At 41.7% G+C, this 144179-nt stretch overlaps 5 protein-coding genes across 16 annotated transcripts; 2 read left to right on the top strand and 3 right to left on the bottom strand.

Moving 5' to 3' along the window:
- Positions 1-35230: 35230 nt before the first annotated feature.
- tnnt2c (troponin T2c, cardiac) lies at positions 35231-36734 on the top strand. Its single transcript, XM_049006959.1, has one exon. It carries the CDS (start codon positions 35471-35473, stop codon positions 36335-36337), a length of 867 nt encoding a protein of 288 aa, XP_048862916.1. The 5' UTR covers positions 35231-35470; the 3' UTR covers positions 36338-36734.
- A 1338-nt stretch (positions 36735-38072) lies between these two features.
- tmem263 (transmembrane protein 263) lies at positions 38073-44990 on the bottom strand. 3 transcript variants are annotated; one of them, XM_049006961.1, is made up of 3 exons: positions 44698-44990; positions 43217-43287; positions 38073-39635 (listed from the first exon to the last, which is right to left on the bottom strand). In XM_049006961.1, exons 2-3 carry the CDS (start codon positions 43278-43280, stop codon positions 39349-39351), a joined length of 351 nt encoding a protein of 116 aa, XP_048862918.1. In that variant the 5' UTR covers positions 43281-43287; positions 44698-44990; the 3' UTR covers positions 38073-39348. The 3 variants fall into 3 exon arrangements, with proteins under 3 accessions (XP_048862918.1, XP_048862917.1, XP_048862919.1); XM_049006960.1 differs by lacking the exon at positions 44698-44990 and adding an exon at positions 44327-44683; XM_049006962.1 differs by lacking the exon at positions 44698-44990 and adding an exon at positions 43854-44320.
- An 18282-nt stretch (positions 44991-63272) lies between these two features.
- On the top strand, positions 63273-76398 carry si:dkey-103i16.6 (uncharacterized protein LOC557125 homolog). 8 transcript variants are annotated; one of them, XM_049006954.1, is made up of 10 exons: positions 63540-63593; positions 63855-63912; positions 70539-70666; positions 71466-71712; positions 72526-72714; positions 72790-73022; positions 73242-73342; positions 73919-74080; positions 74738-74950; positions 75300-76398. In XM_049006954.1, exons 4-10 carry the CDS (start codon positions 71477-71479, stop codon positions 75450-75452), a joined length of 1287 nt encoding a protein of 428 aa, XP_048862911.1. In that variant the 5' UTR covers positions 63540-63593; positions 63855-63912; positions 70539-70666; positions 71466-71476; the 3' UTR covers positions 75453-76398. The 8 variants fall into 8 exon arrangements, with proteins under 8 accessions (XP_048862914.1, XP_048862915.1, XP_048862906.1 ...); XM_049006955.1 differs by lacking the exon at positions 63540-63593 and adding an exon at positions 68871-68957 and having other exon boundaries at positions 63890-63912; XM_049006956.1 differs by lacking the exons at positions 63540-63593; positions 63855-63912 and adding an exon at positions 63275-63521 and having other exon boundaries at positions 71469-71712.
- Positions 76399-79144: 2746 nt separating this feature from the next.
- Positions 79145-92631, bottom strand: ric8b (RIC8 guanine nucleotide exchange factor B). The gene is made up of 10 exons (XM_049006948.1): positions 92396-92631; positions 91604-91651; positions 90769-91368; positions 87608-87702; positions 85387-85537; positions 85188-85283; positions 84967-85111; positions 84500-84644; positions 83018-83137; positions 79145-79904 (listed from the first exon to the last, which is right to left on the bottom strand). Exons 1-10 carry the CDS (start codon positions 92477-92479, stop codon positions 79796-79798), a joined length of 1593 nt encoding a protein of 530 aa, XP_048862905.1. The 5' UTR covers positions 92480-92631; the 3' UTR covers positions 79145-79795.
- Positions 92632-97339: 4708 nt separating this feature from the next.
- Positions 97340-123453, bottom strand: rfx4 (regulatory factor X, 4). Of its 3 annotated transcripts, none has more exons than XM_049006945.1 (18): positions 123300-123453; positions 120254-120340; positions 119625-119685; positions 115385-115508; positions 112519-112580; positions 111941-112154; positions 111329-111406; positions 110689-110852; positions 109704-109804; positions 109418-109476; positions 108650-108794; positions 106340-106434; positions 105602-105719; positions 104330-104449; positions 103374-103532; positions 102790-102952; positions 101648-101786; positions 97340-98683 (listed from the first exon to the last, which is right to left on the bottom strand). In XM_049006945.1, exons 1-18 carry the CDS (start codon positions 123340-123342, stop codon positions 98411-98413), a joined length of 2205 nt encoding a protein of 734 aa, XP_048862902.1. In that variant the 5' UTR covers positions 123343-123453; the 3' UTR covers positions 97340-98410. The 3 variants fall into 3 exon arrangements, with proteins under 3 accessions (XP_048862902.1, XP_048862903.1, XP_048862904.1); XM_049006946.1 differs by having other exon boundaries at positions 102790-102913; XM_049006947.1 differs by lacking the exons at positions 119625-119685; positions 120254-120340; positions 123300-123453 and adding an exon at positions 117764-117866.
- Between the last annotated feature and the right edge of the window lie 20726 nt (positions 123454-144179).

The following is a 144179-nucleotide window of genomic DNA, read 5'->3' as shown; positions in this document are numbered from 1 at the left end:
ATTGCAAATTTCTTTGAAATATTGTGATATTATTTGGAAGCTATATTGCACACCCCTGCTGAGCACAAGATGGCTATCTTGCTCGTGCCCTCTGATCAAACTCATCCCAAACCAGCTCTATAGGGTTTAGGTCAGGGGATTGTGTGTGTGTGGGGGATGGGGGGGTGGTCATCTGTCACAACACTCCATCTCTTTCCTTGTTCACAAGAGAATTCAGTATTTACATAAATTTGAAGTGGCCCTTACCTTGTTGAATAACAAATGATTTTTAGTAGGTGTATCCAGAGATTTCACTGGTAATGTAATCGTTAGTGCCAAAATACGGACTGGCATCCCCCCCAGGGTGTACCCCTGCCTTGTGCCCTGTACTGCCTAGGATAGGCTCCAGGCCACTCTCAACATGTACTACGATAAGCAATAGGAAGATGCATCAATGAATGGATTATTAGCTAAATAAAATGGAAATCTATGCCCAGTATATTTTCCCGAATTATAAGAGTTTTAAGGTATTTAAAACATTCTCTACCTTAACAAATGTATAGCCAGCCCATCATGACTGGATTTCAGCAAATGTACAAATGTCCTCATCCGCAGAACAGCTGCATGTGTATACTTGGATTTTTTTTCACTGTGCTTTTCATTTGATTAGCTTTCAAACAGTCTAAACCAAACAGAAGGAGCAAGAAGTGGAGTCAAAATATTCAACAAATAAAAGGAATAAATAAAAAAAGCTCAGGGAGCTGCTGTACTGTTTGGTGATTTACTGCTTCTAGTTCACCATGATTGCTCCCTAAGGCAGTAGTTTCCCAATCACGGACATGCAGAGGGAGGCAGCTAACAGTAGCAGTAAGAATCACCCCAACTTTGTGGACTTCATTGTTAGACCCACTGTTTAAGAAAAGGTATCAGTTTAATATGTTTCTGTGTCAATTCACCTGTCGTGCAACAATCGCTGGTGCAGTAAATGAACCCAAATTACTGCACATTTGTGCCACTCCAGCTGTTGTGTGCTGAATAAAATGGAAATGTATATATCAATTCCATAATTTGACAGAACTATTCTGGAAATAAATTGTAATTTATATCAGAACAAAGGCAACAAATAAGCAAATAAATATAGTCAACATACAGGTATAATTTAGTAATCTGATTGTGATCCAGTATGACTGTTCTTCTAGTAGTAATGTCTTGCAAAATGTATTTTCTATCTATCTATCTATCTATCTATCTATCTATCTATCTATCTATCTATCTATCTATCTATCTATCTATCTATCTATCTATCTATCAATCACATAATTGCAATACACTGTTTAAGGGAATAATTACTCATCAATGAAACAAGTTTTTCTCAACTGATTTGGTACATTTGATTAAACATACTTGAAGTTTTTCTCGTTTGCTCTGGAGCATTTCTCAAATGACAATTAATATGTGCCAAACAACAAACGTTATCCCCACAGGATAATGTCACTTCTGCACAGCAGAGCATCATTTCTCATTGCGTCACACAAATTTCCAAATGTTTTAGTGCATGTATTTTGTACAACCGTCACCATTTGGCACAATTTTCAGATGCTTTAGTCATGTTGGTAAAAATAGATTACGTAGTTTACGTCTGCGATCATCGTGTTAGCCACCACACACAAAACGGTTAACCAAGCTTTAAATATTATTTAAAAATATATTTCATTAACTGCAGTGATACAGCATTGTTTTGTTCCCATAGTACATGATTTTGTATTGCCGTTTTGCTGTCATACAGTGCTTACAGTTTTTTGTTTGCTATTCTACTGTGCCTTGAGATCTGAAGAAGTTACATGTGCATGCGAGGTCTTTCTCTTGCCAGTGAACTTTACATACTGTAATGTAGAGATGCTCAATGTTGAAACTGGTCTTTCTGACATAAATAAGTACAGTTTGCTAGGAACTATCTTTGAGAATTGTGGAGCTCAGGAGCATACTTATACTGACATTCTGGCAATATATTTAAGCAGTGTGACTCATGGTTAAAACAATGCAGATTGTACTTTTCATTTCGGTGGCTCTGACTAATTAATTGGTGGAATTATTTGCTTTTGAGACATGAGTTAATTATTTTGGGTAAGTTACAGGCTTTTGCTGCTAAACCATAGTGTTGTGCTGTATGCATGAACAATTTTGAAAAAGGCTCTTGCAGTCTTGAGGGTGTTACAGTTTTTCTCGATTGCTTTGGCACATTTCATAGACCGTACTTAACATTACAGTATGTAAAGTTCACTGGCAAGAGAGAGCACTCACATGCACATGTAACTTCAGATCTCATGACACGGCACAATGCAAGCAAAAAAGCCAGACAGCACTGTACTGTATAATACAAAGACTGCAAAATGGCAATACAGAACTATTATGGAAATAAATTTTTATTTATATCAGAACAAAACCAACACAGTAAATAAGCAAATAAATATAGTCACTCAGGGGCCCTTGGAATCATCCTAATCACCCCCCCCCCCTTTTACAGCGCCCCTGACTGTGGGAACCAAAAACACACCAATGCCATATCACTGTATTTTATGAAATTATTTTTTAATTATTTTGAAAACTTGGTTAACAGTTTTGCATGTGGTGACTAACACGAGGATCACATACATAAATGTATATAGTTTTAGGTGTAAAATTATTACAATTGGAAACTACATAATCTATTGTCATCTATTTTGACCAAGAAGACTAAAGTAACTGAAAGTGGTGCTAAAAGATGATAATTCTACCATTTGCGTTTATCTACTGAAACATTTGGAAATTTGTGTGAGGAAATGAGAAATGATGCTCTGCTGGGCAGAAGTGACATTGTGGTGTGGGGACGATGTTCGTTGTTTTGCAAATGTTAATTCTCATTTGAGAAATTTGCCAAAGCAACCAAGAAAAACTGGACATTCTGTAATGTAGAGCCATGCAGTGTTGAAACTGCTGCCTCTGACTTGAATAAGTAACAGTTTGCTAAAGAAAAATGATCAGTCAGTGACAATGAGAGAGAGGGAACCGACTGTCACTCCGAATTGTGGAGTTCAGGAACATACTTACACTGACATACTGACAATATATCGAAGCAATTTGGCTCTCATGTTTAAATCGATGCTGTACTTTTCATTTTAGTGGCACTGACTAATTCATTAGTGGAATTATTTGCTTTTTAAGACATAAGTTATTTGTTTGGGGTAAGTCACAGGCTTTTGCAGCTAAACCATGACGTTGTGCTATATGCATGAACTGTTCTAAGAAATGATCTTATAGTTATGAGAATGTTAGGTTTACTTCATGAAATGTGCCACGCAATCGAGAAAAAAATGTGAAATGTGAATCATATTTCGTTAGTGAAAAATGTGTCCCATCACAAAATAAATGGTTTAAACAAGAAATTTGAATGCATCCAGTCAAGAATAGAGAATGGCTCTTTTTTTTTTTTTTTTGGAGAAGATGCATAAAAAAATTAATTATGTCAACTTTTTTTGCAGGTCCAACTTTCAGAAATGAATAGGAAGCATAGAGGCCCTTGCTTTCAGTAAATGAAACAGCGCCAACAGGACAAGCTGTTTCTCACACTGCTCTGATATGACTTTGACCCACTCATCTTCCAGTTTCTTCCACAATTTGGTAACTGTAGTGGGTTTGTTTGCCATAATTTTGTCACCAATTACCTTCCAGAGATTCTTGATACGGTTCAGATCGGGGCTCTGAGCTCGCCATTTCATCACTTTGATGTTCTCAGCTTTGAGGAGTTGCATCACCCGTTCTGAAGTGTGATAAGGAGTATTGTCAGACATTACAATGACTGACTGACTGGGCGATGCTCATAGGGAAGGAGCTGCATGTTGCAGAAGCAGGTTTTGATGCTCACTGACATTCACCTTAGCATGTAGCAGAGAATACACCCCACACCATGACACTTACTGCTCCCAACTTTTATGACTTCTTCACACACTTTTGGTGGAGTCTTTCCTGAATTCAACACCACACAGTCACGATGCGTGGCGATTGCGCTGGTTAATCGGGCGATCGCACGGGCAGGAAACAGGCAAGGCAGGCAAAGTACAGGGAAACCGGGGATTTATTAGTAGGGCAAGGGCAGGACGGAACACGGGCATCGACAAACATCAATGACGGACAGGGAACCAAGGCAAGACACGGACTGAAATACACAAGACTGGGCAAACATAATCAGACACAGCTGGGTACGATCAGGGAAGCACACGTGGATAATCAGGGGGGCGTGGCACACACGAGGATCGTACGAGCCGGGCATGACACACACAACGTTTACCATCTGAACCAACAAGATTAACTAGTTCTCCTCTATCCACACAACATGCTCTTCAACAGGGTGCTAGTCTGGCCTTTTCATTCTTCTTGCTGATGAGTGGCCCATCATGCACCAGTGAAAGGAATAGAGTGAACGCAAGCGGGTTGAAGGAACAACAGGGATTTATTAAACAAAACAGAACAATAACTCAGAATTGCAAGAGATTCAAAACCGAACAACACAAAGGAGGAGACCATGAGCTACACTAGGGAATAACCCTACAAACCTCAGTGGTATAAAACTGGGAAGCACATACATACAAGATCCATAGAGGAGCAAAGAGGAGGCAGCTGCGGGGGGGGTGTTTAACAAGAGAGCAGGAACAAGAGGTATGATTAACGAGCCCAGGGCGTGGCTTCTTAGGCTATGCCAGGGAGGAAGACAGGAACGGTATGGTAGACATGACGGGCAGGGCGTGACATGGCCTCATCACCACAGAGTGGGCTTTCAGTAACTTCAGTATAACGGCAGTAGGGTATGGTGCAGGTGTAAAGAAGCTGACGATCTACTTTGCAACTCAGAGACAAAGGGGTTTATTTCCAAAAATACAAAAACAAAAGGACCACGAGGGGTCATAAACAGACAGGGAAGACACTAAGGTAATAACCAAATAACTTAATCTGGACACTGAAACTAACAAGGAATAGCTACAAGTATTCCAAGGGAAGTCAGGTAAGAGAACAGGGAAACATCAGGAATAATAAACGCGAACAAGCAGTACAACTAGCAGCACATAGCAAATACAAGAACTTACACACATTGAAAGTTGAATAACCTGTGACTGTGTATTACAAAAACGTTTCTTGTTGTCTTATTTTGATCGCCACCGTAGTTCTTGCTGTGAAACGTTGTTTTTTTTTTCCAGTATTACAGCATCGATTGAAAAATCCTTTGCAATATGGATATATCAAAAAAACAGCTCAGTGTGTAGTATCATTTGACAGGTCTTTCGACAACTGCACGCTGATGGCGATTTCGGAATATATCAACTGCAGCCGGCTCCTGAAAATGGTCCATTGGTATTGAACGGGGCCCGAAAACACCACACAAAAATTATTTTCTGTTCAACGAGAAGAAGACTGAGAGCAAGACCTGGATTTTACAAGAAGCCGGCTGATTTTATCTCAATACAGTGTTGGAAAAAACACATTAGTCTTACAACTGACATTGCATCATTATATACTTGACACGTTCCACATCTTTGTCAACACATTTTTTTTCCATTTCTCAATTGCCAGCCAATGGACTTGGTGTGTGTGTGTGTGTTTTCATTTTGTCTTTTGTAAATGGAGTTTCCAGAGGGCCTGTACGAATCACCCCAGGATCTGTCATCTATTCTTCCACATCTGGGTTTTTTTCCTTCTGGCCCTTTTCCCCTGAAAATGCATCTACTTTGTCATCATGTTCCTTGTTTGCTCTCCTCAAAGGGCCAAGCCTCCTTTCTGAAGCTGTACTGTACACCTCATGAAAACCTGATGTCCAAATAAGCTTATATTATCTTCTTCCCATTAACAATGCTAGTAGTACTGTTCCGATTGTGCATTCATTTCTCCACCTGCTGCTACAGCTACCTGACCTCCTTCATTCATATTATCAGCACTGAGCTTCTTTTTCACATGTTCCCCTCCCTCAGAATAAAACAGAGTTCTTCCCCTTTGCATTTTTATAACGCTTTTAATTATCTGAAAAATATGCCCGCTTGTCAACTTGCCTCCTCTCAGAGTTCTAGCGATAGCGATGCTGTAGTGTGCATGCGTTTTATGCCACTGCCTGTTTGTGGAGGTTATGTCATGAATAAACAACAGATTGGGTGTCTCAGAATGACCGCTTCTGCAGGTATATCTTTCCTCTAATAACCCCGGTGAGAAACAGTCCGGAACCTGCAAATCCCTCAACAGCAGTTGGTCACAATAACTCAGAAATACGTTCGAAAAAGGCGAGAAGGATCAGGCAGAGTGTGACTCAGGATAGCGACCCCAGAGCAGTCAGTGGACCTGGTGTTTATCCGCTTGTTACAGGCAGCACAAGTCAAGGAGACTTCTGCTTAAATTCCCAGCGGGATTCAAGGTGATGCCTACCTGTTCTTTTGTTTATGTTCCTGGTATTGCCGAGTGGCATCTATTTTTTATTTAAATAACCCAGTGGCTCCCCTACACTATTTTCTGCAACATTGTATCCCGGCTCTCGTTCACACCTCATTACAGGGCACATCGGCTAAAACTGACTCATTGGACACCTAAGCTGCAAATGTGGCTTAAAATGCAGACACAGACATATAAATTGAATGCAGAATGTGTTTGAAGCTTCATACTCTTTTAGAATAAAAGACTGAAAATGGGGAAAAGAATGCGTGAGTGAATTTCAACTAGGCTCCACTTTCGATTTTATGCATAAATGAAGCCGATGCTGACAGAGACAGCCTAAGATGTGTCTATTCCGAACTGAGACAGTTAACCATCTAGAACTGACAGTTTGTGGAGGATGGCAGTAAGAGATTTAATTGCATTTGGCCAACTCTGGAAAGGAAGTATCCTCTTGTCTGAATAACAATGAACAACTAATGAAATATTAATATCACAGACTGTCAAGTAACCCAATCAGACCAAGAAAACTAGAGCTGGTGAGGAAACGGTGGCGTAATTGAAAAAGTGGACAGAAGAGGGACACAAGAGAAGAGGCTGGATAGATTTCATGGAGCTTCCAAAGACTGTATAAATAGCTTTTATAAAATGAAAAGTACTAAATGGAATATAGCTAATCTATTAAAACTAATAGTCTAGTGTGAGATAGTGTCATGTGGTTACCACTGCATTTAAAAACTGCTCTGATATTTTTCAAGCTTTTCATAAATCCACACGAGCAGCAGATAGACACAAATTTCTCAGCCTACAAACTCCCATAATACATTGCCCAGGCAAGAAAAGGCCCCTGACTAACGCCACATATTCTTTTGTTATAAATACTCTGTCATCTCAAGGAAACATGAGGCACACTCTAAGGAATTAGATGTATATTGTAAGCATACAGAATATGACACTTGGGTATTGAGAGAAGGACACAACTAATGTCAATGTCACAGTGGTTTTCAAAAGCCAGTTATGGTCTGGGGTCAAAACGTTTCATTACTTTATAGCAGCCAGTACACAAAATCAAATCTTTTCTTTGTACTTTAGACATTTTGGACGTTTTGTCATGAATGGAAATGACAGGTGATTACTATAAAGTGTTTTTATATCAGTATATGCAAACCTTACATAAGTCTGCTTCAGTCTGCTCATTTTACACTAACAATGAAACTTTTCTTTATTGTCCCTGTCAAGGACCTAACTTGAATTAAACATAAAATCTATGGTAAAATACTATCAATCATCCAAGAAGTCACAACTTTTCCCAAAACATTTTGACAGCCTTTGGATGTGCGGCCTTCATAGAAAGTCTTTCTGGCTTTGAACAGAAAAAAAATAAATAAATGAACAATCATATGCTCTGGGACTGTGGCAGGACAGAGTCTGTAGGGTTTTAAACAATAAAGGGGTTTTATTAAGACAAATGGAACATAAAATAAGGTCATTGCCCCTTTAAATGAAACAAATGATAAAGGTGCTGAAACCTGAAATAAAAGAGGCCCTAAGGAAATAGAGAGAACATAAAGTTCTGCACTGCCCACAGGAAGCTGCGCAGTGCACCTTAACCCCTGCCAGGTGTTTAATGGTAGATCTCCCAGTTTCACTGAGGCAACATGGCATAGGAAGTCAATTGAAAATATCCATAACACACAGTCCCGTTTTAATTGACTTACCTGCACTTAATTTGTGTAATTCTAGCATATTTCTAGGGCTATCTTCATAGACATCACATCTGGTTCACAATCTGCTCCTCAAGTCACCAGGAATGGTCATTCTCCATGGTCCTACCCACCTCCATATGGTTTCAATCTGTGATCATTCACACCTTATGTTTTAATCTGGATCATGCTTTTATCTGGATCATGTTTCTTACTCTTGGCTTTATGGTGTTTCTACAAGTAAATAAGAAAACTAAATCGATTTGGGGCATTAGATATGGTTTCCTGATTTCAGTTCTGTTTCTGGTCTCTAGGGGGGGCGTTTCCACTGCACCAGGTACTCTGCTTTTGGTACTTCAAAGTGTTGCTTGTCCGCTGGCATGACAACTGACACTGTTGCTGAGCAGCAATGCTCAAAGACAACACGAGGTGGGGTATTTTGTGCTGAATTCAAAATAGATTTATAGCAGACATATATTATAGAACTGAGCGATGTGCAGTATTAATAGCAATTTCATATGTGCAATTCACACATCACTGCAATAGTCAGCTAGTTTGAGATTAGGTTTTTCATATCTTGTGTGTACCGTACAGTATGATAGTACAGTATATTTGTACTATATGACTGTATGTACTGTGCTATCATAGTGTACGGACATTATAGAATGGGGGTTTAAGTTTCACTAAACATTTTTACTTTGTCATAGGAAATAAAACTTACGTAGCATTCCAATTTGTTTTTCAATCGTTGCTACTATATTGTAGCACCGGCGGGGCGTATGTCCCAGAATGCTCCACGTGCAATCGTAAATAGCCCTTGTCGTGTTGTTGTTAATGTTAATGGTTACATTTCCCTATTGTCGTGCGTGTGTTTAGCCTGTGTCTTCCCTGTCTGATCCCCGTGTGTAATTAGCTTACGTAAATCTCCCACCATGTATGCATCTTACAGTTTGGCGTCTGACAGCCTTGTGTTCCCGACGTGTAATGGATTAGGTGCCCGTTGGGTACCCGATGTAGTCCTTTTCAGGACTACCAATAAAGAGCGTGTTCTCCCTAGCAAGCGGATCTCCATGTTTTTCTCTGCTCCTGTGATGTCTTGATCCGACTGGCGCCACATTATGTTCAAAAACATCAGTTTAAAGTCAATTGCTGCTACTTTTGCATGAGCTCTCTGCATGTGCTTTCTGAGCCAATCCTTGCAATTTAAACCACTCGTCGATTGGTTTGTGAGAAACTTATTTATTTTACCCATTTACCCAAATGATTTTTTGCTTTATAAATATCCCAATATTTATTACTATAAAATCATGTAATGACATAGATTTTTTTCTGAATTTTGCAGTCCTAGTATATTAGCAAATGCTTTTTTTATTTCTTGTCTTGCCATTCATATCTTTTTCTAGTTCTTCCGGCCAGATCGCAAGTAAAGCTTGGTAAAACGAAAGTCTCTTAATTTCTCCATGCATACATCCATCCATTTTCCAAACTGCTTATCCTACTGGGTCGTGGGGGGTCCGGAGCCTATCCCGGAAGCAATGGGCATGAGGCAGGGAACAACCCAGGATGGGGGCCCAGCCCATCGAAGGGCACACTCACACACCATTCACTCACACATGCACACCTACGGGCAATTTAGTAACTCCAATTAGCCTGTTTAGCATGTTTAGTAACTCCAATTAGCATGTTTTTGGACTGTGGGGGGAAACCGGAGTACCTGGAGGAAACCCCACGACGACATGGGGAGAACATGCAAACTCCGCTCACATGTGACCCAGGCGGAGACTCGAACCCGGGTCCCAGAAGTGTAAGGCAACGGTGCCATGCATACATTTTTATTATTTAAATTTTTTTTTACTTTGTTTATTGTTCTTTTCTGAGTTTGAAACTCCTTTCAAGACACTGGGTGTATCGTCTTTCAGGGGCAGGCTACATGCACAACCAATTGACAATAAACACATTTGCAAGTCCTCAGAGTACCAAAGTACTAAAAAAAAAAGTTCCCCAGCTGCTTTGGTACTTTGGATACTTGAATTTTTAGAACTGGTACTCAACAGGAAGTCAGGAAAAGAGTAAGTACCGAAAGTACCATACCAAAAGTATGGTACTTGGTGCAGGGGGAAAGTACCTTCAGTCGTCTGGTTTTATTTAGTTCTGTGAACTGGACCTACCTTTCCGGTTTCTGGTTTCGGCTTAGCATCACGGTTCCCTTTAGCTAATCTCCTTCATCCTTGATGATTGTAACCCAGCAGTTGAGTCCCATTCAGCCTCCTCAGCTACATAAGTGTAGGTCAGTGGGCCCAGTCCTGTCAGCACTGAGGACTCAGAGGTCCATCTGCCACAATGGTGATTGACAGGTAGAAGACCTGGGCACGTGGTTGTGTGCCGTTTGGGGTGCGACCTTTTGCCAGCCTGCCTTGTTAAGAAATGTATACATTCTCCAACTCTGTCAAGCTGTCATAGTAGTAGCAGTAGCAGCTGGAAACGAGACACATTACATGTCTAGATTTCTGCTTTTCCTCAATAAAAGCTGGATAGCTGGGGTGTAATGATTAAGTTTGGACTGCGATTGTTCTAGTGAGGAATCGCCTTCTGGAAATTTTACATGAGTCTACGCAGAATCTGAAAGTAGATGTCTGCAAGTGCTGGATAAGCCCTGCCTTATCAGCACTGCATTTATTTGAGGATATATTAGCATTAGATTCCAGTAAGCTCTCAGTCTTTATTTGCATTAGTGTATTCAATTTAGTGAATCTTGTTTGTGTATTGTTATTTTCCAATACCAATCATACAATCAATGATCGAGACAATAAAAGATACTTCATTGATTAACAGGAATAAATTTTAATATTTCTCCCAGTAATCACTGCCCCTGAAATACTAAAACTTTTATCTAGGAAGTGCCTAACTACCTGCACTCATTGAAATGCTCTTCTCAGAAAGGGCAAATGCATAGTGCGCAAATTTTAATGATCTCCTCCATTTTCTATTCAACCCATACAAAGTTTCTTAAAAAAAAATCCAAATATTCAATGCTATTTCAAATGCTTATGACTTGAATTCCATTCGAACCCCAAAAAAAAAAACCATAACATCTTTATGGCCTACAGTACCCCAAAGGCCAGCCCAGCCCTGGGGATGCTAGTGGTGAGCCACTGTTGTACGCTTGGCTGCATAACCTGCATCAGGGCAACAGCTCATGGAAATCAAACACACAGTGCACACAGTGACACTGCTCAAGGACGGATCCCACTGATTTTCGAATTAGAGCCGGGAGCAGTGAGGCACCTGCATCCGAGGGAATCGGCTCTCTGATTACATCCCTGCCGTATATCTCATTAAAGCTGATGACAAACGAAATGGTCCCGCTGTGTTTTTCACACCCTTAAATTAAACCCCAAAGCTAACAATTCCACAGAACTCTGAGTCTGTCTGTTCTTTTCATGGTATGTTTTCCTTTATTTATTTATTTATTTATAGCCATTGTGGTAACGCATAAAAAAGTCAAGTGGAGTAGAAGATCTAGCCTTGGATGTTACATTCTTACTTATGCCTCAGCACTAATATCATGTTTTCATAGCAAATAGCACTAACATGTTACTATGATTATTGTGCTTTTTTTTACACCTTATATCTATTAGTACATCCCCACCTTACAGCTCAGACCTTAATTGTTGGGCAAAATAATAGTGGCGATATCTTAAAAAAACCTTTTGCAATAATGACCTCCACTTGACAATTAAGTTAATATTATATATAAACCAAAAATGTTGTTTTTTGTTGAAGAGAATGCAAAGTAGGTGAACAGGAGACATGATGGTCAGACCCACAGACCAGGCCCAGGAGATAATAGTCTCCAGTTTCTACTACTCACCTGTTTAAATTGTCTTTACAAATAAAAGCAACAGATTCTTAATAAATCTATCTTAAAATATTGATCCAAATCCCTTTCTTCAAGGGATTTGTGGACTGTTTTTTCCTAGCCTGAACTTATTACTTATTTATTACTTGTCAAAACTCAGTAAGTGTTATTTTTCGAATAACTTTTATATTAAAGTGAAAGTTCAAGCTGAGAGTTTACCTTGTGGTGATTTTTTGAGTGCAGGTGATGTATGAAAGATGCATTAAAACACATGTCTGAACATTTCCTGTTTAAGTAGCTCATTTTCACAAATTAGCTCGACTGTATCTCTTTGTGGCAATAAGCCCTTGGGGGCAGACCAGGCAGGGAGGAATCAGAAATCAAAAAATACTTTGGAAGTACCTATGTAAGTGAAGGACTTGTCTTCAGGGAGATGTGGATGGAGATCCATAAGTTCTGTGGGATCCCCTGCAGCCTCGGGCCAAGAGAGAAGCTGCAACACTTGGATAAGATGGATCAATTTCTGTCTAGAGGATACGCTGCCAAGTCATCATTACAGGTTCTTTGGCCGCCTACAGTATTTCTCCTACCTCGAGCACATTCCACCGATTTTGACTTCAGAACACTTCTGAATGTATGAAGTTAATAACCATACAGGGTAGCACTGTAGCTTCACACCTGCAGGGTTGGTGGTTTGAATCTCTTCTTTGCTCTGTGGCTTTGGAATTTGTGTATTCTCCCTGTGTTGCATGGTACACTGGTTTCCAATTAGCTGGGCTAATTGGCAATTCTACATTTCCTGTGGTGTGTACAGGCAGTCCCCAGCTTACGAACGAGATTTGTTCTCTAAGTCCGTCTTAAGTCAAATTTGTAGGTAAGTTGGGAGTATATAATAATACAACATATAATAATTGCACAGTCATAAAAATAACTACAAAATAACTACTGTACTTCGAGCCGACGTACCGCTGAAGCCACGCAGTGTTTTCAGAAGCATCACAAAGTAGTGCATGAGTTTGTTATCATGAACTGCTGCATTAAAACTGAATTTTTAATAGAACAGGCTTTTTGGCAGTCCGTTGGTATATATGAGTTGTCAGTAAGTCGGAGAGTCTTAAGCTGGGGGGCTGCCTGTACCTACCCAGTTATAAACCAGCATCTTGCCCAGGGTGTACCCCAACCATGTTCTTCCTAATACTGCCCCCTCCCACCCCACCCCACCCCACCGCTCATGCTCATGCATGCGTATGTTTGGTTTCGACATTGGTAGGGACCAAATCAGCCCCGAACCCCCCACTCCCCAAAACACACAGTAGTCACCCAGTATTGATAGAGATATGTTCCTACTGTTCATAATCAAATCCATGCCCTTGATACCTGCTTGCTGATGCAAGCTAACCCTCCAAACATTGGGTCATATGGCTGCACCTGAATATATAAAGTACACAGACATGGTCACTTACTAGTCCATTAAGCATTACAGTGGTTAAGATGCTAAGCGATTTTGAACGTGGTGTGAATGTTGGTTCCAATGGCTAAGAAATAGCCAACTTCTTGGGATTTTCACATGCCATCGTGTCTAGAGATTACAGGGAATGATGTGATAAAAACATCTGGTCTGCAACAGTTCAGTTTCTTAAAATACTTAATAATGAAAGGTCAGTAGAGAGCAGCCAGACTCGTTAAGCTGGGGACACACTAAATCAATGACAAAGGGCCACCGACCAAGACCAGTGAACAGTTGGCTCCCTTTGGCTGCCGTCGGTTCCCATGGGCTCCCATCGATTGTGAAAGTTCACGCTCCAACACACCGGCACGACTAGTGACGATGGTTGACATGCAGCCCAATTCAGAGAGCTTAGTTTCACTGACTAGCTCTGACACCAATTCAACATGTAAAATCAGCCAAAACCTGTATCCAAGTGCACCGTACATACTGGCACAACAGGCAGTCAAGACAACTCCGATGCCCCAGCAACTTCTGTTTGCCAAAAATGAGTCGGTGTTCCAGGCTTTAAAGCTACCAGGAAGGCCACAAGCTGAAACTGCTCAGTGCGACACAGTTCAGAATGGCTTCACTGACTGCACAACATAACCTTGTGGGTTCAAACTAACATAGGTGTTAGTTAAATTTCTTTAAAGTGAGACAATCACACCCCTAGCAAACAAAATACAGAAATCAAAGAGTCTCAAGGCAAAAAGGGCAGTCACTTCCTACATACAATCGGACAAAAGGGGAATAAGAAAAATCAAAGTTTATCAGGTGAGGTCAATCAACAGAGGATGAAGACACCAAGGTAGACAAGAAAACAAGGGTAAATAAACATGACTAAACACGGGGAAGAACAAGGAACCATAACATAAATACATAGATCAGAAATACAAAGAAATAAACAGTCACAATTGCAAACACACGTGAGGCTGCTCTCTGGGAAGGAAACACTAGGAGCTAGCAAACCTGGATAAGAACGGGAGCCGGGATGACCAGGGACACCTGCTGGCCAAATGGGAAAATGAAATATGGACCACAGCGGGACAGGAGCCGACCCAGACAGTATTTAGTAATTAAATAACTTAAAATTATTTGTTATTGTGTTTCACAAAAAGTTTAATACCATTGGAGGGTGGGAGGGTCATTCAGTGAGTAACACCGTCATTTCACATCTCCCGGGTTGGGTTCAGATCCCTCCTCTACTTTCTGTGTTACATGAGTTCGCATGTTCTGTCCCTGATACATGGATTCCTTCTAGGTATTCCTGTTTTCTGCCACAGTACAAAAGAATTCAGTTAGGCTAATTTGTCTTACTAATAAACCGGTAGAGTATGAATATGTATGTGTAAGTGCCCTGCGATGGACTGGCACCCCAGTCTCATGTCCTACGCTGCCTCGGACAGGCTCCATGCCTCTCTGCAGCCCTGACCAGGATAATATGGGTGGATTTACAGTTTGATTTAATATAGCAAAAAGACTAAAATAATTTCACTGTATCTTCCCATTTTTCCCCCTTAAGCTAAGCACAATCGTTCCAACACACCCATTTAATTTCCCCATTTTTCCATTCCGTTCAGCCAGATTTTGTTGAATGTGAATTTTGGACAAAGCAGGAGACCTTCATGAATAAAAATGCATTTGCTAAAATCCCAGTCCTTCCGCCCAGATCCCCGGCACTGAAACAGGCCTCCGCCTCGCTCCAAATAAACTATTTACTTCTGATCACACAGGTCACCTGTTCTCATGCCTAATACTGGAAAAGGCACAAGAGCGCAATACGTATTCACTTTTGCCACTTGAGTGCAGTTTTCAAAGCACCTTTCATCTTTTTTTCTTGAGAATATCCGAGCACAGAAAATCTGATTACTTTAAGCCCCTGGCTTCGTAGCGGCGTCTCATTTGACGCGTATAGCTGCCTACAAAGCTGTAAGGAAATGGCTGCGGTGCCGAAATTGCGATGGCAGGGGGCATTTACAATGTCAGTGCAATCGAGTTATACCGAGGCTGTCGGGAGGAGCAGCTGGGGCAGCCAGTGTTACCGGAAGGGGCGACGGGTCCGTTATGGGGGCCCGATGCCCGAATCCCCCTTCACGGGGTTGAAACCGAACAAGGTCTGTTTGCAGGGACAAGCTGATATGTGTCTGAAAGGCTGAACAAACAGTGTCAAGCTGTTTTAAGACCGAGGAGAGCAGTCAAAGGTAACGGTGGGGAGGGGGGGGGGTGCGTATGGAAAGGGGGCTGCGTGATGCTATTCAACACAGTGAGTGACAGGTTATAAAGGAGCTTGTCCCTTTTAAAATAACCGCAGAACAACCACAAGGTCACAGAAAGCCCAGAGCCTAAACCCGCACAAAAGCAGAAATTTCAGTTATGTCGAGTTTAGCAACAGGAACCTGTTTTATTTTTTAAATGCCAATATCAATCATTTGTTGCATCATTTTTTCAGAAACTATGGGCACTACTGGGTCAATTTCATAGCATTTATTGCATTTTTTTCACTTAAATGTATTCTGTAATGTTTTTTAAACCGAAGCAATAAATTTTGCATTAATTTGAACATTATTATTGCACATTATTAAGTTGCCTAGCATTCTGATTCATTTCATCCTATATCACATGCATATACTATGAAATATTTGCTGGGGTAATTCATTTTAAGAGGCTCTTGCTCAAGGACATTGAGCAGTATCCGTTAAGGTCACGTTCACGTTTGTAAAACCCTATAATGCTCAAAGTATCAGTAAAGACTTGAAAGTAAAGAAAGCCTGGAAATGAGTGGTAGATGAACCACCATCCTTGTGTGCCTCAAATTAAATTTTTATCTTTATCATCTAGATCCCATAAGAGCAGTTTGATATTATGCCGGTGTGTCTAGCCACAGCGGTCTTTATCTTGGCCTTCGCGGGATTGGTCACAATGCTTTCATTACGGCCCTTTCATTTGATTAAGTTCAATCTCGGCACCACAGAGGAGCACTTAAAGCACCTAAATGTAGTCGGTGTCATTAGCCGCCCATTCTGATTGAGTTAAAATGCCCAATGAGGCAAGTGCTGCAGTTATGAGCATTTGGATATTAGCAAGACCCCCGAGTACACATGTTCATCAGCCTTAGAGTTATGACCCACTGCTGGTATGAATCTGCTGGGTCCTGTGACTCATTGTGACCCAGATGGCTCTGTCTCGGGGGGATAACAGAGGCGATAGTCTTCCTGAATACATTAATGATTTTAAACTTTGCTTTTTAGCACCCTGTGACATCCGGAGCCCTGAAATACATTTTGTGTTTTATAACCATCTGCCAAGCTGCATCATAGAATATTATACCTCCGTTCTAAAGCCGGGGACTTATTTTTTGTATTCACGACCAAGATGTTTAGACAATTCTGGTTAGCGTTTCTTTAAAAAACACACAAAAACAAGAAGGTCCCACATGGTTAAAGGCACCAGTGGGAATGTCTCGTGCCACAGCTTGTGGCAATCAACCAGAAAGGGCTTGGCTTTGCTGGTCATGTTCACCTAATTTTCTTCAGAGCAGATGTCAAACCCACAAAACACAATGCAGCTGGCCAGAGTCACAATGTCAATGCTTTATAAATAAGCCCCACTGGGATCAATCTTATGGTTTCAGTCGGATGCCTTTGCTTGACTTACAACCATATACATTTATAACATACAGCACTGTGAAAAAGTCATAGGCAGTCAAAGAAAATGATGTTTTAATGATTTTCATGTTGGTGTGAAATTATGATAGTTATCTATCAGAATTCATCTGTTAAAGTGTGTTCGCTTAGCCATTTAAAAACCTTTTTAAAATACCCCAGTATTTGCATCCAATACACCAAGCATTTTTTCAACCACTAGCTCACCTCATATGGCTAATCAGCACCTCAGAGAGTTTTCAAACTAAATAAATTAATGAATTAAGTGACCTGGAATGGCTGAGGTGCCCCTGAGGAGAGGTTTGGGAACTGAAGCAGTGTTCTTCTAACCATCCAACAAGATATCAGTAACTTTTTGGAGAACAGAAGAAATTCTTGTTTCTGTGGAAATATACACTTACTACCCAGACAAATAGCTTTTGCACAGCACTGTATGTAATATGGATTTTTTGATACAGAAAGGTGCATTGACTTATAGAAAACAGGACCTTTACTGCAATGCAGTAGCTTGCATATGTTTTGGGATGTAGGTCGGCCTCAGGACAGCAGGGTTCAATTGAGCAAATGGATTTTGTTAAGCCAGCTGTGCGGATACCATGCACTTTACAACAAAATACACCAGACTCAGCAATTGTCACTCAGCTGACCATATTTAACCCTTAAAGAGTAACCGATCCAAAATATGTCAGCTGGGTGTTTCATCAGGACCAGGCAAGGAGTTACTGATCGATTTATCACCATTCACTTCCAAACCAAGCTCATTCTCCTGCTGGCTCAGATAGTGTGTGTTATTAAAAACTTTTGAATAGCACGGAATAGGTTTTTCTACAATGAACAAATTCCATCCATCCATCTATTTTCTGCCACTTATCCGGGATCAGGTCACGGGGGCAGCAGTTTAAGCAGAGATGCCCAGACCTCTCACCAGGCACCCCCTCTAGTTCCCTGTGGAGGAAACTAATTTTTGCTGCTTGTATCCAGGATATCTTTCAGTCACTACCCAAGGTTTGTGACCATAGGTGAGGGTAGGAACATAGATCAACCAGTAAATCAATAGCTTTGCCTTCCGGCTCAGATCTCTCTTTACTATGACAGACTGGTACAGAGTCTACATTACTGCTGACGTTGCACCGATCCACCTGTCAATCTCCTGCTCCCTTCTTCCCACATTCATGAATAAGACCCTGAGATATTGAAACTCCTCTGCTTGAGGCAGTGACTGATCCCCCCACCAGAAGAGGGCAATCCACACTTTTCCGGTCAAGAACCATGGCCTCAGAATTGTAGATGCTGATCCTCATTCTGGCCGCCTCACACTCAGCTGCCAACTGCCCCAGTGCATGCCACAAGTTACAGCCCCACAATGCCAGCGGATCCCATACCCCATACTCTCAAAGCACCCCCCAAGGGACACCCCGAGGGACAAGATCATATGCCTTTTCCAATCCACAAAACGCATGTAGACTGGTTGGGAAAACTCCCATGAACCTTCCAGTATCCATGCAAGGGTGAAGGGCTGGTCCAGCGTTTCCCTGACCAGGACAGAATCTGCATTGTTCCTCCTGGATCTGAAGGTCAACCAACGGGTGGACCCTCCACTCCAGTACCCTTTCATAGACCTTCCCAGGGAGGCTCAGCAGTGTGATCTCCCTGAAGTTGAAGCACATCCTCCGATCGCCTTTCTAAAAGACTGGGACTACCACAACAGTCTGCCAATCCAAAGGCACTGTCCCCAACTTCCATACAATGTTGAAGACGCGTGTCAGCCAAGGCAGTCCCATAACATCATGAGCTTTCAAGAATTCAAGGAGTTTTTTGACTACTTCGGTAACTTCAGCCCTAGAGATGGGACTGCCTCTACTTCAAGTCCCCAGCTCTACTTCCTCTAAGGAAGGCGTATCAGTGGGATTCAGGAGATCCTCAAAATATACTTTCCACTGCCTGACTATATCCCAATTTGAGGTCAACAGTTCTCCCTCCTTGCTGTAAACAGCATGGGTGAATTCTAACGGTTTGCCAGAACCTTTTCGAGGCACCTCTCTCCCTCTACCATCATGTTCAGGGACCACAACAGATACAACACATTATGGCCACAGCTCCAGACCACTGCCTCAACAATGGACTTCTGGAACATGACCCATTCAGGCTCAATGTCCCCTGACTCCCTCGGGATCCAAGATAAGTTCTGCCAGAGTGAGTGTTCAAGATCTCCTGCACAGGAGCCTCCACCATATGTTCCCAGAAAACCCTCACTATGTGTTTGGTCCTACCAAGTCCATCTGGCATCTTCCCCCACCAACGGATCCAGCTCATCACCAGGTGGTGATCAGTTGACAGCTCAGTTCCTCTCTTCACCCAGGTGTCTAAAACATGCCGGCACAGATCCGATAATACGATTATAAAATCGCACAGCAAATCGCGGCCAAGGGTGCTTTAGCGCGAGGTGTACTTATGAATACCCTTGTACTCAAACACGGGGTTCGTTATGAACTCAAAGTGAAAGGGTGGCAACCCTCTTGTTCACTGGGGTGAACCCCAACTCATTGACACTGAACCAGCCCTACCCGGTGCCTCTCACCATGGGCAATTCCAAAGTGGATTAGAATGCAGTCCCTCTCCAGGAGTTTGGTTCCAGATGTCATGTGTCAGAGTCATGTGTCGAGGTAAGCCTGACTATATCTAATTGATATCGCTGTACCTCCAGTACCAACTCAGGCTCCTTTCCCCCAGGAAGGTTACATTCCTAAAGTTTCGGTAGCTGATGATCGGTCCATCCGACCTGATCAACATTGCACCTAACTCCCATGGCTCCCCCAGCAGATGGAGAGCCCACAGGAGGATGGACCCATATTTTCTCTTTGGGCTATGCCGCTGGGTGCTACCCCAGACCTAGCTCCAGTGCAAGGCCCCAGTCTCCCCAGTCCACACAGGCTAACATGGTCCCTTGTATTTTCTGTCATAATGGGGGTTTTCTGAATCACATTTTGTCTGACCGTTCTCTGAGGACCAATTTGTGAGACCCTACCAGGGACAATTGTCCCTGACAACTTACCCGCTAGGATCATAGGGGCACACAAACCCCTCAACCACAATAAGGTAGCAATACTTATTTTTTTGTGGAATCTTGGCCTTCAACTAAAGCTTCAACTAAGCTTAGATGACCATCAACTAATCTTGGTTCCGTAAGCACATGCTAAAACAGATTTGCTAATAGTATTGCCAAAGATGAACTAACTCAGAAACTATATCTGGTGAAATTTCAATACTGCCGCCAAGTCCTGCCTTTTCATGAAAGCTTATATATACAGTATATATAATATTTAACCCATTAAAAATTAAAACATTTCTAGGCAATTTTTCTTTATTTTGGAAGACCATAGATAAAGCATAATATCATCCCATTACTGTAGGTCCATGGATCAAGGCTTGCATGAAATTATACCCTTTGGCCCTGTAAACTGACACAATTTATTTTTAGAATTCATTTTTGCATGAGGGTACACCATGAAAAAAAATGTATATTCTGAGTGCATATTCAATGTGTGTTATAAAACTGTTAGGATTTTTTACACTGGGTTTATACTTTATAGCTAACATTATTTCTATATACCTGCCACACCTATTAAATATTCTTGAAATATTTTGTAAGATGTGAATATTCATGACAGTGGGTTTGTCTTTTTTTATTAATTTTGTAAGAGCGCTTGAGAGGGGTGGGAGGGGGGGGGGGGGGTTCTGCCCCTTTTGTCTAAATAATTGAAAATGTCCCCCTTAACTGTTTAAGCACCTGTTTTAGATAACCGATGATGACATAAAATCTCCCGAGGGTGACTCTCTCGCCCTTTCTCCCCCCGGCACCGACTTTACGCCGCTTCCACCAAAAGCACCAGTCGGCCAGACCCTCCTGTTTGTGAACCTGCCCCTCAAAACTTCTGTGCACATTACTGGCTCGCAGTTTTATGTAGGGGCAGCAGTGTTGAGAAACATCACAAGTTTCACTGGTGTTTGTTTCACTGGCACTAAACAATTTCTTTCTGAATGGAGCTGCTTTGATTTCCCCCTTTTCCCCCGTGGTTTACGTGCAGTATTTTCCTGACTGACAGTGCCTTTTTTTTATGAAGCACATCTACAAAAATCAGTAAATGAAGCTCCACCCCACACGACAGCGACCTGCTCTTAGCGCGCTCGCAGGTTCGAAGCCAGGCGCGGCAGATACGTGTGAGAAGAAGCAATCAATCACTCACGCGCCGCTGTGGGAATATTTTAAGGAGCGATGATTGGCACACTCAAGCTTCCCACGCAAGCTTTACTTACCAGAGGACCTTTTGCTGCTGTGACAGACCTCCTTTTGAGGAAAATTTGTTGGGGGTGGGAGGGGGGGGATGCTGTCATTTGTACAGAGAAGTTGGCATTTTTATGAGACCACTGCTGTATGGCAGACTGCATTACCCGTCAGCATTTTGTCCCGATATCCCCAGCAGGGGGAGGAATCCTTTAATGTCCTATCAGGAGCTTCCTTCTTCCTCCCCCACGTTTCCAGTCAAGCAACGCTTTGGCTGTGAGATGACAGAACTCCCCATGTGAGGCGAGGAGTGAAGCCCAGCTCCGTTCTCCTCGGTACGTGGCGAGATCCCAGCCCTACGTCGTAGCACCTCCAGCAGCTTCACCATCCGCTGCAGGCATTGTCCTGTTAATCACCTTAATTAAAAACACTAATGTGTCTCTGTGTGACCGTACATCCTGCCACCCTCAATTAAACCAGGATTCCTCAAGGTGAAGAATAATCCGTACTGGAGTTTACTAATCTGTCGCTTTCCTGACCTTTGAGGGTGCGCAGTCAAAAGGAAAAGTCAGATGTAAGAAAGCTAAAAATTGCCATAACATAAAACTGTTAGTAGAACGGCAAAATGGGGAGGTAGATAACACTTACCGGGGGGGTAGAAAATTTCAAGAGGGGGTTCAAACTTGTCATTTTCCATGGCCGGTCAAGCACATGATTTTACTACCTGGCGACTTGCCTGTATTTATCATGCCTGCGAACTGCATTCAGTAGGAAATTACACTGTGTGACCTATAGTAGCCGAATCATTATCTACTTACATTATTAAACCCTATTTATGGGCAAAGGGAAGGAAGCTATGATGACTGGACGAGTATAAATTTGTTAATTATATTTAATTGGCTTAAAATGTCTGAGACAGTCCAGTAACAGGTTGTTCAATAATAATATTACTGGACTTCAGTTTTATGACACTTATCTGCACTTAGAGAACCATTCACCGAATAATCTAAAAGTCAGACGTGGGGCTCTTAGTCACTGACTCACAACTTGATTCAGACTTCAAATTCGATTACTTGTGACTCGATCTGGAAAAATTGATGGAAAGTCTTGTACTCCAGTTGCAGTTCGAGACCATTTCAACTAGGGGGGCAGACTGCAAGAAGGGTCAAATGCATTAATTTATGCAGTGCTTTGCAGTCACATTTTACAAATATGTAACTTACTCTGATTTCTTGTTTAGACTGTCTTGCTTCCACAAGCTTCATTATTTTTTTCTGTAATCAACTTAGCTTTTCACTAACTGAAGAAACTCGACCACCTGGCACACAGGGATTATGAGTCTGTCAAGAAAACGTGTTTACTTTTGTGTTTAACCTGTTCCAGGAGCACAAAATTTTAGCCCACAAATATAAATGTAAATAATAATAATAATAATAATAATAATAATACTTTTATTTCAGACTCAAGTGGGATATGTATTTATGGGGGCCACAGGGGGGGGCATGCATGTTGTCACAGGGGCACTGCCCCCCCCCCCCCAGAACAACCCCTTTGGACTTGAGGGTAAATGATTCGAGACTTGGACTTGACTTCAACCAAGTCATTTAAGTGTATATTAATTCTCTGCCGTCTGCATTTTCATTTGGTTGAATGCAAGATCTCCTGAGAAAGTTTGGTGGAAAGATGCATCACTCTCTGCATGTACTGCATGGACTCTTTTTTCAACCTCTCTCAGCCTATGAAGGATTTAACTTACAACGTACTGTGGTGGGTTTTTGTTGCAGCACGTTTTAATAACTAAAGGTACAAAAAATGACATAGGTCTCAAGTTTCTTGCCTCACAACTCGACTGGGAGTTGAGGGCACATGACCTGAGACTGGACTTGGACTTGCAATGTTTTGACTCGAGACTTGGCTCAGACTCACCAAGGAGTGACTTGTTCCCCTCCCTGCTAAATACTGTTAATAATTCTGGAAGAAAAATGACTCTGTCTTCCAGCTACTTATTGAGGACATCAAGGCAATGTAGGCCAGACGGTAAGAGAAAGCAGAAGTGGGATTCAAACCCAGCTCTGGTGCACAGTGTTGTTTCATAGTCTAAGGCTTTCATTGAGTTTTGATTTTGCCACAGTTTCTTATGAAAGGAAGTTGAAATAGTTGCAATGAATTATTGAGTTTCAAAGTCACAACTTGTGTGCTGTGTTGCTGATTTTCTTTTAACGATCATTCATATGTCGTTCACGATACAAAAGGAATTTACTGACCAAAACTGTTTTAAGAAGGACAGCGGCTCCCTGGGTAGCATTTGAGAAATATGATGATCTAACGGAAACAGATCTAACAGAGGATGGGAACTGAAACACAGGTGGCTGTTTTCTTCACGGAAAGAACAAAATGTTTCAGTTTTCTTTGACGCACAATTCTGTCACCGTATTTACCCATCGTGTCTCTGTCACAAAGGAAATCATCCGTGTTTCATCGCAGTGATCATAAACAACAAAAAAAATTGTCAAAATTAAAATAACAGATTCATAATTGAACAAGATGTCAAACTGATTGAGGCTTGATATATCTGTCAAAGCTCTTCCTGATTATTACTTCAATAAACTAAATACAAGCTGAGAGAAAATCGACGAATGAGGTGGGCTTCAGGGACCAGGGACAGCGATGAGGTGTGTAAGCCTGGAGCCTATGCCCAGAATCACAGGGCAGGAGACACGGTGGATGAAAAGTACGGGAAGAAACCCATACACACCTGGGGGGAAGATGCAAACTCACAGAGTAGAGGCAGGACAAGAACCCCAACCTTGGAGCTGTGAAACTACTGCTTAAAGTGAATCTCTGTTTCAAAATATTTACATTTACAAGATATTCATTGCCTCTGCATACAAACGACATATAATTAAAGAGTCCAAAACACATATCGAGGAATAGTAATCTATATACTTTGCCATTTAAATAATCTAATGCTATACAGAAACATTTGCAAATTATTAACGTGTTAGATTTTGCTGCGGGGGCTGCATTTCGAGCAATATGAAACTACCGCAGTGCCAGTGTCAAGGTGAGATGAACCTGACCTCTTCAGCATTGCTGCAGTCAGCCCCAATGAGGTTTAATTTAACTTTAGTTATTCACTGCAATGCTGGCAGCAAGCAAAGCCCTTGTTCCTCTGTTCCTGAATCAAAGGCACGTCGGTTAAAAATGCATTTCTACATAAATGCAAAAGCTCATTTACATAAATGCAAAATCATTTATTTTAGACGCCTTCTATCGAGCCTATGAGCTTCTTATATATTTAGCAACATTCCAGAAACGTATACATTATTTATTTGCTTACAAACTTCCATACCTAAAGCAACAGTATTAATATAAATTATACAAGGACAGATATATACTTTTCTAAAAGTATAATAGCAGGTAAAACTCTCCTGGGATCGGAACCTGAAATCTTAAATCCCTCCTGGGATCGGAACCTGAAATCTTAAATCCCTCCTGGGATCGGAACCTGAAATCTTAAATCCCTCCTGGGTTCGGAACCTGAAATCTGTTTGTTCCAGTGATTTAAAAAACAGCTTAATAGACCTATATTTCATATATATTTTCATAGGCCTAATATTATTCATTCATTATATCACTTTCCTTTCTCTGTCAAGATAACCTTCAGTCTGGTTGTTATAAACACATTACCAAGCCCATCACATCAACTTTGATTCTAATATTCATCTATCACGCCTGCATCAGACTCACTGATATTTTCTGAAATAGTGCAGTTTTAATAACGAAACACAAATGCCGCAAATGAAATACTCAGTCAAAACCTCAGTCGTTAATTACTACACAGAAAAGGAGCATGTTTGGAATAACAGAATTTGAATCTGCATCCACGCTAATTAGAAGAGGCTAATTGCAGCCATGACATTTGCCTGGCTTGCAGTAATTTTAGTAGCTAATTTCAAGCATGCTTTTCTCTTGCTTTCAGACCAAGTCCTTGAGGCGCTACTGCTCATCGATATCAGTTGGTGTCTGGAAACACCGCATGAAAAATCATGGAGTAGATTAAACATATTTCTGAACATGTTTTTCAGTTTATTGAACTGCCCCACTCCTACTATGCAGATGCAGTCTGGATCAGAGAGTATCGTGCGTGACCAAAGAAATAAGTGTAACCTTTTAACATATGAATAATTTATTTCTCCGTGTATTATTTTACAGACGATATTAGGTTCAATAACCAGAAAATAAATACATAAATAATTTAAATGATAAAGGTCTTACTGTACCCAAGATATAAGCAATGTAATTCAAATTATGGTGTGAAATGGCATTCCTTCTCAAGGATGGATCTGAACAGTCACCTGTTCAAAGTCTGTTTTTAACTCCTAGCATAGTGATCATGACAAGGGCGTAACTGCAGATTTTTTTGTTTTGTTTTCTTGCATTCGACAAAATTTTTCTGTATGGCCACACGTCTGAGTTTCTGTTTTCTGAATAGTATCATTGTTTACGACTTTCGAAATAGAAGCGGTTTAGGAGGCTGGCATGTTTCATGTTGATTTATGCAAACTCAGTAGCTCAGTGTGCTTATCTTGACTTTATTTCCATGTTAAATAACATTATACTAATCATTGGTGATCAGCTTAAATATGTTTAATCAAATAACCATTCAGGACTTCATAACCTGGGGCAGTGGTGTCTCGGCACGTTTGGCTGTAGCCTCAACACCTCCAGAACTGCGTGTGTTTGATCCTCATTGTGTCTATGTGCAGCTTCTCCCTGCGTTTTATGGGTCCCCTCATTGGTTATGGGAAAAGCATGGACGTCATATGGGTATCTACCTGCTAATAATTGCAATACATACAGTATTATTTAAATGATAAATTAGGGAAAAGATTATTATATCGATATATCAAATATCCATAAACTTATATGAAGATATACATGATCAGACTGTTTTATATGTTTTCGTAATGCTTAATTCAGCTGAATTAGCATATTCCACTCATCCAGCACTGCTAATTTAAAGGAACTCTGTACCATTAAAAAAAAAATTTAAAAAAAGCCTGACCTTATCCCCATCCATGAATGCCCAGAGATATAATGGGACAGGACAACAAAGTCCACCAGTGTCCGCAGAAAGCAAATGTTGACTTCCAGGCTATTCCAGGCTAATGAGGTCGGGTGGCAACAACAACGTACTGTGACGAGAGCCTAATGAATTTAATGCAGCACTTTCCATATGCCGCATAGCCTGACAAAATGTAATGGAATGTCGTTAAGAGCACTCCCCCCCTCCCCCAAAAGGGGGCACTGCGGAAATACCGACCTACACGCCTGGAGGTGTGAGGACACAATGTTACCCACTGAGCCACCCCACCGCTAAAAAAGATTTGTTTTACATGCTTCCTGTTTTTTGTGCAACTCATTCTATTTATTTGTCTAACGGCCATTTTTCCTTGTACAGGGTGATTTCATCAATACTTCCCCCCTTTTTACACTACGTGTATACCAGGGTCCCAATATGGCAGCCTGGTGGTTTATTGGGTAGTAATATGAAGTCACAGCTTCAGGGTTGTTGGTTTGAATCCCTCTCTGCAGTTCTTTGCGTTTGCATGTTTCGTGTGTCGGCTTGTATTTATATGTGACTGCAATCAAAAAAATGAAAATGTCAAAAGTCTTGTATTTTGTTTGGTTACTTATTGTTAAGGTTGGGGCTGGGTGGGAGTTAAGGTTGGAATTGTTGGGATTAGGATTATGCCCATAGAAATGAATGGAGTGAATTGTTAGCGTCGGTGGGTGTGTGTTTGTGCGTGTAAGGATTTTTCTCTGATTTCCTTCTTTAGTCCAAGATACGGCAGCTAGGTTAATGGAGGTCTCCGTATTCACCCTGACGTGTCATCGGGTGTGTGAGATTGCCCTGCCATTGGCTGCTGGTGTCCTGTCCGCGGTGTCCCCGGCTTTGTGGCATGTGCATCCTCAGATTGCTTCTAGGATCACTGCTAACCTGAAAAGGACAAGCAGTTGCATGATGGATGGATATTGCTTGACATCGACATGTTTGCAGGGCGCAGTGGCGGCACTGGGAGGAGCTTGGGGGGGGGGGGGCTCTAGCCCCTCCTACCATGTAGCAGCCCCCACAGTACCCCCAAAAACCTGGTTTATGTTTTTTTCTTTTAAATTGTCTGTAAAATCCATTAATTAGCTAAGCCAAGAAAGGTATCACATCATAATTTTAAAATTGTTTTCTCATGATAATGGAATAATTTTCTCGAGATCTTGAGGCCATGTGTTTTAAAATGACTGCAGGTTCTATACAGAAGAAGTGAAGTTAACATTTGATACTTTAACTTCATAGCTATTATTTTATATCAGATTCAGTGGTAAGTGCATTTTATGCTGCTTCTATTAATTTATTTACCATGTAAAGGTGTGAGAAATGCCACTTTCTACAGTCTTTTCTGTCTTGTATCTTGCTCTCGCACATGATCCCACATGTTGCCTGCTTTATCAAATTCTATCTTACAATAAGTTTTATTTTTGAATTAAATATTGACCTGTACTTAGCAAATGTCTTGTTTTAACTGTGTTGCTAAGAGAGAGAAAAAAAGTGATTTATTGGGCTTTTGGGTTGAGGTTTGCTATTTACATACTTGTAGTATACACTTTTGTCCAAAATACACACAGGGGCTGCGGAAGACAGAACACTAGACTACACCCATTGCTGAAGTGAACTGAGAGGACCCTGACCTGCCCCCCGTTCAAAGAAAAATCTTGCTGCCCCATAACACCTTGAATAACAAAACGCATTTCAATCCCACCTTGTGTGTTGCGTGTTTTATCCATGTTAGCTTGTTATGCGGCTGTTCAGGTTTTCTCCTACAGTCCAAAGACATGCATTTATGAGAAATAGCATCTTGAAATTGCACGCATGAGCCCTACAATGACCTGCCTGTGATTTTTCTCCAGGCCCTCTATGACCTTGTAGGATAAGTGGTTAGAACATGAAAGGCAGGATGGCGTCTTAAAATAGCTAGTAAATACATATGTTACAGTCTTTTGCCAGTCTATATGTACAGTGGGACTGCTGTGCTTTGGTGATCGCCACGGCTGATTCTAGGATTTGACCCTCAGGAGGGCTCAGCCTGAAAAAATATGTCACACCCACCCCCACCCTCCAGGGTCCAAAACGATAAGATTCTGCATATGATTTCAAAATTGTATGTGTATTTTGTACGTAAATTATTACATACATATTCACTGTATGTGAATTATGTATGAAAAAATGTATGACATCTTTTTGACAAAGTGGCTGAAGTCAGGAATGGAAACAAGTCATTCCTGGGTGAGTCCAAGTCAGGTCTTGAATCCAAACATTGCAGGGTTAGGGACTGGTCTGGTTATGTCTCACCTACTAGGGATGAGAAGGAGCAAAACATAGAAATTAATACATTCTGTCATGAACGTTAGACAAGTGGAATGAATCTGCTTGAACAACCGTGGTCACCGGAACTTCCCACCCAAGACACCCACATCCCCCTTCCCACAAAACACAACCACCCATCTGAGGACAAAAATAGTTACAGGTCGTAATTAAATCACTAAATCAGTGCCAAAAAATTGGTTATGTATTTCAATACAGATTTTAGCTTCATTATTCTAAAATCTGGAAGAATAGTTAGAGCTATAGCAATCTATCCCAAATCCAAATTGTGTTTCGCTGATAAGAATCAAAGGCAATTCCATGTCGGTGTATTTCCGTACTCACACAAAGTAGTGACTTCTGTGATATTACACATAACGCATATAATCCCATTAATATGAACTTGCTCGTATCTCCAAAGTGATTCCCCAGACCGATATATTAGTGGCTTTGTGATGGCAGTTTGTGGACCAGCATCGTCCACAGAATGTCATTACATCCATGTTATTATTCATTAGCAAGCCTCAGAGTAAAAGGTGTTACACAAATTACCTGTCTGCCGTTATCCGTGCTACACAAAATGAAAATTAGCTCTGGACAACATTGTTAAAAGTGTAATAATATGAAAAATATATATGCTTGATGTTTTAAACAAATATTGCATGGAAAAGCACCCTTTTGTGGGTTTTCTATTACATGTTAAGGGAAAAGGGAGGAAATGTCATTCTGTGTCTTTCACATTCTGTATATATATATTCAATTTTCTCTGTTCCTTTGGTACAAAGAATTCGTTGACAAACTGTCTCTGGGGATATAATGAATTTCTCATGAAATCAGGGGTGGGTCACAGTGAAAATTTCTCAGAGTTTCACTGACCTAAGGGCACAATGCCTCATATGTTACATTAACAGTCAGACACAGTCCGTGATCCAATGAGATATATATATATATATATATATACATTCTTCCTATTTATTTAGCAGACTCTTTTATCTAAAGCGATATTGTTTTCTTTTTTGAGAAAGCACACAGTATCTGGAGCAATTGGATGTTGAAGGCCTTGCTCAAGGGCCCTTCAGTGAAAATCATTTTACCGTTCCTGGAATTTGAACCGTCAACCTTCCAATCACAGGCCAACCTGTTGAGTCACATACCACCCAGCCTGGGTGATGCCACACTATGATGAAAACGTTTTTTTTTTTTTTTTTTTTTTTTTTTATAGTGTCGCATTTTTACAAGTCAAAATGACTTTGAATTGGTTAAAAGTAAAAGGAAAAATGGCAACATTGAGAAAAACTGGAAATCGTTCCCTGACCTTATTTGAAGGAAATAGATACATAACACTTCTATATAAAAGCACAAAATGACGAATGTAATTCTAAGCAACACATTAAAAGTTGCTTCATCCCTGATACCAGCAAATATCACATATTTACTGCCACCATATATCTGCTCCTGGAATAGTAATAAATTCCTTTGATTTTGAGGATGATGGATATATGCGAAGATGGATGCATTATGATCTATTGAGTTGGTCTGTATGAGTAGGGAAATCCTAATAAATCATGTACATGTTTTTAGTAAACTTTTACCCTGACCTACCATCAAGCTACATTTGGGATGGACACCACATCGTCTGTGGAATTAAACTCAAATGAAACTGTTAGAACACAGCAAACAGAAATTCCAAAACACAACTGTGGGTGAGACACTGTAGGTAAGATCAAATGGCACTGCTAATAGGGCCACCATCTGGAAGGACTGCAGTTATAAAGAAGTGGCAGGTCACCTGAATCCACCGTCAGCCTAATGTTAACACGTCAATGGATAAGGAATAGCTGAGCACAGAGCTTTCGGGATAAAAAGATACATCCATTCATTCATTCCCAAAGGGTGAATGTATCACAAACAACATAATAGCATAATGGTGTGTGAGTGTGCCCTGCGATGGGCTGGCCCCCCATCCTGGGTTGTTCCCTGCCTCGTGCCCATCGCTTCCGGGATAGGCTCCGGACCCCCCGCGACACAGTAGGATAAGCGGTTTGGAAAATGGATGGATGGATAATAGCATAATACTATAGTAAATGGTGAAATAACATCACTAGTATTCATTTCAGCTGGACTGAGAAATAGAGAAGAGACAATATAGGTACAAAAATTCTTCATTTAACCACTAATTTAGAGAAAGAGTCATTCATTTACCATTAAACTGCCCATTATCCAGACTCGTCGACTTTGTTTTGGAGAAAAGGGAATCTTCATCTCATTCAGTATCTGTATGCATTCCTTGTGAGTGTGTGTACATTGAAGTTGATTGAATTGGTCAGCTTGGTAAATGAATCAGATATGGCTTTTCCTTACAGACATTGAGAATTGCCATTTAATAAGATTAAGTATAAGGCTCTCTTCCAAAAGGTATGCACTGAGAGAAAATTATTTGATTTCGTGAATCAGCTTCAATTGTTTGCTTCAGCTGATGTTAACAGGAGCTGTACCGTGTCATTCCGGTCTGATGCCACAAACTCAGGTTTCCTCTGCTGTCATGGAGACTGACCTCGTCACAGAACATCTTTAGTCTATACGCCATTCTTTCTCCAAAGTCTTGGGCAGGACCACCTGAAAAACAGAAGCAAATAACCACCAGTATTAGGATGGGGACTAGCAGGTGAGCTCACAATCAATTTACGTCACAGTGCATGGTGCGGAGATGAGGTGACGGTCCCTTGAAAAACGTAGAGAATGTATCCAGGGAAGCAGCTATTAATAGGAGTCTTCTTGTGAAGCTATTGATAGACACAGCTGTGTCCTGCACCCAGAGGTCAAACAAAGGGCTGGATTAAATAAAAGAAGCCCCACCTGCTAGTCGCAAATAAGCACCGCAGCAGAATGAGCTTGGGGAAGATGTATCCACTCACGGAAAACTTTTATTAACAAATCTACAAAGTGTAGATCTGCACATGCCTCTACAGCTCAGAACAAAGCGAATACCTTCCTGTCGGTTACCACGCTGTCCTGCCCACCTCCAGAAAGGGATTCTTAAGAGCAGAACCAATCTTGTCATCGTTGTCACGGAGGTGACCTGGTCAGGGACTCGCAGCCTGTCATGAGGCCCATTCTTAGATGCATTTCAACAAAGAGCCAGGAATCTACCCCTTATCTCGCTTTCATCTTCCCTTGTGCACGAAATCGCATTTTCTCCCGCAGCCTCAATACGAAGGACAGCCGGAGAAAAAAAAGCATTCGATTCGACATTCTTCATCCCAACCCCCCCATTTAAAGACGCTTGCTTTTCCCTGCAGATTCAAAGGAAAAAAATAACACACAAGGAAATCTAGTCCGTGGCCACCTCATACTCTATTACACTCGGCAAAGTCTTCCGTGCTTCAGGTGCTGGGAGGGAAAGAAGAAACTAATCATGGTAGCGACAAGCATAATTACTTTTACATGACATTTATTTATGCCGGTCACGTTTTCATCCAAAGTGACATATAGCTGAGGAACCTAAGCGATTGCGGTTAAGGGCCTAGCTCAAGGGTCCAACTGTGAAATCACTCTCCCAACCACGGGATTGGAACTAATGACCTTCTGATCATGAGCACGAGTCCTAATCTACAGAGTCCCTTTATCCACCTGTTAGCCCTTCAGCTTTCAAACTGGTCTTTTTGGGATGATTAGTATAAAATTATATTTTGAGTTTGAAGACCGTGTGTTATAGTGAAATTAAATAAATGAGTATTCATATGGTTGTATGGCAATGCTATATTGCTGTCTCTTTTTTAACAAATGTACAAACTGATCAAAAGCATGAATCCATCCATCCACCATTCAATCGCGTGGTCGGAGATGTGGGAGGAGGGAGCTGGAGCCTGTCCCAAGCAGAATAGGTGAAGCTGGGAACTGAATATAGACAAATACATCTAAAAGACAAAGGCACCTATTACAGTCCAGGGAGACCCTGACAGTGAGGAATTCATTTCTGCAATTCGGTTACATTGAAAACAGAAAGAACAAGGTTGTGTGAATGAGCCAAGCGAAGAAGCTGCCAGCGGCCGTCAACGAGGCCGTCACGCTCCATCACGCTCCTCCTGCTTCCCGTTACGGAGAAGAGCTCATGCAGAAACAGGCGGGCAACCTCGCTCTCGCGTTTTCCTCATTTCTGCGGGTTCCAGAGGCTCAGCGACGATGACGTACTGAAAGGCAAATGCTGGGTGCTCGGTTTCTGAAGAAACGCAGGAAGACAAACATGAAGAAACCAATGACACAGCAAGTGGGGGCCCGTACCTGACACCGTTACATGACTGAGTCAGGCATTACCATTAAAGGTAAATACAGGTGAGCTGCAGATGTAAAATAATATCCGCAAATGTGATGTCAGGGTCGCTCTACATTGCTCATCCGGCAGCAATTAAAAGCAAAAAGCCATTTTTGTATGCATGATTCCCCTTGATGGTTTATACATTTTCATGTCGATACTGAAGAATTGAGGCAGACATCCCCGCAAACTGTAAATGCATTTTTTATATAGTAGATGTTTTTATCCAAAGCAACATACATTTGAGAAAGTAGGGCCTAGCTAGTGCCTGGAGCTATTGGGCTTAAGGGTTTCACTTGAGGGCAAAATCATTTCTCCAACCACAGGAATTCAACCAGTGCTGTTCTGATTGTTGGCACAGAGGCCTAACCTAATGAGCCACACCCCACACCCATAAACAACAAGACATCCTAGTAAACGAACCAAGCATGCCTTATAAAGACGATAAAAAGTGAGGCTCTGAATACCCGGCACTAAACCTCCCACTGTTCCACTTCTCCGTAAAGGCATTTATCTTTAGACACTGTCAAGCCGACCCTTGATAAGTCAAGCTCAATGGACTGCAGCCTACCCAATGAGTCAGCCTGCTCTCCAGTCACAATAGCTTAATGAAGTCCTAAGAACATAAAATATTTATACGTACACAAAACACTGTGAGTCAGTTCAGCGCAGTTAAATTTACCTGGTATCTAGCCTTAAGAAACAGCAACCAAGAAGGTCCACAAGCCAAGTCTGACCTTTTTTTTTTGTTGAGTCTGTTTGCCAGGCATTGAACAGCACATCACAAACATTTTGGCCTAAGCGTTAGTAAGCATGCTGGCTGGCTGGAGCATGTTGAGCTGTCTTGAGGACAGACCGCCTCCGTTGTAACCGTGGGATTTCACTGACCCCCACCTCCCCCAGAAGCAGAGAGTCATACAGCAGGACAGCAGTGTTAACGGGGGAGGTGTGATTGTCATCCAGAATATGCGAGGAAGGCTGAGCAAAGGCCCTGCTGAGACATGTTCAGTGGCACTGAGGCCTTCTACTGAGAGCTTCCCCTAGACAGCAGACTTGCCAGTTGCCTGCACCACCTGTCTCTTCACATCATTTATAATTTAGTCAAAAAAAAACGTATGGTAAAAAAACAGGAACTGCCAGAAAACAATAATCCGCATAACTCTACATATATGAAAAGAAAAAAATATTTAAAATAAACATTTTAATACCTAGTACATTCAAATTTTTAAAGTCTGCTATGTTTATGGAGATAGATATTACATGCGAAGACAGATAGTGACCTCATTCTGAGATTTATCTATCAGCACACAAAAGGAATGCCTGTCTGGATTCAGTCAGCAGTAAGCTCTGATATTGCTCTAATCCTATCACCTTCTCTCTTATGCTGATTCGTTTGTATACGTACTAAAAATAACAACTGAAAGTTAACTTAAGCTAAAACATTCCCTGCTCTAATTGTTTATTTTTTACTGCAATGTTCATAGGAAACCAATCAATTAGTGTGAAGTGTTTTATTCCAAACTAATAACTATATTACAATTACTAACCAATTTCGTATATTTACATACTGTATATATTTTTGACAGAAGCAAATTATCAGACAATTATGAATTTACATAAAGCTGTCTTTGATATTAAAACAGTAATATATGTATTTTCATTAATATTACCACTATTAGAAAGTTCTCCAGTTGTTTTCATTTAATATGACATAAAATTCATTGAAAACATATCAGGAAAAAAATATAAAGCTAATGTAGTTTACATTCTTTCTTTGCTGAGAGAAAAAAGGTAGACTGCATTACAAAGTATATAAAACGTATATTTCATGTTACAACATCCATATTTCCATTGAGATTTACAAAAAGAGAGACAAAAAATTGGTTGTTTCTTTAAATAAACACTAAGTACTAATTTTTTTCCCAACTGGGATATTCTTGCTCCTAGAATTCAACATTTTCAATGATATTCTTCCACTTAGGTGACACTGAAATATGTCAGTGTTATCAGGGCATGGACGCACAAGGGTGGGTCCATCTGTTCCTTTTCAGAAATAGCTCCTCTTGTCAGGCCATACAAAGGAATGCTTGGTGGAAACTCCAGGGTTGAGGTCTCAAGGGGGAGAGAGCATCCAGAAGGTAGAAAATAGACACGCGTCCATCTGTCCAAAAGGCTCCTTCACCAGAGATCATGTGACCAAGGTCTGACTTTAAATTCTTGGATCTTTTCCTGACTTTGTTCTTCCTACTTGTGCAGGCACCACTGCACAACTTAACCCGCTCAACTCTGATCTGATTGGACCAACTGAGGCACGAAGATCATGTCAGACACAGAGGAAATTGTAGACGAATATGAAGATGAGGAGGAAGACCAGGAGGAAATAGAGGAAGACAATCAGGCGGAGGAGGAAGAGTGGGATGAGGAACCAGAGGAAGTCACAGAGGACAGCCAAGAGGTAGCAGATGAGGAAGGGGAGGAAGAGGATGAGGGAAAGCGAGAGGAAGACACGAAACCAAGGCCCAAGTCGTATATGTCTAGTATCATACCCCCCAAACTTCCGGATGGTGAGAAGCTAGACTTCGACGACCTCCATCGCAAACGTCTGGAGAAGGACTTCAATGAGCTACAGAGCCTCATAGAGATGCACTTCCTGAGTCGGCAAAAGGAGGAGGAGGAGCTCGTGGCCCTGCGGAGCAGGATCGAGCGCCGGCGCGCCGACCGTGCCGAGCAGCACCGTGTCCGGGCAGAGAGGGAGAAGGAGAGGCAGACGAGGTTGGCTGAAGAGAAGCAGCGCCGGGAGGAGGAGGTGGCCAAACTCCGGGCCGAGGAGGACGCCAAGAAGAAAAAGGTGTTCTCCAACAAGGCCTTTGGCGGCTATCTGCAGAAGGTGGAGAAGAAGACAGGCAAGAAGCTAACAGAAAGGGAGAAAAAGACCAAGGTCCTGATGGAGAGACGGAAGCCTCTGAACATTGACCATCTCAATCAGGAGAAGCTGGCTGAGAAGGTGATGGACTTCTGGCAGTGGATGCACCAACTGTATGCTGAGAAGTTTGATCTGTTGGAGACGATTAAGAGGCAGAAGTATGATATTCACGTCCTTCGGAACCGTGTTAGCGACCACCAAAGATTCTCAAAGACCGCCAAGGGCTCCCGTGCAGCCAAAGGTAAATCAGGCTCTTGGAAGTGACTGCCTCACTTTGGTTCTCCTGCAGAACAAATCAGACTTCACAAAGGGCTACTTTCACAACATTTGAAAAGACCTCCGGGCTGATCAATGAAGAAACAGATTATCTACATCTAGGAAAAAGATGCACATTAAAGATGTTTTTTAGAAATGTTCCAAAACAATATTCTAGAGATGTTCTTCAAGTGTTGATATGAGAATGTTCCAGGTGCGATTTGCTAATGAGCCGGTACCAATGTAATTAAAAGTAAACACATTAACCTTTCAAGCAGAGTTTTTAACAAGTATCAAGAACATCAGGCCCTTTCGAGTTTTATTACCCAACATATGTTTAATATATTGCCTTTGCTGTGGAAATCTTTTGGAGGATGGAAAAAGAGTAAAATGCAATTATCAACCACTGCTTGTGCCTTTCCTTCAGTTCTGTAAGGTGTTATTTGTGGATTACGTTATGTTTAGGTTCAAATGAAGTATGCACAGGATTAAATTAATTTTTTGTTGTCCCAGTGTATGACACATTGTTTGTTGATGGGGAAAAATCTCTGCACCCATTCCTTCTAACTCAGTGATGAAATGCAGAATCTGTGGTCCATGAACAGTTGAGTGAGGACTTGTCATTGATTCTTCGGGAGGGTCTTTGAATCATGACCTTGTTAACAGAGAGGAGAAGCCCATCTTTGTTTCTTAATGCCAGGGGTGAAAGATATGCTGCCATTAGCCAGTCAAGCGTGAGCTTCAAGACTCTTTGCTCTGTGGGAGATCACCTCAGTCCGTACTGACCCTCCCCCATGGACAGAAATAAGCTTGGGTATGGTGAAGTGCTACATACTGTCAGGCAGTGATTTCAGGGGGAACACCCAGGCATCTTGGCCTCCCAGCCTCAGTGCCGGAAAGGGAAACGATACATTTCCCCTAATCGCAAAGATCATCTAGCTATATCACGTCAAAGCTAGTCAGATTACATTTTATTTCTATTACGATGCAACGTCCTAGGTTTTGAAGAGTAGGGATCTTAATTTTATGGATTTCCGCAAAGTAAACCTTAGTCACAAGTGCGCTGTCAAGTACATAATTTGGATGTTTTCTAAGCTCTATTGTGTTTTTCCTAATAAGGGGGGTGTATTTGAGAATATCAATCTCATTACATCTGAATTAGAGAACTTACGCAAGCCAGGAAATTACAGAGCTATTAAAATAATTTTTTTTTTTTTAAATCAGAAATTCAAATTTCATTAAGACAGAGTCACTCCAAGGAATCAAACAGGGGACATTTTTGTGATTTATTTCTAAATAAGTCCCCCCCGCCTATTTTATGACTACAAACATTCAGTTAAAGAACTGAAGCTGTAAATGTAACTTTTTATAGAATGCACCGGAAATCCAGTCCTTTTTTAAATTTGTATTTCTTCAGAAAGGAACCTAACAGCAGGAGGTGATGTCCTTTAACCAGAAACCATTACAGTGAACAGGAACTACATTTACATTTTATTCATTTGACACATGCTTTTACCAAAGACTTTGAGAGCGCAGGGTCAGGCCTGGAGCAACTGGGGATTGAACCTGCAACCTTCGAAGCAGAAGTAAAGTACCCAAACCCACGGAATCATACCCCACCCCCATGGGGGGAAAATACCTCCCCACAAGGTAGCACAACATGAAGCGCTGCAATTTAGATTAAATAAATGGGAAAAAAAATACATTTTTAAAAACATGATTATCAAGCAGACCATTACTAGAATCAATGACAAGAAATGTTTATTATACCAATGGGGGGGGAAACTAATAGTATATAATAGTTGCACTATGAAACATTCACTTGATATTAAACATAGAATACTGTATTTTTAACATGGCAGCAACAATGGCACACAAAACAAGAAACGAAAGGAATAAAAATATCAGCAGGAGAGATCATTTTGTTTGCATCTAATAATTTCTCATTGGGGGGGACAATGAGCCAGAGGTTAAATCCTCTCCGAGAGCAAAACAAACCCCCAAGTCTAACAATCTCTTTGCTGTTTGAGGAAAGAAGTCATGCTGAGATGAGAAGCACTGAGACACCGAGGAAAACGGAATTTTATTCAAGACATCGTCCTCTTGTGATGGATCCCCCCAGAGTACGATTTCTCCTGGATCATATGCATCAAATTCATGAATAAAATCAATGTTGCAACATGAGTAAATACGAAGTGGGGAAAACCTCAAATAAAATCTAAATTCCACACGTGAGAGCACGCACACACTCGTATATAGTGTCAAATCGCAACCTTACACCTGAATTTCATAACAGTGTTGAAAAGTACAATAGGTTCATTTCGGCTGTTCAGTTTAATCACAGTTTGGCACTCGATGCAATGGGCGGATCTGTCATTCACTTACATCACAACACAATTAACAGAACAAGACAGAAATGCTACTTAATCTTATACATTTCTTGGTCTTGCAGGGTGATCAGCTTTGTCCTAAACTGGTAAGGCATAAACACATTGACTGGGTCCATGGAGACATCAGTCTTCAGGGATTGGCATTAGATTGTCGAGTCCTGAATTCTTAGTGTCCCCTCTGCCCCACCCCTGCAACAAATCATGCTCAGTGCCAACCAATCACATGTCCATCAGCATGACAGCCAACAGACAACTGGAAGACACACAAAGTGTAAGGGTGATAATCCCCATCTCACCAAAAACAGCCCTTTCCTTCGTTCCAGCCGCTACAAAAATAACTCCCACATATAAATCACATGAAACGCTAGTCGGGAAATCTGTCCGTACTGAATTTCCCTGGCAGCATCATGCTGGTGGTCTGACTGGAGCCCCAACTGGTGACAAAACAAACCAGAAGTCAGTGAGATACGAGACAGCCGACCCGGAGGAGAAAGGGAGATCCAGAGTGGTACACTGCCTCCAGCGGTGCTGTTTTCCAATAGTCGTCCACTCACTGCTGTGCATTAAAACTCACAAAGAGCAACCAGCCAGGAGAAGTCCGCCCGCCCCACCCCTCCCAGGCTGAGTGGCTCAGTCGGACTTATCCTTTTTCTTGGCGCCCCCCAGTGGAACCTTGCTCACAACCATAGAGCCCACAGCAGAAACCCCACCCGCCACTGCGGACACGCCCCCCTTCACCAGCCCTACCCCTGCGGCTGGCACTGCAGCCACTGAGGTGACAGCCGTCTTGGTTATATCCAGACTCTTGCCCCCGATCCAAGTGACCCCGCCCACCGTGGCCCCCACAGCACCCTTGGTGACGCTGAAGAGGCCGCCTGCCACCCTGGAGAACATGCCGGGTTGGTCCTTATTAGTATCTGGAAGACAAAGGTGGAAATGGAGAAAAAAGAAAAATGCTTAAGGACAAATATGTGAAAATGTTTTGCAATATTCAGATATTTGCAAAAACAGAATTACAGTAATAATTACAATTACAAAGTAACAGAATCCAAGCCCTGAGACACACCTATTTTATTTCAACCAATGTATAAACTGCATAATTAAACTTGATTGGACGCAAAAATTACAAACAAGGCAAACCTTTCCTGGGTTCTATATGCTTTCACACAAAACAGACAATTTATCATTTACTTTACAGACTGAGAATTAAACACCAGTTCCATTAGGTCCTGAATGACGACTACAAAAGCTAGATTTTACACATCAAGCCTCACAAATAAAAAATATATTCACGTATTTTATCAGTTATATCATTAAAAAAAAATTCTAATACAATATCACACTGTGGTCATAATTCAATCAAAGTCCTAATTAGGTTTAACTGCTTGGATCAAATCCGACCCGGGAAGAAAACCATCAAAATAAATGTGAAGAGAGAGAGAAAGACAGAGAGAGAGAGAGAGAGAGAGAGAGAGAGATGTCTGTGTTGATGCCACCATGCCCCCCCTCAAACGAAACCACTGACACGGTAAGCACCGCTGCAGACTCGACTGCATGCGCGTATTGCGCTGTGAGGGCAAAAGTGTGCCAGGGAGGTTCTGCCAGAACAGGAGCGGAGCAGCAAGAACAATGGACTCATTAGCCTGTTTATTTTCTGAAGTAGAGGAGGAATAAAATAGGCCAAAAACACTCGACAAACAGTCAAAGTAGGGAGCATCCCATACATTGTGAGATCCCATTATCCCAGTGGCCCAAGACACCGTCATGCTTTGTACCGGTTACCATAACCGCTGAGGTACTGTTCGAGCTAATGCTTTGGGGACAGCACTTTTTACAACTCAGCTGCTAATGACAAAGTTGCTTCATTAATCTCCAAGGTAATTCTATATAATTGTAAAGTTACAAAAAATGTTAATGGCAACACTTCTATTAACATTGGGGGGGGAACACTGCAGTTTAAATGGTCCACGTTCCCCACAGACACTGAACTGGCCATAAAGGACAACAGAATACCCCCAACCCAGTGCATCTGGGCCTCAGCCATTTGGATCTGCAGGTTCAGCAACAGAACATACCTCGGAGTCACTGCTTTCAACAGTAACCTGGAAATGCGACACTCTCTCCAAGCATTATAGTATGTATTCTGCCCACAGGGGAAGATAAAATGCAGAAACCACTGACGACAGGAAAGTTACTGAGCAGAATCTAAGTAAACAGCCCCCCCGTGTGGCGTAAAACGGGAAGTGCTTCCTGGTCTGTCAGACATGTGATGTCAGTATTTTGGTTAAATCTCTTGAACCAAACTAGAATTAGAACTAGAACATTAACCAAGAACACAAAAATATGATGGACACATGAGGAAAGTCATGGTGTCAAAAAGGTATTCTGGACTTAAATACCCACTGAGATTGAAAAGGTGTCATTTACTCTACAAACATGCACTGAAATAGCCAGTCAGTCATTACCTACAGATACATATATACATAAAATCAACAGCAAGGGCAGCACGCATTCTGGGTTTAATAACAGTATAACAGTACATGCACATCTGTTGCAAGGAGATTATCTAAACTCAGGCTTTAAATTGGACAGAAAGTGTTTGCTGAATGCTTAACATTATAGAAAAATGACATGTTGAACTTTAATTGTGAATCAGGGATTAGAAAATTGTGTAAAGATGCAACAATTTCCAAAATGTCAAGAGAATAAAGCACTATTTTTGATTTTGAGTTGCTGACGTTGATTATTTGAATGGGAAAAATGAACAAGTATTAAGTGAAATGCATTCCTCAGTAATACAGGAGGGGCGTCTGTACTCAGACTCGTCATGTAGGGCACATGATTTGACAAGAAAAAACCCAAAGGCAAATCTCACCATTTCTCCTTTGTTGAGTTTGTTCATCTATTGGTTTCTTTCACAACAATGAGAACCCGTGACTGCTTTGCATGGCCCTGCCCCACGAAGGCAAGGCCGAGGATGGCCGGCGCCCAGGCACTGATTAAGCCGTAATGTCACAGTCAGCAAGTGACAAAGCAGCACGTTTTCAAGGACTCCAAAGTTCTCTTGACTAATCACAAGAGTTTAAAATCACAATTATTATAAACAACTCTCAGATTTTTCCCACTATAATATAATATTCCTCCTGGTAAGGTAAGAAATCCATGAGTGTTTACAGTTTACTTAATTTTGTCAGGAACTTCAATATCCTCTAGTGGGCAGCAGCTGTCACTTTCTGTGGGGTCACTTTCTAGGGGGGTCACTTTTATTATGAAGTAGCTGAAGACTAATATCTAGCACTTGAGCTTACAGTCATTAGGATTAGCCGAGCTCACCATCTCTGCAGATCATGCCAAAGTGGCACTCGACCCACTACCTCGGCAATGCATCACTTTATTAGTACAACATCACGCCTACCATTTTCACTATCCACATCCATCTATTTCTCAACCACTTACCCAGTTCAAGATAAGTTGGGGGGGGGGGGGGGGGGGACCTGGAACCAATTTCTTGTAACAGAGAGCACTAGGCAAGAGAATACTGTGGGCATAGTGTGCATGCATTCATACAAACTCCGCAGGAAGCCAGAACATATAAAAAAAAAAAACTCCGCACACATAAAACATACAAACTCTACCTATGAAAACATGGATTCCAAGCCCCGTCCTGGTGGGGCAGGAGAACAGTGCTACTCACTGTACCATCATGCAAACCAAATAAGCACTCGTGGGAGTTTTACACAAACAAAAATGCTCTTAAGGCAGAATGAAAAATGATTGGTTATCTCTCTGAAACAACCAGGAGGTGGGTCCAAATAAGAGGAGTTGGGACCAAGACATCCGATTGGTTGATCCCGCCTTCTCCAAGTGCTTTAATTCACCTCACAATCTAATTGGTTCTCTCTCTGAATCAATCATCTTTCACTCTGCCCTCAGAACATCTCTGAGCAAGTAAAACTCCCAAGAGCCAAAGTAGCGTAACACAAAAACGTGTTGTCAGTTACCAAAATTATGTCACAGACGACAACAACATGTGTGCTGAAGCACCTAGATGAGAATCTCAGGGGCTCACAGAAGTATCCTGGTCCAAGCAAAGGTTGCCATACAGATTACTTATGCAGTAAGTAGGCCCCAAGAGCACTAACCGGACAGAACCGGTTCTTCTACAGAGGACTGCCAAGTGTCAGCCATGTGCCTAGAGGGTAGGGGGTGGAAGAGAGTGAATAGCGCTCTCCTCAGGGCACGCCACGTCATTCAGCAAAGCCTGAGCTCCGTGAAAAAGAAAAGGTAGCTGACGACACCTGCGTGAGGAGAAGGACGGGACAAGAAATGTGGAAAATATAAGACGCAGAGGAGACATCGCTTCATAGTCAAGACAAATAATGAAAAGACAGAGTGCATCAACACAATCACCCATGGTCACCGATTGTCCTTCCTGACAAAGCCGCCATTCACACATGGGGTCCGAATACCCTTTCATAGCTGTACATCGAACAATTACCTTCAGGAGGTTTATCTTGAAGGTACAGAGGCACTTCATCTTGACCGTCGTCTGCCCGACTCATCTTCTCCCTGTAGAAAAAGCTAACGTTAACATTTCAAGGATTATCGAGCAGAAATAAACTTTCTCCAATGTCGGCTCATTATTTCCCCATCGCAGAACACTTTTGGAAGGCCATCAGATTCTGGGACATCCACAAACTCTTATTTTAATTGCGAACGTCTGGGATGCCTCTCTTCCACAAAAAAACCCTATAAGCACCTCCCACCATTAGCGATAGCAACCTTAGAGACTAAACCAGTAGGCACCTGCAACTGAATTGCTTTAATGTAACTGTAAAAAGTGTAAAAGATATCCATTTCCTTCTAAGAAGTGTACCCCCTAGGTTTGCTTACTCCTCCCACCCCAGTTTTGCATGTGCCTGGATGAGATGTAGGGACAGGAACCTGCAGGGTAGACCGCAGTGCAAACAGAGTTGCAAGTCGACGCCCAAACATTTGCAAATCCTGTTAGCAGATGACTACCATCCGTGCGCAATTGGAGGTGGGGGAATGACGGAATCAGGCTTTTGACAATAGTCAATTGTAATAAATTTATTGAGTATATTTTTTCTTGTGAGACATATGTATATACACACCCAAAGTTTTCAAAGTGGATAGCAGCCACCACGGGGATATGATGAAGAAGCTTGGATCATTCAATCTAAACTGCTTTCACGCAAGTTACCAGTTATTTGCACTCGACAGGCAAGGAATATTTGCAGAAATACATCTAACACCTTACAATAGAGAGCAAACATCCTTTCACACGAGCATTTCCATAAATTATCATAAACAGTGACATGTAGCATCAACCACTGAAGTGAATAATCTTCCACGTCTGTCAACAAAAACATTACACGCACAAGTGGTGTTTATTGTACATATTGAACTTAATAAAATATCCCTAACTCGCACTAAATTGCTAATTAGTACGATGGAAAGTGGATCGTCTCTCGTATAATGCTGTAATTATAACAAAGGACAGGGAAAGCAGTGTGACTTGGTGTGCTGTAGACAGACGGCTAACGCGCATTCACATTTTGGGTAGATTTTGGCAGAAATGACTCACGTGAAACACAAGAGTGTCGATTCTGTCCTTTCTATCGCTTCACTGAACTTAAAAGGTGCCCAAATATATTCCCTGGGAGTACTATTCATAATTATTCATCATTTTAAGTTAAAAATCACTTGCAACCATGTCATTTCGAATATAAATTATAAGGAAATACAGCTAAGCACTGGCACAGACTGTTGTAATTAATATGCAGCAAAGGGCATCAATTACACACCGTACAAAGGTGCTAAGTATTGAGTCGGCCTGCTCATTGCACGTGTACAGCTTTATTTCCGCACACAGTCAAGAAACAATTATCATAAACAGAAAATACATCAAGCACTACAGCAACTATAAACCGAAGTAACAAAATGCAACGCACTCACCAAACTTCTTTCTTTGCACGTCTATGCAGGCAATACTTCAAAATGGACCGCCTACTTTCCTAAAACCCCTTTCAAAAATATTACGACGTTAAATACAACCATTTAGACAGCGGGCTGCGCTCGATACGGCTCTTAGGCAAACAGCAAAACTTTCCCTCTTCTAAGTGCGATTGACTTCCCTGCCGCATACGTGGCGCTCCATAGACAGCAGCCTATGCTTCACGACGGGAAGTGACGTTTCAAAAGTTGCGTTAAGCAGACTGGAAGCGATGTGAGTGTGTGGTGGGTGTTTTCGAGCTCAAACTAGGCGCAGAAACGCTAATTAGCTTATTTCCGCTTGAAAATACGTGTTACGTTGTTGAAACTGAAAAGTATCAGGCGGGGTGAGATTAAATATAAAATTAGGCTTAAACATGAAATAAAATAAACCTCGCAAGGGAATGTCTATGCAAATCAATTTAAAATTAAATTAAATTAGATTAGAAAAATATAATTGTTTCCAGGGGAGACTTTTGTGCACACAGCAGCATCATGCATATATAGCATCATACAAAATACAAGATTGTACATATGGTACAAACAGGAAAAAGCAGTTCAAACATATAAAAAAAACATACAGTACACAAGTAGATTCTGGAAAACAGAACATTATGAAAGAAACCTTCACGGCTTCCATGCGACTGGTAACCTGGGTTCACCCCATGACAGGCGGGTTTTACAAGGTGTAATAGAAAAAAATGTGGATTTTATTTATTTAAGGAAAACAGCAGGCCTAATAAATGAAGAAGTGGAAATAGCTACATATCAAAGTATTTCAATAGGTAGCACAGCCTGTAGAACAAGTCAACCGCATGCCGTTGGCTACTTGCCTCACCGAATAAATCATAAAACAGACTGCAAATTACAGATTAGATGTTGTTACCAATTCAGTACCTCCTAGAAATGAATTAACTGAAGTAATTTCAGTTGCTTAGATGAAATGAATATGACTAAAACATTTTACCAAAGTCACATGTAGGACTGTTATATTTAGGACTAGTTAAAAAATAAACTAGTTTCTTAAAATGTAATTTCACAACTGTGAAACATATTATGTTGTTAAAAATATTTTCTTTGTAGCAACATAGGCCATGAACATTTTCATCGAGCATTTAAAAATACTCAGACCTCCCTGCACTTTATTTCACAGCCTTGAGTTTGCGTTGTCTTATAATTTTCACTTGTGCGTCACAAGCTAACCTAAAATGTCCACATTATTTCTGAAGCTTAATATATATATATATTTATAAATACTCATATATTCCATAAATACTCATCCCCTTTGGTAAATACGCAGATGAAGATGAGCTGCCAGCTATTACAGCAAGTATTAGACTTGGATAATTCTCTATTACATTTGTACACCAAGATGGAGCAATAATTTCCCAATCTTTTTTCCTTGCAAAATGCTGCAGGATTCTTCCCCAGTACTGAGCTTTTTTAGAGCAGAGTTTTGCAGTATCTGTAATGTAGACCACTTTTGCATGATCTGTAATGTGCACCATTCACGTTTTTTACCAATCTTCACAAGACTGTGTGATTGATATTTTACAGTGGGAATGGTTTTAATGGGCAGACTCGATTTGACCTGCGACACATACTACTGCCCATTTAGGCCAAAAGGTTCCACCTTAGTCTTGACAGGCTTCTGGCCACATCTTTGCAGTACTTTCTAGATCTCATTCTTGGCAAGGTAATGTTTGGCTCTCAGCCCTCCCCTGAAGGCCCTATCTGTGACCCAGGAACGTTGTCCTGTTTCAGCCACTAACTTCTGAAGCTATTTTCGTTACCACAGTAAGCCTAGCAGTAGCTTATCTATTTATCTATTCCATTTAGTAGAGACTTTTATCCAAAGTGACATACAGTCCAGGAAAAAAGACCAATAGGGTTTGCAATAGGGTTTGGCCCAATTTTTTGCCCAAGAGCGAACAGCTGGGAAAGCGTGGTCAGCCGGTCTCTGGAGCAATTTGGTTTAAAGGCCATCTGGAGCAGGCGTAATTGTGTTTTCACTGTATTCCCTCACTCACTTGTTTTTCTTATTTTCGAAATACCTCTGACATGGGAGACTGTGTCAGAGGGTGTGGTCGGAATGTGTTGGGGCATGGTTGGGGTGTCACACCACAGGGTACAAACTTGTGTGACACACTCTATTGTGTACTTGGTTATACCTACAGAGCCCTGGCGGTACCACAGGCAGCGGTTTTTTTTTTCATTCACACAATGTACATAATGTGCCCACAAAATACAAAATCAAGCTCAAAAAATCCTTAAGCTGTGCATAGTATTTACTTTTCTTGTGGACTCTATTTGCTATTTTGAGCTCTCCTGTGGAGTCAAGAAAGCACATGAGGAGGGGACCTTGGGGACCGAACAGAAGGGCGGACACAACAGACCAGGGACAGCAAGGGGAATCGCAGACACAAGACACACCAGGACAAGACTATAGATGAGTGACAACGTGGGACAAGACACCAGGCAGACAAGACAGGGCACTACCAGGGCTAGGAAGTAGGCAGAGACAGAGCTAGGGATAGCAGGGACAACAAACCGCCAGACAGTGAGACAGGAACAGGGCAGTCATGTGGAGGCAAACTCAGGTAAGGGATGTCAGGTAGTGCCACAGGGGAAAGAAGAAAGAAGACAAGGGGGCAAAAACAAAGGTAGGCACTTGGGAATGGGGTTTGGCCTGGACATCAGGAAGCGAGGCATTGACCCTGGGAGATGGACTCTCCTGTGCTTTGGTGGGTCAGTGGGGCTCGGCGCATGGAGAGACTTGCCGGGTCGGGCGGCACTGAGACCGGAGAGCACGATTCATGAGGAACAACATTAGTCTAACTGTGGAGCAGTGGAGCAACTCATCTCCCTCGGACAGTGACCTGCAGGACCGGAGGGCACTAAGGGTCCTGCAGGACCGACTGCAAGATCTGGACAGACAGTGATGGGCAGACCCTGGGCTAGGCACAAGGCCTGGATTACATCTCCTTGCTTCCTCCTCCTGGACACAGAAACTCTGCCCGCTCTTCTTCTGGTCCCCCACTTACACCGCTGACCACTCCAGGCCTTGGGATGGGGATGGTGTGTACAAAGGAGGCCCCACCGAGAGGGTCCCATCCCAGGTCCACAGGCTGGGTTACATTCCGGTCTCTTTCCGCCTTGTATGAGTCAGCTGGAGCGATGGGCATTGGACCGGCAGCAACCTGCGGGGAGTGAGACTGACACGCGGGTGATGGCTGGAGAGGAAACAGGCACTGGTGAGACATCAGGGGCTGACGAAGCAGGTGCCAGTGGGGCACAGAGTACCGAGTACTGATGGGATCAGGAGCATCAGGAGGCGATAATGACACTTGTCACAGTACCTCAAGAAATGGCGAAGAGTCAAGCCGCTGGGACCTCAGGAGGAGACGCCAAGGTGGGAGCCAGCTGGACATGCCAAGGCCCACAGGGCTGATCCAGGACACCCTTCCCTGGGCCAGTTCCCTGGGGACACCACAGGCACTGACAAGCCTCACCGGGACCGGACGTTTGCAGAGCAGCAGTAGTGAGGAGAGTGAGCTCGGGGACAGACTCAGGCTGAATCGACCCGGGAAGGATGAGACATTGTGCAGGTTCAGCTCACTTTTACAGTCTTTGCTTCCTTGAGCAGGAGCTGGCAGAGTGTCAGGGAGGCAGCAGGCAGAGCGGTGGGTGTCTCCCCTTTGAGTTGCAGAAAGTCACTGGGTACAGTGGTACCTCGGCTCACAGACTTCATACATTCGAGGACTCAGTTCGTGACCCGAAAAGATCACGACCTGAATCAACTTTTCCGATTTAAAATAATGTAAATACAAATAATTCGTTCAAACCTCAAAAACACTGATTAAAAAAAAATAATTATATATATATATATATATATATTTTTTTTTCTTTTTTTCTGTGACCAAGATTATAGGCTTAAATTAAAATAACCTTAATTATACACAAATAATGCTAAATTAAATACAACTGAGCATACGCTGGTTGATGGGATGGCCACTCGAAAGATGCCAAAACACGGAAAAGAACCACAAAACATCAACCCAAAAAGACTAAACAATTAACATTAAAATTCATGTATTGCTCCAATGGCATAAAATATGGATACAATGTATAAATTAATAAGTGTTACAGACAGATAAGATATAAGATAAGCTGAAAACCCAAGTGGTATGCATTGTCCCCCAGAGTCCACTCATGAATGCCCTCTTTAAAAGACATGGCTGTGTCATTTGGTTTTAGAGCTATTGACTCATTCATATAGTGCTCCCTTGCATACCTATTATATGGAGACAATGTAATAATTAATAACTATTATAGACAAAGTTGCCATGAAAATCCAAGGTGTGGGCATTGTCCCCCAGAGGCCACTGATCAAAGCACACTTAGGACATGCTTGTCTTATTTGGTTTTAGAGTTATTAACCCATTTTTGTATTGTCCCATTTCATACTGCATGTATACAATATAATAATAACTATGTACACTGCCCCCCAGAGGCTACCGATCACAGTACACCATACAGGATAGGCTTGTCTCATTTGGTGTCACCCCAATACATATAATATGGATGCAATATAATAATTAATAACTATTACAGACATAGATTCCACTGATCAAATCACACTTTATAGGACGTGGCTGTTTGGTTTTTAGACCAATTCACCCATTTGTGAATTGCCCCAATGGCACATTACATGGATACAATATAAAAATTATTAACTATTGTAGATAAAGTTAACCTGAAAATCCAAGGGATATGCATTATTCCTTAGAGTATACTGATCAATGCACACTTTACTATATGTGCCTATCTGATTTAGTTTTAGAGCTATTAACCCATTTGCGAATTGCACCCTTTCATATTACATTTATACAATATAATAATTAATAACTATTACAGGCAAAGGCAAGCCAAAAATCCAAGAGGTGTGAATTGTTTCCTAGACTCCACAGTTAAATGCACACTTGAATAGATCTGCCTGTCTTGTTTAGTTTTACAGCTATTAACCCATTAGTGCACTGCCCCATTACATATAAGCTGTATATAATTTAATAATTAATAACTATTTTAGACCAAAATAACCTGAAAATCCAAGGGGTGTGCATTGTTCTACAGAGTCCATTGATCAATGCACACTCTACTAGATGTGTTTGTCTTGTCTAGTTTTGAAGTTATTAACCCTTTCCTGTATTTTCCCATTGGACATTATACGGATACATGCAGACATTCAGAAATGAATTGAAATTGGCCCGTAAAGAAATGTGGACTACCAGGGAGTATGCCACAGGTGCCATGAACCCAAAATGCTAAACCAATATCTCATTACAAATGAAATGACCTATTTTCTTAGCTTTTAGCAAGAGTTTGCACAAATTATGAAATGGCTCGAATTTCAAAACTAACCAGTGTGCATAGTTGTCTGTGTACTGGACAATACAATTCTATCATCAAAAACGTCTACCTTACTTCCGTTAAAAGCTTTTAAGCCGGAAAACTGAATATCGAATATGAGGCTAACCGTGGTACTATTTACAAGGTAATTAAACCGCTACATACATGTAAGTGAATGTGAAGACTTGTCCTGAATTGAAAATCTAATGCCAGTCTGCTGACCCAAGTTAACAGCCCTGGTGAAATATTTATAAAATATACAGCTTACCCTTACTTTAAAAATGATAGTAATTGCGTGATTTACATGTGTTATGGTGTGAATTGTGAAATGGAATATGAGTTTTGTAACATAATGACATATTTTGTGACGTAATGAGAGCACAACAGGATGCACCTGCAGCGGTAGCAGCGGGTTGTGGGGGGGTGTCGTGATGAATGTTTGTATTGCCTTTCAGTCTCGGTTTCAGAATCATTGCACCATTAATATTGAATCCCCAAATTAATGCAAAATTTACACAAAGGAAGTATATTTTAATATTTAACCGTTTAACTTGGGATGTACAGATTCCAATACAAACATTACTTGAAAGCCTGTAAAAGCTGAATTTCAATTCTTTCAAAAAGGCTAGATGAACAGATGGCAAAGTTCACTATGAAGCTCATTATAAAACAGAGGGCATTGTATTATATTTAGGGCTGTCAATTTTTTATGCAATCAATGACACACCTTGGTAATTAATCACATTTACAATCATGTTGCAGTATCATCCAAAATGTTTCATATTTTATAGTCTATAAATTCGCAATCAAAATGAATTTATTCCAAACAGAAATTTCAAAATGAAGATGAGAATAAATAATACCTATGTCAGTGTTGCATAGGTCAAATAAAGCAGCTACACCATAACAGCATTTTACTCTCCTCTATCTACCAATAGACTATTTTTCCCTCCGTTTATGACATTGCTGTTAAAACAGAAGGTGAATTCAGAACAAAAGACTAAATCTAAAACCTATTTGGCAAATGGCTCTAAAAATAGAAGCCATAAAACGATTTGAAGTGCACTTAATAACAGGAAGGATCCTCACGTTAACGAACTAGCCGTCAAAAAAACGACATTTTTATCCTCTGAGCCACCTGGCAATTGCTTCTCTGTGAGCTGGTAACGGAATGTTTTAATTTTAGCCTTGAGTTCTGGGATTCTAGAACAATGTCAGGACGGAAGCTTTCCCTTGCACTGTGCATAACCATGAATGACTACTATAGGTCTCTATTAAAGCTCTTTTCTGATACTATTCTCCTATTTGGGTATCGAAAGACCACAGGCATTAAGGCAATCAAAGAAATTATAGTAACACATTATGACTTCAAAATTAGTGTTAACTGTGGCAGCCCTACCCTGTATTATAAATTTGATTACAGTAGACCTACACTCATTATTACTGCAGTAGGCCTTTGGTTCAAACCTATCCATAAAAAAAGAAATATGATTCACAGAACTATTCATAATTATATTTCAGTGAGAATTATTTTACATATATGCAAGATTTCAGATATAATTTGTGAAGTAACAACAGTTTTCCTTTCAGAATTGCTTATATGGGTCTTTATCCTAATAGTGACAAACAACTTCTGGATGATTACGATCATGTTCATATCAGGGCCATTCCACCAAATTCTTTCCCCAGGACATTATATGTATGAATATGCCTGAAAAGTACCTTTATAATACATGTTATTATCACACTACGTGTCCTCCACAATGTCCTCATTGCAAGTTTAAGATAAATAATGTAAAGCATTAATAAAAACTACCACAGTGTTTGTCACCTGTCCCTGCTCACTAATGCTAAACTTCACCATGAAAAATGATGATTAAAAATCTTCCAAAATCTATTCTTTTTGTATTGTTGTGTGGCAGTATTTCCCATTTTTGTTTTAAATACATTTTGCTAATTGTGAATCAATAATATGTTAGTTAAAATACACATTTTACTTGTGTCCCCAGATTTTCACCTAGCCCTGTTACCCTATAGCACATTTCTGCCCTTAAAAAAATTTGCACTTTCCACAAGTGGCATTATCAACAGGAACTTGCATCATCTCAGTCGTTTGAAGACCACAGAAAAACCAAAATATGTTCTCTCTCTTTCTTTTGTGGATTTTGGTGATATGTCTGAGGTACTCGTCAACGCTCGTCTCTCGTCTTTTTAACCATATTATTTCTTAGGATTTATTTTTTTACTAAAAGAATTGCACTTTTGGTAAGTTACTTGAATGTGCTCTGCCTTATCATACCATTAACATGTTGCTATGATTCATGAATTTGCTAAGCTTTTGCTAAAACTCAGTCCTCTTACTTGTGTGTATGTATGAGTAACGGCTAGACTGAAAAACAGAGTGAGAATCAATAATAAGAGTAATAATAAATTTGCTGAAGGAGTTGCCATTAAAAATCAATTTTACAATGTGAAAACATTACTTTCAAGGAGCTAATCCACCACTAAGTATATAAGTGCACGGCTGGATCACGCTCAGTGCGATGCTGATCCGGAGAGGAGGGAGAAATACCTAAAGAGGGAAGATCAGAAATACAGGCAGGATCTAACATCAGGCAAGAAAATAAATAATTCAAATTAGTGAGGGGAAAAGCTCAGAAGAGGGAAAAAACAGATGAATATGTACCACAGGAGGCAGTCTAGGAATTAAGCTGTAAAAAGCGGTAAATGATTTAAATGACATTTGAGAAGCATATCAAGTAGTTCTTTTGCATTCCCCTCAATGAAGTGTGCATTTTAAAGAAATGATTAGTTACATGTACATGCATTTGTGGTAACACACACGATATATGTGTGCAAGTTGTACTTTTCAGAAAAAAAGAAAAAGAAAGAAAATTTATAGAACAATAAGTGGTCAAAACAGCTTAAACAGAAGCATGAGGTTTTGGTGACAGGACTGAGAAAAATGCAACCACCGTCCACTTTAAAACCTTGTAAAAAAATGTAAGTTGCTTGAGATTAACCAATGTACATTTTGTATAGGTATATATCTGCAAGTAGATTATCTGTTGAAAAAGATTACATTTTGTTTTTGAAGTTATAATACGCAAATTCAGTGGGATCGCACATCTATTATTTGTGTTTATAGCAAATCTTTATGGTACCATTTGTACCATATGTTGACTTCCACAAATCCCGAAGAACTTATGCTGTAGCAAGTCAGTCAAATGAATCAGGGACAATCCTAGGATTTCACTAAAGGATTTGTCCTATATTTTCATTTACATTTTGTACCCCCAGCTCAGCATCTTTATCCTAGGGTCTCATCCCTCCTCTTGCCAAATTTAATCCTGCTTTCTACTTCCAGAAGCCCTGCCGTGACATGCCAGTTAGATCTCCATGGCATGTATTCTCCATCCAGCTCGATCCCATCTGTGCAGAAATCTCACCTGAAAGTTCATCCAAACTAAGGAAAAGCTTACCATTTTGATAACAACAAAAGAAAATTTGATACAAGAATCTACATACTAGATGGCCATTGTTTTTTTTGTGTTGAGGTATCCTGACCTGTTTAGTCAAGGCTTCGTCGATCTTCGAAGGATAGTAGATTTCCAGGAGATGGTTGAGCACCATTGAATTATAGAGTAGGAGTAAATGGATACTGACACCCTGATGCTTATTGCATGTCAGAGGCATCAGTGGAAGTGCTGATTAATTTTATTATGGTGTTTATAATGTTATGGTGTGGAATGACGCAGGCGGGAAAAAGGTGACGGAGAAAAAGGGGTTTATTATTAAAACTGAACACGTCGGGGGAAAAGCACAAAAAAAAGGGACCACGGTGGGGGGGGGGGGGGGATCAAAAATAAACATGAAAAAATAAAGAACAAACTAAAGAAACCACAAAGTAACACACCTAAGCGACCAAACAACAGAGGTACAATTGTTTGATTCATCCACTCATCTTCAGTAACTGCTTACTCAGTAAAGAATTACAGACTATCCAGGAAGTAGAGTGAATGAGGAAAAGAAAATTTGTCTTAGTACAGATATGGCCACATAGGGAAGAATTTGTTATGACCTGAAGATGATCTGGATCCATCAATGATATATGGTGGTGTATGGGTGCCGAGCAACAGCATTCCCAAACAATCCCAGAAAGTCGAAGTGTCCGAATGCTTCCTGCAGAAGTGAGGGCATCTCCAGGATGAGTAGCTGGAACAGAAAGCTGGCCAATTACACCCTGCTCCCCATAACTAAAAACCAAAAAATCATTGAAGATTGAGAGATGGGACCTGGAAATCTTTGGAACCACAGTGAAGCCTCCTTAACCATTCACATACCCTCATCTCCCTCCTCACATCACCTCTCGATCTATCATTTGACTATCAAGAAATAGATCCATAGCTTGTATGTGAATGCACTGCAATGCACTGGCATCCATTTCCTGGTGCTCTGTGCTGCCCACTTGCAACCCAGATCAGGATAAGCAGTTGGAGGAATCATGGACAGATGGATGGAAAGGTAAATTCACTACTTAGAATCCATCCATCCATTTTCTGCCGCTTATCCACGGTCAGGTCATGGGGGCAGTAGCCTAAGAAGGGTTGTCCAGACCTCCCTTTCCTCAGCTTCTTCCAGCTTCTCCAGGGGAGTACCAAGGCGTTCTCAGGCCAGCCAAGAGATTCAATCTCTCCAGATTGCCTTGGGTCTGCCCCGAGGTCTCCTCCTACTTGGACATGCTTAAAACATCTCTCCAGGGAGGTGTCCAGGAGGGATCCTGTATAGATGTCCGAACCACATCAACTGGCTTCTTTTGATGCAGAGAAGCAGAAGCTCCACTTTGAGCTCCTCTCGAATGTTTGAGATCCTCATCATATATCTAAGACTGAGCGCATACACTCTGAGAAGGAAGTTCATTTCTGCTGCTTGTATCTGCAATATCATTCGTTTAGTCACTACTCAAAGCTCATGACCATAGGTGAGGGTAGGAACGTAAATCAACTGATAAATCGATAGCTTTGTCTTCTGGCTCAGCTCCCTCTTTAGCATGACAGACTGGTAAAACATCTGCATTACTGCCAACGTTGCTCTGATACACCTCTCAATCTCCTGCTCCCTTCTTACCTCACTCGTGAATAAAACCCGAAGATACTTAATCTCCTCCTCGGCAAGTAACTCCACCCCCACCAGCGGTGGGCAATCCACCCTTTTCCGGTCGAGAACCATGGCCTCAGATTTGGAGGTGCTCATCCTTATCACAGCCACTTCATACTCAATCGCAAACCGCACTAGTGCAGGCTGCAGGCAGTGTTGCCAACCATTTTCAATGGAAAGTAGCTAAAGTCTGCTCGAAAAGTCGCCAAATGTTGCTAGATGACGTCATACGTATATTTGCATATTGTTGACGTAATTACGTCGTATTTGCATTCTGCGTGTTTTCCCTAATCCTTCCTCACTTGTCCAATATAAAACTGTTATCAATTGCATTACATATTTTCTGCCAGACAACACAACGGAATTTAACCAGCAGTTACATCCTCTGCAATGAAATAAGAAAAAATAAATAAATAAGGAAAAATAAGAAGAAACGGTCAAATTAAATAGTTTTATTTCAAGCAAAGGAGAAGCAGGTAAGTGATTGGTCCGTGGCAACACCGTTTGCACATGCGCAGCTCATTCACATCTATGTCAGCTGCTGTGCGATTACGGGAATTTGCTGCTCCTTTCAGCCGGAGCCAGCGCTCGCTGATCAGAGCAGACACAGGGAGATGAGTAACTGTACCGGGAAAGCAAGACCTCATGCTTACAGGACAGTATTGGCGACATTTGGAAAGTTGCTAAGGTTTGTCCAAAAGTCGCTAGATTTGTCGCTAGGCGCTTTTTTGAAAAAAAGTTGTCAAGGGGTCTGAAAAGTCACTAAATCTAGCGACAAAGTCGCTAAGTTGGCAACACTGGCTGCAGGTCATAGTTCAATGATGCTAACAGGACCCCTTCATCTGCAAAAGGCAAAGACGCAATCCTGAGGCCCCTGAACCGGACCCCCTCTGCTCCCTGGCTATGCCTAGAACTTCAACCATAAAAATTAACAGAATTGGTGAAAAAGGGTAGCCCTGAAAGAGTCCAGCACCCACTTGGAACGACTTACTGCTGGCGATGCAAACAAGACTCTCGCTCCGTTTGTACAGGGCTGCAACAATGAATCCCCTACCCCTGAAGTACCCCTCATAGGATTCCTCCACCATGAATGCCACCTTATCATGGTGGAGGGGCTTTTGTGCCTCCTATCCTAGGAGCTATGATAGTAGAGTCTCCCAAGGTATACTGGTCCTATGCGAGCGGGCAGATAAAGTGCGAACCAGGACTCCACTCTGGAGCCAGGGCTAACGAGAGAGCTACAGGGTGAGCACCTGGCGGCCAATTCTCTAACCATGGGGCCTGGCAGGGCATAACCAACAAGGAGAACCTGGGTCTGCCCTGTTGTGGGCCCACCACCAAAGGAGGAGCCGTAAGGGTCAGGTACAATATAAATCAAGTGGCAATTGAAAGCAGGGGGGTTACAGTGCGGCATGGTGCAGGCAGGAAAAAGGTGACGATCTATTTTCAGTGTGAAGACAAAATGGTTTATTAAGTAGAACAGAAGACAAACCAGGGAAATCACAACCTGAGCAACACTGGAAGTTGGACTAGAAAACCTATAACTACGAACATAGTTGTAAGACACATAGTAACATTCACAATGGCAGAATGAGCAGTAGGACAAAGGCACTTAAATACACAAACTCAACCAAGTAACAAAGAGGCAGGAACGAGCAATCAAACAATTAACCAATCAGAGAGGGTGCAGGGCAACAAGCAATCAGGTAGAATAATCAATTATGAGGTGCATGGAAACAAGTGGATCTAATAAACTTAATCATGGAACTAAGACACTAACAGGGAAACTAGGAAACAGAACCTGACACTAGGAAGACAAGTAATACATAATCACAAAAGGCACAAAGCAAAAACCCAAACAGAACATAAACCACAAACTAGGAACAAGAAAACTAATAGAAAAGAAACACTGGGGACCAAAATTCTAATACTGTAAATACAAATTAACAGAGGGGACTGGCCTCAAGCTCATGACCAAAGGGTTATGATTCACAGAGCCACACAGCACAACCCAATAAAAAATGTAGCATTCAGGGGAAAGGGATGAACACACTGGGGCTGATAGACCAGACACAGGGTATGAGAACAGGATGGCCTACAACACCTTCAGGGCGCCAACCCTGACAAGGAGCCTCGGTGGAACGATTGTTGGCTACATAATCTGGGTACTTAGGATCCATTTGGGAGAAATCAGTCATATATTTGATTGATTGATTCACCTTTGTCATATCTAGGCGTGGATTGTGTTAAAAATGTTCAATCAATCAATTATTTATTTATATAGTGCTTTACAACAATAAAGTGACTAAGGGGCTTCACCCATCCATCCATCCATCCATTTTCCAAACTGCTTATTCTACTGGGTCACGGGGGGTCCGGAGCCTATCCCGGAAGCAATGCGTACGAGGCACGGAACAACCCAGGATGGGGGGCCAGCCCATCACAGGGCACACTCACACACCAGTCACTCACACATGCACTCCTACGGGCAATTTAGCAACTCCAATTAGCCTCAGCATGTCTTTGGACTGTGGGGGGAAACTGGAGTACCCGGAGGAAACCCCACGACGACATGGGAAGAACATGCAGACTCCACACACATGTGACCCAGGCAGAGACTCGAACCCGAATCCCAGAGGTGTGAGGCAACAGTGCTAACCACTGCACCACAATGGATGCATGGAGATGGAGGAAATTCTGTGAAAGCCACAGTTTAACTTCCGTGATGCAATCAAGCAGTTGAGTTTTTGTGAAATCTGATTTCATGGGTAGATAGATCTGGAGGTCGTCAGCATAACAATGAAAAATGAGATTATGCTTGTGCATTACAGAGCCAAGCGAAAGCGCGTATAGTGAAAATAATAAAAAGCCAAGAATAGAACCCTGAGGGACACCACAAGAAAGGGGAGCATGTCTGTTAGTCAAATACAAGGTGAACCAGTCCAATGCAGCACCATGAATGCCAACATAATTGTTCAGCCGGCGTTGAAGGACTGAGTCAAATGCTGCTGTGAGGTCTAACAGCGCAAGGACGGCAGAACATTTAGCATCCATAGACAGTACTATATCATTGTGAACCCTTAGAAGACTCTGTGCTATGTCTGGATCTGAAACCAGATTGAAACTTCTCAAAAATTGAATTTAAAAATGACTATAATATAATTAAAACAACTTTTGTCAAAAAAGGTAGATGGGAGACAGGTCTAAAATTTGATATAATGGATGGGTCAAGATTAGGTTTTTTAAGAGGGGCCTGATCACGGCATGTTTGAGGTGATGTGAAATGAAACCCAATTCCACAAGAGGTGAAAGCATTTCTTGTTCTAACATAATTTCAGTTTCACCATTATTTGGTGCACTTTCAGATTATAAGAATAGTTTTTTTTTTATTTAATAAGAGTTAATAATGAATTGATTTGACAGACTGCTTTCCAATATGTGTCTGTTAACAGGTGTTTTGCTCTTTTGCCCTCAGGATTTGGATTGGCTGGGGGGACCAGCTTCTTCCATAGGAAGCATTCTGGCACTTTAACTCTCTGGGGTCTTTTGGGTAAGAGTTTGCAATTAGGAATACTATTGCTTGTTACCAGCAATGGGGAAGTTATTCAAAAAAGTAAGCCATTACAGAATACTTGTCTCAAATTGTAATCAGGTTACTTAAGTGATTATTTACTGAAAAAAGTAATCATTTCATTAGTTATTTTCAAGTTACTCTCTAAAATCCCTGTGAATCCATGAAATGGAAAATGCTCCTTTAAAATACTGTCTTTTCTATGCTATAATATCAATTGACTGCCCTTCCAAAAGGGGAAAAACACACAACATGAATGAAAATATGAAACTGTCACAGCACTGCCATCCTGTGGGCGGCACCCAGTGCATCGAGTCCCGTCTTGTCATCATATTTCCCCAGTTATCGACAGTTTCCTGCAGTCCTGGCTCCCAATAGCTTCATCACTGTTCCCCTCTTCGATCTTCTACCCCATCTGTGTCCCCCACACTGCCTTCACAGTCTGCCATCCTCCTGTATGTGTGACAGAAACCTTCATTTCCAGTTACGTTTCTGAACATTTCTGAAAATCCACATTCATGGGAGAGTAGAACAGTGAGACAAATAATAAATAATAAATGCCGTGCTAAAAAGTGCAGAGATTTTACCTCCTAAGCTTTCAGTCTTATTAGGTGCTTCAACAGACTGCTGGCTGAGTTTACAGTGGTGGAAAGTTCCTTTGTGTTCAGTCACAATTTGCACTTCATAGTAATGTTTTTATCTTTGCATGCAGTTAATTGCAAATAATGACTGTATCTCCATTTAAAGAAACACTCCTCCTTATTAATTTTAGCTGTTCACTCCCGAATACAGTATGCCTCCGTCTCTCATGTAGAGGTCATTTTAACTGTCTCAGACAAAGACGCAAAAGTGCAAGTGGGAAAACATTGAATCATTTTAGTAGTAGTCTGGGCCAGCACAGTGTTGCAGTGGTTAGCACTGTTGCCTTACACCTCTGAGATCAAGGTTCCTGTCCCTGCCCTCCGTGTGTCGCGTCTGCATGTTCTTCCCATGTCGTCATGAGGTTTCCTCCAGATATTTTGATCCCACCCCCCCCCCTCCCCCAAAGGCGCACTGGTATTGCCTGTAGGTGTGTGTGTGCCATGCGACAGGCTCTGGACCCCCACAACACAGGAGGCAGTGTGTGGCTCTGTGGACTGAACCTCTGCGCCTGTGATCAGAAGGTCGCCTCTGCACCTCTGCACCTTAACCCCTGGGTGCTGTAATGGGTGGCTGCCCTTCGGGGCCAACTTGCATGTACAGAGGGCAAGTTGGTGGAGGTCAAAGGAGGATTTCCCCATTGGAACCAATAAAGTATTAATTATTATTATGAATATGACAAGTAGTTATAGAAAATGGATGGATGGAAATGTAATCCATGTAATGAATACATTTCAGGGCGGTGCAGTAGTTAGCACTGTTGCCTTATACCCCTGGGACTGGAGTTCCAGTCTTTGCCCTGGCCCACAGTTTGTGTGATCTACCAATATCATCACGGTGTTTTCTCCAGCCCCACCCCCCCATCCAAAAACATGCTACGGTGAATTGGAATCACCAATTTGTGAATAAGTGTGTTAATGGTGAGTGTGACCTGTGATGGGTTGGCACCGCATCCTGGGTTCTTACCTGCCTTGCACCCATACTTACTAGGATAGGCTCCAGACCCCGATGACAGAGCATAAGGCAAGCAGGTATGGAAGGTGGATGGATCAGGGATCATTCATTTCCCCTGCCCACCTGTCCTATGCAAACCAAAATCTAACAATGCCTTATTTCTCCTGTCTCTCTTTTTCTTTTCTGTTCTGAACAAAAAGACTCTCATATCTGCCTCTATTCAAATTTCTAGAGATCTCATTAAGCTCTAAAATAGTTCTCAGACTGTCTCAACTTGAAATGTCTCAACTTCAAATGTAATGAAATCAAATAAAAGTTTATTTATCAAATACACAACATTTTGCTGTACTGTTATACAATTGATAAATAGATTTTGATTTGATTTGACCTATGGTAGGGAAATTACAAAGCTCTCTTTACAAACTCAATCTATTCTCATTCCAGCAAATACCTGCATGAAGGTGGCACTCGTATAATCAGAAAGTAGCAAAATGACTTTTGTCTGTTTGTGCTGTTTTGTGCAACAACAAAAAAATGTATGAAACGCCATGAATTATTTCAATTACTGGTTCAGCTGCTACAAATACTGCTTCCGCTACTCAACATACTGCTGCAACAACTACATACGTAGTTACTAGTTACTCGTATGTAGTACATAGTTGGGGGCAGCGTGTGGCTTGGTGGGCTAAGCCTATGTGCTTGCAATTAGAAGGTCACCAGTTTGAACCCAGCCTCAGCACGTCTGCAGATCCTTGAGCAAGGCCCTTAACCCCCAATTCCATGGGTGCCCTAACAGATGGCTGCACTTTACAGACAGCTTACTCTACTTGAGGGAGGTATAACAACAATTTCCCCACAGGAATCAAGGAAAGTATCAATTGCCATTATACAGTAGTAGTAAAGTTTATCCTTTTCTAGTCTGTCCATTTTCTCTTTATCCTCAAATTCAAGGCCATATTTGGGTATAATTGCTGGGATCACAGGTATCCTGCCCATAGGGGGGGGGGGAGGGTTGCAAGGTGATACCATGATTAGCACAGTTGCCTCCTACCTCTGGTACCATGGGTGATGTCACGGCCGCAGCTCCATGCATGTGGAGCTTGTACGTTCTCTTCATGCTACCATGGGGCTTTCCCCTGGTACTCCAGCCTCCCTCACAGCCCAAAGACCTGCTAAGATAAGCATGAGTTGCCATTGTCCATATATGTGAATGGTGTACATGTCCTGAGATGGGCTGGCACCTCATCTTGGGCTATTCCCTTCCGAAATATGGTTCCCTGTGACCCTGTAAAGGACACACTTTAGAAGATCAATTAATGTTCCGGCATTTGTAAAAGTGTAATTTTTCAAACGTTCATATTGTTCCATACTAGCTCCAGTATTTCTCATTAATGATACTGAGTGAAGCTTGGTAAGGTAGCTCTTGTTTGAAATATGACTCCTCTGCCTTACCTATGCCTACTTTATGTCTTCTAATAAATTTACAATAATCAAGTTGGACAGAATAAAGAACGAAAATTGCAGTTAAAATGAGAATCTTTTATTGGAGAATGAGAAATCTTGTTACTAAATTATTTATTTTATGTTTTAAAAGAATTAGATGAAACTTGGAGAGTAAGGAGCACAACCTGATACAGTGCGTTGCCACATCCACCACATGACAAACCTCCTCAGGGATGAGCACATGAGTACAGCCATGTAGTGGGTGATGTCACAGCACCACACAAGCTCAAATGGAATAGTATGAAGTTTTTCTTCTGGTGGCTGGAGTACCAATCCTGCTACCAACCCCCAAGTTTTCCCTTAAAGGATCAACCTGCAAGGCTGGATGTAGGTTAACAGCATATCCAGGACATATCCAACCCAACATACTAGAATCACTCATGGCATTTAGAAGAGTTGAACCAGCAACCTTCCCATTGCTAACTGAGTACCCTAGCCCCAGAGCTACCACTCCACCCAAACATATATTACATGAAATTTACTACTCTTAAAAACAACAAAAAAAAATCCAGCTAATTAAGTTTTAAAAATTTTAGGGTGGATGGATGTGATATACCAGCTAGGCTATCACTTATTCATTCTAAGTTATCAAACATTATGATTAAAGTAGCCTATGGAAATGTTCAAAGTGCCTGATTTTCTTAGTGTTACTAGAATGTTACTAGTACAACAAATAAGAATAATTAAGTATAAACAAATTAAGGGTTTGGTAAAGCAGAAGGCAGCATTGTGGTTTTACACTACTAAGGTCGTGGATTTAAGGCTGTGCCTTTGCAGTGTATACACGAAGCACTACTATAAAATAACATTTCATTATAGAACCTTTTTTCAACATTACGTTAAAAGGGTGTTTAGGTAATTATTCCACCGTTATACCGCTACAAAATACTCTCTGCTAACTTTGCAACTGGGGCTGTTCGTTGTGATTAGAAATAAATTTTCCCTAATTTTTTGGGTATTTGTAAGATTCAAATGTGGCACTATCAGCCCCTGTCCAAATTTATCAAAAATGTTCCTCACATCAGCATTCTTATTGATAAAGCATTTTCATGCACAATAAACAATAAATTGTGGTTTATACCAGCATTGTTTAATGATTTATAACTATATGGCACACAGATAACGCAGTCAATTTACTTAACAAATTTACCAGTAGGCCTATAATAGAAACCTATTATAAATATGCTAAACATTCGTGCGTCAGGATCGTTTTGGCGGGACGGTTTTGGCGCGTTTTTTATGTTTTTTTTTTTTTTTTTTGATTACTCGGATAGTTCGGAGACGCTGCTGGCTACATGACGCACTTCCTTTTCCTGGACGCTACATGTCGTTGCTGTGGAGAGAAATAGTAGAAATTTCAACTATAAAATGCCGTTAAAAAAGATATCGTTGTTCTGTGGTGATAACGTTATTTATATGCCGCAAACGTTATAGTCATTTTATGTTTTTTTTTTTTTTGCATGTAAGGAAATCACCGGCTGGTGTTCATATTCGCTGATGACCCGCTCTGCACTTCACGAACTTTCAAAACTTCTTGCATCTTCAGAAAGGACAGGTAACTTCACCGAGGCGTCCTCTGTTTAAAATCTTTCTTTTCGCTGCGCCTTCAATTGCATTTTATATCCAAGTAAGTGACAAACTTTGATTTTATGAAATCCAAACACAAACATGTATGGATTCTTACAATCCAAGTAAGTGTTTATACTCGATTAAATTTCTTGTCTGGTTATTTTTTTCCCGGTTTGATTAGGACTTCTCTTACTTACGTACTAGTGTACTCATTAACTTGTATATATAATTAGTTATTTTCATATATCAATATCTATGCGTTTCCATTGCGTAAAAGTTCAATTGTTTTTAAAACCAGCTCTTGATTTCTCAATTAAAGATATCTGATACCGGATTCCGGATTTTCTGTTATTACCAACCACTTTGGAAAACGATAAGTAACAAACCAATAGATATTTTGCTATCTCTGTGTCTATTCTGTGAAATTGCAACTCTTGTGCTTTGTACTTACTGGGATTTATGGGGATTGTAATTAAAATACGTGTGGTGGTTTAATATTCTGGTCTCATTTCTTTGGACCATTAATGAGCCGTCAAGAAGAATAATTAAATCATACTGTTAGAATTATTGAATTAACATGTATTGTAACTAAAGCAGCAACATCTGTTCATTGTTTTATGTAATTTGGCAGTGACAGTACAGTACATGTCCAGATTTTGCAGAACTGAGATTCTAACCAGGTGAAATAATGTTTCACAAAACTCCAAATGGCAAATAATGGGTAATTTCATCATACATCATATGTAATATTAGAGATACGAGTTTGCTTAATATTCATGCTTTTTGGATTCTGGGGAGAAATATAGACATGAGGAGACCATGTGAACTCCTATTAAAAATATATAGTAAAATTAAAATATTTAATAAGTTGTGTAGCTTGTTTGGCCTTTGCAGAGTTCGTTGTAATAACAGGCCCTTACTGCAGGGGGCAGCCTTGGGATTAATATAGTTTTTCTGTTTTTTTATTTTATGATGGCAGAAGTTTCTTGTCCCTTCAGTAGCCCATCACTGCTTTTTAATGCATTACATATTTAAAATGATTAATATACTGTAATCCTATCATGTATCTATATGAATATATCCTATGAAATGTAGTTTTGAGAGCAATGCACATCCTGTCTACTCTTATACCTTTTGAGTGACATACTTGTATGGCTTGATTTTTAATATATATATATATATATATATATATATATATATATATAAAGTAAATAAAAGAAGTGTAAGCTGTCATAATTATCTGCTGTGTTAACAGCTCAATTTGGGACAATTAATGATGAGGTAAATGATGTTAGCATTTGTCATTTATGTATGCTTGTCACTGGAAGTTTCTCATGTAAGATTCCCCTCTGAGCTGCTATAGTAACATTTTAGCTACTCATGTTGTAATCATTTAAAGATGGCCCTCATTTCCTCAAAGTTTTGATATGCCCTTTAACATTGATAAAACTACACTTGCAGATATAGATGTTACATTAATTATTATTTCTTACTGATTTGTTTGGCCATCTCAGGATCCAGTAATGCAAGTACTGCTACTCACTTTCTGGTAATCACCAATGCCAGTTAAGGCTCATTGATGCCTAAAAAATAATCAGCAATATTTTATTTCAGAAACTTCAGGAAAATAATTCCACATGCATGCATTCATACATGCACTTTGCATCAAGCAAGCGCTTGAAAAAATGATAAAGTATTCAACCAAACAGCCGGCATTAAAACTTGCCAAACTTCATGGTGTAACAATTAAGGTAATCTATAGAAACGTTCAGGGTGTGTAGTTTACTGGATTCAAACGCGTTTTTTTTTCCCCCACTTCACAGAGGTTATGATTTGTCATTTTCTCTCATTGTCCTAGTATTTGTTGGGTTGTTGCAGAGTGTTGCTGCTGGTGCTGGTTTCATCGTACTCCTATGTTTTTAGATGTTTGATTAGAATACTCCTGTACAAATCTGTTTTCGTACCTCCTCTTGATAGTTTAGAAGAGCACAGTTTGCACTTCATAATGCTTTGGTTTTTTGTTGTTTACCTTGAAGTATTTACGCACCTCGGACATTTTGTTCTACTTGTTTTACTCGATAATGAGATCGCTGATGCGTTATTATGTTCTATTGGTTATAGGCATCTGTGCATTGTCATGTGTCTGAGTACATGTGACCTGATGCCGATATTACTAATACTAGCATCGGTATTGCTGTATCCCTGCTGTTTTTCATGATTTAAACATTCATTTTACTGAATCTTTTGTTATTTGTCCTTCCCTTACACTGGCTGTTAACTAATGGCACCTGTATTCACTCATTCTGTTCTCAACATGATTCATAACCACTAGCAGCAAATTCATCTTGTTTTGTAAACAGGGCAGGTAGTATACAAAAGTATCCTTGGTGATTAGGTGTATGGTTATTATCTGTGATTTGATAATGAAGATGCAGTGAGGTGCTTCCATAATTTAAGTCTTCTTGCTGTTGAGCAAACATTGTGTTCAACACAAATTGGCTGTATTGTGTCACCTGAAGATCCTTACAAAGATGCGACACTTGGTAATGTATTATTAGAGATGGCTGGAAAATGAAAGAAGTGGCAATTAGCTTCGCCTTGGTGGTGAATTGGCTGGGTTTCCATAGCAACTGGCCCACTAAGAAGTTTGTGGGTGGGGGGACAGCAGTGATCAAAGTCTAAAGCTGTCAGGAGCTCTACCAGATAGTTTCAGGACAACACTTAGTGTGTCTGGCAGGGTTGCTTTTTGCGTCATCAGTATTTTGTGGCTTTTTTTACCTGCTTTTCGGACATTTGCTTTAGGTTTATTTTATATAAAGGCAATTGGTTTAGTGGAGAAGCAGCGATTTACTTCAAGCCAAATTTTAGAACATTGGCTCGTGTGTGTGTGTGTGTGTGTGTGTTTTTCCATTTTACTGGAAAAGACTCCTCTCCCGCCTGCCTTTCTCACAACTTGTGCTTGAAAAGGATTAAGGCTAGCCTGGGCGACTGGGCCGTGGCGAGCACTGGGGCGGCACACTGCATTGTGGGCTGAGGACTAATAAGATTACTGTAACGCAAAGGGAGATACGGCACCCTTGGTGGTCCCCAGGTGTCAAGATCACCCGGGACTGTTGGCTCGACTGCATTCAGGAGTCAGTCCACCTTCTATGGTAAAGAAAGGCAGTGCATCGTTGTATGATGTCTCTTTTTTAAAATGTAAATCCAGGTTGACCGGAGTATTTGGCACAACTTTTGCTGATGTATTTTACGCATTTATACTGATAGCTCAAAGAGCAGAGGGAACAACTCCAGCTTTACACTTTTGAATGCTGGGAATCTGAGTTCTTGAAGAGCATCATGCTTCCATCCAGTGTGTTGTACCAGGGCAGTGCATGACCTCATAATCTTTCTTTTCCTGTTTGGCTTAGGGAGCAAGCTTCAGTTTGAGTTAATATGTTGGGAGAAATGCTATTATTATTTCTGATCTTGAAGGAGCACTTTGTTACATGGTCCGTGATCCTTCCATCCAGGAATTCACAGTCCTGGTCTCGTCCATAATCTTGTCACTGGGTTTGAGGTGGCCATCGGCCTCCCCAGTTGTGCTCCCTTCTGCCAGGCGGCCCATGCTAAACTAATTTGAGTCAATTTGTCTACATCAGGGCCAACAATCGGACCAGCCGGGCCCGGCGCTGCACAGTCCCCAGCCCTTGCAGCTGTTGGCGGCTCATTCTGCTGCTGACAACCCGTTGCTACACTTCTCGCCATGGTTTCCCACAGCCCTGGCAACCGTGTTGGTTTTTTTCCCCCCAGAGTCATTAAGCCCCCTGCCCAAGCTAGTTAAGTCTTTCTTAGTAAGACGATTGCTCTACCCCCTTACTGTGCTAGGGGGCGTTCAGGTGACACGTTTTAAGCTCATCATCCAAACAAGGACAAGCATGTCTATTTATTCATTTCAAGACCATCTTAAACATAGACTTAAGTACACTGTACCAAACCAACTGAGACTCAGATATTTACTTTTGTCATCCTTTATTGGTGTAAAGGAAAGAGAAGAAATGCACAGAATCTTAAATATAATCTCAACAATGTGCACGAAAATGATATTTTATGAGTTTAGTCCTCTAAATTTCACTGATCATCAGTCTGGTGCGTCTACGCCAATTGATGGTAAAAGATTTATATGTGTATATTATTCAGCAGTTGTATTCCGCTGGCCGGCTGGGCTCTAGTGTAAAATATCAGCACATGATTCATTTTTTCCTCATGCCGACTATATGTGTGTGTGTGTGTAAGATACATATTTAAATAAAATAGAACCACCTTTCGGGCATGTTAGCTACTCTTCGCATTGTTTATGGTCTTGCGCATGGTAACTTACAAGTATGCAAATCTGCAGCTGCTCTGACGCAGCCTGCATGCGTCTTTCTCTGTGTGTGATGCATCCCAATGTGTGCTTCCCAGCCGCTTCATTTCATTGACTTGCTGCTGTCACAGTGTGCAGTGTTAACCACTTGGATAGCCTTCACTTTTCAGAAATAATAGGAATAAAATTTTTTATGTCTGCGCTGTCATTTTCCCACGTTCATGGGAAGTGCACCTCAAGGCATGGGCAATTTACTGCCTTTTTTTGTCTGACATTTACGATGGTTTGGGGGAAACTTCCACTCTTCAGGATTTGTTAGTGGTAATAATGTTCACCAAATGAGCTCCCTCCTTCATGATTCTGAGAAATGGTCCCCCCCCCATACACATTTCATGCAGTCAAAGCCTGATCATCCATCCAGATCTAACCAAGATAGACTTTTTAATGTTTCAGTCTTTTCTCTCCACTTTTGTCTTTTAGTATATTAATGCAGTGTCATTATACTATATAGTCATGTATTAACCTTGATGTTAGTTATTACCTGATAATGTGGTACCAGTATGGTGGCTCAGAAGGGTTTTCTGTCACCTCGCATCACCGCAGGTTTCCTCTACTACTCCAGGTCTCCTGCAGTGGGTCATTGTATATATGCGTGTGCTCTGCTATGGCCTGCATTCAGTCCAGGGTATAGTTGTGCCTTGTGCCCTATGCTGAAGCCCCTTGTGACCTTGACCTGAATGAGTGGATGGAAGATGGATAGATGAATGAGTGGGTGTAAAGACTGCAAGCTGCCTCCTGTCGCAATGTTGTTAAAGAGCCTTATTATTTTTTCCCAAGTAATATGTGACATTTTAGGTCACGATACATTTTACAATTTGGCTCATAACTATTACAACTATGTTTATTACTGTTGTGTTAATATAATATATGCTTATTATGATTCTTAATATAGTCCCCAGAATTAATACTTTCATATGATTCCTTCTCCAGCGCTAATCTATAGTGACATGATGTCAGGTTGAGGTCTACTGAGCTGAGGCCCATAAACCCCTCCTATCAGCTGACTACCGCTCCAAAGTAAATGTTTTATTGCACTATATTGATGGGCTTATTGTCATCATCACTGTCACCTAAAATTTCTTAATGACCCCCCCTCCCTTCCCTTCCCCCCCGGGGCAATAAGGTGCCCTGAAAAGGTTTTGTTATCTTTTTTCACACGCTCTGACGTTAGCCTTGTTTTACGGCTTGTAGCTCTTTGTCTGCTCTGACCCTCTCCCCCGGCCAGTTTTGCTGATTCCTCCTGGAAGTCTTTTGAAGGCACAGAAAAGCCTATGAGTGTAAGCAATGCCCCCCCCTCCCAATCTGGGGGGCTCTCCACCCCATCCCGTCCCCCTTCTCTTCCGCACCCGTTTATTGAATTTCACCTCCACATCATTTATCTCTCCTCGTCACCCCCCCCAACCCGTTCTTCTTCGGCTTCTGGTACCTTTGAGGACTCTCCCCCTTTTCATTCCCAGCTAGATCTGTTGACACACAGTCAATCTAGGGTCCCCCCTCCTTTTTTTTTTTTACTCGCTTCACTCGCCAAACCAGCCCCCACCACCCACCCTAAACTATAAAGCTGCCACAGCTGTGGACTGTATTAGCATAGCAGCCTTGAAAAGCCACCAAAGGAGGTGGGGGGTAAGGGGGTGTAAATATATTACCACTATTACCTTTTGTGTGGAGGTGACGGTTTTAAAACATTTTCAGCTTTTCTTTGGCCTGTGGCAGAGAGACAAATGTGCATTGTAATGATTGTATAGTAACGGCTTTTTAAATATGGGTCAGGTAGCTGTTGGGAGGTGCCCTCGAATCCAAAATGGTTCTAAAAGTGTGTAGAGGAGAAGCTCAGAACTGCCTGGAGAGAGGTCAGCTAGACTGTGTTTGCTGATTTCAAGCCATGGTACTAAGGCAGATTGGCAATTAAAATAAATTAATGAAAGTGATGGACTGTTGCATGTAGACATACATGTGTGTATTTTTGATTATTCTTGAATAGCTGATCATTCATTATAATAGTGGAGTATGACAAGTAGAGAAATGCAACGCTGTTTGGTCTTCAAGTGTTACTGGGATCGTCTATACCTGCTGCCATTAGACACACCAGTGCCTCTTCCCAACAGGTCACTCCCACCCCCAGCCACAGCACCCTGTCTTGTTAAAATACAGGTCTGCTGCTACCTGTTTCAATGGCACATATACCATTGTTTATCTATTATTATATTTAAATATAATGTTTTTGGGATGTTCTACTTGGGTATTGTGTACCTTTTTAATTTGCTTGCACCACGTTTAATTGTTTGTACTCTGTGTACTGTCTCTGCCCTTTCTCTTTGGCACTATATGTATGTTCATCTGTGCACCGGAAATCTGCTGTGCACCAGAATTTCCCCGTGGGTTCAGTAAAATGTATCTCAATTTTAATCTTACAATAATTTGCAGCTAATCTATGTCATATTAATGTAATGTCTGTTGATCCAGACACTTTATGCTAAATTAGAATGCGTTAGATAAAAGCATGGTATTGTGTAAAAACAGACTCATAGCTACCAAATCAACAGCATCGCCTCGTTTACTTTGCCTGGCAGTTTGAAGTACATTATTTTATATTTTCAGGAAGCCTGGCATATCCATGAAGCCCAGTTACTTTCCTGACTTGTGATCCTGGATGCATTTTACTCCTTCAGCAAAGGCTTGGTGAAATCTCCACAGTAAATTGCAAGACTAATTTCTGTTTAGCCAAGGTGATTGTGTTTACCTGTATTTTATTACTAATGCTCTATCTCTAAGGCACATGAAACTTGATAGCCCAGTGGTCTGTATCATATGCAAAATAAATGTTACAGTGGCGCTGATTTAAAAAGAACTGATTTAGAGGAATAATGTATTCTTTCATACTTTTAGTTGCTGGAATGCATTATTAAAAACAGACACCCTACTAGCTCTCGTAACCGGCGTAATTCTAAAATAAGAGAACGCATTGTGCTGTACATATGTCAGTTCTTGTGCTTCAAGTGAATTTCTTGTGTTTCGAATACCTGAAAGGATGATGTTAGTGTGCATGTATAAAGGACTAAGTGTAAGAATATGTTGCACTTCAGTGTTTTTCAAGAGTAACATTCAACTACCCAGCAGTGTCACTGTTCCTACGTTGCTGAATACTTTTATTGTACAGTGGTCTAGAAGGAGAGGAAAAAAATAATGATTTTTTGAAATAATGTGCTGTAGATGTTGAAGTTTGTTTATAAGTGATGACAATGACATGAAATTATTCATGTGTTTATGCAGTTAATCTTTAAAAGAGGTTGTGTATTCCTGTCATGAAGCATCCATTAATTTATAACAGACGTGGTTACAATGTAAGACCTCTATATATTAAGTTTTTTTTGTTTCATTTTATTCAAGGATGACCCAGTTTTTGGTTTATGAAATGTTTGTCGAATTGGAATAAGCCGGTGTCTTCATTCTAGTCATTGTGAACAGCTTTGGTGAGAGAGAATCAAACACGATGGGTGGCCTCACAGATCTGGGCTGTTTTCTTAGTAGAGGGCAGCATGAGCAAGGCCAAACCAAGCAAAGAACGAAGAGCCGTCCAGCTAACGCTCTCCAGGGTCACTCGCAGCTCCTCTGCCCAAGCTAGGCAGGGCGACCCACCCGTACCAAAGGATGCATCAGCAGGCCCACAGATGGCCCCCAATCAGGGCGCCCAGCGTGGCAGGCAGGCTGACTCGGGCCTGGCCCAGGACCTCAGTCTAATGAGCATGAGTGAGCAGGAGGCCATTTTGCCCAGGTGAGGCGCCATCCCTCATGCGTACCTTTCCCACAGTCCTTTGCTTTTAAAAGATATTCAGCCAGCGTGCAAACAAGAGGAACTTGAAAAAACACCCTATAGTGAAATAGTTTTTTATTATTTTTTGTGCAAAATATTTGACATCACCTTAACTTTTTAGTTATATTAAAATTGTCATTGCTGCTCTAATTTGAGTTCTACCCACTTCCTCCAACAGGTAACTCAAAATCTCATTACCATCTTAAGGTCAAATGAAATAAATTTGAATTGTACTCCAGTTTTAAATTTTACTCCAATTTTTCATATACTTCTAATCAATTTGTATAAGACAAGACATATTTTTTAACTCCAGTGTTTTGTAATTGGTCCTTTCGTAACTCTTGCCCTGGGTTTGAAATCTTTTTTGTTTATTGCAGAAATTAATGGGTAATATAATAAAATCAGCAGTTGTATAATTTGCATCTGGCTTCAAAGTAATTTTAAAAAAATTGAAAATTGATATGGTAATGAATTTTTGAGAATGACCCATATATATTCTGATCTGTAGGTCCATAGAGTAAAAGTGATGCACTCCTGCTGCAGTCATCACTGTCTGCTACATGTCAGTGTCCTATCAAACTAAAATTTATTTCCAGTTTGCCAGTAGGAATTTAGTTATTTGGGTTTTGCAGCATTTTCAGTTCTGCTGCAGTGTTGACCTACAAGTAAGAGGCTTAATTAACCAGTTATTTTAATAAATTACTTGTTGAATTGTGGTGTGGCTGCTGTATCAGGAAAAGCAGAACGCTGAAGGCTGCTGCTCCCCCCCCCCAGACACAGAAGCCCCCCAGGCATGAAGTCTTCCCGCAGCCCCCCTAGGCTGGCCTCCAAAACCGTCCGTGCCACCGTTCCCCGGGGCACCCTGAACTCTGTAGCCCGTTTATTGACGCTCGGCCGATGTCGCAACGTGCTGGTGGTGGCCGGAGCGGGGATCAGCACGGCCAGCGGCATCCCGGACTTCAGGTACACATGCCATCATGTCCCCCAGCTCTTCTGTCATCTTCTTGATGTCCTAACCTTCTGACTTTCTCCAAAAAGAACCCCGGGAACTGGACTGTATGCGAACCTCCAGAGGTATAACACCCCCTTCCCGGAAGCCATCTTCAACATCGACTACTTCTCCAACGACCCGCGGCCCTTCTTCTCCTTGGCGAAAGAACTGTACCCCGGACGCCACCGGCCAAACTACGTCCACTACTTCATCCGCATGCTGCACCAGAAGGGCCTGCTGCTTCGAATGTACACGCAGAACATCGACGGCCTGGAGCAGAGTGAGGGCCACACACCGGGGATCCTACTCCTGTCAGCCTCTCAGAAAGATTTGCCTGTGGGAAAGCATCAATTTCTGAAAATTCTCAAACAAACTAATTCCCCAGGACCCTCTTCATTGTGGTTAACCCTGTAAAATAGTCAATCTGATATGGAACAATTTATAGATACCAATTAATTATTGAATTTTATCAGTTTAATTGTGTTTTCCGTGTACCTAGTGTGTGGAATCCCCGAGGAGAAGCTCGTGGAGGCCCACGGGAGCTTTGCCTCGGCTTCCTGCCACCTGTGCTACACACCGTTTCCAGCTGAAGAAGCCAAGGTGGGGGAACGCACAGGCTATATGTCGTCTGTAATCTGTGACACTTTCTCTTGACACATTAGATGATTTTAAAGTTTTGAGGCTGATGAATCGAAAATCTGGGCACTGACTCTCTGGCCTTCTAGGAATTGAGTTTCCCCTTCCGTTTTCCCCTTTATACAATTTGGGGTTGCGGGGGACCTGGACCCTGTGCCAGGCAGTGTAAGCCGCAAGGCTGGGGTACGCTTTGCATAGGATGTAGTTACCTTGTGCTGCTTTGAAAACTTTATCAATTTGCTGTTGTCAGAACATGCTAAAATCTATCATATTCAGCCTAATATGACTCACCTTTGTAACTACATTTCTACATACAATTTAGTTGTAAAAAATGTAACTCTCTTTATGTGGCATTTGTTTAGTTTTGTTCTATCTACCTTGGGGATGCTGGTTGTTCAGATCCCCACAGAGAGGGATCACTGAATTGCTTGAGTAAAAAGAATGATTTATATTATACTGAGCTAAGTTATAATAAAAATTTAAAAATGTTTTTCCATTCAAGGGCCCAAATAAGTGCCCCCCCCTCTCTTTATTTTAAAGAAATTCATAATGACTGACAGGGTGCCTGTGTGCACATTCTGCCAAGGGACGGTCAAACCTGATATAGTGTTTTTTGGGGAGGATCTCCCCCAGAGCTACTTCCAGCATACCAAAGACTTCCCAAAGGCTGACCTGCTTATCATCATGGGCACGTCTTTGCAGGTGAGCTGCTGTATGCATTTCGACAGCCGACTGGCTTAAACGGTGCCGTTCTGTCCGGTGATCCTTACAGGTTCTTATGAGTATCATGAGTGACTTGAATGATTTTACATTACGGAAGACCGCTTGACTGGTGGAAATACTGCCCAGTGTCATGGCTTTGGCGAGGAAATCGGGGATAAAGAATTTTAAGATGTTCATCAGAATTCACATAAGATGATCAATACCAGACATAATTAATATAACTGCTTGAGTTTAACTGAGGCGAAGTACCTTATAAAGATAAAGATGCTTTATTGTCATTGTACAAGTACAGTGAGATTTCGTTTGGAACGCCAGCAGATGCACAAAATTTACAATAACGTGGGGAGCTCCGGGCCGCTGCATCCATGTGCATCGCCATCTTGAACCATGCAGATGTTTTTAGATTAAATGACCAATAAATGGTTCTAGATGTGTTGCATTTAGGAAAACCTAAAATCCTTAATGACCCTGTTTCACAAATGGTGCCTGGTCAGTTTTTCCTATTGGCTACAGCTGGAGTACTTTTGTTCCAGTCATTTTTATCTCGCACAGTTTATTCACACATTTATAAGTGTGTGTGTGTGTGTTATGTGCCATGCTAGTGTTGACACAGAGTTGGCTTTTTTCCTGTTGCAGATTGAGCCTTTTGCCAGCCTTGTGAACACAGTGAGGTCCACGGTTCCCCGCCTGCTGCTGAACCGGGACCCAGTGGGCCCCTTCCAGAGGGTTCCACTGCGCAGAGGGGACTACATGGAGCTGGGGGACCTGCTGGACTCTGTCAGAAAGCTGGCGCAGATCCTGGGTTGGCACCAAGACATCTGCGACCTGATTCAAGATGAGGAGCAGAAGGTATCAGGGGAACAACCCAAGAAAATCACTGCAAAGTAAAATGAAAAGTCCTAAAAGGGTTAATTTTCTCAGTGAAGATCAGTCGTCATTTATTTTATTTAAATGTATAAGGGAGCCCAAATGTCACTTATGACTTGCACTGCTTTGTCTTTTAAGGCACTGCTGTTTCTCTTATTGTCCCCCCATGAACTTGTCCCCTTCCCTTGCAACTGTAGGACAAGAATTCCACTGTGTTTCTCGGAAGATATGATACTACTTGACCCTTGAAATGAAGTTAATAGTTCATATAGATTTAAATAGATGTGAGTATGAAGTGTTTCTCATTCCCGTTCTTTTGCACTTTGCGAAGGCAGGTGGCGCTCTCTCTGCAAGCGGCTGGGGTCTCACTCTGGCGGAGGTGAAGCACCCAGGTGGTGGGGCCAGTGGGCGTAGTGGCGACGAAAGCAGCGATGACTCGGAGACTGACAGCAAGAGCACCGAATCTTCTGCCCCCAGTAGCTAAGCCTGGCCACCTGGCCCTGGACAGGAGAGAACAAACTCTGTGCTGTCTGAGGGTGCTCGTGTGCCAGTATTTTCCTCTTAAAATCCAGTTCCTATGGTGACACCGATCATGTGCATTCCCTTTCTGTATGTCTTCTCTGTAATTGTTGCATTTCTAATTTGTGTTGGCACTTTGGCCAGTCAATGCAATTGAGGCACTTAACATTGTTGCAGAGTCACACTGCTTTCTATGTTGATTTTAGTCCAGAAAGGACCTAGAATTTCCCGTCAGAAAGTGATTGTAGTTATTTTTATTTTATTTATCTAAAATGGAAAATTAGTTGTGACTGCAGAACACAGATAAGGAATAATGAGGTTACTGGCTACCAAAAAAACTTGATAAGTGAACAGGGGCAGTTTGAAAGGTGGGAAAGTTTCCGGGTTTGTGCTGCAGCCCATTATGGATGAAAGGCTGCAGAACCGAGGGGCCCGATAAGGAGGAGAGGGAGGTGGCGACAAGCGGGAGCCAAGAGCGGGCCCACCTCGGGGCGGACGGCGCTGAATTAGCATGGGAAGCACGGCCTCCCGAGTGTGGCAAGGCCCCGCTGTGTGTTTTCACAGGCGCTGTGACCTCGGCAGTTTGGCGGGGGCGGGGGGTAGGGGGGTGCTGGCTATCTCCACAAGTCTAATAAATGCTTCTGCCCCACAACAAAGGATTGCAATATCCTGCCTGGGACAGTTAACTTTGGGCATTTGCTCTGAGAGTGGAGGCTGAGAGCTGTCAGTGTGTGTAGTGTAATCACTTTGGTTTGGACAGAGACTGTTTTCAGAGGTTTAATTGCAATCGTCCATATTACGTGGAATTTTAATATTTTTTTTTGTGCTGGACTTAATGTAGGTGCGTATTTGTATTTTATTTTTATGTAACAATAAATAACGACTTCAATAAAAATTCCTTTTAAACTGGATTTTCATATGGAGGTTTCACTCTTTAGCAAATTTATTAACCCCATTTCCAAAAATTGGGACACTGTGTAAAATGTAAATTAAAAACAGAATGCAGTGATTTACAAATTGTATGAACCCATATTTAATTGAAAATAGAACAAAGATGACATCAAATGCTGAGAACTTTTGTTTTATGACAAATACATGCTCAATCTGAATTTAGTGCCAGCAAAACGTTTCAAAAGTTGGGACAGAGGCATGTTCACCACTGTTGCATCACCTCTTCTGTTATCAACACTCTGTACACGTTTAGGAACTGAGGAGACCAGTTGCTGGAGTTTTGAAAGTGAAATGTCCCATTCCTACTTGATATAGGATTTTAAATGCTCAACAGTTTGAGGTCTCCTTTGTCGTATTTCTTGTTTCATGATGTGCCAAATGTTTTCAGTGGGTGACAGGTCTAGCACCCGGACTCTTCTGCTATGGAGCCATGCTGTTGTAATATGTGCAGAATGCGGTTTGCCACTGTCAGGCTTTACTTTGCAACCTTTACTACAAGGCCTTCTCTGGGGAAAAATGTTGTCTGGGTGGCACCATATGTTGCTCTAAAACCTGTACATCGTTCAGCATTAATGGTGCGTTCCCTTTTGCAAGTTATGCAACATATGGACACTCGCGCACCCCTATACCATCATAGCTGCCGGCTTTTGAACTGTCCTCTGATTAAAAACTTGGAGAGTCCTTCTCCTCTTTAGCCCGGAGGATGCAATATCCATGATTTCCGAAAAGAATATTTTTTGCTTCAGAGCACAGGGCAATTCTTTTGGTTCGTCAGAGCACAGGGCAATTTTCCATTTTGTCGCGGTCCATCTTAAATGAGCTTGGGCCGCACAAGTCGGCATGGTTTCTGGATCATGTTTAAATGCTTTCTTCTTTGCATGGTAGCGTTTCATTCTGCAATTGTGGATGCTGCAAGGAACTGTGTTTACAGACAGACAACGGGTTTCGGAAGTATTCCTGAGCCCCTGCATGCAGTCATTTCAATTATAGAATGTTGTGTTTTTGATGCAGTGCTGCCTGTGTACCCACAGATCATAGCTGTCCAGTAGTGGTTTCCAGCCTTGTCCCTCGCATATAGAGATTCCTCCGGATTCTCTGAATCTTTTAATCATATTATGTACCGTAGATGATGAAATTCACAAATTCTTCCCAATATTACATTGAAGGATATTAGTATTAGTTCAACTATTCATTTGCCCACGCAGTGTGTCAGCATGTTGAACCTCTCCCCATCTTCACTGCAGAGACTCTGCCTCTCTGGGGGGCTCTCTAAATAGTCAACCATCTTACTGATCTGTGTCCAATTGACCTAATTAGGTATGAGATATTCTACCAGGTGTTTCATTAAGGCATTACACAACTTTTCCAGTCTTTTGTTGCCCCGTAACAATTTTTTGTGAAACGTGGTGCTGATATCAAATTCAAATTGGACATGTATTTGTCATGCTACAACAAAATTTCTCACTTTCAACCTTTGATGTTGTCTTTGTTCTCAGTTAAATATGGGTTTATGTTTTGCTAATCACTGCATTCTGTTTTTTACATTTTTAACTGCACCCCAGCTCTTTTGGAAATTGAGCTGTACAGCAATGCTGCTATTTCACATTTTGTTTCCAGTGAAAAATGCAGATGTGGGAAGATGACAGTGAATTATGTATATTCTATTATGGTGCTAATTGTACAGAGGCTTAGCCCTGTTTATTTTCAGTAACCTTTATCTTCAGCAGCTGAGATCTTAAATAAAATGCCACTGGACTTATCGGGCTCCTAGATACTACAGAATAGAACTGAACTACCCCTTGTCCAGAAGAAGGGGAATGAGGCCGATGGATAGAAAATACACTTGGATGTACTAGAATGAACACAATTACAGCACTATTTAAAAAAGATTTATCAATGCAGTGAAACAGTTGTTTTTATGAAAAAAGAAAATCCCAAACCCAGGGTTAACCACTCAAAACAAAATCCATCCATATATAACAAGTTGCCCATATAAAGGTTTTAAATGAACAAAACTACACAATGTTTTGTAATAATTCTATTTGACCATCTATGACACACTATACTGTACCACACGCAAATATTTTTGGTTAAAGTGAGCAGTTGAAAATTTAAGCCTGTGATGGTTAGTCCATGTTAAATTGAACCTCGTGATTTCATGTACCATCTTACATTTACCCTTTTAAAAGACACTTTTGCATAAAAGATTTATGAGCTGTTGTTTACAAGACGTATCCTGTTTCCTTCTTTCTACACATAGCTAATTTAAACAGTATTCAGTAGAGGTGGCAGTTGGCAGGGCTCTCCTCAATCGGTGGTATATCCATATTTGCCATTCGATATGTATCGCAATTTAATAGTTTTTGCTGAATAGCATTTAAAGGGCTGTATTTGTCTGCCATTTGGTTACATCATTTTCAGTTGAGAATAGCAACAAAGCTGATAATACGAGTGTTTAACGCTACAGATATGCAAACCATACTTGGTAGAGAACAATTTCAGAAGTTCATTATTATTCTTTTGAATTGTTTTACATATTTTTACAGTGCAAATGAGCATCTCAGGGTTTGTTATTCAAACACGTTGAATAATGTTTGGTTTACAACTCTTTCTATATTGAGTTTACAGTTTTAATTTCAAAACACATTTTGTTTCCCTGGTGTACTGAAACTGCACCGAACCACAAAACCAAGAAGATAGCCGTACTCATGTCTAGATGTCCATTTACTTAACAGAATAAAAACTTTGCGCAAAGTCTGCATTTAAATTGCGATGGTGCTGGAAAAGTCTGCAAACACACTTACTCATTTGCGATAACACTAAGCCAGACTCTCACACACATCAGTCTCTTAACAAAATCACGCTGTGTTCAATTGGGCAAATATATTAGAAGTAACAAAAGTGACCCACATTTACCTACATTTAAATTGATATTGAAACTCGATTTTAAATCTCAAAGAATCTGTAAAACTATTTCCCACCTCATCCCTACTATTTAAGTACAAATAATGTGCAGGAATGCTTTCGTTCCAAAGGTCTCTCAAATCGGTTGGGCCGAAGTCATACCGTCATTTTTGACCTTTGGTCAGAATATCATCTTTTGACCTTTGGTTATTGTATCATACTTCTCACAACACATCTATTAATAATCATAAAACATATTTTTAAACATTTCAAACCATTCTCCATCATGCCCAATATTGTTTTTTCCAATTCAGTTTTCCAGCATATACTGCAGGCCTCTGTATGGGTACATTTCCTAATCAACATGTACACAGTTTTGATTTATTTCCCAACTTCCTGTTTTTGAGACTGCATTTAAGAGTGGGAAGGACTGAGGAGTCATGCACTTTCATTTTAATCCGAGTCAGAGCTGATGCTGTCCACAGTGCATTTGCTGACTGTTTCCTCTAGGGGAGCCAAAGTGCCATCTCGCCTTACACCCATTGGTTTTATCAGCGTCTGTCTGGAAACACAAATCACAAAACCGATAAGTATAACTTTGTGTTCACTGACCATATATCAAACGCTTTACATACCAAAATTACTAAGGAATACAAGTTCCTGTCAGAAGAAATGGTTCAGAAAATGAAATCTTTAAAAACAATTGATCTAAAAAAAAAAACAAAAAACCGAATAATCAGCGAGTCATTTCACTATACTTGAGCTTTCAAAAGACTATTAGCTACAGATGTGTGAGAAGCTTTCAGCTGACAAATGCGAAGCCAAACAAAACTCTACTTGCAGGAAGAAGTGTGTACAAACAAGACGGGACAGACAAAGGCATCTGCTCCTCTGAAGCCAATTAACGGTGCACAGAGGAGGATGGAATTGAAGTGATCTGAAAGGCTTGCGGGAGGCCACTGTGTCAGTGCACATAAAGGAGGTGCACTTGTTTGCACCCGCGGGGGCTACGCCTCTGTGCTGGTCTCTCTATGCAATCCACCTGCGGCTGGAGGGGTCGTCTCCTACTGCTGCTGTCGGCGTTTCACACCCCCACTACCCTCCTCCAATTTTTTTTTTTAAAGGGCACCCATTATTCCGGGAGACATCTTTCTTACCCCCACATCCGCCTCAGAGGTGCTTGAGGACCCTTGGATGCCCCCCCAGGCCCCCACCCCCAGCCCGGTGGCCATTCTTCCCGGCAGTTTAATTACAGGATCAGCGCTCATTCTAATCTCTTCAAAGCTACAGCGGCCCCTCGATGCTAATCCAATTATATCTGCACTGTGTGGCACCAGCGCAGCCTAAGATTTATCAACGAATTACCCAATCAAAGCCATCATTTGCATTCATTCGAACGGTAAAAAGAAAGCAATGCAAAGTCATCTGAAACCCAGCATAGCTTACAAAGATGAAATTGTGGACACTTCTGCAGGTACATGTTAAATCATCATAAAATTCTATGTAGAGTTCCCCCTCGCCCCACTTTAGGATCAGTGGATCATTAATAGACCACAGACTATTGTAATGTTCATAGTGCAATCATCTTTCCAATTCCTATTCTTCTGATTCAGTCCCTCGTTATTTTGCTTCTATGATCATCTCATCCTCTGCTCCTCCTTGCCCCTTCACTGTGTTCCTCTGCTCCTCCTAGCCCTCTCACATCCTCATCCTCTGACCCTCCTTGCCCCCTCACATCTTGTTCCTCTGCCGCTGCTTACCCTCATACATCTAAGAGGACTATGGCTACAGAACACTGAGCGATCTCTACTGTGGGGCCGGAAATCAAATGACCTCCACTCCTGGCCCAGATATGACGTTACTGAAGAGAACTCAGTAGGCTAGATTATTAAGTTAGTTCCTGAAAGGCTAATATCAGATTCTGCGCCAATTTGGAAGTCATGTGAAAAATTTATCATCAGATTATTTTTCAAAGGTAACCTCAACAGTTTTGTACGTGAGGGAAGGGGGGGGTGGGTTTCTTCATTTTTATTAATAAAACATGGGAAACAAATAAAATGTATGAGACAAAAGGAGATGCATCCCTGTGCCTAACTCTTTATCCTAGATAGGATCATGGGGATTTTGGTAGGGGAGAAAAGTTTTGTGGTGTCAGTGGACACCTTAACCTGGACCCTAAAGATGTTAAATATATAAAATCAGTTCCGACAAGGTTAGGAGGCATCACCCTACTAGCACCCCTGCTTCTGATCTATCCATCTTGCACCTGGCTTTCCTCTTCAGGGTCGTGGGGGGGTCTGGGGATATCCCAGAGGACACGCCCATTGCAGGGCACACTCACACACCATTCAGTCACACATGCCCACCTACGGGCTATTCGGTTACTCCAAGTCCCCTTAGCATGGATGACAACAGGGAAAACGTTCAAACGCCACATGGAGCCATGGCAGAGACTTGAACCCCGGTCCCAGAGGTGAGGCAAAAGTGCTAACTACTGCACCACTGGCTGCCCTCTCCTAACCTAGAGCTCCAATTTCTCATCTGTCAGCAAACAAGGACGGAAAGAATTAAGGTCATAATAAGGTCAGAGGAGATGGTCGATCCACAGCAATACAAACAGCCCAGGGGACGATGCCATTTTCAAACCGTATCTTCCGCTAGCGGCCCTCCTTCATTCAGGAGGGCGGGGGTGAGTAAAGTCATTGGTAAATGGTTGCCACCTGCAATTAAGAGGCAGGTGAAGCACATTCCTGTCCGCCTGCACCAGGTCTCCCAAGAGGCGAGAGCAGGGCGTCGATGAAGGACTGCACACCAGCACAGTGAGGAGTGGGGTGATGGTGGTGCTGGTGATGAGGGGTCCACCTCTCCCCGACACGTGCTTCTCATTACCGCTTCTCCCCACCAGACAATAGCCGCTGCCCTCTTGTGCCTTCCAACTCAATGAAACCCTCATCTAATTGAGCTAGTGTCCAGGTCCTCTCCTTGTTAGTGGACATTGTTTGGCATTTCTGTCAGACAAAGGGTCAGGTACAAAGGGGCGATATGTATATGTTATCAAAAAGGAACCATGAGACATAAAGGGAGCTGCCACCCCAGCCCACCACGTGCACCAATTAGCGGGTAATTAATGCAGTGCCTGTAATGAGCGCGAGCCGGTAAGCCGGGCGGCTCTATTGACTCCGGCTGAATGCAGTGGCTCGGCAAGGGCGCCGGTAATTGAGGAGCGGCTCTTGGCCGGACAGATGCGAGAATTCTTGCTTTGAGTAAGCGGTTGGCAGGGAGCGCGCTCAGGAACGACCCACGCTCACCCACCTGCACGCATGCCGAGTTAGACACAACACAGAGCTTCTTCCACTGGAAAGTCAGAAATGCCGGTCTAAGATGCATATACATCACTCGAATGATTATGTGGACAAGTGGTCCATTTACACCAATCAAGAAACATTTGGGGGGTTATTCTAACAATAGTATAGTGATCCTCAAGCGTGTTTCACAAACTTTGATCGAAGCCGTATCTATGTAGTGAGCAAGGAACCCTATACGCACAGGAATCAGAGAGAAGGATCAGAAGTATGACGGGTGTTACTAGAGACACAATATCAAGAAAAGTCAGAGTGATGGACCGATGACAGTCTGGCTGCCTCCTAAGCACGGCGCCCAAGCCACGAGCCACACCTCGACAGCTGGTCGAACATGCTGGCCAGCTTCTCGGCCTCATACTCCTTCTGCTCCTCAGTCATCTCTTCCACAGGGTTTGGCATAGGCTCCTCAATGTGGCCGGTGATGGGATTGATGCTGAGAAGACACAGGGAGACGAGTCAACTCAGCGAGGAGTAATAAACAGGATGCTTCTTTCGATGAAACACTACGCAAATGTTATTTCTGCTGCAATGAAAGATTGTATGCATGACATCATCCTAAATAAAATTGCAGCACCAATCAGGATTTAGACATAAAAATCAGGTGAGTCCCTGGTGTGTGCTAGGGGCCCCTACCAAGAATGTAGCTTGCTAAAGTCCCAAGTTCTTGGTGGTATTTTATCATTATTATTTAAATTTTTTAAATGTATTCCATGTTTATTTTTTTTTTGTGCTTACTGCTATTTATTGTAGTCTTATTCTAATGTCTTTATTTTTCTTCCTTTAAAATGTCTGTGAAACTGCAAAACACTTTGTATACCCCATGGTACGTACATACGTATATACGTGTGGACGGACGGACGGACGGAAGGAAGGAAGGAAGGAAGGAAAGGAAAAGCTCAAAGTAAAAATTCCCAAATGAATGTCTTTGATCAAGGCATGGGGAAAACACAGATAAAATGTGCCCAGAAGAGGGCATTTTGGTAAAAACCAGAGCCTTTGTAGCTCAGGCTACAAAAATGTCAATGTGTCTTCTATGGCTGAGATGGGTTCTTTGTAGGACAGTGGAAAATGAACACACACACACACAGACACACACACACAGACAGACACACAGACAGACACACAGACAGACACAGACACACATTTTTGTCCAAAAGGTATTTGAGAAACCAAGACCAAACAAAACCCTGTGGTCTAATCATTCCAAGATTGGTCCTTTTGGACTTGATGCTGATATCTCGCCCAATCTAAACACCACACACAATCCTGGTGAAGCATGTTAGTGGCAACTCAGGGAAGCACCCCCCCCAATCAGGACTCAGAAGACTTATGAAGACAGAAGGCAAAATGGAAACAGAGAAATCTGGCAGGAAGACCTTGCAATTCACAAAAGACCCAGGAGAAGACTGCAAGATGATGGCCCAAAACATACAACCAAAGTCACACTCGTCTGGCTCAAGAGCCCACAAGCAAGCCAGTTAATCCAGTCCAATCCAGTATGTGGCACTATTTCTCTCCAAATGCTGAAAATTACAGTTTACTTTATGCGATGTGAAATCATATTCCTAATCTCTGTGAGCTCATGTCCATCACCTTCATTCCTTGCATCTTTAATATTCTATTCTTGTTAAACTGTTAGCACATGTTCAGATCTGATGCCAAGGCTTCTTAATACATTTTTCGTCATCTGCAGGATATTTTCCATGATATAGTTCCGAGTTACTTACTTCACAGTTCGTAGCCCTATGTTAAATTACACATTCTCAAAAAGGACACTCCAAACCTTAATGCTCACAATCGTTTGGCTGACTTGTACTCATCCGTGTCAGAATCTTCATCCTCTGAGTACTGCCCCTCCCCACGGCCCCCCGCCAGCAATCCACGGGCCGCCAGGAGCCCCGCCGCGTTCCCATAGCCTGTGTACTTCAGCAGGCTGTCCACTGCAAGACACAAAGCACCCACGCAGGTATTCACAATCTGCAAATTATTCACTCTACATCACAGCAAGAGACTAATGAACGTGATACGTCTCTCTTCTTTAGTGTCCGCAAATTATTTTTTAATAAATCATTTCCTAAATTTAACATCTGAACAACCACATCCATCTAATCTTTGGGACAGTCTGAATTAGCCGGTCATGACACTGAGGGTCCAAAAATGATTTTCTTGGAAATAATAGCCGTAGAAAGCACTTGGGATCTGCTAGTTTCCATCGCATGTCCCTCCTTAGCCCAGCTTCGGTGCCAGGGCCGGCTCTCCTACCGCTCTCCTTGCAGAGGACGAAGAGGAACTCGGCAGCACTCTGCTTCACGCTCGTGTCCACGTGAGTCATGAGGCGCACCAGCTTGTTTCGCACTGTGCTTCCCACCTCGGGCCGGTTCTTCACATCTTTCAGCGGGGGGAGGACCTGCACAAATCGGACAGTACCACTTGATTAACGGGGTATTGTTTCGTAGGGTCTGAGAGGGTGTACGTTAGCCCACCTGGGCCTTGATGTATTTCCGGATCTCTCGGTGATGCCGCGAGCTCTCAGTCAGCAGGCTGAGCACTGGCGTCAGGCCCTCCTTATAGTTGGTACCCTGTGCGGAATCGGACACACAAGGGATGTGTAGGAGGAGCAGGCTTGTCCTGTATGGGAATGCCGGGAATCCCATACACTACACCCCCAGGCACAACACCTACCCTGTCTATCCTCTTCTCCATGAACTTCAGCAGCACCCACACTGCCTCCATGTTCCTGCCCCCATACTGCACCTGGTCATCCTGAACCGGTACGTCAATCAGCACATCCAAACAAGACACAGGGATGTTGCTCAGCAGGTTAATGGCATTGCTGCATCCAAAGGGGGAGAGGGGGAAACCTGTTTACAACCTTCTAAATTCGGTTTTTAACATTATTAGACATGAAATAGTCACCATTACTGTTATGATTGCTGGACACGGAAGCAGGAACGGGGAGACGAGGAATCAGGATCGAAGGGTTTATTTGGAATCACTCCAAATGCATGACACAAGAACATGTAACATCAAAACGTCACAGACAGATCTGAGGTTACAGATCCTGACGTGGACTTAAATACACCGGAGGAATCAAACTGACAGAAAACAGTTGGTCACAATCGGGGCTGAACACGTGGTTATTAAGGGGGCGTGGCACACAAGAGGATTCTACAGGCAGGTCATGACAATTACACTCGTATTACCCAATATATTAGACAAAATAAGACATATTAGGCGTTACAAATATATTATTGTTATGGTTTATTCGATTACGAAGAGCCAAGATGCTTCCGATGCGTAGCAATGAATCATTTTCGATCAACTTTTTAACGACTATACACAAAAAAAAACGTGAAAGTTGAAGCGCGAAGTGGCGAGGGACCACTGTACCTACATTTACCGAATTAAACAACTGATCCAATGGCAAAGCCATAAACACTTCAGGAAAATCAATGTCAGGCTTGCCCACCCAGAGACAGGCTTGCCCACCCAGACTCCGGCCTCTGGTACCCATCCACGGCCCTGGAAGCACTCAAAGTAAGCACATGATTTTAAGTAGCTTGACAGGTGTCAATCAGGACCTATATCCTATTTAAACTAACAACCTCTAAGACAGCAGTTTGTGTGGATCTGGCCTGGAGATCACACACAGGCAGCACTAGGTGAGCGGACAGCAGCACATACGCCATCCAAACAGCATGCACATTCCACCACTACCCTGCTTCAGAAGGGTGATGACCAACTCCTCAAGATAATGACAACTACACACTAAAAACCAAAAACAAACAATTAAGCGATTAATTACTTCCTATCTATGCAGGTATTTAAGTAAATCAGTAAAACTAATCATACAGTTAAAATTCCAGATAATTATCTACCATGAGAAAATGGAACTGGGGGCTGGTGATAAAATGTCAACATGAAAAAGAAAATCCCAGCAAACTTAGATGTTTGACAGAGGGTATTTTCCAGGAAAAACCCTGAAAAAAATTACATTTGGTCATAAAACCACTGCGTCCAGTAAAACATTGACAGACGCAGTGTGGGCTTTTAAAAGGGAGGGAAACAAAGTGTGGAATGGTGCTTGGGGTCATTCGGTGCTGCTTGCTGAGGAATTCCCATCCCAGCGTGCTCCATTTAGCCCTTTCAGGTGAACAGCACAGCCAGGGCTCCTGGTGTCCCAGCGGCCTTTGTTCGGTCCGCACCGTGTCGCTGGGGCCATTCCCCAGGGCTCAAAGGGCCAGGGGCTTTGGACAGGCTTCACAAAGGGTCCTGGCCCGATTCCTCACAGGGTGGCCAGTGGAATCCACACGGTCCCACTCACGGGTGGGTCAGGGACGTCATTAATCACTACAAGATGACACCCACCCCCCCCCTTCCCCTCCATATCTGCCAACCAGCGCCCCGACACCCCCAGCCATTACAGCACTGACATGTGCACACTCCCTCACAATCATCCTCATGCATTCCTGCTTACTCAAATCCTTTAGCTGCAGCCCAATTCCGTTTCCCTTAAAGCATTACCAGACTAAATCATGACTCAGATGTTAAATGATGCAAAGGGAATGATAATAAAAGTCATTATGCCATTATATTATTAGCGGATTTTTTCTGTGTCGATCTTGTTTCCAGAAGTTTTGTCCCAGCACGGGTAGCACAGAAAAATCAGCCAAGAAGGGCACCATTTCGAAAATAAAATTACTGTAAGCAGATGCAGTCATTCGCTTAGTTTTGACTCTACATTATGCAAAACGTATCTATTGTATATGTGGCACTGGTATGACAATTCAGCCTGTATAACAGAAAAGATCATTATTTTGGACAGTGTGTTAGTATAAGAAGCACGATCGCAGTTGCATGCAAAGCCTGGGGATGTGTTCTGTGGTGAGAAAAGGGTCCCAACCTGTGAGCTTCCTCCGTTTTGTCCTCCGTATGAGCCTTTAGCATCAAAACATGCCGCATGATGGCGGAGATGAGGCGGAGCTGGTGGGCACCATCCTATCAAAATGAAGGATGTAAAACAACATGATCCTTAGAGCAGTCTGACATTCAGTAGTCAGAATGTGTGTGTGTGTGTGTGTGGGGGGGGGGAGGTAAGCAGGATAGGACTGAGGGATGAGGTAGGGGAAGGTTGGGGAGGGGGTGCAACATAAGGCAAGGATTCAGCCAAAACCTGGGACGTTCAGTGACATCACACTGAAAGGCAACAGAGGCCCTAACTAAGACTAGTGCTGGCACTTCACCTAAACAGCAATACACAACCATGGGGGGGGGGCAGAGTGATTTACAGTTTACTTGAATTACAGTTTACTTGAATATAAAAAGAAGGCTGATTCCATATTGAACAGTACTACTGATAATCTTGCAAAGAGAACACCCTTCACTGCTCAATGCAGTTCAAAATGTAGCTTTGAGGCATCAGAATAACATATGGTTAAATGCATTACATGAGCATATAATTATGATAAAAGATTTTATATAGCCCCATGCTATGTATGAGTCTATGTATCTTTCCTGTATTATGCGGGTTATCTCTGGTGTGTGGGTGTGTGTGTGTGTGTGTGTCCACCCAATCCACCCAATACTGGATAAGCAGCTAGAATATGAACTGATAATTTTATATACATCCCATCCATCCAATTTCCAAACCGCTTACCCTACTGGGTCGCGGGGGAGGAGGCCTGGAGTCTAACCTAGGCTGCATTGGGCACGAGGCAGGGAACTGATAATTTTATATATATTTCGTACACTTTTTGTGGGATTCCACAGGGGACTGCAGTCCCCTATTCCAATCCAAAGACATGCATTTAGGGTAACTAGCATAAAGCATGATTATGTGTGTATGCCCCGAGAAAGACTGGCATCTCATCCAGGGTGGACCACTGCCTTGTATCCTACGCCGCCTGTGCCCCTGACCCTCTTGGAAGACAGATGCAAGTTCCATTTACAGACACAAAAGCATTTAATTCCTTGGGCTGTTAATAAAGGATTCTCACAGACTACCTACTACAATGTTTGAAAATTGAAGCATTAAAATAACCCTTTTCCCATGGGTAAGTCACATACAGTCCGCCATTACCATACATTAAATACGTCCCTGGCATTATGGGAGAAAAGAAAAATCTTGGCGCCCACAGTTTTAAAGAACTGGTGCCAATTCTTCTGACAAAGAAAACAAAAACTACTGCTGCTCATCTACTAATCTTGTAGGGCAGACAGCAGACAAATCCTAAATTCCTAAACCATAAGGTTCTTCAACTTAAGATGGCTACCCCTTCAAAGACCTGGGTAACCAAAGACCTGAAATGCAAACAAGAACAGAGAAAAGCTAACCGAATTACTTTGAGGATTCCTCAGCTAAAAAGGGGCAACTTGAGTGAAGATCTATGTAAAGAATTAACTATCCCATCATATCAATCCCACATTTCACACCAACATGTGATCCTGCTCCTCCTTAGAGGACTACTTATTTGGAAAAAAGTCAAAAATATAATATTTATGACACACATACTTAGGTTATTTTGTATGGTCATTCACTGTATCACACATTTAGTACAGAAGTATCACTTATGTCCAGACATATTACCTACATTAGCAATTCCTCTCATTTTTGTCTTTCAAATATAATCACTTTTTTGACAATTCTTTACAACGGCAACTCCATTTAAAACCATATGGTTGCCAAAATTAGAAAATTAAAAATAACTGAAGACAATACAAGGTGGAAATACCATCTCACCGATTTGCAACCCTGTTTACTTAAGGGGTAACGCTGCATAACATACAAAATCAAAAAACAACTTTTTTTTTAAACTGCCCTCAAGGTAGATCTTTATTTCTACTGAATTTAAAATTGTGAAATACGGTCCAGTGCTGGTGATCACGGTACCACTTCCAGCACAACCTCGTTAAACAGCAGCAGAGCCAAATGCAAGTTTTCCGCAAATCCCAACATCCGCACAGCACAGCTTCTAAGGAGACTCAGACGCTTGGGGCTAAATGCGATGGATAAGGGAGTAGTGGGATGGACATCAGACGGCATTCCTGATCCCTCTCAGCCAATTAATATGAGCTCAACAGAGGTCAGGCAGCTTTGGTACTATTAAGAGGTTTATCAGCTAGGACAAGGTTTAGAAAGGGAAAGGCTGACAGTTCAGGAGACTTGTGCACTATTTCTCTAGTCATCAGAGAAAGTGGTGTTCTGTTACGCGGATTTGTGAATAATACATTAACGAAAAAAGACCCGTCACATAAATAAATTATATATTAGCTGAAAGTTCTTTCCTTTGGTTAGAAAAAGTCCATTTGTATTTTAATCTTACAGAAAAAAAAATACAATATGAGTTTTTGCGGTCTCAAAATAACCAAGGGCTAAAACAGAGAAGTGAAAATTATTATAGGCTAAATATTATACACTGTTCTCCCTTAATGTGATAAATCTGATTGACATTTGCAATACTTTTAATTGGAATATACCTTTAATAAAAACTCTTAATACACAGTCAGAGATGGGAGGGGATACATATATGTGTGTTCATGTGGGGGAAAAAAACAGACAAACGGAATTGGTCTGTATCCTACAAACCATCATGTTCAGGCTTTGAAAACCATGGGGCAATTTAAGCAGTTGCCTTTAATACTCCAATGAAAACTGAAATGTAAAAAAAGCCCATAGAGCCACTCCAACAATGAACTGCGAACTGAAAGGTGTGCAGTATGGTGAGGCCTGATTCCTCCTTTGCGCTGCATTAGCAGTCTGTTGCAAGGGAGCTAAACGTGAACACAGAAATGATTGGTGTTCTTTTCCCTCTCTACAGAAACCGCTACCATAAACTGAGCAGAACCCAGCGAGTTCTCCCCCTGCAACTGTAACAAAAAAGCAGGTCGCCGCACTGCTGAAGTTGACATTACAGGTCATGTGCAAGACAGACTCAGCATCCTAAGAATTTATAAATATTCCGGACTGGAACAAAGATGGGTACAGATATTCCACTCACAGGATGAGTAACCCAGAGTAATAACTAATCATGGACAGAAAGTGTAGCCATGTGATGGTCAGCTTACCTCTTCAGTGCTGCTGGACAGCGTGAGATTAAACAGGGCCTTCAGAGCCTCCATGGTACGTTCAGTCGCCTCAGCTGAGAGGGGAGGAGCCAGGGGGCTGGGCGCAACGACTTCATAGGTCCCCACCCAGCGTACACACAGAGTGTCCTCCAGCACTCGGGTAAGCACGCTGACAGCGGAGAGCTCCCTCCGCAGACTGTCGCGCACGTCGGGTCTCAGGGCTGACAACAGGAAGATCAGGCGCAAGGAGAAGAGCTCCACCTCGTGCCTGCAGGCGCGGCCCATCTGCAGCTGCCGGATGAGGCCCCGGGCCATCTGGATGTCGGCTCCCACCTGTTGGGCCCCCTGGCTATTGAAAACAATGTTGCAAAGGCACTTCAGGGCCTCCACCAGCACCAGTACATCTTCCGGATCGCCCCCAATTTCGTCCGCAGACTCCAGGCCCGCCAGTCTGCCCAGTACAAGCATGCCCTCTCTTGTGGCCACTGGTCCAAGTACCCGCTTGTCCCGGGACAGGATTCGCAATGTCTCCAGGCAGGCCTTCTGGCAGCGAGGCTGAACTTGTCTGCCCAGGACAGTCAGCAAGCCCTGACATAGCCTCTGTGGGGCAGAAAGAAGCAAAACTCAGCCTTCAGCACACAGCCCACCATCAGCCACCCGAAGGGACCCATAACCAAACTTTCATGTGCTAACAGTTTGAGAAATTATGGACTGGAAGACAGCTTTCTGTTGTAACTCAGTCATGTCCCTCAGTACTTGAGAATAAAGGAGAACTAAAATGACTACATGCTTCAAGGCAGTTTCGTTTTAAAAATGAATTAAGTCAACAACTTACAACTCGTTTGTCCTCTTCTTTTTGGTCAAAAGAGAAAGTGCGATTATTCTATAAAAGATGGAAAAAAGCAAAAACAATAACAGTGACTGGCATTATGTAAATAAATAAATGTCATGCGCAGTATAATACGTATTCTGGAGAAAATAAGAATAAGACTTAAATGAAGACTACAGATACGGTAGTGTTGTGAAAACCCTAGGGCATTTCCTTGTGTTGCGCGAAAAATAAGACGGCGCTATTTTTTCATAAAGAAAAATAACGGTATTTTGATAAAGAAAGTGGGTTTTGGAAACCTTCCACGAGTATTATGATTCATATAATTTACTTTCAGCGGAATGAAGGATTTATGCCGTAGCCCCATACACCGGAAGCCATAGCATCGTTACACTCACATCCAAGCTACCTAACAGCCGAAATAACAGACACCCCCTTGCTGATAAGCACAACAGTTCGCCGAATTTAAAACCAGTTGTGGACAGAAAAAGAGACTGAATTCAACATTTTTAAGAAATGTTTATTGCTTGGCTTGCGAGCTCCATTCAGTTAAATCACTTCAGTCAATACTAAACAGCAATCCGGCTAACAGGCTAAACGCCAGGCTAGCTGGCTAAGAGGCTAAACGCTAGGCTATCCGGCAGGTTATCCGACAAACTAAATGCGAGCCTAGCTGGCAAATAGATTAAACATCAGGTTAGCTGGCTAACCGGCTAAAAGCCAAGCTAGCTAGCTAGCTAGCTAACAGGTTAGGCACCACTGACAGCTACCAGCCACAGAAAGGCGTAGGCGGCATACCTCCTGATTGTACTGCAGCAGGCGCCTCTCAATTTCGTCGCAGTCTCCGTCCTCGATGTGCGACAAAATTGCTCCCAGATCCATGTTTTGGAAGAGAGCGGTGCAACTGTCAGACTTAGTAATATAACGACCCCTTTACTAATTCAAAATCTACTTAACTAGCTGGCTACACCTTCTCTCTACTTTAAACCTTCAACCCTAACCCGGGGACGTCAAGATCTCCATGGCAACAGGGGCGTCGCAAAAAGGAGGGTTACGTCATTCTCTTTACCAAAACAGTCCTGAAAAGTACATCTAGAAAAGTATTTAAACTAGGTTAGATGTGCAGTGACCTCCTTTCGAACAGTATTCCAAAACAATTGTTAATGTTATATCTGTGTGTAAAGTATAAGGAGGATATGACCACGCTAATATTACGCTTGAATTAGAAATTGTATTAATCTGTAGCATTATAAATATACCTTGATTATCTTACAACGGTACAAATGGCTCGTTAAATGTTAAACATAAGACGGAGTTGATGCAGCGAAAATACGTCAGTGATTTTTTTTTTAAAATAATTTTTAGAAAATAAAAAGTACACTGCCTGCAGTGTCTAATATTTGGTTTTTACACATTTGATATATAAATATTTAGGGTGGATTGCTGCAGAACCTCAAGACGAAGGCAAATCTGACTTGGAGTTCCACCATTATTTGGTCCTAGTACGTTTCGTGAAAGTTTATATAAGTCATCTGTACTTTTAAAATAACTAAGAACCCATTCTTAATCCCTTATGTTATTTTATCTTTTATATTTATTATATTCGATATTTATTTAAAGTAGGCTATATCTATTAAGTTGGACAGAATCAAATAACCTAGCTGTTACTAAAGGCTAACATAACTAACCATGGAAGAAAATAATTTAATGAGCTTGAATTAATTTGACATTAAATACTCAGCTGTTTAGGAATACATACTCAGGTGTGTCTGTATTTATTTAGTAGGAATTCGTTACAGTTGCGCGTTTCTTTTATATGAGATTGTCTGTGGGTTATAGGGTCTGTCTGCCCAGCACCTCTAGCTGTTCGCTGTATTGTTTTGTCTTTGCCTCCTCTGTCTCTCTGCTCCATGTTCATCCTGCTGGTGCCTATTTGCTGCCCATTATTGTGCTAATAAGGTGTTTTGTTTGGTTTTTTTCAGTATCGTCAGTCATTCAAAACTCTTAGTCTAATTCCTATATTTGCATATGAAGTAAAAATTGGTTTATCTCTTCCCTCTGATTCCCTTTATCGCCAATTAGTGCTTTTGCTGCTAAATCCTTTGAATCATTAGTACTGAAGGTCGATAGTTTTGAAGGTCTTGTGGGTAAACATTTTCACCAAATAACTGAACAGAGTGCACAGAGCTGTCACAGGTCCATCCTACCTTCACGCTCAGTGTTAGTGTCTCTTATCAGGTCATCTCGCGTCGTATTTCTCTTTAGGCTGGTGCATCAGTTCTATGAAGTAATTATTTCTAGCCAAAGGGGCCACGCAATATATTTGTTTTTTAATGTTTTAAATCCAAAAAAGGTAAAATCTTCATTCATCTTTCCACCAGTTACTACAATAACATTCTCTGCCTGGCTGAAAAAAAGAGTTGAAGTACCCTAACATACATGCAGTCTGAGATTAATTCCTGACATCAAATTATTACAGTTACGGATTAACATCTGATTTTAGAGATTTATGATAAAAAATATATAGCACTCGTATATTTTCTAATTTTACTGCAGCTGAATGCAGCTTCCATCCATCCATCAATCCATCCATCTATCCATATTCTATACCTGCTTGAACACTGAATTTACTTTAAATTAGAAAATGGACTTTAAATTAAGTTTCTATTTTCTGGAACTTCAGCAGGACTAAGCATGTTACATTTTATCGCCTCTCTGTACGATGGTGTCTCCAACACTAAAGCTGTCTTTGCTTAAATTCCATCTGCATGCTCTGCTTTATAGTCACAGCCCGAAAAGTGCAGCTCAAGGAAATCGTCCTCTGCTGTGTGCCTGTGTGTGGGTGCTCTGCCCTGGACTGCCATTTTTTCTATCGTGCATCCTGCCTATTTTTTCGTGACCAAGTTGTAGGAACCATGTTACGACCTAAAGAGGTAAATTATTAGCCAGTAAATGGAAACAGTCAACAAACAATTGTTTTTGGAAGCGTTACCCAGCTTTGTGGGCCTGGTGGAGAGGGAAGCTTTTTAAGAGCTGCCCACTGAAAGGTAGGAACTGGTGAAAGCTGATTAGAAGTAGTCCATAAGCTGATCATTAGTAGGCCAGAAACCTGTTATGAGCTGCAACTCACTCACTATGTTAACTGTTACTGTTATTGAGCTGTTATGAGCCAGTGGAGTGGAGGGAGGTGTGACCAGTAAGTGACATATTGGGCTAAATCAGAAACTTTATGTCTGACAGTGAAAAAACACTGAAATATAGAACACTGGCATTGAAACTCTAGTACTGGTAGTAACTTTGGCCACTGAAAACTGTTCCATCGGAATAAAAGCTTCTGATAAAGAAGAAATGTGACACACTTGATCCTTTTTCACCGTATTTTACTGTTTATCTTTTTGTTTTGATGTGGTTTTTCATTGATAGTCCGTTTTTTTCCAGTGTGGGTTTTTTACACTGCAAGTCTTTTTTTAATGTCAATACTTTTCAATACTTTTCAATGTCAGATTGCATGGGAGGGGGAGGGGGTTGGAGGAGAGGGTCAGGATATGTGTTATTTGTTTATTTGGTAGCTTATGACTGTCCTATTTGGAGGGCATGAAGGTCAATTGCATTAACTGGCCAATCCCACCCCGGCTTTGCATGTGCGGTTTGTATGTTCTCTCCCTGTTTTCTGGGGTTTCCTCTTGGTTCTCTGTTGTCCACCCCCAGTTCAAGAACATGTTTAGTTTAATTGCCCTTAGTGTTTGTGCACTGTGTGGATCGACCTTTTGTCCAGGGTGTGCTTTCTGGGCTGTGTTTTTTATATATATATATATGATCACCCTGATCCAATACTGCATGTGCAGTTATGGACGATGAATGCATGCAAAAATATTGCATTGTTTCCACATCAGCAAACTCCATATATTCAGTACAGCTTTATAGTACTTTGATAATTTTTTATGAAACAAGAAACATGCATCTAAATCAGTGAACGTAGTGAGGTTCACTAGTGAGGTTGCTACATGCTGTGGTCTCTCATACTGGCATTAGATACATGTTAAGCAAAATCAACCATTCAACCATTAGCACCTCAAACCCCGAGCTATAATGAGTTTGCTTCTTTACTTTAAAAATGATTCCACAATTGTAAATTTCATAGACAAGGTGAATGACCTCTTGAGCAGTGGTTCTCAACCGTTTTTGCCTGCTCAGTCGCGACTCTATATCCAGTATAGGTTTAAACTAACGCTATGATCAATTTACACCAATCAATGCCTATCCCACGAATCTGATTGGATGTGGCTGTGAATTATAATTTAGCATCTTTGGTTTGGCTTCTTGGATTGGTTGAGTGTTCACTAGTTTTGCGCTAAGCAATTGCAGACCCAAGACCCATTTATATGTGTTAATTCTAGAACTGGGGCTGGGAAATCTTATGGTGGATCAGCAAAGGAGCTTGCTGGTTTCCAGCTTTGCCTCGCGACCCTTTCAGAACTTACCACGACCCACCCATGTGTTGAGAATCACTTCTTTGGAAAATGGTCCCAGTTCCAAAAATGCAATGAAATTATGGTATAATGTGAATGATTTTGGATCAACTGAAAGCTACACATCCCTACAGCAATCACTGAAAGGGCAGGGGTATCAGGGCAGATGTACCTGATTTACTTAGATGAAGGAGAGGTCTGAGATGACAGCAAGCTAAACATGGACATGGGCACATGGCCTACTTACTCACTGGCGGAGGGTACAATCAGGCCCACAGGGAGGTAAAACATGGACTGAGGGCTGTGTGCTTTTCCCATGTTCAAAACCTTTGTCTCTGACAGCTTCCTATGGGTAGGCCTCGATGCTGAAGTTTTATTGGAGCTTGGGTGGGTTGCAGAGCAGGGGATCGGCCACCAAACAAAACTTAGGGGCGAAAGGTCAAAGTTCACAGCGCAGAGGGGCAACGACCCCACCCAGCGGGTGGATCTCTCCTTTGAAATGTAATTCTTTCCGTGGTGTGTCTCTCTCAACTCCTTCCAGCCCCCACTGTGCCTGCTCTACTCTCAGCTAATTGAAAAAAAAGTTTCTACCCTCCCACCCCCCATCTTAATTCAGCTCCGAGGATTTGAAAAGATTTCGGCTTCTTTTTAAACATCAAACTGAAAGTGGAACGCAGGAAAACCTGACATCCTACAGCAAATATTTGACAGTAATGCATTGAGTTATCAAAATGTATTCCGCAGTATTGGAAGAGCTTTGTATCACCGTCCACTGATAGGGTATGCAGTTTATATTACAATGATTTGCGTAATAAAAAGTCTAATAGGATAGCTTATATGTTGTACAAATGAATATAAACAAGAATATTGAGGCCTCCAAGATAACAATGACTTGTAATAGAGTTCCAATCACAAAGGAAAATAACACATTGTTCTTCAAGTATTTTAAAATGTAATTTTGATGTTACCACAAAGTCTATTAAGAAGTTAAACACCACTCAGTCAATCAAGTTTTATTTGGTGCAGTGCATTTTTGCAAACAAGCTTGCTGCAATGTGAAGTTGGTGAAGTTTCTAGGTAAGTCAGAACACTGGAGAACAGTCATTGAAATGTTAAAACTATTGTTTTATTGTATCAGAGAATGTGACAAATAATTTATCTGAAGATGCATAGAAAACCTGTATAATATGATTGTAACAGTTTTTTTTCAAGCTTTAGATATTAAAACAAGAAATGAAAACAACACACATTTTAATTTTGTTTTTAAGTCCTTTATGTGGGAACAAATATACCAATATATACCAGTATAAACAATGACAGCCTTTACCACCGAAGTTGTCCAGAGTGCTTTTATTTACAGGAAAAAAGTGACTAGAGTTCTTAATGTTACATATTGATTTATTTTCCTTTTTATTCTTACCCATAGGGTAATAAGTCCAGAGGAGCTTTGAGTGCATTTTATGACACACAAATCTAAGTTAATCTTAAAATTCCTAACACTTTTAAAATATATAACAGCAAGAAAACACAGAGAACGAAACAAAAGAAAAAAAAAACACCACAGCACAAAGCGACTGAAAATGTGTCTACAGTAAATTCTCACGGAAATACAGCAACAGAGACCTGTGATGCTGAACACAACACACGTTCAGAAAAGACAGCTTCGTTTCAGCGACCTGTTCGTAAAAACACAAAATATCAATCTCATGAAACATGGCCAGCTAACTCCCTTTTGTTAAGTATCCGTTCCAGCCGTAGAATTATTTCTGCTCGTGCTTTTTATCAAATGCCGGCCGTATTGGTGAAGTTATCGAGCTCTTCTAGTGAGTCATTGAGCCTCGTATAGCCTGACGTGCAGTATATACCCTGCGAGCTGCCCCCGGCAGCAACAACACACGGCGAATACAACTAACGTTTCCGCAGCAAAATGAGGTCCACCAAAGAGCTAAAGGTAAAGGACATCCTTTCATATGCTCTTGTGCACACGTCGCCCCTTGGCAGTGAGTAGAGGAGACGGTGATCCAGGGTAGCACCGGGGTAGGGCCTTGCTGTCAGTTCCTGTGCGGGATCTTCTCTTGAAGATGGCAAAAATTAAAAAGGCACAGCATGGCAGTGGTGGTTGCCCTTTGTGCTGCATGGCTCCGTGCCGCTCCCTTCTCCAAAGTGTACAGAGCATCCTTCTCAGCTCCGGACGTCAAAGTCAGCCATACTCCGAAAAACGCTCAGCCTCATATCTGGGCCCTCCATCACCCCCTAGATGTTTCTCCCATGTTGGAGCAGGAGGGAGAGACGAGTCTTGTGTCCGCCGGCAGAGCTGTGGGAAGCCCCCAGTCAACACGAAGGCCTACTTGGCCCATCCCGTGGTGGCCTCACCGTTGATGTAGGCGAAGCCTGGGAAATGTTGCATGTGCTCGTACTCGGAGTTCCTACGCGGCACCAGCGAGGAGTACACGTCCCCAGAGTGGCTGTAGCGTGAGGAGTGCATGGGGGAGCCGGAGTAGCAGCTGTTGGTTGGTGTCACATCGGGCCACCTGGGGGCCACCGCGGTGGGGTGCAGCCGCGGTGTACTGGTCATGAGGCAAGGCTCCATCCGGGACATCTGGCTGTTGAGTGAGTACTGTGGAAAGGGAAAGTACGCTCACTCATTCATGGTCACTGCATTTAATGTCATTTAGCATTTAGCGCCCACAGATGACACAAACAGCGCAACAGACAGTACGAGCATGTATGAAATGACTGAATATGAGACTGTTAGCACATTACTCGGTGTAACGATTATCGCTGGGTCTGAATGTGGGTAGTGACAAGTGTAAACCACAGTAGTGTAGATTACAAAGCAGTAAGGTGTAACGCCATGAAATGGTTCTCGCAATCCGAGGTTGAGATCGAGAATCAGCCATAAAGTAGACGGCCACACCGCGTTCAGACTATCTCTACAAACTGATTAATAAGATTCACTCGATCATAGAGGAACGGCAACATATGTGCTGAAGCAACTGATGCTTTGCACGCAATTAATAAATGACATCGTCGTCTGTCTATCCATAATTTGGTGAAGGAAATCTCGCTTCCTTTTCAGCATACAGAAAACTGATGAAGTGACCTGTCAGTAGAATTTTTGTTGCCATGGGCGACAGATAAATAACAGTCCTGAGACATGACCGGCCAGAACTGCAGCTTAAAAAACATTAATGTTCTCTCCAGTGGGAGTGTACCATTCCCTGTGTGTCATCTTTCTATCTTCCCATTGAAAGATTCTCTCTGATAAAAAAAATAAAAAAATAGGGCCTTTGTCACGCCGTTTAAGTTCACTGCAGAGAAAAAGTGGAAGTTAAAGTCTATCTTAAGATTCTAAATTTATACAAATGACAGTTTGTGCTCTTATAAGGGATCGGAAAACGGCCGTTTGGGTCAGAGATCAGTTCGGTGGCTCAGGGGCCTCTTGTTCCAGAGCAGAGAAGGGACCATTCAGTGGGTCTGTTTTAGCCATCACCCCTCGGCCTGTTCCGGGGCGGCGGGTTTGGTGGCACGGAGCAGCTGCTGAGCATGGAGGACAGGAGGCACAGTGCAGGACCTTCTGGATGAGGCCCAGTCACCTTTCGGAGGCCACATCCGCTCCCTCAGGAGGGTGACTCCCAAACACTGGGGCCCACAGATCCACTCTGGGCACAAAGGCAATGTTTTCTGGAGAGCTCTCGACTGAAAATTACCACTATTGGGGTCAACTCACACTCACTCTTACCCACTTTATCGTTTTTTTTTCACCCTTTTTCCATTCCCTCACTCTCCCCCTCCCCAGCTCGCCCTCATTCATCGCTATTCATCCTGCTGTCTTATGTTCTGATGCATTACAGCTATTTAACATCACAACAACAGCGCAACATCTGGCATCCGTGCCCACACCCGAGCGGGTCCAGTGCTGTAACTGCTTCCTTTCCTGATTACTAACACACTCAGTGCCGTTTCTTAAAGCTACAGCTCAATCGACATTGGAACACATTCGCTTTCCCAGATCGGAATATCCCGCTAATCGATCCGAAGCTGTAGCTCGACCGACGGACACTATATTAGGGCTGGATACCCGGCATCAAGTTACTGTCACGGATGACCGTGAACAGGTACCCCTCCAAATGCTGGCAGCAGGAAGGTCGGCGCTGTCCTGCCGCAGAGCCCAGGGCCTGGCACAAAGGCCCTGCAGCAGCAGGCCCTCCACATTGTTCACACCCGAGGCACCATTTGCATGCTAATGAGGCCTAGCTTTGGTTAACTTCCGTATTAACATTCCTCCTCGATTTACTGCCCAGTGTAAAATTCGGCCCTCAAAAGCAAGTATGGAATTTACACTGCGCCACAAACAAGCTGTGAATAGCAAGCCGTGCCGTCCTTTCACTGGAGCCCTGCTTGGCACCCAAAGATATCAGGGCGCCTTCTTCACATGAAGAACAAATCTCAAAAACAATTGGGTAAACAAGCTGTAATGTGGTACTCCATGTTCTTGGAGTTTGGATCCATGTTGCTTCCCTTTTGCTCATTTACTTTTACCGTCCATTCATGGCTACTCTGTTTCATTTAAATAAGAAGTCTTCTCTTTAAGAATTAGTTTAATATTAGTTTAATATGTTTCTTTTTTTTCTGTGTAATGCCAAATAAAGGGTAACTACCTCCACTGCAATGATAAAGAATATGAAGATTAGTTTTCTCTCTTTATATGTCATTCTTTCAACTACTACTTATATACACACATATACAGTACAAACACACACACACACACATATATATATATATATATATATATATATATATCCATCCATCCATTCATTTTCCAAACCGCTTATCTTACTGGGTCGCGGGGGGTTCGGAGCCTATCCCGGAAGCAATAGGCACGAGGCAGGGAACAACCCAGGATGGGGGGCCAGCCCATCGCAGGGCACACTTACACACCTACAGGCAATTTAGCAACTCCAATTAGCCTCAGCATGTTTTTGGACTGTGGGGGGGAAACCGGAGTACCCGGAGGAAACCCCACGACGACATGGGGAGAACATGCAAACTCCGCACACATGTGACCCAGGCAGAGACCCAAACCCGGGTCCCAGAGGTGTGAGGCAACAGTGTTAACCACTGCACCACCATGCCGCCCCTATTTACAACATAATGTATATAATATATATGTCATAATCAGAGAAGTATATAAGAGATTACATTATCTGGCTATAACCCAAATCCCTCTCTGACATAACTGCTTACTACTGCTTTCTGCGAAAAAGTGAAAAGTCTCACATGAACACGTGGGACCAACAAAACAATAGCAATAATAAACAGGAGAATACAAAACCTAACTACCCCTCTTTGTTCTTAATAAGTACTGACTGAAATCACAAATTGCAACAATGACACCATGGTCTCATGACAAAAGAGACCGCTGGGAGAAACACCTCTTATCAGTCCAAGCACAACTGCATCAATAACCCTGCAGTTAAATTACACTGCCTGTAAAAATGCTAGATAACAAAACACCAGCTGTGATGTGTGTATAAGTAGCACACACCCACCCCTCCAGGGGGCCTGGTGTGGGACTCACCTGTGAGCTGGTGCGGTGGTAGGTGGGGTAATGAAGGGATGTGGTGATTCCAGGCTCGTGGGGCAAGGCAGGGTACTGGTTCTGGATGGGATGGTGGTGCTGGTTGGGGTAGCTGCCATAGTTGTAGCTGCCTGTGTATCTGAAGGGTGGAAAAATGGAAGAGGTGAGATGCAAAGCCTATTATAGGAAACCTTTGGACAGTTGTAATACAAACTGGGTAATTCAGTAACTGAAGTGAACGACAAAAGGCAGTTATATTAATACAGCAAAACCTCGGATTGCGAGCATCATTCGTTCCAGAAACGTGCTTGGAATCCAAAGCACTCGTATATCAAAGCGAATTTTCCCATTAAAAATAATGGAAACTCAGATGATTCGTTCCACAACCCAAAAATATTCATATAAAAATGACTAATACAAAATATAAAGTAAAAATACATAAAACAAATTAACCTGCACTTTACCTTTGAAAAAAATCATGGATGGTGTGAGGGAGACGAGAAAGAGGAGAAGAGGAGGGTTATTATGTATATAACTAATAACTAATTTCACTATAACTAACGGAATCATCTGTTGGCTCACTGGAGTCTTCTCAAAAATTCTTTTTGTGCAACATAAACAAGGAATCTGTCCAATCACAGCTGCTTTTACCTCCTTTTCGATTTTGCGGAAATGTGAACATTGCATTGTAGTTAAACAGATTCATCGCTCGCACTGCTACGCCCTTATTCAGATGGTGCTTTTTTACTAAATTGTGACTAAAAGTGAGTCACACAGACCGAGACCGAGCATAGGAGACGACTACCCACAATCCCGCAGCGAGAGAGAGAGAGAACCATCGGCTCAATTGTGATCACGTGACGCTCGACAGACAAAGCATATACATAATACTCGTATTGCAAGTCCTCGCTTGTTTCTCAAGTTAAAATTTTGCTCGTCTTTCAAAACACTCGCAAAGCAAGTTACTCGCAATCTGAGATTTTACTGTATGAGCAAATTATCTGTTTAATTTAGGTAGAATAAAAGAAGGAAGGTGTATTGATGAGGATACATAGACTTGAAACCTAGGGATGGAGAAGAGAGACAGGAGAGAAGTAACCTCAGGCCTAAGCCAATGAAAGACAGGAAAGAGAGGCACTTACCCATGCTCATCCCGGTGGGGGTAGACGGGCATCCGGTGGGGGGTTGAGGGTGGGGGCACAGTGCCACTGCGCATGCAAGCCAGCTGCTGGCTTCCCTCTGGGGGGGTGTTATCGGAGGTGGTCACTGTGTATGTAAGGGACCAGGTATATGACTGGATCGCTCCTACCAGGCACACATACGCAGAGAAACACAGGGGGATGATTGTATAGCCAGACATCAACAACAACGGCCTTTCTGGAATATTCGTATAGTGAATGGCATGTGAAACTTGTTCACATCAACTACTTTTTTCCACAGTCTGGAAATTTTTAAAATACCATGATGTGCCTTGAAGAATAAAATATCTGAAAAGTTTTAATTGTAATTAGCATAATACAATTTGCTAAAAAAAAGACAAGTATATCTTCAATTAGTGAAATTCCCATATGTAATACATATTACATATGTTTATTGGGTTGTGTTCAGTACAGTGATAATTCCCTAAGGTTGGGTTTGTTCAGGCGAGCACTGACTAACACACTGGGGTGTTAAGGGATTTGAGAACCTCATCAAGCCAGCTGGGGGAGCCCATCCCAATTCTCACCTGTGCTTGCTGGGATACTGGGGTACTCGAGGGACTGAGGGGTCCCTGGGGAGTGGGCGGCTGGCACCCTGACAGCAACCACAGACTTCGAGGGAGAGTAGGACCTCGGGGACACGGAAGGAGGTGTGGCTACTGGTGGCATCACATGGTCTCCCCGGTCTGCGAAACAAACGCAGTCTTAGCTATTACCCTGTGAGTAAGCCCTTCCTGTGGGCTTCCCAAACCCATTTCCTGTTTTATGCATGTCATATGCTGTGAGAATATCTGTTGTATTTTCATATTCCTCTGGAACATATTTTGCTAACTGAAATCTTTAAAACATTTTCAAAAGTAGTTTTTAAGATTTCAGTATTGTCACACAGTTCTTGAAAATTTAATAATATCACACCTGAATATAATACTAACACAACTACTACTAGTACTATTATTAGTAATAATAATAATAATAATAATAATAATAATAATAATAATAATAATAATAATGCATTTGATTTGTACAGTGCTTTTCAAAAGCCGAAGCTGATAGCAATAAAAGCAAGAAAAACACGTGACTAGAGGGTTCTAGAAACCTTGGGAGAACAGAAAGGATTTAAGACAAAATTTTTCATACTGGGAATATATGCAATTCTTTCCACAATGATCTTTTGAAAAAGCTTTTTATATTAGATAATCCTGTAAAATAGAATCTTTCAGGCAAGTAATGGTTGCTGGATCTCTCTGTTCATGTCCTACCTCACATTTTTCAAGAGCATTTTTTTCTGCCCACTGTATTGTATTGGTCATTGTAAGAAAAAAAAAAAAAACTCAGGTGACTACTGGTATTATGGGAGATGGATCTTCCCTCTTTATAATCTTAATAAAAAACTGAGACTGGGTTTTATTAATAAAGCTTACCAGCCTTTTATCCATGAATGGTTGTACAACAGTGGCTCTCATAGGTGTCAATCCCATCTTACCTGTGGTGCCCTCCCCTTTCATGGCCCTCATCAGCTCATTGGCCCTCTCCTGGCAGTGTAGGCACTCCAGCAGGTATAGGACATAGTCATCAAACATGAGGTGGATCAGGTGGAAAGACCCTGCACAGAGGAGGGAGGAGCTGTGAGCTTCCGGTTTTCCTGACTGGTCACAATTCCTGGGGCTTTTGGGATAATGCGATACACATCACTCAGTACGGAAGTTTCCGGTCGCACTGCCGAAGGTGATTGTTGTGTCCATTCCTTAAATAAAATCATCATGAACCATTTAGTTTTAGTCGTGTTTATCGACCGCAGGGCAGATTCCATGATGACTCATCCAAAGTTGCTGAACGGATTTTGCCTTTCCACTCTGTCTCTAAAAATAGGACGCACCATGTGAAAGAAGCAGTGTAGGGAAAAAGAGGGGCGTGATACAATGCCGATATTGTAACTGTCACTCCGCTGCACACGTCCATCATAAACAAGGGCGACCATTCAGACAGCCGCATGGTTGTAAATTGCGAAAGAAGCATGGATCGTTTGAGGGAGGAAGGAAAGGACTTTGTTAATTAGCCGTTTTGGGTATCGGGAGCCGCTCTATCAAAACAGTACGACCAGCTGTGTCTTTTATACTCGTGGGCCAGCCGGGAAGGGGGGGGGGGCTGTTCTTTTGTATGGCTCAGTTTCTTTCATTTAGTCTGTCATGCATGGCCGCGAGACGACACCCATGGCCGGGCCTGGCTGTCACCTCTCTGCTGGGCCTGCTGTCTGTTGCAGGTCCAAACCCGGACTGACACCCGGGACGAGGGCAGGATGACACTTATTACAAGAGCAGTTAATAGCACAGTATTTTCACACCCTGAACTCTGCTGTTATCGCTAGTGTTTTATACTTTGTCTTATGTATCTGCATTTTACAGTGTGCTGCTGCTGCTGTAGATCATCTATCTATCTATCTATCTATCTATCTATCTATCTATCTATCTATCTATCTATCTATCTATCTTTTTGACCGGACATCTATCCATCCATCCATTTCTCAGGAGGACATCCTGAACCCCCAAGAACATCCAACCCCTCACACCCAGCACAGTATCAAAGGAACTCAGAATCCATTGAATAAAAGAACTGTGATGGAAATGCAAAGGAAGTGGCTGTGTTTTCATAAACCTCTTAAATTAAAAATTGCAGCCAGTGCACAGGGCAGGACATAGCATGAACCATTTTAAAAATGTAGGAATTATACACTACAGATGAAAATAAGGTGAGTTACCGAAACTGGGGGCGCTGTGAAGAGTCATGTCCCGAATAACTCTAGTCCCGAAACAGGACCACATGAGCAGGAACTGCTGTGCCACTTTTTTCAAGCATCCAGACCTCTTCCCTGCCATCTAAACAGATCATTTCCATAAGAAAAGGGAGAGGGAAAAAAAACATTAACCCCTTGGAAGTCCGGGTGGGGGGTTTAAGCTTCAGGACGAAACATATCAACAAGTCAACTATTTAATTTGCCCTCAGGGAACCACCCTCCTATTGATCTATTGTGTGCTAAGTCAGGCTGGTTTCCATAGTAACCGAGTTTTACAAGTCCATATCTGGTGCATGGTGAAAGAGAATGGGGTTTATAAAGACATCATTTACAACAAGGGCAACAATACATCCGCACCAATATACTGTATTCATTTTACTTATTATTTTTATATTCAATAAATATGTAACCATATAAAATTCAATTCTTGTTTTATTGGTGATGACTTTTTAGAATAAATAGCAATTTGTTTCAGTTATATTCAAGTTCGAATAAAAAAAATTATATCATTGATTCGATTTATGTAATATTTTATGTAATATTTAAGTCATATTTGGAACATTTAATATTCTTTTTGCAAATAATTATAAGAATGTCTAATTAAGAAGTAATAAATGCAAAGGCTAATATATGTAGATCCCAGATACCATCCATGAAAGCCCAGCCTGCTACTTCATGAATTCTCAGGTAAGTTGATCTAACCTTCACCACACAGCGATCCACCATGGAGTCCAGCCACTCGATATATGACTCGATGGGCGACTGCTCCTCCAGGAGACGGTCAAACTCCTGGTACACTGGGAAGCGGCAGAAAAAGCAGGGGAAAGCTTAATGGTCTGCCTGTAGTCACTGCAGGAGGCCTCATGTGCGTTTGCCTTTAGTTGTTTAGTTAAGGTCCTGTGCCATTTTAATGCAGTACATTGGTCCAGCAGTGAATGGGGTGGGGGTGCTTTTAATACGGCCCCATCTCTTTCCTTTCGTTTGTTTTTATCTATAATATTACTATTTTGTAACCAGTAAGATTCTCCGTTTATTGCAAGAAAATGTTTTACAAAGTAATATCAGAGGAAACAATGACAGAAGAAAGTACAGAAGAAAGTAATTCAAGCTAATTAATAATGAATAATGGAATCACTTTATGAAGGTAAGATGTCTCCTCTGGCTCACGACGATTGCTAAATGCTCTTCATCAATGCAACACTGCATTCAGATCAGAAGATAAAACTGTTTTAACAACAAAAAACATTTTGGAATTTTTGAACTTTGACCCCATCAATCATGCCAGTGGGCGTGTGCTGAAGGGAGTCTGAGATGCTCTCTAGGGTGTCGGAAAGCAGCATAAATTTGCTTAACCTTTCAGTCACATGCACTAAGGCTTGAATTTCCTGGTCGTGGGAATCTCTACACAATGACTGACGCCAACAGAATTTATTCTGGGGGGCGTGAAGACGGATCGAGATTCTTCTTCTACATTAGTGTCGGGGAGCGGGGGTGGGGGGGGGGGGGGCGGGGTGGTCCATAAACTATCACAAATAATCTACTTGGAATGAAGTATAGAACAACTGTTCTAGTTAGATCCAGAATGGGGCATCAGTACTTAGTCATTCATCTGAAGTGAGGGTGCATGGAAGATGAACAAAAAGCCCTGCAGCCTTAACCATGTGCTTCATCACAGCAGGCTTTCTAGATTTATGTTGCTTTACTGTGCAGTATATTCCTGTCACGAGTACTGATCTAATCTCAGAGCACTTTCTGGTGCTATAACAGCTAACGTGGCTCCAATGGGTTAGATCCTAGGTTCCACATTACAAATTATAACGACAACATAAGACAGCTCAGGATAATACTCATAGCACGTTCCCTGCCTGGTGTGAAAGCTGGAGACCTTCCAGTCCAAGGTGACAGGTTCCTGGCCTGAGTTATAAAAGAACCACTGGCCTCGCTATAAATCAGACCTAACGGATCTCTCAAATCCACGACATCTCCATCACAATGACATTACCATGCTAACAACGAGCAAGCAAGGACATAATTAGCATAAAAACGGCAGCAAAACATTTGCACTTCCATTTCCTGCCCTCTCAACACAACCGTTGCTCCTCTAAAACAATGTTTCCCGAACTGGTCCTTGGGGACCCACAGACGGTTCATGTTTTTGCTCCCTCCCAGCTCCCTGCCAGACAGCCCACATTTTTTTGGTCCACATTTTGGGCTAGGAGGGAGCAAAAACATGGACTGAGGACCGGATTGGGAAACACTGGTCAAAAGCAGAAATTCTGTTGCTGCCAATTCATCTGTTCAATCCCCGTTAAAGCCTCTAATCTACTAACAGTATCTGCCATGTACTCAGGTACCATTAATGTTTTACTACGAATGGCTCAAATCTCTGTTACACTTTTAGACCTTAGGTATATGATTTCCCTGCTAATGGTCTGTTAGGGGGCTTTTCCACTGCACCAGGTACCAAAAGTACGATACTTAAAGGTGTGGTGTTGGTCTGGCATAAAAACTGGTACCGGCGCTGAATGACATCACTCAAGGCCAACTCAAGGCAGGGTATTTTATGCTGAATTAGAAAAATGGCTGTAGTATATTATAGGGCTCGATGATGTGCGATATTGATTATTCAATTCAAATCACATCAAACCCTCAGCAAATATTAAAATCAGAATCAAGGACCTGGAGTGAAAGAGAAGCATCAGCTGGAAAATGGCAAAGGTTTCAAAAGATAAGAATTAGAAAGCTCTTATTTGTCAATGAACTGATTTTCCTAAAGCATTAGTTTTCAATCAAACAGAAATGATTACATTAGTAATATAAAGGAGTTTGAGTTGTGACATGAACCTCTAATAATATCATTATTACAAAGATTTCTGATAAAAGGATGTAGACCTCTGCTCATGTACATACATGCAGGAGCTCTAGTGCAGGCAGATTTCAGCAGTAATGTCACCCAACGACAGAACAACTGAGCAATGTAATGCGAAAGGACTTTATGGGGTAGCTACTCACACTGTACGATGAGCTTGCGGTGCTCCTCCCGTGAGTCCTCCATCGTGTAGAGTGTCTGTTTGGTGATGCTGCTCAGGTCCACGTTCCTCCAGTCCTCCAGCATCTGGAAAGTGATGTCCGCACTGTGGATTACAGTTCGGGAGGCCTTGATAAACAAAATAGAATAACCATTTAGGGGTTCATGCACATGGTAGCAGAGCAAAAAATACAGTTTGCCGCATTAGACAACGATTAATATCATGGAATCCTTTGCATCATTCATATGTCAACCAAATATGGAGTAAATTCTCCTTTTGGCATAAATTCATCCACATTCTGTATGATCCTGTACAATATACTGTTGCTCCTAATTTAATTCCAAGTTCTGTTCCAACAACCAGGTTGTTAAGCGAAATGGTCGCTTAGGCGTGATCCTGTCAAACTTATGGCTTTACTTCAGCTTTCCATACTCAGTTTCTATTACCCTTCATGTAGATATGACGTAGATTTCTCTCACTCAGCATGCAACCTTGTCAGACGTGCGAAACGAATGTTTGCAAATGGTTACTAGCTGAGGAAGCCGCTAACTGACAGTGGGATTATAGATCCAATCAACAGACATATTATGACGCTGTTTTCTTAAAGAATTGGTTTGTCATGATTGACAATACAAATGATGTCACTGGTAAGAATAAGCTGTTTTAAGTATGTGATTAAAACATTAAAAACATACTCTTACAAAAAACTACCACATAACTGAAATCTTTAACACTTGCAAAACAATCCTACCTGACAAAGGTGGTTTAACGATGTCTGTCGTCTGAGAATTTGTGAAAATCTTCTAGATACTTTGAAGAGAAGGAAAAAAACTTTATTCATTTGCTGATGTTTTTAAATGTTTTTCCTAAATACTTTAAACCTTCCATTTTTCTTTGAAAAAGTTTTTTTTTTTGCAGTGCCCTGCTGTATAATATTTTTTGCATTCATCTAAGAGCTTTCAGTTTCATTATCTTACAGTTCATGGTAAGGCAGTCAAGTGGATTTAGGACCAGCTCATTGACTGACAGGTACCTACACTCAAACTTGATATTCCTCAAGTTCTCCGGCAGGTCATGAAGTGCCACTTTCAGCCATTCGTCAAGCTGTTTTGCAAACTTGCGAATCACTTGCGTCAAGCTGAAGAGAAGAAAGGTCATTTAATTTTTCATTTTTATGCAAGCAAAACCATTTAAAGTCTATGAAAAAAATAAGATGGGTAGCCCTACAAGAGTAACAACAAACAGCTGTATTTGTGTATATTTTGTACAATCTGGCAAGTTATCTAAAAGGTAATGATGTTCCTTCTCTCTCAGCTTTTCTTTACTCTATAAGAGTAATACTCATATTGAAAAAAAATAGATGTCAACGGACATTGATGGAGACCGTTTGGATCTTCTAGCTTCCTAGATTTCAACTTTTCAGCTGGCGCATGTAATGAAGACCTGGCCCCGGGATTAATTTCCAAGGATAGGCTTTTGAAATGATGCAGCTTTGAATAAAATTATTTACATTACTTTTACACATTGAGATGCCGTGATTTGGTGTAAAAAGTACATGCAGCACATAATCTAAATATATAAAATCGTATATTTAGAAGCAACTGCAAAACAAGACATGGTGAAAATGAAATACTACATTCTCATCAATCCACCTTCAATTATCACTTATCCAGCACAGTCACCTAGAGCCAATCCCGGGAGGAATCACCCTGGCCAGGATTATTTCCCATTACCGGGCACTGACACACATACACACAGTGGGCAATTTAGATAGCCAGTTACCCTGACCGTATGTTTCTTGAACGTGTGGGAGATACTGAGAGAAGATCTCAGCTCCACACAATGAAGCGTAAGTAAGATTTGAACTAACGGACCTGGTGGTGTTAGGTTACACTGATACTAATTTACACGCGGTGCTACTCCACTATGATGTAATCTGGCCGAAAGCTAAATTTAACCAAAATATCATTTTAAGGGCTGACATAAGTGGTGTTGTGGTTAAAGAAGACTGGTTTAACCTACCTGTCAGGTAGGGCCTGCAGGACGGTGGGCATCAGCACCCCAGAAATGGCCTTGTAGAGGATACAGTCGCAAACACCCACGATGTTGACTACGGTGGAGGAGCCCAGAACAGGGAGCATGTGGGGGGGCATACCCTGCCAGAAATGCAGGAGGAAGCTCTGCACCTGCATAACCCATGAGAGGCATTGGGTGGTCATGTGACTCAACCCTTTAAAGTCCTCTGTGATTCATACAAACGGTCAAGGAGCATGACGTCCAGGGATACCGAGATGTCTCTGACACTCAACACAATTACTGCTTGATCTCAAGGGCACTGGTGTCCTCCTAAACAGCAAGGCACTCCCACAATACTGGCAGGGACAAGTCCCTACAGTCCATACTCAAATGTAAGCCCTTGCTTGATCTCTAACTTCAGCTCTTTTCTATATCTAGGAACTCACAACATACTATCACTGCAGACAATTGCTAGTGTCTTCTGTCATAGCCCAGTCTAACGCTATAAATTTTCATTTTAGCATCTAGGCTTTTCCATGATTCTTTTAGGTTCAAGCTTGACAATAATAAATTCAAGAACTTCTAAAGTCAAATTGTGGGCAACATTTGTCTCGGGTACACAATGGGCATTTAAAAGTACACCCACCTCATCAAAGTTTGCTCGTATAACTGTGTCCAGGATTCTCTGACAGTGAGTCCTGTACATCATAATAAATGTAGAAACCTGCAGAAAAGGAACACAGGGTTAATGTTTCTAACACAGCAGAACAGAAAAAGTGGACAAATGCATTTCTTCCATACATGTCTCTAAAGAGGTTTATGGGGCCACGTGAGGCTCCGGTTCTCTAATAAATAATAATTGCGTAAAAACTTGCTTGGACAATGAGAAACATGCAACTAGACCATGCAATGCAACTGAATTTATAAATATACATGAAAATCCTACACGCATATAGTATAAGTGTGATGATTAATATATCTGTAATGTACATACTATCATTAAGTTGCAAAAGGACAAACTTCTAAGCTATGCCGGTTATACCATCCTTCCCACTTTCCAACAGACACCCCAACCATGGGATTTGTGCACCAGATTTTATTATCCAGAACGGATTGAAAGGAGTGGGCTGGCACCGACACATAAATCCCAAAGGTCCGGCTTTCGGTCCAAAAGCCATTGGGATTCCGGGGCAGATAATAAGGGGCGCGGGAGAGAAGGGGGTGGGGGGGGCAGATGGACTTTTAGAGGTCTGTTTACCTTCTCCTCTGGCAGGCTGGTGGGCAGATTTAGGTCTTTGACATTTGGGAAGTCTGGCAGGAGTGTCCCCAGTTTGGAGCGCGGTGAATACGCCACTGTCTGCTTGGTGACCTCCTTCTTGCCTGTCTCGTTCACCCAGGCCGCCCCTTTCTTGGAGTACATCACGTCATAGTATTGGGAGCTCTCCTTTACCGCGATGCCGTAGTAGTGGTATCTGATTGGTTTGGGCGGCAGAACGTAGCAGTAGGGTTAAGCAATCTGGGTATGATGTTTATCGTTTCATTGTTAACATATGAGATATGTGATTAAAAAAATTTTTTAGTGGAGTAATAGTGTGCAGGTAATCAAAAGCGGTGCATTGTGGGAGAATAAAATGTAATGGTGAGTACAGTTTTTAGGGTACATGTATAAAATTGTCCTTTCCAGCTAACAGAATTCATTTCAATAGTTAAAATTCTTCATTTCCCTGTATCCATGAAGATGCAGAATATGATAAGTCACATGCTTTAGAAGTATAGAGGATACAAAGATTCTACACTCCTGTATTTACTCTTCCAGGGGTGATGAGGTTCACTTACTTCGACTGGCCCCTGGTCCCCAGCCTCCTTGTCGTTAAATTAGGAAACTGTTGCCGTATTATCTGTGCAAATCAGAGGCGAAGAGATCAGGAACGTTCCTAGGGGCTGCTCACATGGCTAACATGGCTAACATGGCTCACATGGCTCACATGGCTAACATGACTAACATGGCTCACATGGCTCACATGACAGAGCGTAACATTCCTTTAAAACAGGGTGGGTCACCTCCATCTTCTTCTTACACGGAGCTCTTTAGAGCAGAAATCAGAATCAAAGTTGTCTTCTTTAATGTTTTTTTGTTAAATAGCACCTAACATATTATTTACTAAGAGCGTAGCAACTCTCACACAAAGAATTGTATGAACTATGATTTTTTGTGTGTATATTGTTTGTGCATATTTAATTTCTGTGCATATATATATATATATATATATATATATATATATATATATACACGCACACACAAACACACACACACACACATAGCTTGTTGATGATAATGTCTGTCTTCTTACACACTTGTCATGCAGTTACACCATGCCCCTTCTGGCCTACTGCTTAATCACATGTAGCAAAGGTCACTGTTGTGACCAGTGTTTTACAACGAGGATTTGCTAGCAGCTTCTGGAGTGCGTGTGTCTTGGGAAATAAGGGTAAGAGTGTGTGCCCTGGATCAAGAGGCCGGTGAAAGCTGTGTCACAGCACTGTGCTTGACACGAGTCAAAAAGAGTCAAAAAGAGTCAAAAAGCCACTGTGAGGCATGCGTTTTTTTTTTTTTTTCCAAGCTTTGGAAATATAATTTTTTTCCCCCCGTTTTCTTTATAAAAATGTTGGCATCTCTTCTTCCCTCCCTCCCTCTCTCTCTCTCCCTCTCTCTCTCTCTCTCATTTCATGATGTTGGCTGAGATTCCCTGAGCTTCGGTTCCTGGTGCAAAACTTTAGCAAACAGTCAAGCTCTCCTTTGTGCCGGATGAAAAAAGGGTTGAGCTGTGAAGTTTCTGTCCGGCTGCTTGATAAATGAGCAGACAGGGAGGCAACCTTGGCTCTTTTTGTCCCAAATCAATGAAGCTTTCCTAAAGGACGCCCCATGCTGCTCCAGCCACTGATCTAACATTCCGCAACATCTAGCCCTTCCAAATTCCCTTTAATTACACATTAATCCAGGCCCCTCTCTTTTTCAATATCCTCCGACAGGACCTCGGTGGGGGGAAGGGTACGCTGGGGTAGAGGGTGGACCGGGGTCCCTTCAGAGTGGTGGGAACAGAAGCGAACCGTGCTCAAAGGTTATATTGCCTGTCCGATGTCTTTAGGCAGGAACATCTCTACAGGCTTCCACAGGTAGCCTGGAGTCCTCATTCAGGGTCCAGCACTACACTGGTAATACCTTGATTTCATGTTTTGGATGGTATTAAAAGTCCAACCATGCAATCAGATTTGAAAAGCAGTGACATCTCTATATTACATATATTACATATATATCTGTCACAGAGGATTATGGGTATTTCATGTTGCCCAAAGATTTTATTAATCTATTCACGTTCTAGGCTACAGTCATGTGACAATAACTGAAATGACAGTGATCTAAAATACTGTATATTGAAGGTGCATCAAAACATGCACCTTCCAAACAATTCCTTAGGAAAAGGCTCACAGGGGTGTCACACACCTTAAAGTCTAGTTCATTCTTGTAGCAACTCATGCAACAAAATTCCAAAGTCTTGCCTGATCAGCTCTAACAATACTGCTAAAAAAACAAGAATAATTCTCGCTGTTATGCAAAGCCACGCATGCCAGAGGCTGATCTCAGTCGGATAGGCTTCAGGGCAAAAGGCTAAATAAAGTGTAGCGTTCCCCCGAGGAACAGCGACCCCTCATTCTCATTTAAACACCATGTCTGCTGTTTGGTCTCTAGCACGACCCAGTCCAGAATCTTTAGCATTCGTAAGTTTGATCTCATTTATTCAAAGAACTGACATCAGCATTACTTATTAAGGCGTCTGAAGCACACAGGAAATGTACATTTCATTATACAGGCTGTTGCAATGGCTCTAATTGTGGATCTCCAGTTAATAGCAGCCAGAATAAGATACATATGCAAAGAATCCATCTGAGTTTTATTTTTAAAAATGCTTTTGATTAGTAGGGTATTTCTCCTCAATGGACCAGAGTACACTGTCAAAGAGAAATTTATGCATATTTGAAAATTACATATATTAAAAAACCAGGCAAGCAGGTGCATCGTAATGGTCTTATACCAATGTGGTACTTGAATTTTTTAGGCCCAGCTATTTATTATAAACTTGATGCTACCACACGCTATGAATTCGCCATGCAACGTCATGAAGTGTTTTAAATACAGAGACAACTACTACATTAGCCACAATGAACCAGTTTCCCAAAACCAGCAAGTTAAATAATTAAACAGTGGTAGTAATAATAATGATTCAAGTACATCTCCTGTACATGCACATGTTAAGTGTTTCTAACGCTCCAGTGGCCTTTTTTGTTATTTTGAATTGCCTGCTGTACTATTTCTGTTCTATCGATTGTGCACTGTGGTCTACATAAAGCTCTCAAATAAGAATTTGTACAATTAAGACCCTAAAAGATTTCAGGTCCAGAAAGTACAAATCCAGACCGTGATTTAGCTTCAACCAATCATTGGAGCATAAAGAGTCGCAGTTACAGAGTACTCCACTGGTTGGTTGAAACAAAATCCTGGTCTGGATTTGTACTCTCTGGACCTGAGATTTCCACCTCTGCCAATGAGCAGTGGGTACGGAGGTGACAGAAACACCGCGAAGTTTCCCTTTTTTCTCTCTTTCTCTGGGGGCCGCTCCTGTTGCCCACCCTGCATGCGCCTCACCTTCCCGAAGCTGGCGGCGTTCACCGGCTGTGTGTCATGCTTCTCGCTGAAGTCCAGGTAGTGCATGTACAGTGCGCTGCGAGGGATGCACACCCCCTCCGCCATCTCGTAGTTTTCCTCCAACCTGTGAAGGACAACAGCTCATCAGTCCAGGTTGACATCATCCGCTCAGAACAGCAGGAATGGACGCCCATTGCCGTCCCCCATTCTCAGCCCCCAGATCAAATGGAAATAAACACAAGTAACACAGAACATTATTAATCCATTTTTAATCTGATTAACGGATATAGATACCCAGTGTTTAGGGTCTTATAATTAGGGTTATTCTTAAATAGTAAATGCTATAAAAAAAACATCACAAAAATGGGGAAAACAAGTAATTTCTAAATAAATACAGAAAGATATTATGCATAAGGTTGTTTCTCAGACTCTGAGTATGATTTGTTAAATGTAATGTTGACTGTAAAAATTCACCGATCTCCATCATTTAAGAGCTCAAAAATCACCCAGCACAAAAATCACATAGGTCCTGAATATCAAGCAGCAGCAGAAAAAAAATGGACAACATAATTGTCTAATTGAGCATTTTCCCACAATTATGGTGCGAATGATACAGACTGATGTCGCCATTTAATGTTCCAATCACCCATATGACAGACATATGACCTACAAATATTTGATTTAAAGGCATTCATGAAAATGGTTCTATAATATCCCCATTACCACAACGTAAACGCCTACAAAAAAAAACTATTAATCCAGGGATCGCAAGAATCACATTCAAAATGCCAGATTCTGATGAGTGCGTTTTATTTCACTATATTGGCAATGGGGCATTAATTTAAGTTAATATGTGTTATGATTGATTTTATGTAATTCTTTATTGAATAAACGTTTATCACTGTGGCGTGGAAATCTTAAAAAAATGTACGCCGTCACGACACCTTGTATACATTCGCAGCGTGAAACCGCTGATTTTAAATGACTGACATTAACTTGTTAATACCAACTAATCGCGGTGCTAAGAGCTGGAACTGGTGGAGCTACGGAAATATCAGAACGTTGCCCAAACTTATAACCGAAGACAGTAGCAAGATACAGACCAAAAAAAAGAAGGATTTTCCATAATTAATATATTCCATAGCATGAACCTATTTCTTAAAGTGCACTGACAAAAGTTAAAGGTGCCCTCCTTAAAGAAAGGACGCTGCAGCTCTTTCGTCCTTGGATGAAAAGAATGTCTGATCCTTCGTTGTAACATTTTTAACGCAAATTAGTAAAATTTGCACACAGTTATATTACTTTTAAGTGCTATAATATGAATTATCTGTCCGTCATGCACAGACTAACTGTTCCATTACTGTTCTGCGTACAGCAGCCTACCGGATTAAGACACTCCTGTACACACTTGCACTAATTTAAGATAAAAGATCTTCAGTGAAAGCAGAAAGATGGTTTCTAAAGTGGGATAAACACAGAAAACTGAATATTTCCTTGAGTATACGAATGTGTTCAGAGTATTGCTTTTTCAGCTGCTGTAAAACGAGCTCGTCCTAATTTTTAACGTAGTACGTTTTTAGATATTAAGATAGAATGCAACGTTTCCTGGTGATTCGCTGCAATTGTTTTACATTTTCATCTCGCTGCTATGCTGTGCAGCTGACACAGTTAAGAAACTGTGAAAAACGGCATTGCCGAATTAGACAAATCTCGGCCAGACTAATGTCAGTGGGAGATGCTCCTACATCGACTGGGCTTTAGATTGACTACAATTTCAGGGTAATCTCAGATGCCACCAAAATCCCTCGGAGAAACTGCCTCGTGAAACTTAATGGCGTTTAAATAAAGATGAAGTCTCGCCAATATTTTCGTTCAAATATTTTGCTGTTGCGTTTAACACTGGTAAACACTTAAAATTGCACTTGTAAATTGCAATTATATATATATATATATATATATATATATATATATATATATATATATATATATATATATATATGAAATTTGTATAATTATTCCCCCTATTTATGACGTGACAATGATGTCATTATACAGTACAAAAAGGTAAACGTCAATTCTTTTGACTTGTTAAACCAATTAATTGTATTGACATTTAAAATGTAGTTCTCATTGCCAGAGACCATTTTTCGATATGTTCAATTAATATATTCTAAGAGAAGCAAGGCTATACGAAAGTTATACGAAATTGCTGGCCAGCTAACTGTTCGCCGTTGGCCTATTGCAAGTTAATTTATCGGAAGTGGAGGCCTTGGGTCGTTCTTTTTATTTTTCACGCGCATATGTGTTTCCATGCGCAGCTAATGCGCTACCTGAAAACTAATTAACCAATAATTGTGATCAGGAAAAAGTTCCACTGACTTCTAAATCGGCAAATATCTGCTTCTGTTGCTCGAACTTGGGCACAAACACGTTTGCGGTTGAACTGAATCTTGAAAAGGGTAAAACCAACGACGAAGAAAACTGTTAGATATGGGGGGAGGGGTGCCCAACGTAATCATTTAAGTACGAAGGTCTATTTATTGGGAGAGATGGATGAATCCAAATTAAATATTTGGGGGTCCACGTCCCCGCCCATAGGCCTATTTAAATGACTGGACAGTAGGCCTAAACAGTTAAACAGTTAAGTAAAAACGCATTGGTAAGAATGGTTTCCAATTAAATAGAAAGCAATTTCAATCAATATAGGCTACTCTTAACCGTAAAATTAAGTGTGTGTGTGTGTGTGTGTGTGTGTGTGTGTGTGTGTATGTATATATATATACCAATGAAGAAGTCACCTTTGAAGTGCACAACATTACCCACACCATAATGTAGGCTACTTCTTCACGTTGTTGAATTTAACATTGATAATGTGTCTGGAAGATAGTAATTTAAATATTTTTGCTAAATTAATTAACTTCATTAACCAGTCTTACAGGGTTTATTAGGGTTTATTATCCCTTGTTTATTATATTAATAATAATAATTGATACCTTTTACAGATTTGGATAAGAGATTTGGCCTTTCCGTGAAGGTCACGGTTACTTGCAGACGTAAACACACTGTTTACTATTTATCGATACATTCAAATCTGTTGGGGAAAATGACCCATGATTTCTTATTTTTGGTTTTATTTTTATATTCGACACTAATTAATTTTTCTTGTTCGGAACTGAAGGGCACTTTGACTAACATTAACTTCCTAACCCCACCACCAATCCACGCAAATAGATTATTATTGTAATACGTCCTCTTGGTAATACAATGAAAAATATATTTGCGTTATATACGCAGAAGTTATCAGATTCTCATGTGTTTTATGTCTTCTGCAATGTTATATCGTTTGGTATATCGTCAAGAAATCCCCATATAGTTAGAATTCAGAATTTAGAATTTAGTGATCAGTGGTCATTGCTAAAACATGTGCACCACAGCACACAGTGCGCAGAACTATATAAAATAAAAATTTATGCGCGATTATTGTTAACACATGCCGTTTTATGCTCATATGTATAAATAACCTTATCACTTAAACGTTTCATTATTTTTAAATCTTATTGTTGAATCTGATTTAGCTGTTTTATCTTGTCCACTGTGAGAAAATAACTTTAAAATGATTATTAATGACTGAAATTATAAGAACAGCCGTGCCAGGTTTCCTGTTAATATGCATGTTTATTTTATAATTTGTTTCTACAAGTCAAGTGTACACGTAAAAACAATCAGATAAATCAGAAATAAGGAAAAATAAACAAAACATTGATTTCTCTTTCTTAAAACATGACTGCCCCTTACATATTGGAACAAGTTTTATGTGGGTGACGTTTTAAGTGATTTCACGTAAAGTCTGAGACTGAAACCCACAACGTTCAGGTTCAGAGATCGGCTCTCTTGCCACTCCTCGAGTCCCAAGAGGCCGCCCCAGTCATTAGTCGCCTCGTCCAACATGGATGTTGCGCAGGGAATACTCATGTAACGTCTGTATAGATGAGCACTTGCTTTAAAATGTCTTGTACAATCCCACAAGTCAACATGTTTGATTCGTGTTGATGTCTTGATCACACAGCCAGAAGCGCTGTGGCGGACTGCATTAATAATTCGTAAAATGGACCGTTCGGTCGTTTTGCTGCTATTAATCGCAGCATGAAATAGGTATAGATATTGACATTATAGTCGTATGAAAACACTTCCTTTTTGCAAGGAAAATTAGCACTGAAGATTTAATAAACTAGGAACTTACCATTGTAAAGTAGCTGGTGTTGAGTGGGACTTGGATGCTCTGTTATTTTCTTTTTCTTCGTCTGTTTAAACACAGAGATGAAAAGACACATTACGAATTTATTCTGTTTATATTTTACGAGTACTTGCTATGTTATCTGCGTATATATAGGCCTACTAAATACACGCAGTGTAAAAGTTTGGTACACACTCCAGACACAGCAAGTAATCGTGATTATGCTGATTTAATACTTATACGTGTTTATGTATTGTTTCTCTCCGCGATCTTGTATTGCGTAAGCGTTCGAAGATGGGTGGTATTTATTTTTTAGAATTCGATCAGAGAATTATTGCTAAGTGTTATAATTATAATTGCAGGTAATGTATTCTAATTACAAAAAGTAGGTTATAATATCAAAAGATGATAAGGAAGGAAGTTTTCTTGGGTTTACAATAGGCGTCTATAAGATGAAACAGGCTCTACTTTGTTGTCTTATTAATCTATAAAAACTATTGTCTTATAAATATAAGTATGACGTTCTCAGCATCGATAAGTTAAATTCTCCAGTATAAGATGTTTTAGTCCAAATGTGTATGGATTTATCTTTGTATAAAAGATGATGCGTTTCAAAAGCAATTATCCCTCCTTACTTTCGTCATTTGTCATGTTCCCCAGGGAATTGTGGCTGGAGTACCGTTTACTTTCGCTTTCGCTGAGACATCTTTCAATCCAGCTCTCTGCGAAAAGACAAGATTTGGGAATGACAGATGTCGTAGTCGACAGGGTAACTACTATGTGCTGTTTTGTCAGTGCAGTAGCTCTGTGTGCGACGTAAGTAAATTCATGATCTTGGCACAAGGATCAAGCGAGACAAATAGACAAATTATACATTAACATACCCTATCCACTGCATTCCAATTACGTAATAGACTATTAGAATTATTCAGGTCAGCCGCGCTGAACAAGTTTTATGTACACACACACACGCACACACACACACACACACACACACACACACACACACATCCAATAAAATAATGAAATAATAATATGGGTAATTACAGAAAATAGCAACTTGAAAAAATGATTTAGAAAGAGACCAGGGTCCCGGACTAATCCAACGATAATTTGAAATCCCTGATAGATTATATGCAAGTATTCTATCCATCTATTTAAAAAAAATCGTTTTAATTTGATTTTTTTCTTATATTCCGATACACGACTGTAGAAATAAAAAAGCTGCAATTCTCAGTGATTGCAATTTTGTAATAGCTTAATGCAACAAGTGTTAATTATTATGTTGGCACTATTTTTAACGTTAATGCAAGTTTGCAACACTGCAATTAACACTTCTATATTCTTTCATTCGGATCATAAATGTAACAATAAGTGATTGTATGGTCTTCTGACCAGCCGGGCTTCTGTTTGAAATGTTTTCACCTAGAACCGCAGGAATCCTTTATTGTTCTTGGAGGGACATGCTCAGTTGGGCTAGTGCGCAACCCAAACCAGCTTTATGACAGAGCCCCTTTTGTTACTTTCTAATTTCGAGTAAGAATTGCCTCCACTGGTGTCCTTTCGTGGAGCAGAAACACTAACATATAATATTTTGCTTGTCCTTCTAGATCGTGTTGCTCCTACTGACCATGACAACAATCGCCATGGCAGCTGTCGTCACGAATGGCTGTTGGCACGGCAACAGGTCCCGTTACATCAGAAGAGGGAGTTGTGAACAAAACTTTTAGTAAAGTTTACTTCAGTATATGAACATCATAAACGTATATTGTGGATTTTTTGCAAAGAAAAGCTCATTTTTTTGTAAGATGACTTACAAAGACCGCTCAAACGCTACACTATCCCTCAAAACTGAATAAGGTTAAGACCTGCGAATTCTAACATTTGAAATTCTTTCGATGCTCATGCTAGAGAGGCTAAATAAAATTTCATCGACTTTTCTTGTGCGAATTTCTGGTTATATTTATTAATTTAGTAGTCCATTATGTGATCGTCTCTAAAGTATTATTATGAGAATGAAGAAATGAATATGCACCTGTCCTTATATAAATGGCAATTAGAACGGAGAGCTGCTGTTTTCAAGAAAGTGTAAAATATAATAAGCAAAATAAGCACGCGTAATGGTGATTATATTAATCTTCTAACTATCTCACTTATATGTGTTCATATATTAACTGACAACTCTCGTAAACTCATTTAATCAATAATTGAACGCAAAGTTCCCTTACTTTTACTTTTGGTGCTATTGCTTTTCGTTGATCATTCTGTTGCGATTTTGTTTTTGATAAATAACGCATACTTAAAAAATGCGTGAGTTCCATGACCATGAACAACATTTCTATTATTTTTATTCTTGCAAAAATACTTTACCTTCATGTGAATAATGTAGGCTATATATAGTGTATACTTGACATATTTTACATATATGCCTACTTGTTGCATTAATTAATAAATAAATCACTTTGTAATAGTTTTTTTTTAACATAAACAATATTCACAGATCTTCATGAACGCATTTTGCTGCAGGTTGTTTCTTAATACTACTGACAAATAATGCTCTGCAGAAATAAGGTTAAAATGAATTTCTATTGTGACTGTGAACCGTCGGGTTTCCGTAGCCTAACTGAAAGACGGCAAGCATGGAGTTAAAGCAGAGCTCAAAATAATTGGATTAAGTTCAATTTAATGGTGGAATTGAACTAAGATTCCACATTAAAACTTACTTGAGTTAATTTAAAATAATTACCAAATATAAATTAGACTAGTAAAATGTTTTTTTGGCACCTTGCCGACACAGGGATGAGTAAATGTCTTGCACAACTAACTGTTTAGTAAACCTGTCTGTTGACAATCAGTTTTAAAGTAATCAATTCGCTGCGGTGTTTTTCCCATTGCTATATTTATAAAAATTAAACACCACAAATGTACTCTAGGGACAACGAGAAAGAGTTTTGAATTGCGTGTTTCTACTTCAGGAAGGAAAAAAACTTACTACTAAGTAGCATACTTGCAAGTACGGTACAGCGGTACGTTTTGCTCTAAAGCAGTTAATGTAATTTTTTTAAAAAAGAAGACTTCTTATTCTATTGTTAAAACTTTCCGGCAAAGTGCCATCACTGTCCGGGCAACAGTAGCTGGTGCGTAGCTAAGTTGTTTACCGGCAGGTGCACAATAAATAAAAGCTCCTTTTGCCTTTACAGTTAAAAATTTCTAACTAAAGTGCATTTGATAAAAAAAAAACTTTAAATCACACTAAGCTTTCTCAAAAAACATAAAAAGAAACTTTTAAGACAATAATGTTAAGGCTATAAATTATCGGATCCCTGTTTTATATTTCAAGTAGAGGTCAGTTTTCACTCCAAGCAAAAAAATGAATCGTTACCTACAACTTCAGGGAGGGGGGGGGGGAGCAACATTTCACAGAACATCAAGGATCACTTCATAACTTCGTACGTCTTCGGGAAACAGAATTCAACAGAACTGGACTTCCAAGCACACTGCAATACGCATCCCAGAACCTCTCCAATTATGGTTAGAAAGCAACATGACATAGATTAAAAAGGGAGGAAAAAAAACGTAGTGAGAGGCAGAACAGTGTAGGCTTCTGTGGGCCCGCTGTGGCTCTCTCAAGCAGCCCGGCACCCCAAGCATCCTGCACGGTCACAGCAACGTTGGACCAACCTGTGGAATCCATGTCCGGCTCCTCCAGCAACCCACAATGCATTCTCTTCCCATCAACGGCACGCAGGTCCCTCGAGAAAAGCCGCTCCGTATTCCCCCTTCTGTCGCTGTTGCAGCTCCACGGCCGCTGCCTGTTTGTTGGGGATGTGAGGGATCTGAGGTCTCGCCGAGGGGGGAGACTCCAGAAGTCCAAAAAAGGGGGTGGGTTGGGGTGGGGTGGCTGGTGGTGGGGGGGGTGGGGGGGTGGGGGGGGCAGCCAGACCCGTCAAAATGTTTGCTGATGTTTCATGGGAAAGGGGCTGATTTTATAGGAGCCCTGATGAGAGACATGTCATTGATAGGCTGGGCAGGCTAATGAATGACTACGAGTCAGATGGGGATGTGGCAGCGCTGACTGGAAGCCCATTGTGGGCCTGTTTTGAATAAGAAAAGCTCCCTCCGTAGAAAAAAAAGAGGCTTAGATCTACGCAATCCAGGCACTGTGGCCTCCCCGTCTTCCATTATAGCATTTAATACGTTTTTATACAACCCCCCAACCCCCGCTTGCCCCCCAACCCCCACACTTTCTCCCAACACCCCCCCCCCCCCTCCCCAGCACGTTATTTAAAGTCCCAGAGCACTGGCCCCATTTGCCCACACCCCCGAAACCTCTGAGACAGTTATGGGCTCCACTTTTTCGGGCCGCTCTCACAAACCCACAGGCCTGAAGACGCCTGCTGCCTGGTCCGAGAGTGACGGACCCCTTCTGGGGGAGGCAGGGAAAGCCCTGCCATTTCTGATGGCCACCCATCCCCAGTGAGCAAAGAAGGGGTATCATCTCGTTTGAGGACCCGAGACAGATTTAATCAAAGCCAGGCCTCGGTCAACCCCCCCCCCCCCCCCCCAAACATGCCTTGCTTGCCGGCCGTTCCCTTCTCGAGCCCCGAGGAGGCCAGAGGCGTCTCCTCACGTTCAAGCAGCCTTATTTCGCAGAGACGCGCAGAGGAGCACCAGCCACAAAGGGGGAAGCAGAAGTGCAAAGGCAGCCAGCGGAGAGGCGGCCCAGCTCCCTGGTGAAGGGAAAGCTGTGATTAGAATATGAATGGAGCAGCAGGGGAGAGGGAGAAAGGGGGATTATGGCTGAATCACTCCAAGTGTGGAGGGCGGCAGCAGCGGCAGCTCTGACCCGCCTCCCACGGGAGGAACGGCGCAGACGGGAACGCTACTCGGCCATCCTCCTCCGGAATGCGTGCGGGTTCGAGAGCGCTTCCTCGGCTCGAGCTGAGAAGGGGTCAGAGGGGTGGGATGAGCACCAGGAGAAGTCCCTCGCAGGGGATGCGCATGCGCTCAGAGCCGCATGTGGACGGCGATTCCAGCTCTCGCGCAAAATACCACCCGACGTGTGTTTTTTGGCATTGAGGGATCAGAGGAACAGCTCCAGGGCCTCCGTGCTCCTCGGCCAGCCGCCATTGGACGGTTTGCTTCTCCCCCGACCACCAGTCATCAAGCCCAATAGAAAAATTTGCACTTTTGGAATCATATTACTGCTAAGACACACTGTTTGATGACGTAGATTATAGGTTTAAAACTTCTTATTTTGTCACACTGCTCATGTGCAATAGGGTGCAGATAAACATTTGCAAAATTGCTTGAATGTAAATATTCTTTTTTTTTGATATATAAAATATTATAATATGTAATTGGGACAAATACAGGGTCAGACATAGATGCTAGCTTTTTTCTCTATTATATATACAGTGTCTCTTTATGAAGTCATCTTTAAAAATGAGAAAAAAATTGTGCTCCGATGTCACAATAAATAAAAATAAAAGTAACATGACTGTAAGTAAATGGGAAGTAACAAGCAGGGGTGTAGAACTTGGGTGAAACATGTACCCCCCCCCCCCCATATTATGGAATATGGAATCTTAGTTCAATTCCACCATTAATTTGGATTCCTTCATCCCCGTATAAAGACCTTTGTATTTACATTGTTAAATAGTGCAAGTATTAATGCAGACAGCAATACACCGTGGACGATGAAGCGGAGCCTTATAGATGCCTTAGAGGCATTTATAAGAAGATGTAAATACAACAGGAAAGAGAATGGGGTCAAGGATCAAATTTGGGAAGAAAGTTGTCTTTGTTGACAAACAGTGAAAAGAGGAGTTTGCCAAGGAAAAACCTGTTAGGGTTCTACCTATTCACTACAGCCGAAGAACACAGTACTGTACAGCACGTTTTCCACTGTTGGCTGCCCTTCAGGTGATTCAGTTCCTGCCTGTTCCCTCGAAGGCTTGTGTTTTGAACAGTGGCTGTTGAACACCACTCTTTGCCAAGTCCCTGTTCTCTTCCTGGATCCAGCCTCTCATCCCTTCATGCCCATCAATTACTCACAGCTAAGTGCCAGAGGCGACAGCGAGTCCAAGACACAGCAAGAGTACGCTTACAGTTACAGGCGGGCGTCCAAGCACCTAGGAGCACATGGTGTGGATCCAGGGAGACCATTCACATTTCAACATCATCTCCTCCAATGAAACAATTAGATGCTTATAACTAGACCAATGATACACAGAAGGTGGATGATACATGCCTGAGTCATGATCCAGGTAGAAATCCTTGTTTTCAGAGTGTGAGAGGAATGAATCTCATCAGGAAACTGGAAAGAAACTGCCTGTCAGGTAGAAAGTCCTTATTCTGGGGATACCAACAGAAATTTACATTTGATAACTGTATAGTCACATTATTTATTTCTCAGATATTCCCACTAATGTTTTCAGAGACTTACAGGTCCCCTCTGTGTGTGTGTGTGTGTGTGTGTGTGTGTGTGTGGATTACAGTGGTTCTCTTGTCACTGTGTACATTAATTAGCATTTTCTGTGAAATTCTTTCCCGTTTGCCAATCAAATTGTTTCAAATTTTGCTAGTTAGTTGTTTATTATGACATTTCTCATAGGGAGGTCAAGAAAAGTCTTGCATGCATTGCAAAAATAACATTAAAACTATCATCTCAACTACCATATACTCACTATCATTATGTAGCACAGTTCAGGCAGTATTGACTTATTGATATGTATGTGGAATGTGTGTGTAATTTACTACTGTTCTGGAAATTAGATGTTATAATACAATGTTCCAGAAATAATTAATTCATTTGTAAAGTAAGTAATTTATTAGGTCCTTTGACAGAACACTCTGTGAAACTGGACTGTTTGTAAATGTAGTAAATAACTACATTAAGTGGTCAATATAGCTTCAGAAGAAAAACTCTAAGAAAACTGCTACAATAAGTGCTGACTCTGACGTGTGAGAAATTCAAGTGGATGACAACTGCAAATGTTTTCGCTCTTTGTGATAAGTGATACAAAGTGAGATGGGCCCCTGGAGCCCTCAAATGGAAATGCTTACAGGTCAAAAACTGCATTTCCTGTTTCTGCTGGCTCTTTTCAGAGAGCCGGTGGAGCAGAGAGCTTCCCCAACATACCCCAGCACGCTCTTTAATAATCAAGCCTTCAGCGTAGATCGGTATTTGCTCAGTAGCTGACTGGACATTGTGATCTGTGATGGGAGAAAAGTGAGCGATATAAATATATAATGGGGCAGCTATTCAGAATCACATCCTCCTCGAGGACAGAGCGGTTACTATTCAGACGTCGGCTCTCATAGCAGACAGACACCAGACGGCAGTAAAATGCTCATGTTGTCATGTAGATTGAAGAAGAGTGCACAATATTAAGACAATTCTTTGAATTTCTTAAAGGCAATTTTTATTGTGGGCGATCCTCTCACTTGGCAAATTTAATAGTGAGAGACCCGGGGGAGTTGGGGGGGGGGGATGGAGGGTAGGGGATATCCCATATTCCTTCAGGAAAGCCTTTGACTCCATCTATAAAATCCTTAACACAGAATGCCTGTTTTTGTAATGTGCAGGTCAGCAGGATTCTGAAGTGGTTCAGATTTTGAAATGTGAAACGTTCAGTCTTTTGAGGTGTGCTGGGGCTGTGGACTTTTATTGGGACCCAAAACTCACCCGATCAAATCAAGTCCCTGATGGAATATAAAATAAGCATAAAACAGGAGTGGTCCATAGCTATTATTAGAATAATTTCAGATGTATGGCAGCAATCGGTTGGTTCTTGCAGTGACTCAAACTTCGGCTGCTTCGAGGTGGCCGTGTGCTGCCCCACACTGTCTGCCAAAGGCAGGTCATGAGCAGGAAGTGCCTGTTGTCCTTTGACCCCCGCCATTCACACTGGTCCCTCTCGTCCCTACTCCCCACACTGGGGCAGGACTCATGTTCAGCCTGTTAGACGGTGGCGGTTACCGTAGGGACCATTCCGGCACTGCGCCATTGGCCGGACAGTGTGTGTCAGAGGGGAGACAACTTGCCGTTGTGTGTATGGCAGGCAAAATACCACCAAATCCTCTTCAACAGCTGGTGCCATTCTGCCCAGCACAGCTGACATCATACATGCTGCCTTCACCTGCCCTAAACATTGCATTCTTTGAGGTTACAGTAAAATCTTCATAGAGAGCCCAGTGAAGGATGTAACCTTATGAGACATTCAGAGCAATAAAAAAGTTTTTTTTTTTAAATATCAACACACAAAAGAATACCACATACTCTGCAAAAGTTTTAGGCAGTCAAAAGACATGTTTAAATGCAACTTATCCGGGTAATAATGGGTAATTATGTTGCTCAGAACAAAAAAACTCAATCGTATTTGCAAATTAATTTGCAAATTAATAGTAATATGATAAAAACTCATAAGAATTTCTTCTGTTCTCAACAAAGTTACTGATATCTAGTCGAACATCGCTTCAGGTCCCAAACCTCTCCTCAGGGGCACCCCAGCCATTCCAGTTAAAAGAGTCGATGAGATATTGATAGGAGGCGTGCTAGTGGTCGAGTCAAAAAATACATGGGTGTGTCAGATAGCTGTGACAAGTACAGGGGTGATTTTAGAAGTTTTGAAATGGTTAAGCTAACACATTTTGAATAGTTTTATACCAGCATGAAGATTACATAAACATCGTTTTTGTTTTTGTTTTTTTGCTGCTTGAGAATTTTGCGAAGTACAGCATCTTCTCCTGACCTTTCCAGATTTGGATCATCATTCTACCTCAGATGACAGCAGAGAGTAGATAACAAACTTAGATAAATATTCTTTTGGTTTTCAGGAAATTTACAGATTTCCCAGCAGAATATAACACCATATAAGTCCACAATAAATTTCCAGTTATATGTAATTATATAGAGGCACTACCAGGTATGCAGAAGAGAGTCTGGTAGGTGTCTGTGATGAGGTCAGAGATTAATGCTTCAGGGGGAAAGCCTCTTAAATTACATCATTCCAAATCCACAGTTAACGGGGGAGATTCTCCAGCCAAACCATTTCCGAAACCAAAAGAAAACAGCCTATTTGACGTGGCTCAGCACCGCTAGAGTGCAGTAACGCTTCCTAGGGTCAGGGAAACCTCTGTATTCCATTTCATCCTCCGTGTCAACGGTGCGAAATGATGCTGCAGAAATGGTGTGAGGATTGCAGGTCTGATTCACGTGAGTCCAAGTGCGAGCTCTGGGAGCTGCGCGCTACAAACACCAGGGGAAACATTTGAGGAGAGAGCAATCGACTCCGCTTGGGCCTGAGCAAACACATTAGGGAAATTTGCAAGTGAAAACAGCAAAGCAGGAAGCGGATGGATTTGTTTAAAGGGATGGCAAGTGGGATTATGCCTCCATAGCTCCCTGCTTGCCACTGAGAACACATGATCTTGGGAGACCCCGACATGGGAAAAAGGAAGAATTATATTCCAAGTTACCAGCCATTTTTAAGGGTTTGGAGAGTTTTCTTGTTTTCTTGATGCTTTTGAGAACATTCCAGAAATCTTGGTAAAACAAAGGCATATACTTCTCTGTCCCACTTTGCGTTGAGGCCGAAGTGATCTGTGAGATCAGCCTTGGTGGGATAATCCATATGATCCCATTTTATATGCATGGAAAACACAACCAACAATAGGGAAGCCGCTACAAAGGTGGCACAATTAAAGTTAATGAGGATCATCAGCTCACAGCTGATATCACAATGACAGATTCTCTTAGATCTCCGAAGCTGAAAAAACGGCAACTTTTGGATCTGAGGAACCTTTCACTGTAAACCACAGAGAAAGATTAAAAGTGAGAGAGGGAGCAGAGAAGACAGCGCTGGACAGATATGAGAGGGGAATGCACTCACCGGCTCACTTAGCGAAAAGAAATTATACAGTAGATTACAGTCAATTTTAAGAACAAGCAAAGGGATAGGGGTAGAGAGATAAAGGTAGAATCTCAAGGTGTATGAGGTGAATCACACGCTAAGCACATAGGCGCCGTCCCAAATAAAGATCTACTTTTCTTTATCAATTTAAGAAATTGCACTTCCTTATTCCCAAACTCTGCTAGACTCACAGAAATCTGCAGATATTTTTGAGAGGGCGAGTGAGAGAGGGCGAGAGCGAGGAGGAGAGAGAGAGGAAGGGGAGATGAGTTTCCATGGCAGACATCCTCTGTGTTGTTTGTTTTGTGTGAAAGTGAATGATAAAAGAGGCATGAAATCGGGGGGGAAAGGCTGAATAACAGTAGGGACCCCAAACCCTCCATCACGCCCCGTTCAGCTTTGCTCTGGCGGCACAGACAATAACCCCTGCCTCGCCCCCCTTCCCTCACGGCCCCCCTCACCCCCCATGACCTTTCACATCTAACACAGCTGTGAGCTCCCCCAGACTCGGGAGGGAGGGGGGGCACCAGTAAATAATTAACTTATTCTGCTCTGTTGATTGGTCTTATGAGAGTAGTCAGTGCCGGGGGGATTTAATAAGAGTCGCGCAAAAACCTGTAGAATTAGCTTAACCTGTCAGGCACAAACACCATTGTTTCGGTCTTATTCTTCCCATTTTTATTTCAACATTAGTATAAACACTGAAGAGCTTATGAATTCTAATTGTTTAAAAAATTGTACCAGAAGTTTTCAAACCAGTAGAGACAGTTGTAACGTACTGAGAGAAGCTTCTGGAAAGATTTTGTCGATCGATTGATCTCCAATCAGAAATAACAAAAAGAATGTATTTGTAAATGTATTTTTAATAGCACATGACTGATTTGCTGAGACATTCCATGTTGTCACATACATTGTCCCTGATCTCAGAATGTTCCAATTCAGTTCCGTTGCACTTCCACTATTTTTCCAGACAGTCTCCCGTGCAAGGCTTACCAGGGTTACGCCCTCCACTTTCTGCAGGGCGCCTTGTTAAAGCCCGACAGCCTACCATCAATCTGCATGTTAAAGAGAGGATATGGTTTATAGTAAAGAGCAGCGACTCTTACGGAACAGACAGTTTGGCCTGACCCTTGTACAGCACCACCAAAGGTATGGTCTCAAGAATGGCTCTGTATGTCTGAGAACTGTGTGTTTGAAGTCTGTAGTTTTGTTTTCCTGTTTGTTGGTCATGGTTGGGGGGGTGGATGACAGGGCTTAGGAGCATATACCTTATTAACAGTAACTTGGACACACATGTAAAATCAGTGATCCTTACTATACAGCCAATTTATATTGCTGTTGCAGGAAGGTAGGAAATAGACCGGTTTAGCATTATAATTTCTATGAAAAAATAAATAAGTAATGAAATAAAGAGATAATAAAAATGAATCGTGTGTGTGTTGTGACCAACCCTCATTCCTTTGCTGGCCTTGCTGAGGGAGCAGCACATCTATATGTGTGACTCTTGTGAGCTTTTTGATTAAAACATCATCAGGATTTTTTTTTCCACTGGGGGAGGGGGCAGTGGGAAGATAATAAGGGTTGTAAACACTTTTCCCAGGATCTGGGGAATACTGCTTCGGTGTAATAAATTTGCATAGTCTGGCACGGCACAAAGAGCTGATTAATTGAAAAACAGTCCTTAAATGCTGGAGAGGGGAGTTCCTGGAACAGTGGACACTGAGACTTGACTAAACGCACACGGCAGAATTCTCTAAAGGCTCTAGTATGTGTTCGGGTTTGTGCTCGTCAAAAAAAAGCCTATTATGGCTTTTGCTTTGGTTGACAGCAATTTTAAAATAGAATATCCATTTCTGTTTTGTGTTTAAATATATGTGTACAGGTTTGGGAGGCTTGATTAGATTTGCTCACTCGTTTTCTGAGCCAGGGAAATGTGTTCATTTTTATGCTTCATTTTATTTAGCAAATCTTTTAATTTTAGTTGGAATATTTAATGAATGCTGAATGAAACACTCTTTTGAGTATTTTATTTGTCTGTTACATTACATTCTGTCACATATCATGTGCCTCATCATTTTGTAAAATGCTGCTTACATATATTTAACTGAAGTGTCAGAGATTGCATTTTTTTTCAACCATTCAACCATTCAACCAACTACAAAATGCTTGGGGGCTCAATATTTTAATTTAATTAGTGTTTAATGTGTGTGATTTTGTGCTCGATTGTACATGGATTCATCCCATAGTCACACGAACAATGTGAATTTGAATAGCTAAATTTGCATGCAACCTGTGGCTCAGTTGTTCAGAACAAGACTGTGAAGGATTACTGTTCACGTGAAAAAATGCATTTTAATAAGGCCTAACCGATGAGTTTTGATTTAATAATGCGCCTCGAACTGTGTCATGAATTTATGCCTGTAATTGACCCTGAAATTCATTAGTCATTCACAGCTTGCCATAACACTAGTTTAGTATCAATTATGTTTTTTTTTTATTTTAATCTTGTAGTTGTTCTGAATGGCCAAAATCACAGCTGCACCTGTTTTTAAGAACAAATGTTTATTTAACTGCAGGGGTGTGACAGAATGGGGGGGGGGCATTACCTTCCAGCTGCTCCTATGTCATTTTGTGAGCACTGGTTTTAGTATAATAAAGGGTATTATTTTGCCATGTATATTCTTTAATATAATAGTTAAAAATCAAATAGTGAAACATGTCGAGGGAGTGGTAGTATTTAGGAAAAATAAAAAAGTAAGGAAAATGAGTAAGAAAAGAGTAAGAAAAATGTGAAAACATTTAAATATACAGTTAACGATCATACATGCATATTAATTTTTTATTAATTCAGGCAAGCATGACAAACAAGCATGCGGAATGGAGGGGGGGATTTTTACAGTTTACAGGGACTAGGCAAGATTGGAGCTGGTGCAATGCTAAGAGGGCCACAAAATGCCCAGTCACACTGTGATAAAGTGTCATTTATTAATTAACAATTAACATGTATTAATCTCAGATCGGATGGACATCAGCGTCTGCTTAAATTAAACAATGACACGTATGTCACTTGACTCTCCTGAAGTGCATGTGAGGCTGGATTAAATAAAACATCACATACTTTCCCTCTATGGTGGCAGAAAGCTTAATATTCATTGTCAAATTCTGCTCTCCAGAGCTGTTCTAATTATATTGAGTTGCTCCAAGAAGTGCATTTCTTCCCAGTTCTCTTCTGATGGTGACTGACCTGATCTGATACTGAGATAAGTACACAAACTGTACATGCCAGCATGTTGACAGGACAATGACTGCTCATCACCCCCCCCTAGAGGCCTAAGATCAAGGCCATCCGTGTAACATGAACTAAATAATCCTGTAATGGCTGTGTTTGCAACAGCATGTCAATTCACCATGATTATTCTAATTAAGCAGCTACCCCCCACCCCACCACCATATATAGGCACTATATTAACCAATCAGCTACATGCTTATATCAGCTGTATTTAAAACTGGGTCTCCCGCCAAGGACAGACTGACATTATTATTATTATTATCATTATTATTATTATTATGAAGAGTAACTGACACCTTCGCCCAAAGCAGCTCAGGACAGGTTTTCATGGAACGAGATCCAACACCCTACTGGGTAGTCTGTGACTTCCCCCACATGCTACCTGCTGCAGTTAACGATAGCCACTCCATTTGTCAGGGCGAGTAAGGAGTAGTCTTGCAGTGTGTTGGCTGGGGGGCAGAGCCCTGCGACGGGCAGACGTCCATCCTCAGGCTGGGCCAGTTAGCCATACCCTCTGGGGGTGTGAGGCCGGTGTCAGGCTGCGTGACTCACGGAGCGAAAACCATTTTCAGCAATTACCCCGCAGGATGACATATACAATCTATAATCATCCATGCAATGAAATGGATTAGAAACGCCGCCGTGGCCAGAGATTAGCCCATTATTTTGAACCACCTGCTAACTATAAATGAAGTGTTTAAGATCCATACTGCTTGCCTACCAGTTGTGTAGATTGTGTGGGTTTTTCACAGATTAGAATCACAGCTGTTCTTGTGTGGGCGTCATTCTGAGTTGAATACGATATTTTCCTGTTTCCTGGATTCTGTGTTTTTGTTTTATGGATTCCGTAATGCACTATAACTCAATTAAACTAGTACAAATAAAGCATCATTTAATTTTCCATCCATCCATCCATCCATTGTCCAAACCACATATCCTACTGGGTCGCAGGTCATTTAATTTTTTAAAAACAATTTCAGCAATTAACTTCAGCTATGTGACACCTAGTCATTGAATTTTGTGTATTAAATTTGTTTTACTTATGTTTATTAAATATCACTCTCTTAAGATGGCTGGGTATTGTTCAGATCGGACAGAAGCCTGATTCCGAATGAGCCTGAAATGATTTGCTTAGTTCTGATGTTTTAACAATCATGATTTCAGTGTGAGAGCTTGGGAAAAGCTCCAGAAGTTCTAAGACATTAGAAAACCCCCCTGGTGTTGTACAGAAGAGATAGAGATGCTAAGAGGGTGTTTATCTGAGAAAATAGCACTTACATATAGGTGTATTTATGAAACATACTCTATCACTGAGAATAAATATGATGCAACGAATTCATTACATATAAAGTAAATGAAAGTGAGGAAATTTGGAGAAGACTTGGGCTATGCATTTCATTACCAGCATCTGGAAAATAATTATTTTCCTTAATTTTCCCTTTGAGATTAATAAAATCAATCAATCAATCAATCAATCAATCAATCAGTCTGTCTGTGGCCTGTACGCGTACAGAATCTGTTTATATTACCCGTACAAGGATACAGTCTTTCTGCATGGGCAGTACACACGTAGTCCTTCATATGAAATGAATTAATATTCCCTATACTAACAAAGGCTCTATTCGTATAAGCTGTACTCACAGAGGTTCCGTTAATATTGACTGTACTCACAGAGGCTCTATTTGTATAGGCTGTACTCACAGAGGCTCTGTTCGTATAGGCTGTACTCACAGAGGCTCTATTCGTATAGGCTGTACTCACAGAGGCTCTGTTCGTATAGGCTGTACTCACAGAGGATCTATTCGTATAGGCTGTACTCACAGAGGATCTATTCGTATAGGCTGTACTCACAGAGGCTCTGTTCATATAGGCTGTACTCACAGAGGCTCTATTCGTATAGGCTGTACTCACAGAGGCTCCGTTCATATTGACTGTACTCACAGAGGCTCTATTCGTATAGGCTGTACTCACAGAGGACCTATTCGTATAGGCTGTACTCACAGAGGCTCTGTTCGTATAGGCTGTACTCACAGAGGCTCTGTTCGTATAGGCTGTACTCACAGAGGCTCTGTTCGTATAGGCTGTACTCACAGAGGATCTATTCGTATAGGCTGTACTCACAGAGGCTCTGTTCATATAGGCTGTACTCACAGAGGCTCTGTTCATATAGGCTGTACTCACAGAGGCTCTATTCGTATGAGTGATATTCATACAGGATCTGCTCGTATGACTTGTATTAGCTGAAACAGAGACACATTTTACAATATCATTGTCATATCTTGTCTAGAATCCTGTTCGATATCAGTCACAGGCGCAGGTTCCTCATGCACAACTCCGGATGACCTCAATGCATAATCACACAGATGTATTGTTCATTATCCTTCTGGCTAATGTCTTGAGGTTTGGTTCTACCTGCTCATTCTGTGCTGGCTGCATCTCAGTTTGGCTCTCTGACTCTCTGACCTTCTGGCTCTGCATGTCTTCTCTCAGTTCTCTGGTTTGGATTTCTTACATGATTCCCTTGAATTTCGGTTTGCTCAATGATTTCTGCTTTAAACCATCTTTGTTATTGTGACTTAGCAACTGTGAGCAAGTCCTCCTTAGTCCTCCTTAGTCCTCCATAGTCCTCCTTAGTCCTCCTTAGTCCTCCTTAGTCCTTTCAATACTGTGGACTCAGACACATGCCAGCAAAAGAGGAAAGGACTGACACACAGAAAACCTCTGGGATGTGCCAATTTTTCTGGGACCATGTACTGTACTCAGAATAATAATAAATAGTAATAAAGCCTGAATTTCTGTGACTGTCCTGTAAATCTAAAAAATACATGTACAAATTGTAAAGCAAAAATTGCATAAGCGAAACCATTGCTAATTGTTATTATTGTCACTCACTGCATAGTCAATAAAAAGCAAAAAAAATAACACTAGATGGATGACCAGCCCCTACAAAGTCGGCGGCAAGGCCCACATCACTGCCTCTTCATTTAACTGCCATTATATAAATCCACTGTGAAGCCCCTCCTCCAGTTAGCTGTGAAGAGTACAAGCCCAGCCAGGGATACGAGCACTGATTCCAAAAGTGACTATGTAACCGGTACAGTTTCGGATGTATAAACTGTCCTCAGAAATGGCTAATTATCCGTCCAAAAACAAGGACGATGGCCGAAGAGCTCGATTAGCCTCCAACATCTTACTCATTATCCCTAATTCACACAAAAAAGAGATCCTCCTGCAGTGAAGATAGGCCAATTATTCAGAACAGGTGGGCTTTTCCTGCTGCTAGGTAGCAGCTTAGAGGACATGTGGACACAATTCGTATAATGAGTCTCCTAAGGGTGGTGGAAATAGGAAACTACACAGAGAGGATTAAACTGCTGAATACTACTCACTCAGGGCAAACTCACACTTGGCCCGGTTGCCTTGTACTATGCCCAAGTACGATTACCGCCCCACCCACTCCCCCGCTACTCACATTGCATTATCCTGGCCCAAGCATGCTTTCGCCATCGCCATGCAACTTTTTTGTGTCGAAGAAAACATAGGAAGCAAAGTGTCGTCGCACTGCTGAAATGAATTCATGATTAATCTCTTTATTTTGCGGCTTATTTGGACACACAGATTTGCAACGCAGCGATTCATTGGTGTTGCACACATTCTAGTCACACATTTTTACCAAATATCTCGAGAGCTAATCTTTGTTGGCTAATGGTATCGAAGCTTTATATATTGACAATGTAATTGCTAAATTGGTAATAGAAAATGAGTACTCAGCTTATTCTGAGTGGGGTAAAACTGGTTACAGACCCTATTGAAGCAATATAATTAAAAGATATATTGCAGGTTTAGGGACAGTCATCACTTACAATAAAGCTGTTACACATTGGTGAAAAGCAAATTTGAAAACAGTGGTTTTTAGTTTGATTTTTTAATTGCACGAAACAAGGCATTTAACATGTAGGATTCAAATGTGACATTGACAATATGTATCATAATAAGAATGCTCAGATACCAGTGTTCTGGGGTTGGCTACATAGGCAACAATCATGGGACATTGTGTCATTGCGGACTAATGGCTTCCATACCCCCAAAACTCTGACATTTACCAGTTGATTATTTCACAATCAGGTTACAAAAACAGTGTAGCAACAGTGGCAGGGGCCACAAGCGGCTGGGGGGGTGGGGGGTGGATTTGCACATGTATGGACCTCCTTCTCTGATAGATGGGGGCAGGAATATTAGGACAGCAAAGTTCTGGTCCTCTCTGAATTTGTAAAAATGTAGGCACATGGGGGGGGGGGGGGGGGTTGTAGGGAGGCGGAGAGTGAGGAGGATGGGGAAGGGAGGTCACTTGTGAACACTAGGGGTGACTTTTAGCTCGGTGTCCAAGGGTTCAACACAAACTAAGGACCTGGGCAGCTGAGCACACTGATTCCGTCAAAGCGCACACAAAGTAGGGCTAATGGCAGTCAGGGAGAGGGCAGGGAGAGGGTCTCGGCACACACCAAGGACAAACACACAAATCTACGCAGGCCTCCAGCTCAGTGTGTGTGGTGACAAACAGCCAGCCCATGAATATGACAAGCGCCATTACCATAACACTTCAGGCTACTTGAAGACGGCTGGCTGGATCTTCTTTTTTGCATCTATTTCCTCGGTAAACGCGTTCTCCAAGCAGAGGATGGGATCAAGGAGGTCGCACCTCATCTAAAAGGAGATCCACGGGCCTGACTGCTTGTAATGAGCTGGTCGGCCCTGGTTATGACAGAGGACAAATGGTTCAGTCCCTGCTGAAAGCCCAGAAAGGCCCAGGCTCCTGGACGTCAAGGAATCTGTGCCCATTTCCCACAAAAGCGCAGTGACATCATGCTCAGGGAAACACTTCTTATAGATCTAAGTTCTATACTTTTTTTCCAGCCTATCTCATGAGTTACAGTGCATCTAATTATAATTATTGTCATCGCTGGCAGTTGTTTTTTTCCTGTATTTGTGTTGTCCAAATAAATTTGGTGCGACAACAGTTTCAATATGCTAGGTCTGGAAGTGCTTTTCAAGTTTTGGCAATGATACATGTGTTGCATAAGAAGGCTGCCCCCCCCCCCAACACCACCATCAAAGGGAAAAAATGCCTGATGGCCCTGACTCAGGGACAGTAAAGATGCATTTATATAATTTATATGAGGTTCCTGGTGTGCGTTATGTAAACTGTGCCCCCCCCCTCAAATTCTCCACATTTTTTACGGCCTGAATTACCTCTAGGATCCCTGCCCTGTGATCCCAGCTCTTTGGATCCTGCACGGGCTCATAGGATCTTACTCTGGAAGTGTGTCAGGAGCAGAGGAGACTAAGCTAATGGAGATCAGCTGCCTGCTGGCTCTCAGGGTGGCCCCAGACTGGGTTCCAGTTAACTAGGGGGTGAAAAAGCACCAGTTTATAAGTATCCCGGGACAAATGAAACGCAACTCTAATCAGCCCTGAAAACCCTGCTGCACTAAAGGGTGCTGGTGTCCTCCTGTTGGTCTCAGACTGTGATCCCCTCAGTTGCATTTAGGACATTACAGAGTGCAGCCGCTAACAGCGCCTCCTACAGGTAGTGCTTAAGTTACACTCTTCTTTTCGCACTTTGATGTTAACACTGTCGTTTAAAAATTTCCAGAAATAAACCCATGTATGAATAATAACTATGGACTGGCAACCCAATAGGATAAGCGGTTTGGAAAATGGATGGATGGATGGATGTATACTAATATGATGACATTATGAATTCTAACTTACCATAAGCAATGTAATAAACATATACACACACAGAGAGGTTTGTAATTATATCTTTGTGGAGACTCTCCATTCATTTCTATGGAGAAAACGCTAATCACAACACGATTTAACCCCTACCCAGCCCTAACCTTAAGTAACCAAACAAAATATGTCTGTTTCTGTATTTTACTCCGAAGTATCCAGTCATGTAAAATAATTCTGGCATCATTTCCAAATAAAGTTTCTGGTCCTGGGAAAAATGCAAGTAACATTCCCTGTTTCAATCATATCGAAACAGGGAATCACCACATCACAACGACCAGTTACGTTCCACTTTTCAGAATTGTGCCACAAGGGGGCAGAGTACGGGTAAGTGTAAGTAGGCACACAGGTGAACAAAAGGATGACTGCCCCCCCCCCTCCCTTTCTATGGAGGGCCCTTATGCTTGAGGAAGGGGGTGTGCACACGGGCAATTCCGGGGGCTAAAGAACGACGACTTGCTTTCATCTTCACAAGAGGTTCTGTTAATTACAGATGGCCTCTCTTAGCCACTTCAGCAATACACCTGAACAATGTCCCCGAAAAATATTAGGAAGCAAATTGTAGGCAATGTTACTTCCCATCTCTGCCAGCTCTCACCTTCTGCTGGACCCTGATTGACGTATCTGTTCCAAGGTGTCGCCTTGTTCCCACTGGCATAACCCTATAAACTTATAATGGGCCCAGGGCAAGATAACTTCTATGCATTCATTCATTCGTTTGTTCATTTGTTCGTTCCTTCAATTGTTCATCTGTTTGTTTGTTTTTTGGATTGCGAGACAGCGGCGTTCGTGCATGGTGGAAGTCAATCGGGCAATAAATGGTCAGCAGATGAACGGACATTATGGAAAACTCATCTTGTGATGAGTCATCTGTGGTGGAGATGACACCAGCCACGTTCTGGACCAGAGTTCTACAGATTAACAAACAATAGGACACCTGCCCACACTTGCGTTTATGTCAACATAGCTGGCTGTAATACTGAGATGCTACTGAAGAGCCTGATTATCTGTATCAGGTGTGTTAAGGTATGTTAGCACCTACGCTCAGGAGCGTGGTACAGGAGCAGGAATGAACAACCTGGATCCACAATGACTATTTTAGCCCTTGGAATGAATGTCAGTATGAATGTTTGTGGTTTCGGTGTAGAAGTTTGATTTTAGGTTTTTGTGTTTTTGGGTCCATAGTGTTGACATAGTGGTTAATTAATATGCAGGCTGTATTGGTTGGGTTGTGCTGAATGATATGAGACACTTCTATGTTAAGCATTTTTAATGGTTTTATGTAAAGCCAAAATAAGACATACAAAAAAATGACCAACAAAGCCTTTCATCCCTAATGGTTAATTGCTACATTTAGCTTAAGGTATGCAAAATGACCTGCAGATGTATTACAGGCTATACAATATTTAGTCTTGTAATAAAAAAGAAAATTTTAAAATTGGACACTCTGAGCGAGATAGATTTGGCAGCTAGGTAAAGGGTTTATACATATTGTTTAATTTCCGGCTGTTCACAACACAATGTATCCTGCTTTGGTAATTTAAACTAATTCATCAATAGCTTCCTGATCCTCCGTGTGAAGGGGCCCATCGACCCCTAGGTGGGGCTCCCTGCTTCTGGGCCTAAGTGCGGCTGCACCAGCTGAAGTGCCCAGTGTGCCAATGCTTGTTCTTCCACAGGGGTCATGGTGTTCATCACAGTCTGTACAGAGGGTAGAGGGATGGTCTCCACAGTAAGCAGAAGCTGTATTACACCTCAATTACACCTCCCTACTCAGTCAGGGCAGGGGACCCCACCTGTGCCCTTGTTTGCTCGAATCTGCAACCCATCTTCTTCTCGTCAGCATATTTTGTTTTTTATATTTATACATGGATGAGAAGGGAAAATTAAAATTTAATTTCTTACTACCCTGACCAGGATAAGCGATTTGAGGTTGGATGGATGGATGGATGGATGAAGATGAAGTCAGTGCTTAAAAAAAAAATGTCTACCACCCCTTCTGCAATCCCATGAGTCATGAATCTCTCAGGGATCAACCATTCAAAGCCTGCATTGAAACTGAAACCAAAACTGAAACAGAAACTGAATCAGCTATTCACCAGAAAAAAAAAGGAACAAAAAAGATTTGTGGCGTAGGGAGAAAAGTGAATTTGCCTCATGAAGGAAAGCACCAATGAGACCAGTGCGTGCGATGGACAGGACAGACAAGAGGATAACAGTAACACCGGATAATCATTAGCAATTGCAGGAGAGAGTCCTAGAAAAGAGAGAGAGAGAAGACCAGCCTTTCTGTTTGTTTTTGCAAAGACATTTCGAACCACGTGGAGAGATTTTGACAAGTAATAACAAAGTAAGAGGACAGCTTTCTGAGGAAGGGGTGGCACAGTGGGTTGACATGTAGTCTCTGTATGTAGAGTTTGCATGTTCTCACCCTGAGTTTCCTCCTGCAATTATAAGACTCCATTGACAGGACAAGTGGTTGAGCTACTTGGAGACTCTAAGTTAGTTATAGTGTATGACTGCATGTTTGTGCCCTTTGACGGACTGCTTGAGCCCTGTTCAGAACATAGTTGTTAAAATCTTGTGTAGCTCTGATTTAAAGGAACCCAGGGTTTTAGCTTGTGCTACACTAACAGGGAGACTATTCCATACTCTAACTACACGCCACGTAAATAAGTGCTTCCTGTTATGGCGTCAGGCCCCCTCATGATTAGACCGGAAAAAATGGTCAGGAGATAGATGGGCTCTGTGAGTCATTTGGAGACGACACCAATCATGCAGTGTGGAGCTGCTCTTTATAAGCGCTGTCAGTTAGACACATTACTGATGCTGATTAATACAGGCAGGCCATAGCTTGTGGGTGGCGTCAGGGTCAGAGGTTGCATTTCCTACTTTTGTCATCTATTCCAGTGCTTTCTTCACCTTCAGACAAAAGCAGAGAATATCTGTACATCTAGCGTCGCCACACCTGGGAGTCAAATCCAAACCCTTCAAGTCCATACTCCAGGGCTCCTAATTATCAGAACACAGCTAATCTGCACTACTTAAAAGGCTCTTCGAGATCACAGCCACCTTTTAGGCGAGCTCCTCCGGTTCAGTCCCATTTTGGGGACTTTTCCTCCAAGGAAAAAACTTACGTGACAACCATAGACGTGAACATTCAGTGTGTGGCTGTTTTTAGACCTTGTGTTTGAAAAACCCCAACAACAGACCCCCGTCATATTTTCAGTTTGTTCAACCCAATAGACATTGTTCACTTTTAATCCTGAATATAATAAATCTGCACGACTGGGGCCTTAGTGATGAGTGGAAAGCGTCACGTCTTAGCGACAAACTCTCAGAAACGGCCAACAAAAGCCTCACCTGGCCCCATTCTTCCCCTTTGCCCACCGACGCGTCCAGCCGCCCTGTCACCACAGCCCGGCCCGCTTCCCTCGCTGCTCCCGCTTTGTTTCAGAGGCACTGGATCAAACAAACAGGTACGGGGACTCCGTGATAACATTTGCCCCCCCGGCTATTCCCTCGGGGACCGCTCCGAAGCACAAAGGCAGTCCCTCCGCAAAGCGGCGTTCCTTTGACAACACCCCCCCCCCCCCGCCCCATCAAAAGCATTTACATACATCAAAACCAGCTGCGGTAAAAATTAATAAAGAAATTAGGGTTCCACCGTACAGTCATACCAATTAGTTGAATGTCAGGGAATCGTAATTAGGGAGCCGAGGGGATTGGCAGTGTTCAGTGTTTAAGCCTATTGTAGGGGGCCGGGCAGCCCCCTCCTCACCCGAGAGCAGGTTGTGGGGAAATTAAAAGACTTAAGGCACCGGTAATTACATTATCAGAGCTGGGCGGGGATTAGGCAATCGCTTGAGTCAGAGCCCTGTTCTTTTGTCATGCCATAAAATCCCTCAGCGAGCCGGGCCAGGGATTTTGGTGCCGTTCCATATCTCTCCTGCGACAAAAGCAGCCGGGTGGGAAAAAGTTGTGTGGTGTATGTGCGTTGATATGGTTGGGGTTGGGGGGGTTGATGAGGGGTGTAAACAAAACAGGAAAACAAAGAGCGGGAGAAATAATGAATGCATTAATAAAAAAGTGGGGGGGGAGCAGGTGAAAGATTAAGGCTGGGTGATGCGGGCTTGACGTCCGCATTGGCTGGTGCAAGCTACAGATTGGGCCTGAAGTACCATATGTGTGTGCCCATGCGTGTGTGCCCCCATGCGTGTGTGCCCATGCGTGTGTGCGCCCATGCGTGTGTGCATGATCCTAAAAAAGGGGTCCACTGCAAGTGAAACAACAGACACTGGGTGCTGCCATCATTGACAACATACAGATGGGTTCAGATCACAGCAAATTCCACATGACAGCGGACCAGTTCTGCGGTGATCACTTTATAACAGGTGGTTCTTAAGCTCTCAGTCCAGTAGGGGGCACCATTTCTGTGTATAAGGTGACCAGATGAGGAGTGAGGAACCTCTCATTCTGCCCCCTAGTGGAAAACCTTCACTGTAAGGCCAGTCTACATAGCATTTAAAATAACCTCCATGTCCTGTTTAATCTGTTAGAATTAAACACCGTCAATCATTCTTAAATTAATTAGTGGCAGCATGAATAAAGCATTCCAGACAGGAATCCAGCCGGCTGCTTATCTAGACTGTGTATTCTGTCCCATTGTACTGGTCTGATTTTTATTCTCTTACACAGAACATTGAATATCCAATAAAGCCTTGTCTGCTCTCATTACCCATGGGAGACGTTACTTCTTTTCCACAGTTATAAAACCGCAGCATCACATTGAAAAACTTGAGGACATGCTTAGATTTAGTTGGAGACCAACTGAAAGAGCAATATATTAAAGTCTGGGCAGGAGATCCATAGCATACTGCTAGAATGTCATAGCAAATACAGCACAATAAATTCCTAATTTTTACTGTTCTTCCGAAACAGTTAATAATCATTATTATTAATAATAATATTGACAAAACAATAATTGTTGTTGTTATATATTCTGCTTATAACTTGTGCATTATTTTCAGTATCACATCATATCAATAATGACAAGAAAGTGACCTGAATTTATGTTGAAAAGATACTACAAAAAATTCAAAATATTGCCAGTCTTGTCAATGATAAGCTACAATAAAACTAATCATATATATGGAAAATATAGCAGAGCCAGTCTCTGCTTTGGAAATTTGTTTGAATGGGAAAGTGACTTGAGTGACTTATATTTTGCACAATACAGAGTTTGCATTATTAATTATTATTATTAGTAGTAGTTTTTTCACCACATTATACTGCACTAGTGACCAGTAATGTGAGAAATGCAGTTTTCTAACCCACGGTGGGCGGGATTTCTGTGTACTGTCAATCTCGCCAATGAAATGTGGCTCACGATTGTTGCCCCCCCCCCCTCCCCCTCACCCATTGTGGGCTTCCAAACCTCATTTCTCCCTTCAATACTAGTGACTGCAGTTATTTCTGGCCTATTCTAAATCTGACCAGGAGGTGGCAGTATGACACCCATAAAACTACTTTTATAATACGACAACTTGAAGGCAAGGAAAA

The sequence above is a fragment of the Brienomyrus brachyistius genome, chromosome 3 (assembly GCF_023856365.1).
Source record: "Brienomyrus brachyistius isolate T26 chromosome 3, BBRACH_0.4, whole genome shotgun sequence".
Lineage (NCBI taxonomy): Eukaryota > Metazoa > Chordata > Actinopteri > Osteoglossiformes > Mormyridae > Brienomyrus > Brienomyrus brachyistius.
The sequence above is the reverse complement of the archived record's forward strand: the minus strand, read 5'-3'. Positions and strand labels throughout refer to the sequence as shown.

Bases quoted from the DNA above. Each gene is read 5' to 3' on its own strand.
- tnnt2c (XM_049006959.1), top strand. From the start codon at position 35,471: ATGTCAGACACAGAGGAAATTGTAGACGAATATGAAGATGAGGAGGAA.
- tmem263 (XM_049006960.1), bottom strand. From the start codon at position 44,415: ATGAATAGTACTCCCAGGGAATATATTTGGGCACCTTTTAAGTTCAGT. The intron at 43,288-44,326 runs GTGAGTCATTTC...CTTTTTCTACAG, and splicing joins TCGACACTCTTGTGTTTCAC to GGAGAAGATGAGTCGGGCAG. The intron at 39,636-43,216 runs GTAATTGTTCGA...TTTGTCTTCCAG, and splicing joins TCAAGATAAACCTCCTGAAG to ATACTAATAAGGACCAACCC.
- si:dkey-103i16.6 (XM_049006949.1), top strand. From the start codon at position 63,464: ATGACCCGCTCTGCACTTCACGAACTTTCAAAACTTCTTGCATCTTCA. The intron at 71,713-72,525 runs GTGAGGCGCCAT...CCCCCCCCCCAG, and splicing joins CAGGAGGCCATTTTGCCCAG to ACACAGAAGCCCCCCAGGCA. The intron at 74,951-75,299 runs GTATCAGGGGAA...CACTTTGCGAAG, and splicing joins TTCAAGATGAGGAGCAGAAG to GCAGGTGGCGCTCTCTCTGC.
- ric8b (XM_049006948.1), bottom strand. From the start codon at position 92,479: ATGGATCTGGGAGCAATTTTGTCGCACATCGAGGACGGAGACTGCGAC. The intron at 91,652-92,395 runs GTATGCCGCCTA...CATCTTTTATAG, and splicing joins TGCTGCAGTACAATCAGGAG to AATAATCGCACTTTCTCTTT. The intron at 83,138-84,499 runs GTGAGCATTAAG...GTGTCTTCTCAG, and splicing joins TACAAGTCAGCCAAACGATT to CATCAATCCCATCACCGGCC.
- rfx4 (XM_049006945.1), bottom strand. From the start codon at position 123,342: ATGCATTGTGGGTTGCTGGAGGAGCCGGACATGGATTCCACAG. The intron at 112,155-112,518 runs GTAAGTGAACCT...CAAACCAATCAG, and splicing joins GGGACCAGGGGCCAGTCGAA to ATACCACTACTACGGCATCG. The intron at 102,953-103,373 runs GTGAGAATTGGG...TGTGCCTGGTAG, and splicing joins CAGTATCCCAGCAAGCACAG to GAGCGATCCAGTCATATACC.